The sequence below is a fragment of the Amphiprion ocellaris genome, chromosome 6 (assembly GCF_022539595.1).
Source record: "Amphiprion ocellaris isolate individual 3 ecotype Okinawa chromosome 6, ASM2253959v1, whole genome shotgun sequence".
Lineage (NCBI taxonomy): Eukaryota > Metazoa > Chordata > Actinopteri > Pomacentridae > Amphiprion > Amphiprion ocellaris.
The window spans coordinates 34915549-35047411 of NC_072771.1; the positions used below are offsets into that span (position 1 = coordinate 34915549).

At 39.3% G+C, this 131863-nt stretch overlaps 12 protein-coding genes across 25 annotated transcripts in view; 5 read left to right on the forward strand and 7 right to left on the reverse strand.

Annotated features, from left to right (window-relative positions):
- The window catches only part of scarb2a (scavenger receptor class B, member 2a), a 17985-nt gene extending 14357 nt beyond the window's left edge, over window positions 1-3628 (reverse strand). For both annotated transcript variants that reach the window (XM_023288124.3, XM_023288123.3), the window contains exon 1: window positions 3106-3628. In XM_023288124.3, coding sequence (XP_023143892.1) covers window positions 3106-3228 — 123 coding nt within the window. In that variant the 5' untranslated portion in view covers window positions 3229-3628. The remainder of the gene's footprint in view (window positions 1-3105) is intronic.
- A 17284-nt stretch (window positions 3629-20912) lies between these two features.
- Window positions 20913-26378, forward strand: zgc:158260 (uncharacterized protein LOC571389 homolog). Its single transcript, XM_035956272.2, has 5 exons — window positions 20913-21038; window positions 24606-24927; window positions 25059-25228; window positions 25329-25475; window positions 25596-26378. Exons 1-5 carry the CDS (start codon window positions 21004-21006, stop codon window positions 25687-25689), a joined length of 768 nt encoding a protein of 255 aa, XP_035812165.1. The 5' UTR covers window positions 20913-21003; the 3' UTR covers window positions 25690-26378.
- Window positions 26379-26417: 39 nt separating this feature from the next.
- Window positions 26418-37294, reverse strand: LOC111580414 (coiled-coil domain-containing protein 158). 4 transcript variants are annotated; one of them, XM_023288146.3, is made up of 23 exons: window positions 37035-37294; window positions 36897-36954; window positions 36518-36663; window positions 35973-36157; window positions 35299-35408; window positions 34907-35222; window positions 34745-34800; window positions 34285-34395; window positions 34011-34092; window positions 33635-33754; window positions 31773-31988; window positions 31366-31602; window positions 31089-31257; window positions 30211-30363; window positions 29682-29794; window positions 29267-29425; window positions 28615-28707; window positions 28371-28493; window positions 27859-28022; window positions 27487-27549; window positions 27234-27298; window positions 26699-26844; window positions 26418-26538 (listed from the first exon to the last, which is right to left on the reverse strand). In XM_023288146.3, exons 1-22 carry the CDS (start codon window positions 37150-37152, stop codon window positions 26729-26731), a joined length of 2973 nt encoding a protein of 990 aa, XP_023143914.1. In that variant the 5' UTR covers window positions 37153-37294; the 3' UTR covers window positions 26418-26538; window positions 26699-26728. The 4 variants fall into 4 exon arrangements, with proteins under 4 accessions (XP_023143914.1, XP_035812163.1, XP_035812162.1 ...); XM_035956270.2 differs by lacking the exons at window positions 26418-26538; window positions 26699-26844 and having other exon boundaries at window positions 27030-27298; window positions 34745-34797; XM_035956269.2 differs by lacking the exons at window positions 26418-26538; window positions 26699-26844 and having other exon boundaries at window positions 27030-27298.
- A 1075-nt stretch (window positions 37295-38369) lies between these two features.
- Window positions 38370-52698, reverse strand: smc5 (structural maintenance of chromosomes 5). Of its 2 annotated transcripts, XM_035956293.2 has the most exons (25): window positions 52462-52581; window positions 51288-51337; window positions 49271-49412; window positions 48980-49032; window positions 48695-48857; window positions 48439-48573; window positions 47991-48131; window positions 47713-47874; window positions 47064-47135; window positions 46565-46820; window positions 46259-46413; window positions 45464-45577; window positions 45278-45372; window positions 44993-45125; window positions 44424-44597; window positions 44075-44244; window positions 43797-43920; window positions 43280-43402; window positions 42948-43073; window positions 42710-42805; window positions 42258-42362; window positions 42026-42145; window positions 40564-40743; window positions 39586-39681; window positions 38370-38808 (listed from the first exon to the last, which is right to left on the reverse strand). In XM_035956293.2, exons 2-25 carry the CDS (start codon window positions 51299-51301, stop codon window positions 38674-38676), a joined length of 3084 nt encoding a protein of 1027 aa, XP_035812186.2. In that variant the 5' UTR covers window positions 51302-51337; window positions 52462-52581; the 3' UTR covers window positions 38370-38673. The 2 variants fall into 2 exon arrangements, with proteins under 2 accessions (XP_035812186.2, XP_023143904.2); XM_023288136.3 differs by lacking the exon at window positions 51288-51337 and having other exon boundaries at window positions 52462-52698.
- A 2796-nt stretch (window positions 52699-55494) lies between these two features.
- Window positions 55495-60042, forward strand: LOC111580387 (UDP-glucuronosyltransferase 2A2-like). Its single transcript, XM_023288112.3, has 6 exons — window positions 55495-56239; window positions 56427-56575; window positions 56740-56871; window positions 57477-57564; window positions 58089-58308; window positions 59446-60042. The coding sequence occupies exons 1-6, from the start codon at window positions 55522-55524 to the stop codon at window positions 59729-59731; spliced, it is 1593 nt and encodes a 530-aa protein (XP_023143880.2). The 5' UTR covers window positions 55495-55521; the 3' UTR covers window positions 59732-60042.
- A 692-nt stretch (window positions 60043-60734) lies between these two features.
- Window positions 60735-66192, forward strand: LOC111580407 (cyclin-G2-like). The gene is made up of 8 exons (XM_023288139.3): window positions 60735-60921; window positions 61443-61566; window positions 61680-61817; window positions 62296-62546; window positions 62675-62753; window positions 62846-62944; window positions 63416-63618; window positions 65353-66192. The coding sequence occupies exons 2-8, from the start codon at window positions 61444-61446 to the stop codon at window positions 65462-65464; spliced, it is 1005 nt and encodes a 334-aa protein (XP_023143907.1). The 5' UTR covers window positions 60735-60921; window position 61443; the 3' UTR covers window positions 65465-66192.
- Window positions 66193-67711: 1519 nt separating this feature from the next.
- On the forward strand, window positions 67712-78208 carry LOC111580389 (sia-alpha-2,3-Gal-beta-1,4-GlcNAc-R:alpha 2,8-sialyltransferase). The gene is made up of 4 exons (XM_023288114.3): window positions 67712-68317; window positions 69619-69741; window positions 72342-72899; window positions 73989-78208. Exons 1-4 carry the CDS (start codon window positions 68160-68162, stop codon window positions 74269-74271), a joined length of 1122 nt encoding a protein of 373 aa, XP_023143882.1. The 5' UTR covers window positions 67712-68159; the 3' UTR covers window positions 74272-78208.
- Window positions 77867-85433, reverse strand: LOC111580390 (ras-related protein Rab-27B-like). Of its 2 annotated transcripts, XM_023288116.3 has the most exons (6): window positions 85037-85433; window positions 84095-84267; window positions 83138-83223; window positions 81649-81752; window positions 81378-81501; window positions 77867-80013 (listed from the first exon to the last, which is right to left on the reverse strand). In XM_023288116.3, exons 2-6 carry the CDS (start codon window positions 84245-84247, stop codon window positions 79824-79826), a joined length of 657 nt encoding a protein of 218 aa, XP_023143884.1. In that variant the 5' UTR covers window positions 84248-84267; window positions 85037-85433; the 3' UTR covers window positions 77867-79823. The 2 variants fall into 2 exon arrangements, with proteins under 2 accessions (XP_023143884.1, XP_023143883.1); XM_023288115.3 differs by lacking the exon at window positions 85037-85433 and having other exon boundaries at window positions 84095-84592.
- poli (polymerase (DNA directed) iota) lies at window positions 84601-93147 on the reverse strand. 2 transcript variants are annotated; one of them, XM_055011140.1, is made up of 10 exons: window positions 92935-93147; window positions 92715-92822; window positions 92458-92622; window positions 91792-91938; window positions 91345-91581; window positions 90930-91108; window positions 89508-89599; window positions 89272-89409; window positions 88230-88446; window positions 84601-87041 (listed from the first exon to the last, which is right to left on the reverse strand). In XM_055011140.1, exons 1-10 carry the CDS (start codon window positions 93035-93037, stop codon window positions 86274-86276), a joined length of 2154 nt encoding a protein of 717 aa, XP_054867115.1. In that variant the 5' UTR covers window positions 93038-93147; the 3' UTR covers window positions 84601-86273. The 2 variants fall into 2 exon arrangements, with proteins under 2 accessions (XP_054867115.1, XP_054867116.1); XM_055011141.1 differs by having other exon boundaries at window positions 92715-92757; window positions 92935-93139.
- A 258-nt stretch (window positions 93148-93405) lies between these two features.
- Window positions 93406-105840, forward strand: LOC111580423 (RNA exonuclease 1 homolog). 5 transcript variants are annotated; one of them, XM_023288158.3, is made up of 17 exons: window positions 93406-93622; window positions 96804-98254; window positions 98342-98437; window positions 98536-98794; window positions 99025-99185; window positions 99315-99368; window positions 99447-99593; window positions 99678-99792; window positions 99909-99980; window positions 100060-100203; window positions 100334-100447; window positions 100718-100791; window positions 100882-100986; window positions 101225-101340; window positions 103513-103651; window positions 104260-104384; window positions 105491-105840. In XM_023288158.3, exons 1-17 carry the CDS (start codon window positions 93481-93483, stop codon window positions 105612-105614), a joined length of 3438 nt encoding a protein of 1145 aa, XP_023143926.2. In that variant the 5' UTR covers window positions 93406-93480; the 3' UTR covers window positions 105615-105840. The 5 variants fall into 5 exon arrangements, with proteins under 5 accessions (XP_023143926.2, XP_023143922.2, XP_023143925.2 ...); XM_023288154.3 differs by having other exon boundaries at window positions 99025-99368; XM_023288157.3 differs by having other exon boundaries at window positions 99025-99368; window positions 104260-104380.
- Window positions 105841-106054: 214 nt separating this feature from the next.
- On the reverse strand, window positions 106055-119529 carry LOC111580425 (UDP-glucuronosyltransferase 2A2-like). 3 transcript variants are annotated; one of them, XM_023288160.3, is made up of 7 exons: window positions 118789-119529; window positions 109579-110227; window positions 109244-109392; window positions 108948-109079; window positions 108296-108383; window positions 107530-107749; window positions 106055-106416 (listed from the first exon to the last, which is right to left on the reverse strand). In XM_023288160.3, exons 1-7 carry the CDS (start codon window positions 119497-119499, stop codon window positions 106131-106133), a joined length of 2235 nt encoding a protein of 744 aa, XP_023143928.3. In that variant the 5' UTR covers window positions 119500-119529; the 3' UTR covers window positions 106055-106130. The 3 variants fall into 3 exon arrangements, with proteins under 3 accessions (XP_023143928.3, XP_054867150.1, XP_035812184.1); XM_055011175.1 differs by lacking the exon at window positions 108948-109079; XM_035956291.2 differs by lacking the exons at window positions 106055-106416; window positions 107530-107749; window positions 108296-108383; ... (1 more) ...; window positions 109244-109392; window positions 109579-110227 and adding exons at window positions 114519-115609; window positions 116740-116959; window positions 117442-117529; window positions 118139-118270; window positions 118435-118583 and having other exon boundaries at window positions 118782-119527.
- A 6782-nt stretch (window positions 119530-126311) lies between these two features.
- Window positions 126312-131107, reverse strand: LOC129347254 (UDP-glucuronosyltransferase 2A2-like). Its single transcript, XM_055011173.1, has 6 exons — window positions 130364-131107; window positions 130041-130189; window positions 129745-129876; window positions 129043-129130; window positions 128293-128512; window positions 126312-127159 (listed from the first exon to the last, which is right to left on the reverse strand). Exons 1-6 carry the CDS (start codon window positions 131079-131081, stop codon window positions 126874-126876), a joined length of 1593 nt encoding a protein of 530 aa, XP_054867148.1. The 5' UTR covers window positions 131082-131107; the 3' UTR covers window positions 126312-126873.
- Window positions 131108-131863: the final 756 nt, after the last annotated feature.

Sequence of the window (131863 nt, forward strand, 5' to 3'; positions counted from 1 at the left end):
AAAGCTCCTTAAAAGGCCCCAGAGCCCAAAATGATGCACTCAAATCTCTTGTTTTGTGTCACGAGGCTTAAAAATATTCAAAAAAAAATCTGAAAATCCGCACATTTATTCAATGTTCGCTGATTTTTTTTGATGGACAAATCACTAGAGGAGTTTGGCCGTCGCTCCTTTATGCAGCTATGGATCCATTGCATTGATTTTCATTTCCAATAAAACAGAATTACTGATCATGCACTGGCCTCATCTCAGATTCAACCCACGAGACCGTAACTGTCCTGCAAAAGGACTGAATCATCGATTTCCAGTTTGGCGTCACAGCAGCGAAACTACTCGTGCAGAATCAGAGGAGACTTGCTCAAAAAAAAAAAAAAAAGAAAGAAAAGGAACTGGAGGTATTTAAAAAGCTGGATTCTCTCGAGTCGCTGTGCTTCTTAATCAAGAGCCAAAGTGAAACCAGGAGAAGGGTGTGACCGTCGAGTCAAAAACTATGCTAAAGCAGCAGAAATGACCCAATTTGTTGACTTTTGAAACAAAATGCAAACGGTCTCTTTCCAGGAAGGGATCCGTCTCGTCTGGCCTTCCACCCTGCAGCACTGGAACAGAAACTTGCATGATTTCCTGTGTTTGCCAACCTTGACTAAAGGTCTTTTAAAAGGCCTTCATCAAAGTTGTACGTGAACATCATTTATCTCTCAGAAAAACCTTGATCTGTCTCAAACAAATAAAACAACTGTGTGACAAAGTGGGAACGAGGTTTGTCAGTGATTTTCATTTGCAGGTGGAAAAGACAGAATTGAACTGGGCCTTAGCCAAACAACTTCAGGCACAGGTGTGGTGTGATGAAGTCTTGCTCATTTTGACGAGTGTTCAAAGCAAAAAAATACACAGAAATGCAATTAAAAACAAGGAAATCATTTTCCAGTTTTGCTAGGTGCCTGCTGTGCTGAAGACTTTGCATTCAAGCTGTGCTGCGTTTTGAACATGACCTTGTTCTTGAAGGCTTTTTTACGCTACAGTGAAAACTCTGCCAAACAGGGCTGAGAGGAGTGGCATGGGAGGGTGTTTTTTTTTTCTTTTTCAGTTTCGTCATCCGAGCCGTACGTCTGGGGATGGACTGAGGCTGGAACAACAGCGAGGAATTAGGAGACTGCTCCCAGGCAAAAGTCGTGCCCTCGGGGGCCGAGAAGTCTGTCAGATTCCTCACATGACTTTAACGCTGCTTCTCTCCTCGCCCAAGATGCAGAGTCTTTGTCCTGGAGGTAACTTTGGCTCAACCCAAACAACTTGGCCACATCATTATTACAGAAAGCCACATTCAAAGTCAGATTAGGTGGATGTTTTTTCTTTTTTTTTTGAGTTGGTTCAGCGTGTTCCCCCGGCCAGCCTAATTCAATGGGAAGACTGCGGCCAAAGAGGATTAGCTATGCTGTCATTTCATGTAATCGCCGGCCACATCAGAATTAGGTCCCCTGTTGATGAACTCTGACTAACTCTCTTAATTTGGGTCCCCTGGGATGCTGCCGGATACCGAATGAGAGAAAAATGAGACCTAAATTTAACTGCATGGAGGGGGGAAATCAGCTGTTTGCGAGTCCCCAACTTGGACATAATACCTTTTTCTGCTCGGCCTGTTTTCCATCTTCTAAACAGGACTTTGTGGAAAAAGCAGATGTTTTTCTTAACGGAGCATCAGTGATTCATGTCAGCAAGAGGAATGCAAAGTATTTAAGGGCAGAGAGCAGTGAGTGGGTGTCAGCTGCCAGCCAAACCCCTCCTCCAGACCCACCGGGCTGCCAATACATCTCCAGTGCACACCCCAAGCTACAATAACAAACCTACAATCACAACTCAGAATCAGCACACATCGAAGAGGCTGCAGCATACCAGCTTTTGCACATTTTGTGTTGTACTTTAAAGGAATTTCCATCCAGATTGGGTTAATGAATACATATTCTGCTCTCTATAAAGTGAAAATGTTTTTTAGAATCATTTGCAAAGTCACTGAGCTCCTTCAAATGAAGCTTGTATGTTGATTATGTTGACTCTCAGGAGAGAGAAATACCTGATCAGGACTCTAAATACCGCATGTTTTAAGATTAATAGGGTTAGGAGTGCACACTGAAGCGTTTTCAGTCACCTACACCAGTGAAAATCCATTCATCTGTGGTGAGACAATCGGTTAATGCAGATTTGTCTGATGTATTCAAGGTGGATGACTCTTCCACAACCTGCCATAGATCCTCCACTGAGAGTCAGGGACTCCCGCACTCACCCATTCTCCCTTCCCCCCATGCCTCCAGACCTGCTCACCCCCACCCCCCACCCCACATTTCTACTACTACTACTACCACCACCACCTCAAAATAGCAAACCATCAAGAAGTCAGCGTATGAAGCCCCGCATCCACAGAAATATGTCACGGGGTCATGCGCAAGGCTCTGGACAAGCTGTCATGATTTCACCGTATCAACCAGTTTGCAGCACAAATCACACCTTCCCTTCCCACTTTCCGAAGCCGGTTACGTTTAGTTAAAAGCCAAATGAATCCTGTGATGACTGCTGGCAACGTACAGACGCTGCAGGTCCGTGAATGAGCGTTAAGGTTTGTCACATGGGGAGAAAAAATGCATTAAAACGAAAGGTAAGGTCACGGCAGATTCACCTCTGAGCGCGGCACAGTCGTAATTCCCCCTCATCTGTGGGAGTTACGGGGGATTTCTACCTACAGCAGGGCGTTTTTTAGATCCTACAACAAACATGCTGATGAATAAATGGAAGAAAATAAGAGCCGAAGCTTGCTCGACCATGTAACGGGACTTAGACGCTGCACAAGCCTCGGATCATGCGGATTCATGAAGGGGACGACTTTCCCGCAGAGGTGCAGAATGCAGCACCAACACAAATTACTACTAAACAGCCACAATCTACACACCGGCTGATCTTACGACCCCGCGTGTTTTGTCACCACTGAGATGCTGAATGCGCATGATTGGACACTGCAGAGGAAAGACGATTTAAATCCCTCAAGTGTGACATACGGTTGAAGCACAGCGCTGAAATCGTGGCCACGTTTAATGCAGTGTGTCGGGATGTTCCCCAACTGACCTTCTTTAACCGGCTGTGGATCATTGTTTGGAAGACTTGAGCCACGACCAGGGCGATCCCCACAATCAGGAGGTGAGCGCACACGATCCCGGTGGCGTAAATGGCACAGGATCTCCGAGTCATGATGCCGGGCGTGTTGTGTTGTCCTCTCGGGGCGAAGCAGGAAACTTCACTGAAGTCGATGATAACTTCCAAAAAATAATAGATTTAACAGAGAGGAGAGAAAGCGAGGACCGTGAAAAACCTCGATTCCGCCGTCCTCCTGAGCAGCAGCTGGGCTTTAAACTTCTCTCTCCACCGTCCTGGATCGGGCTCTTCCTCTCCTCGGCGAGGCTGACAAATGTTGGCACTTCTTTTGCTTAAATAGTAAAAAAATAAATAAACTGGTAATACTTAACCCTGGCACCCAGAGAGAGGAGGGACTGGGCTGCTCGGAGGCGGTGATGAAATGAAACGGCAGCTCTCAGCACATTGGGACGTAAAGAAGACGAGCTGTCCACCTCCTCCCCTTCCTCTACGCATTAATGAACCCGGTCAGGCGAAAAGCGTCGTTTTGGGAGGCTGCATGGGCGGTGGGTGTGTGTAAAGAAAAAAAAGAAAAAGAACTGTGATGGTGCTTTTCTTACATAGCTGATGTCACTTTTTAAAACATAAATAAATCTACACTAGAATTGAACTAATTATGTTACATTTTTGCGCTTTTACGCACGGTTTGTTCAGGTTTTGGTGAACTCCACGGAGGTTTATGTTGAGTTGTGCTTCACTGAGTGGGGTGTTATAGGTTAGTGGCACACAGGAGTTTGCTGAACAACTCGCAGCACTGCCGGGATTATGAATGAATTAACAGCAGCAGCGTGTTCATCCGCACCGACACCTGTGGTTGTGGTTCACCTGGTGACTTTTTAATGCGCTTACCGGGAGGCTGTGGATGTTTTGGGAAACAGTTTAGAATTATTTATTTTATTAAAGCGGCCTCCGGGCTTCACTCATCCACACAGAAAATGCTCAGACAGCAGGGATCGGTCACCTTTTATACGGAATCCGTTATCTCGCCTCATCGTGACTCCTTAAATAAGCACCGCGTGGACATGAATAATGTGCCATTCAGGCGACCAACGATCGTTGACGCGAGCCCTTTGTCCGACCAGCACGCGCTCTGATTGGCCACGAGCCTCCCGGACCACCGTCTCGAGACCACCCCCTCTGCGCGCGGATTGGTCGGTGGCCGGTGAGTACGATGTTGAATTTCATCGACTGATTTCGGGGCGGAGCCGCCATAAAGGGGGAACCGGACGGTGGCGACGCGCCGCGATCCTCCGGCGGAGAGTTGGATTGTTTGAGCGGCTCGTTGCGGGGCTGAGACCACCGAAGACACGCAGGATGCTGCAGCAGCGGCGGACAGAAATGTGCAGGATTTATGGCCTGCATTACTGCCAGCATGAGCCCAAACGGCCATTAAATATTGACAAGCACACATCAGGGCGCGTTAAACCTTCTGAATGAACAGAAAAACTCCCTGCAGATGTGGAAGACACACTGATATGATGCTGCTGCTGGTGAAACTGAATTATAACTAGAAAAGAAGGTGTTTTACTGTCACAAAACACAGGTTATTTATATTTTCACTGCATTTAAAATGAGTTATTACAACTAAGAACAGTATTTAAAGCTGCATTCTACTGCTACAAATTCTACAACACCAAAAATTAATCCCATTAACTGTCATTTTTTGAAAACTGTACTATTACTATCCAGATTTTAAATGTTTTGTTGAATGACAGACCTCTCAATGAATAGAAAAACTCACTATAGATGTGGAAGACACAGTGCTGTTGATGAAACAAGAGCGTAACATTGAGAAAAGATGGTCCACTTACACAAAAACAAACCCTATTAAGTCTAATTTAATGAAGAATTTTCCCTGTTTTGTTGAATTGCAGCCCTCAATAGACAGTAGTCTTTCTACAGATGTGGAAGATGCAGTGCTGTTGAATAAAATGAACTGTAGCATGGTAACAGGACACTGCACTTACACAAATATACTAATTATTTACCTTTACATTGTGTTTATAATGAGTAAGGACAATTAACAACATTATCGAAACATGAATTCTACTTAGATATACAGGTTTCAGGATTCTGGTACACTGTAAAAAAAGAAGAAGAAAGTTTATTTTACAGTTTTTGCCTGCTTTGCTGAATTGCAGATAACAAATAAAATCATAGAAAAAATATTAATTTACATGTCAGCCATAAAAAACGGGCCAAAATTGTAAATCAAAAATCTGAAAATGGCAATTCATTCTTTTCCGGCACTTGACTATAAAATTGCACTTTTTTTGCCATTTTAAAGATATTATTATCTACGTTTAGGATTGAAAAAAAAAATTAAATTCTGAACTGTGGAAATGTTCCCTGTTTTGTTAAATTAGACATAATATCTAGTAAAATCACGTTGACTGTAAATAAACAAAACAGGCCACAGCTGTACGTACCGCCCATATCAAAAATCTGTTCTTTTACAGTGTGTGACTGTAAAATTATACTGTTTTACTGCATTTAAATCTACAAAAATATCATTGTGTGTCAGCTATTTACTGCTATTTTCAAAATTTTTTACGATTTTGAATGTTACAATAAATTCCACCTTTTTTTAACGAATTCTTCTGGCCCCCTTCCTGTCAGATTTTCACCATTTTTTAAAGTTTTTTTTTTTTTTTTTACAGTATATTTTAACCCTTTGATGCACAACATGGTTCAAAAGTGACCCAAATCCAGTGGAAAATGGGTATCTCCTGACCCACGCTGTGCATCAAAGGGCTAACACACTGGAACACCAAGGAAAAGTCATATTACTAATGTTAATCCAAGCTTAGACAACAAAAAAAAAAAAAAAAAAAAAAAAAAGCATGGATTTTCCAGTTAAGATGAGTTCCGGACCCACCGGGCTGCCAATACATCTCCAGTGCACACCCCAAACTACAATAACAAACCTACAATCACAACTCAGAATCAGCACACATCGAAGAGGCTGCAGCATACCAGCTTTTGCACATTTTGTGCTGTACTTTAAAGGAATTTCCATTCAGCTTGGGTTAATGAACAAATACTCTGTTCTCTATAAAGTAAAAATATCTTTTAGAATCATTTGCAAAGTCACCTAGCTGTTGATTATGTTGAATCTCAGGACAGAGAAATACCTGATCAGGACTCAAAATATTGCATGTTTTAAGATTAACAGGGTTGGTAGTGTACACTGAAACGTTTTCAGTCACCTACACCCCTGAAAATCCATTTATCTGTGAGACAATCAGTCAATGTAGATTTGTCTGGTGTATTCAAGGTGGATGACTCTTCCACAGCCATACCAACCATGGGTTTTCCAGCTAAGATGAGTTAAAAAACAAAAAATAGCCTCTTAAGTAGTGATGCGATGTGTTTAGGAATTTTCTCACTATATTTAGAACATGACTACACTGGCAGACTACAAGGTGTAGCTTTACTGTTTACTGTAATAGTCGGTTTACAGTGTGTGTTTTTGAGCAGAAATGCAGCGTGACTGTGACGATACGCTCATGCTTATATCACTGAACTCATGAAGCTCTTTCAACAGGATGTTGCGGCAGCATTTCATTAAAGGCCCTGAATGCCTGTTTTCTCAGTCAGCTGTTCTTCTGGCTAATGGTGTCTATATGAAGAATTTAGCTTGTTTTACGGAGAGGGATTTCCCATTTTTTGCTCCACCCGATCGCCTCACACAGGTTTAAGGTGTTCGAGTTTTGCAGCAGTTAACATTTAACAACATTTGAATGAATATCTGACGATTTTTCGAGCTTGCGGTCAATCAAATCTCGTCAAACTAAACCAATGTCTTCAAGAACCTAAAAGCAAGGCCCAGTTGCTTTCTACTGAAGCTTTTTGGAGTACAGTTGTTGATATTTATTGGCAAACTTTAGCTGTAATTGCTGCTTGTTTGCTGCTGCAGAGGCATATTTAGGATTTAATACCAGGTTTTCAGGGGCTTTAACCCCCAGAAAACACATCATATAACGGGTTTGCTTTAAGAGAACCTGCATCTTTGGTTTTATTTAAAGGTTTTACCTAAAAATTGTTTCAAAATGACCACGTAGGTCACATTATTGTCATTTTGTGTCTCCTAGGGTTACATCCACTTGAATACACTTTAATTTTAAAACAGTCTTTAAACAAAAATGATTGGCTGTGGCTCAGGTGGTAAAACAGGTTGTCCAATATTTGCAAAGTAGGTTTTTTGGCCCCTTAACATGCCAGATATACAAGGTATTCAACCCACAGCGGCTTGTAAGGCAGATCCAAGGCAATCAGCGTGTGAATGAGTGATTGGGAAACACAATGAGCTATGTATATTAGTGCAGACCGTTTACTAACTCTGTTCATGCTAACACACTTGCATATTACATGACCATGTACGCACGCTGGACATGTGGATGTTTTGGCGTGAATAAGAATCAGAAGGTTGGTTGCTTAGTTTCACAAAATGCTACAGAGGAAGAACAGCAATGACAAAAAGTAACACCAGAGATTTCTTTTTTGCTTGAACTGACAATGAAAGCCCAAATCACCAAGCAAGCATGGCTGTTGGCTGCCTGTCCAGACTAAAATGCAGCCCCAGTTTTTAAACTAAAACAGGGTCAACAGTGTTTCCAAAACTCTCACAGTTGAATGGATGCTACAGAGAAAAAGTTGTGTATTTTAAAACAAGAACATATTGTACATGTCTGTGTCCAGGGGTGGATCACCTCTTTATAAGCAGCTATCATGTAAAGTACAAACCTGAACACAATAGTTGTTAAATTAACGATGAAGCTTGTTCATGACTCTCTAGATGAGTCATTCTGCTTTGATGAAAACGCTCTCATCCTAGCAAACCTGTGCTTTACACTCAAATAATATGTTTGTTTCGGTACAGCAAACACAAATCAGTGCTATGCAGAGTTGTTCCAGAGCTTTAATTGAGTGAATGTTGATTTTGTTCAAAGCAGATTGTTAATTTTTTTGTGTGAATTAGTTCTAGAAGAAGCAGGACCATTAGTAGAGCAGTTCTGAGCTATGGTAATGGCAAATGTATGAAAAGTGGAAGGAAAAAAGGTGAAAATGTAGGTCTGGTGTCGCATAAATGTGCTTGTAACTGCCGAGGCCACTTTGAACAAGTGGCCAGAAGCCCAGTGGAAAATTAACTTGACTGCAACCTTTGTGGTCGAATGCACGCTGAAGTTAAAGAGGTTTCACACCAACTGCATGCCATCAAAGCAAAGTACACAAAAACACTGGTAGGATCTGGTCGAAATGTGATCAACTTTTAAAGCCAGGGAAGGTCAAAGGTGAGGTTTCGCTGGGATTCTTCGATGCCTTTTGGATTGTGCGGCACTTGAAGCATGTAACCAGTGCAAGGCTGAAACAGGACACTGGGAACTGGGAGCTGCCACCGTCCTTATTTACAGACAACACCAGCTGCCTATCTCAAGAGCAGACTTATACCCAGAATCCTATTGGACGAGATGCCAGTTCAGATACCAGGTTACCTAATGAGATGAGATGGCCGGCTAAATCGGCCTCTGCTCCTCTGCTCCACCACTCATTCACAGATTCATCCCTCTGGTTGCATCTATTTTCTGCAATCGGCCTCGTGAAAGCTCTCCAATCTCAGCGATCTGCTTCTTTATTTGGGGTTTGGTTGGCGGCCAACAGGTTGGGATTCATTCTGCTCCAAAGTGCTGCACGGGCAGTAATGGACGGACTGAAAGGTGAGCACGGTCATGCAGCCGCCGCTTTCATAATCCATTCATAAATAAAGTAGGACAAAAGACTACAAGTTTTCCTTGGGAAGTGATATACATCATTTCGTTTGATGTTGCTTACTGGAAGGAACCGACTGGGCTGGACTCTGGCCATTAATGTAATTGAGCGTTACCTCATTGTGCTAAGCCTTATAGCAATCCCAGAGGATGGGGGGCTGCAGGAGGGGGGCGGCATCTGTTCAAACAAGAGGAGTAAAAAATGCTAAAGAAAATCATCAGGGGGGAAGGATAACAGTCAAGTAATGCAGCAACATTGTTTCTGCCAAAAGAAAGGGTGGGAGGGCGAAGAGGGGTAAAACAGTTCAACCTTTGTAATGGTCTCTTTTTATGTTTGGTCAGCAGAGCGACACTGATGTCTCTTTCTTTTTTTTGTTAGACTTGTTGGAAGCTGAAGACACTCAACTTTGAAGGCCCACACAAAGCTATTTGATGACTGGAGATCAACGTTTCTTATCCCAATATCTCAGTATCATAAAAGGGGCTCGTAGTGAGAGCAAGGCAACCATTTACAGCAACAACGAAAGTTTCAGCCACAGGGTAAATGATTTTGGACAAGTTCTTCAAACTAGTTTTTTTCGTCCCCACAAATCACTCATTGTACTCTGACACATTTTGCCCCTCCTTAACCCCCCCCCAAAAAAAACTGCCCCAATTGCTACTTTTGAAGAAAAGTGCAAATGCGGCTCAACACCGAGCACATTTATATGAACACAAATGGCCATTCATGACTTTGGAGAAGCGAGTATTTTCTGAATGTTTCACACATTCTGCAACGTCAGCTTCTCGGAGTCAGCCATGAGAAGTGTGCAAAATGTGCAAACTCGTGGGCAATTTAGGGTCACAATCCTCACACGATCAGCAATTATAATAAATTCAATTCACAACCAGTATCTCAGTAGCTGTGGTTCAATCTCGTGATAAACAGAGAGCTGTCACTAAGCGTAGTTTCATTATAGACTCTGAGCAACAAGTCCTGTTTGATATTTGATGGGTGGATTCACCGTGAACTTTGCAAATGCCCAAAGTCAACATCATCTTCATGATAAATGAGATATCAGATAATACACACGGTATTCAAACAATGATTCAAGCCTTTTCAAGTTTTGTCACACTTAATTCATCTGCAGAACTGTACAAACAACATAGTCGACGCCCTGCTACACAAAGCTACCTGAGGTTATATCTTCATGTATCAACAAGGAAACAGGTGTGTCTGAAAAGAGACTGTTATTAATAAGAAAACCAACAGTGTGCTGACCTAAATGCCAATGTTGATCCACAGACTGTATAGGAAAGATGGATGTAGCCTGTAGGTCTGAAAGGAAGGCCAGTGTACCTAAATCTTGCATTCTATCTAACAGCCAGCAGGGGGCAAAGAAATGTGATGAAGTCTATAAGAAAATAACCCAACTTCTTCCCTAATTTGTTACCTCAGTAAACATTTTCCTAATGAGTTTATGGTCTCTAATGCCAGTTCTGAGTGTCTTTCAGTACAGCATGGTGTTCATTTAGTAAATTATGGTTTAATTTAGAGTAAAATAGATGATAAAGCATTGTATGTTTTAAGGCGGGGCTACCTTGTGATTGACAAGTCGCTACCCTATGGGCATCAGCAGTCAGATTCACCCTTCATTTGTTACTTTTGGTTTAAAAGGGCAACAAGAATGGCAACAGCCAAATGTCCAAACTGAGGCTTCAAAACTATAGTCCACAAACCAACGAGTGATGTCACTTTATCTACATCCATCTTTATATGCAGTCAGTGTGTTTACCAACTTAGTTTCGCAAGCTAACATTTGGTATTTAGCTGTAAACATTAAATACAGTTGAGGCTGATAAGAATGGCATTAGTGTAGCAGGTAATTGTTTACTAACTATTGGGGAGAAAACTGTAAATCTGATCTGATGATGGCATTAGATGGAGTTAGAGGAATTACTAAAGCTATTAAAATTGAAGAGGGTATACATCCAATAGCTGCCAAGATATTCTATCTATAAACTAAGGTGATTCTGTATTTGTGTGTGTGTGTGTTTGACTTTTCTTGACACCCGTTTATTCACTGTATTTGACACTTGGCAGCTGTGTTACTAAGTACCCAGTGAAATGTTGTGTCTGGAGTCATTTAGATGAGCAATCCTTTCTGTTACACTATCCCACTAGTAATGTTTTCAGTGGCGTCCTCTGGGAGCCTTTGTCATGGAGCGTTGACAGTGCAACAGTTTTCAGTCAGCGTGCAGCTCACTGACTGCTTCTCACGTAGCCAATCAGCAGAAACACAACAAACTCAAACTGCACACAAACTCATTATCTATAAGATATGCAGTTTTTTGGATGCTATTCTTTGTAACTATGAGCTGTCTAACTACCTGTTTTATCACTGCAGTGGCTTTTATCAAAGCAAGAGATTAATAAAAGTTGACTTTTCACCTGTCCAGGTTGTATCCTGTCTTTTGCCCTATGTTAGCCGGGATTGGCTCCAAACCTATCCTGACGAGACAAAGTGGGTACAGTGAATTAAAATTGTCGATTTACATTTTCATGGCTGCAGCAGCGCACAAGCAAGAACATTTTGAATAGGCACTGCAGTAGTTGAACTCGAAACCACAAATGTGAACTTCCTGTTGACACCAGAGGAAACATCAGGAGATCACCAAAGTTGTCAGGTTTCATCTTCTATGAGCATAAATGTCCATAAAGACATGCTCATATTTATTTGAATGACTACAGCCTTCAGGTATAATATACTACAATGACTTCATTTGTGGAAGTTCAAACTTAACCTTGGCAAACTGAAAGAAAACTATTTACTCAAAATCCACTCAGCCTGCTTTTAATCACATGTTGCTTTCTTCTCAGTAGGTAGAGTTTGGATGCTATTGAAAAGCTAGAAAGTGGAGTAAATAGTAAAATCTACAATGGTAAATATATACCAGATGGATTGTACAAACTGAAAACATGGCTTTTGAGCATTTTCAAGATGAAGTTGTTGCCCCATAAAAGTGACAAAATACTTCTTTTTTTTATGGTTCAGGAAACCAACGTTGTCACTTTGTCTAAACCAAGCAATCTAAAAACTGCTTGGCAGTCTACCAAAATGAGGACAGCTTTTCTAAAACAAAATTTTGGAGAAGCGGTATTTTCACTTGTCAGCTACAATCTATTTTCTGTGTCATAAGAAGAATGTGCAAACCAACCACAGCGACCGCCAGTCACATTCCCACATCTGTCCTAACTATCGGCAGCTCCCTCCTTCAAACTACACCACAGAAACAACTTTAACTCTTTCTGTAAATGCTGCCTGACATGGTAAGCTGTGTCCTCCGCCCCACAGGGCCACACCACAGTGGAGCCTGGTACCAAACATTAAGTCACGGTTCTTGCTGAGGCTGAGACAGTCTTTGTGAGGCCCGAGCCCTGATATACAGGCATAGTTGTGGGAGTGGAGACTTGTGAGGAGCTGCAGACCTTTTCACTGGAGGAGATTAATGCAAACTAAGCCATTAAGTACTATGGGAAGAGGACACCACGGTGAATTTATATATGGGGAAACCATTCCTCGTTCTCCTTGGAGAGGATCACAGTGACCGAAACTTGCTGTGGGGTAGCAGACAAAAGAAATGTTAGGTAATACAAGAAATCCAGTATGTGCCGTGGAAGTAAAGCACAGATGTCCAACACTTACACTACCGTTCAAAAGTTTGGGATCACTTAGAAATGTCCTTATTTATAAAAGAAATGCATTTTGTTCTATGAAGATAATATTAAATTAATCAGAAATACAGTCTAGACATTGTTAATGTGGCAAATGACTATTCTAACTGGAAACGGCTGATTTTTAATGGAATATCTCCATAGAGGTACAGAGGAACATTTCCAGCAACCATCACTCCTGTGTTCTAATAGTACATTGTGTTAGCTAATGGTGTTGAAAGGCTGATTGATGTTTTGAAAACCCTTTTGCAATTATGTTAGCACATGAATAAAAGTGTGAGTTTTCATGAAAACATGAAATTGCCTGGGTGACCCCAAACTTTTGAACGGTAGCGTATATAAAATACTGCAGCGGTAACGATTGTAAAGTACTTTCACACCATTTTCAGGTGTTTCGGTAATTTCTGCAACTTTATATTCCCACTCCACCACACTGCAGAGTGAAATACTGCATTTCTTGCTCCTACATCATTTAATCTCATAAAAATATTCCATTGTTGGGCATTAAACTTAAAAAACATTTCCCACCTAAACTTCTCCAAAAGTTTTAGTTACTCAATACTTCTGAGTTCAGAAATTCCAACATGTCACAAAAGCAGCCAAGGTTACAGGTTACAAAGTTCAATAGATCACACAACTTCCCCAATGACACTCCTCTTACACTCGCCATCTGATGACTGCGGACTTATTTGAAAACCGCTGAACTAAGCTTCACCTCTACAAATGATAGCAAAAAAATCCCACTTAGGGAACATATTAATGCATCAGTTTTGGCTAAAAATCAGATTTATTAAAGGATTTTTTATCACCAAAACTTCACCACATTAGGGATTTTAGGGTTCAGGATTTTTTGAAGTGGTACCTAAGTAAACAATCTAAGTACGTCTTCCGCTGCTGCTATACTGTAATTTAAACACCACACAGTCCACAGTATGGAACAATCAAAGAGTTTCTTTGTCACTGTATGCATTGTATAAGCGTTCTCATGGTTTGACTTTCTAGTTTATTTACTCAGCAGCGGTTGAGTGATGGACTGACCATAGCATTCCTTTGTCTGCTTAGGTGTGGCTCATTTCCCACCATTCAGCTGATGTGTTTTGTAACAGGAGACAGCGACTCATTGTTCATAACAGTGTTAATTTAAGAATTCAAGGAGGCACCGCTGTCGTATCACATTACAATGGCAGAAAAATAATCCTGTTGATCTCCGTAACATATTTTGAAAACATCCAAAGTGACCATCCTGGATTAAGTTTTTTTTTGCAATGACCCCACTTAACCCTCCTGTCCTCGGGCTTCAGAGGAGTTATGCATTGTGCATTAAGCAAAGTCTGACAAAGCTTCCCTCATTAGGGCTGCAAGATTGCAAGATGTGCTGTGGCTTTGTGAGGGGGGATCACAGTAAACAAGTGCAGTAAACATACACATAAAAGCATCTGATGGTAGTTGACGCAGCAAAAAGCTTAAATCTTTATAATTTCTAATAAAAGAAATTATTTCATTTCATGCAAAATTAACAAGCAACCAACTGAAAAACCTAAACCCTCTGAGCTGCAAGTTCTTTCTTGGTGTTTTTTGTTCCTGTCACATTTTCACTCACTGTCTGCTCATTTTTAACTGCAGTATAAACTCCTGTACCTCTGTGGAAACAGCATGGAGAGGAGAAGAGACAAGAAAAGAATGCCCTATGTTTATAATCTATATATTATAAAACAAACATAAACAAAAATTTTGAAAACCTGAAATCATCATGTAACTCAAGTAACTCAATCATCATGTAAATCAAGGGCCCACAGGTGCTATCCACCATTTTATCCATCGCTGAGATTGATAAAATGATGGATCTACATGCTATAGATGATTTACTATTTCCATTTTTAAATTTGTTTCCATATTTGTCTCCTATTTACTTTGTGAACACACACAGTTCAGCTAAAAAGTCCCTGAATTTTTGTTACACATCATTTGTCACGGCTGAGTCACTGTTGGCGTCTCAGTTGCAGCAAGAAGCACACGTTTTTGTTTTTATCAAAATCTAATCGGTACAAATGGTCTATTAAAAAAGAAAAAAAAAAAAACACATGACATTATCTGCCGCAGTTTATTACTAAACAGACATTTTCTGGTGTTTGCTCCTAAAATGTTTTTTTTGATTGCAGAACACCTGCAATTTGATGATATCATTTATTTTGTAAGTATTAAAAGGATATATTGAAGATCAAGTTTATTTTTTTCTAAACTTGAACATATACATGAATCTAGAACTACAACATTACGGATGTATGCCTTCGTCAACCACCCATGTCTTTCTAGACTCATAATATTTGCAGTAAAGACACCCAAGATGAGGGACACCAAATTACTATGCAGACAAATGTGAAATATGGTCACTATATCCTCTTCTGTCTATGAGTTATGGTGTTAAATATTGTCCAGATTTTACAGATCATGATAATGTCACAGTGAAACTGACTTTTGACCTTTTGGATATAAAAAGTCATCTCTTTATCATTTTATCTTATTATACATTCATGTAACATGACGTGTTTAAATTCTTTAATCATGGGGGAAAATGCATTTTGTGTGGTCTCTGTGATTTTTGACCACCAAATTCTAATCAATTTATTGCTGAATTCAAGTTGAAATTTAAAGAAATCCCCTTAAGGTATTCGTGATATATTGCATTCTGAAACAAAACATGCAACTTCCAGTCACGACTGTACAAAAAAAAAAATGAAAATGACTCTTTGTTGCACTTTAAATTATAAATGTACTCATTTTCTCTCAATTAAAATAGTCATGCCAATACACAGCCTTACCGAAAATGAGAGTTGGCTGACATAGTCAAAAGTGTGGGTTATAAAAACAACAATTAAAATGACTAAATTAGCCAAAGAAATATATTTCAAAAAGAGAAAAATAGGGGTTCAAATCTTGACTGCTAATGTATTAAAACTACATGTTTTGTTTTTATGTCTTGTTTCCATTCAAAATAAAAAATTATGACAACCCAGCATCACTTTTATGTTCAGTTTACGTGTGAAGGTGGTTGTGGTGAACTGTGTTTAAAGTTCAGCCAAACAAACTTCACCAAACACTGGCCGGACCTTGACTATAGGACACTGAGGAAGAGGGGGGACGCTGTGCTGCCACACCTGTATTGTTTTCAGTACAGATAGCGTGTTGGGAGTTTAGCACATCCTCTTTGGTGTATTGTTTTCTCCGGTTGCTCAACATCCTAAAGGCTGTGAAACGTTGTTAAAAATGGCAGTGAACTCCTTTTCACTGGAAAGCCAGCACGCTGCCGAACCCTCTGATTTTACCATAAACAAAGCATTTCCTGTGTATCGCATCAGTTTCCCCTTATTGTACTGATCCCGTCGATGGGAGCGTAGAAAGTCTCTGGAGGAAAATAAATGTTGTCCTGTTGCTTTGTTTTTTTTAAATTTTATTTTTATTGTGCATGTGTGCAATAAATAAATAAGAATTGTAAACAAAATCACACAAATAATCAAAAGTGGCTTCCCTTTAGTTTTGTCATTTCTGAAAGTGCAGATATAATTGAAAACAGAACATTGGGATTTTCTTTTAAGGATAAAAGTGTGATTTTTTTTCAATTTGCACCTGCACATTACTTCTTCATTGGTCACATTGAGCATATTAGCAACCACAACGCCTTGAAGTTTGCATGCGTACAGTAGATGAGGCCAGATGTTTTCTTTTTTTTCCAAGGGGGCTGAACTTTCTGCAGTCAGGCCATCTTTGCACAGCCATTTACAGAGCTGTTTGCAGACAATTACACAAGTGTCATATTTCAATGTTTATAAGTTCGACTGCAAGAGAAGGAAATCCTCCTGGAAAGGAAAGGAAGGTGTGGTATGGAAAACCTGGACGACGCAAAGTCTCAGGTGTTTCCACGGACAGATCAGAGATTAAGATCACATCCTGAAGATAAGAGAGATAAGATAAGATGTAAAATGATTGGAAAATGCATGATGTTAACATTCATATCATTGCTGCTAAGTTGAACAGTAACAGCATTTGCGCTTACATTTTCAATTTACATAACAGGTTAGACTTTCTACATTAAAAATACAGGCCTCATAGTAGGAAAGAACAAAAGTCCACACACCTTTAATTACTGAACAGCTCGACGGACTCAGGCATGTTTGTCAAATCAGAATCCACTAACTTATGGAGAGATGTTCTACCATTCAGAAATATCTCTAGCTCTTTGGTAGAGAGCTTGTGTTGCACTATGTTTCTCTTTAAAACACCACAAAGGTGTTCTGTTGAATCCACGTCAAGCTACGTACTTTTTTTTTTAGAAACTTGTATAATTTGGATGATTATTCCTCTTTTGCCAAGCCTCTGCAGACAGGGAGTCACGTTGTCTGCCAGTATTTTGGTATATTCACAGGCACTCATGGTGCCTCTATAACACTTTTGCACTCATGCAGCCTCATATCATCACACTCCCATCTCCGTGCTTCACTGTCAACACAATGCATTCACTGTGGTACTTCTGACCAGATTTACGCCAAACATGCTGAACCCCATCTCGCCCAACAAATGACAAATGTGTCTTGATCTCATTTGATGAAAGAACTACTTATCAAGCATCTTTTGATGTGCTATAATCCTGCGCTTTTGTTCCAAAGAACAAGTACTGGTATCTTGTTTTTGACAGAATGCAGAGTTCTTAGTGCCATCTGAGCTATCACAGAAACAGTATTCTCCATTGACAGTCCCTGTGTTTACGGTTAATTCCTTTGCTGTCCTATTTTACAGAGCAGATCATGAGACTAACACACTGCCTGTGGTGTCATTTTAAGAAAACAGCCACTGTAGCTCTGATTAGTGGTATTATCGCTCGGCCTCTACCTCCTGATTACTGCTGCAACTGTGCTTCGGGTGGTATTTTAGTTGTTCACTGATCTTTTCCATCTTTGTGGAGTCTCACAATTGGATTTTCACTTCTTCTAGCAATCTTTTTTTCTGTATGAAGCCATGACGCACATATAGACACATTCCATCTGTCCAAAACTGAGAAAGTCGGGGGGTTCACAGGTCGTTTTATAACCGCATTCATGCGTACTGGAAATCACAAATGTACTCAACTTTGTTTGAATCATGACATGGTTTTGTAATCACAAAGTAGGAACTTTGATTACATTGAGTTTGTACTTCGGGGCCTGTATTTTCAATATAGTCTTTCTAAAGTATTTGTTGTGATGGTTTATGAGAGTAAATGCTCCACTTGTAAACTTAAAAATACTGCAATTACAGAGAGATGATTAAATTTTGAGTTATATGACTTTTACATGATGTTGCACAGGGGTGTAGTGGCTTCAGTCCTATACAGTATCTTCCCCAGTGTCTTTTTGCTATAGCCTTCCTTTGTTAAAGACTAATTTAAAGTACTTAAGTGGCAACAGGAGGCCAAACCTGGCAGTTTCACAGCAAGGATACGCAAACACTTAAAGGTTCAAATGTCAGCAACTACAGTAAACATCAGTATGGGTGTTGGTTTTGACATGTGACCGAAACTGAAAATTCAGGTCATCAGCAGACCTGAAAGGAGAAGAAAGCCTGACCTAGCACTTGGCCTTTTACTGGTCACTGCATGCCGCCCAGTCCGACTGAGGTATGCGAGACATGGCTCTTAAAGCTTGTTGCTGGTAGAAGCAGAGTCACATGAGTGAAGCTTCAGCTGGAGATTGCATCGGATGTGAAGTGGCTATCCATTCACAGATCCATGTTGCTGCTGATGCATCATGTTGTCGCCTCAGAGCAGTAATGGGACAGTTCGAGGAAGCTGAAGGCGAGAGACGTCCCAGAATGACTGGAGTGAAATAAATTCACTGTCTTCTTCAGCGCCGACGCTGATTTTACTGGAGGCTGGCGTCTGAATAACAGCACAGTTTTTAAAAAAATGTCACATTTATTGGCTTTAAATGGCTGCTTTGTGCTGACCTTTCCATCAGCTGATTGTGTTATTTCAAAAAGCATAAAAAATTCTTCTCTAAGGAGTTCTTTCAACGCCATTCTTAATTGACTACTCAACAGGTGCAACTCATTCCTACTGACAACAGGATCTTGTAGGCTCATTGTGAACGTCTGAATACAGAACATACAGAGAGGTGAAGGAGACGGTTTCAAATGCGAATCCACAAGTCACTGTTTTGTGGCTGCATTGAGGGCCGGCTGCTTTGCTGGCAAACAAACCGAAACGGCGCATTAGGCAGTTCACTGACTGCATTGAAACCGTTCACTAAGTTAGTTTGTTGCTATAAATAGGGATCACCAGCGCTGAAAGAGGAGAAACAGTAGTCTCTCTATCTCGGCAGTGTTTTCTCTGGGGTTTGAACAGCAGGAGAGTCCGGGGACCTTAACTCAGGCTAATTAGCTAATTCATCGGCCCTGAAGGGAACGACATGTGATTAAATCCAGTCAACAACAAACACTTTGCTCTGGAACAGTAGTTGTTGTGAATTCCTCTTTTGGAATCAGTTTCTCATATTAGTCATAAATGCAGGAAAGTGTTCTTTAAGTCCAGTAATATACAGAAATGTAAACACAGAAGCAGATTAATTAATAGCACATTGTATATCTATACATAAAATACATTTACAATAGTTTTGTATAACTACAAATTTGTTTTACTTGCATTTTAGCTGAACATTTCCAATTTCAAGTGCTTGATACTAAGCAAATATTGTATTTTTACGTCACTGTTCTTTGACAGCTACTGTTTGTAGTAGGGATTTTGAATCCTTGTTGATATCCAATAGTTTTCACCTCATTTTGGCCGATATGTGCAGATATTTTTCCACCTAATTGCAAACAACATCAGGTTTCTCCGGTAGTCCTATTTACATATGATCATACCTTCTCTTCTCCTTTTAAATGTACATAATCACTAGGTAAAATAAGAAAGCTATGTAAAATGTGCAATATTTATTTTTCTGTAACATTTTCAAACTAAACTGTAAACTTTTAGCCAGACAAACAGGCGTACTCTGCTTGTAGGATTGCAACTGCTGAAGAATATTTTTATTGTCAATTAATCTGTTGGTCAATTTCTCAACTAACTGATTAGTTATTTGAGGTACAAAATGTTAGAAAATTGTGAAAAAAAATGTAGATCTGTGTTTCCTAAAGGACTAGATGACATACTCAAGTGTCGTTTTTGTCAACAACCCAAAAATATTCACTCTAATATCATAGCAGTAAAGAAATCAGCAATTTACTCAGTTTTAGACAACTGGAATCAAGGAATTTAGACTGCTTTTTCTTTAAAATATTATTCAAACCAAACAATTAATAATCAAAATAGCCGGCAATTAATCTGACAGTTGACAATGAATTGATTAATCATTTCAGCTCAATCTGCTTGTTAATATTCACACTGGGCTAACAGTGATATTTTATTTTTAGGTCTTTGTCGGCCAATACTGATGACAAATGCACATTTGTACGTTCAAATATATGAAAATACACAAAGGTAACTAAAGCAGCTCTAATTAGCTCCACTTCTATCATTTACAACATTAAGATTCTACTTGACGCAGTAAGAAATAGATGTATAACATCATATCACATAAATACTCCAGAAGATTGAAATACTTTTGGTTGATTAGGCACTGTTACATTAAAAAATGAATACATGGCTGTTTAAGTGCTATAGAGTACACTTACAGTGTGGTGTTCCTATTTTAACTCTAACAAAGACTTGAATACAGCTCCATTACTGACACTTAGGAGGCAAGTTTTAGTGTGCAAATGAAGGATTCCTGAGCTCCAAATTATCTAACACAGAGAGCCCTCTAGTGCTCAGACGCCTACACAGAAGGCTGCACACTGAGCACAACTTTAGAAATGTAATAAATACAATCCTGGCTTGTTCATTTACAATGCAAAATAAGAGAAATCCCTGCTACTTATATAGAAGTGACCCTGTATAAAGCAGGCTAAAGATGTAAGTGTTGATATGTGACCACCCAAAGCTCCATTTATAGTGTTTAACTACAGCTGTTGTGTTGTTTGAGAGACAGTTACTATGGTAACGCCATAACTATCCGGCACAGTGGAACAACATGAATGTAAAATAAAATATAGATTTTAGAGTTTTTTTAAGGAAACTGTAAAAATGGTTTTAAAGCAGTTATTTTATTATAAATTGATCATTTACTGCTCTGCTTTTTGTTCACTAGAGTATCAGTCCGCCATTATTGCTCCGCTGTTGCCATAGTTACCGACAACAAGCGCAGCCGCAAAAGCGCCGTTTATTTTCAGCTGGACTTTTACTGATTTAATAGATAACATTTAGTTTTAAAAAGAAGGCGAATGGAGACAATAAACAAACGGCCTATTTTCCCCTGGTAAGTGACATTTAACGTCGTTTAGGCTACATTATACAGTTGTTTATGTGTCGATTTTGACAACTGAAAATATTAGCTGTCGTTTCTTTGGTGTTTTTTTCTTTTGTTGTTCTAAAAGATGTGTTTCCTCAAAGCACAAATATTACAAATTAAGCTTGTATTATAGTAATATTGCATTCTGTTGACATTTGAGTAGATCCCAGACTCTACCACTCATTGTGCTGACTCTTTACTCTTATTGTCTTTTTATTACTATTTTCTTGACTTTTATTTAGATTTGCTCTTTAGTTATTGTATTTAATATTGATCTATATTATGCTGTTTTACTTGTGCACTTACTATGGTCCAACCCTCCAATGTGCTTTATTAATAAATCTGACTTTGAAGGGAGCCCATCTGCACTTTAATTACATTTAACTATTATTGTTCTGTTAATATTTTTGTACTTTTAAGTAAGTGAAATCTTGAAAGCTGCATTTTTATGTGCCACGGGGTATTTTACTTGCATAAATGATAACAGTAGACCTACATTTTCTAGTTGTGTAATTAACAATTTCTACATTTCAGCATCCCTGCAGCTACTCTGTGTAGTTTCATTTATGACATTGCACCATGAACTGATGTTTTACCTGCAAAATGTACTACAGCTGTCAGATTAATGCAAAATACAATCTGAAATGCAGTGGAGTATAAATGTAAAGTTGCAAAAAAGGTATAACATAAATATAGAGCCTCAGAATTCTGTTTTAATACAGTACTTGTGCTTAGAGTCAATCCACCAATGATATACACACTGATTAGTGTCTTTCACTAGTGTGTTTATCAATAACTTAAATGTGAAAATGTTCAGTCTATAAATACTGTTTGCTCTTTTGAACTGACCCACTTTGATAATGGAAAAAAGGAGGAGATGCGGGGTGGTGGAATACCTAGAATTCAGAGGAAAAGGGAGAGGCAGGAATAGATAAGACAAACATGTTAAAGTATATGACTGACCCTGAGAGTTCATGTCAACGGGTGATGCATTTCTCTGCTGAGAGAGACGGGATGCAGCTGGACCTCCCCTCTTTGGGTTAAAGACTTAGATGCCTCTGAGATGAATAATACAATAACACGTAAGAAGTAATAAATCAGTCTGTTGCTAAGCAGAGAGGTGAGAACAACAATAACACTGTGTTGGCATTCTGAACTCCTCGAATGCACCACAGAGTGAAAGAAAAAAAAAGAAAAGGTGAAAATATAAAACCTGAGACCAAATGAAACGACATTAAGCTATACAGGGTATCTATAAAAACTGACACGACTGAAACATAAAGGTTTTCATGTCATTTTACACGGTAATATTTACCTGCCATGATGTTAAAACATTTAAAAATCAAATAAGCATCCAATCTTGTTAATAGTCTTTGCACACTCCTTTTGGACAAACACAATTCAAAGCCCATAAAGAAGACTTTTGGAAGTGTTTCATTAATTTTTTAAAGGAAATTAGGGATTTTTTAAAAAAATCTTACCAGTATTTTCAATACAATAATGGGATTTGAATAGCAAAACTCTCTTCAAAAGAGGTTTGTGAAGACTGAACCAGTATAGTTTCAACACTCAAATAAACCTTTCAGATTCTCCAATTTAATATAATTTGAGGTGAATACAGCAGCAATGCAACTAATATTACTTTCGTGAAGCTCACGGAGTTCAACTACTAATTGTACATAATCTGTATTTTTGAAATATAAAAAATATTAATAAAATGAAAAATGAAAGAAGACAGTTAATGCACGTCTGCTGTAAAGTAACATGGAAAAACCTGTAATTGCAATTAACCATAATATTCACTTTTATAAAGAGAATAGTGTGACATAAAACGACTGCTAAAATTAATTTGCAAATTAATCATGAATTTAGAAACATTTTCTTTTGACTCAATAGATAAAATCATAAAATTCAAGTTTGATACTGTAAATATATGCCTAAAGTTAGATACAATCAGCGCCGATTAATATTTTTAAAAAAGCATCTGAAATTTTACATACACTACTGTTCAAAAGTTTGGGGTCATCCAGACAATTTCATGTTTTCCATGAAAACTCCCACTTTTATCCATGTGCTAACATAATTGCACAAGGGTTTTCTAATCATCAATGAGCCTTTCAACACCATTAGTGATGGTTGCTGGAAATGTTCCTCTGTACCCCTATGGAGATATTCCATTAAAAATCAGCTGTTTCCAGCTACAATAGTCATTTACCACATTAACTATGTCTAGACTGGATTTCTGGATAATTTAATGCTATCTTCATTGAAAAAAACTGCTTTTCTTTTTTAAAAAAAAAAAAAAAAAAAAAGGAAATTTCTAGGTGATCCCAAACTTTTTAACGGTAGTGTACATAAGTTTGTTTAATGAGACATTTTGTATAATTACAGATATTTTCAAAACACATTAATAGTTTATAAAATAGCTATATCCTTCATTAAACATTCAGAATCCTCCTTTTTTTTTTGGTTTGTTATTTTTTCAGTGTAGCAGTAAAACACAAATACTAACCTAATCTGGTGGATGCCAGTAAAAGGGAAGTGCAAAAACTATTTTAGTTTTTCTCAGAAAGAAACTAACACTTGACCTCACTTCAAACTGTGAACTCCACAGCAGACTTCTCTTGCAGAAAGTTTATAAAGATGGATAAGAGCGCTGAAGTGGGAAATCATTTTTTTATGGGACGTTTAAACTCCAAACACAACAGGAACATCATGCACAGCGTTATCCATCTATCAAATCCACAACAGAATAAACCAACACATAAACAAGACACTGACTTCTACTTAAAATGACACGAAGAGGCGACACATTGAAGCAGTCTGAGTTATTACCAGTCCTCAAATATAGTTTGTCTTATCAGCTCCTTTTTGTCGAAGACATTACTCACTGGTGGATTGTAACTAAGTACCGACTGAGTGTTGAAGCAGCAGAACATAAAGCAAGACAGAAAAAGACAACTAGAGAGCAGAGTCTGAGGTTCAAACAGAGGCACCTCCTGATTAAACATTCAAAAAGCAGAGTAAATATCTCCTCATATTAATAGTGAAAGTTCCTGTTTTCTACTTGAAAGCAGGCTGAGGAAAAAATACTTCTGTTTGACCTTTGTTCTTTAAATTGATCTACATTTGCCAGTTAACACACACAGTGTGAAAATGCTGCAGAAGTAACAAAAAGTGAGTTGCACCAAGCTTTAGTTGATCATTGTTTGACGTTACATTAATGTTTTCATGTCAAATTCTAATAACTGTTGATATCTAGTGCATATTGTGGAACAGTGTTCTTGTTAACAGTTTAATTCTTAGGAAGGATATCTGTGGTGTTCAGTAACATACACAGTGACCTGAACACACTGTCTGCTGTTAGAACCTGTGTCTCTTCAGGAGGCATCGTTTTCACGTCTCATTACTTATAATGCCCTGATTTATTCTTATTTTTTACTCTATTGTATCTAATTGTTTGACAAGGTTCCTCTCATATTTCAAATATCATTGTAAGAACAGTAAATTTCAATTGTTTTTGGAAATCTTCAGGTACAAGGAGAGGTTGCAGACAAAGTATCTTAAAGCCCCAAACAAGCAGCCCTCGGTCAGCACTCGCTGGCATTTTCTAAACACGAGCCTCGATGACTTCAGTGGCTCCCAGAGTGGCCCCTCACCGCTTATTTTCCAGGGAACTCCACACCACAGCTCCAGTCAAAAGCCTAGAAAGAGCCTCTCCAAGGAGCACGCCTGCTTCTCAAAGCAGATGATCCAAAAGCAGATCCGCAGAGAGTATGTGGCCTCTGTGGAGGAACAACTCAAACAGCATCCTCTCACTATGTACCCTCACTATAAGGATCACATGACGCCTGAGGTAAGCTGTGCTGGAGCGAAGAGGCCTGTGTTTTACCTTCAGAGTAGCTAGATAAATATATGACGGCTTGAATAAGACGGTTTATGCTCTTCATTAACACATATTTACATGGCCTCCTCTTTTCCCTGCAGTTATTTGATCAGGTGGTGTCCATATTGGACCCAGATATGTGCATAAACAGCGCGTCTGCACTTCCTGCGCCTACGGGAGACCATGCAGAGGTGGAAGATGAGGAAAACAGTAGAGAGTCAAGTGAGGAGGAAGTGTTTGGACACAAAAAAGAAACATCTGCCACAAAAATGCAAGTATACTTGCAAATTCATAGATGCTGTTGTTATAGTTTGAGTTACTGCCGTCAGTTAGAAATATGTGGCTTAATGTTAATTCTCTGGAATTTACAGCAGCACTGATGTACAAAATCCAAGCATCAGAAACCCTCATATACTACAAATGAATGTAAACAATATGAAGAAAGACCGGGCGGTCACACTGGATCCACTGAGCACCCATGAAGATGCAAAAACAGCTGCTAGATGCTTCAGAAAATGGTTTGCAATCTCTACTAAGAGCAAGTTTGAGTCAGTGAATAAAGTGTTGCTGTTTGTCATATGTTACACAACAATAATGTTGAAATGATGATAGGAGAGATTTATGTCTGACTCTTGCAGGATGAAAAGAGACTCTGACAACAATGGTCTCTCCGGTCGGGAATCTTGCCACAGCAACAAACAGGAAGGACAATTATGTGACAAAAGCCTCTGAATCAAAAAGGCCTAAAAGAGTGAAGGTCACGAAAAGCTGGAAACCACAAGCTGATTAGAAAAACCTGTCAGCGTCTACATATGAACCGCTTCAAGACCCAGGTGATAAATCTAAACATGAGATAAGAAGAGGACTTCTACCCACTGCAAAGTCTCAAGATAAACATCTTCCCTCTCGTGTGTGTTTAACACGGCAGGTTTGACAACAACACGAGGAGGTGAGACAGACAAACAGTCGACAACGAGCTGCCACAAACACACATGTTGGGTCACCTTTGTATACAGCAAATCTGCTGCAAAACTATACTATAACAAGAGGAGAAAAAGAAGTGTGTGTCTTGTTTCAGACAGTAGTTTCTAAATGATCTTATTTCAAAACAGGAACAAAAACTCCAGGAGAGACAGATGTGTAGGTGTGAGTGTGTCTGAGTGTATAAAGGAAACAAAAACAATTAATTACTGTTTGAAAGCAGAGACTTCACATTGTTTGAAAAGTGTCTAAACTTAGAGCGAACTACCAGTAAACTGTAGGCACCGCATTAACAATTTCTTCCTGTTTATTCTGTTTGTATCCTGCTTGTTGTTCTGTGTCACGATCAGCTTTACAATTCCAGTTTGCATTGAACACAGTTCCAAGTACCTCCAAGTGTGCAAATGTATGATAAATCTAAACATGAAGAGTATTATTTTTTAGACATTCCTTACCCGGCATTCAACAATCAAACAGCGAAAAATTTCTTAAACATTTTATTTAAACAATAAATTATGAAACTACATCTGATTGCAGACATTTATAAAATCTTCTTTCGTCATTGAAGTTATTCTAGTGACCCTTCAACAAACAAGCCTTCTGTAAGAAAAAAAAAGAAATAAATCACCAATTTGTCAGGTATAATGTTATCTTGACTGTGAATAATCAGTAGTATTTGCAAAAGTTTATGTAAAGTAAGATTTCTGTGTGCTGTTTGATAAAAAAAATATTGTACCTACGACTAATTTTAACAACTTACTGATAGGACTGTAGTCGGATCACATCCCCGTTAGCTGGTCAGGTCAGAGGTCAGCAGAGAGTAGACGGGGGATCTGCGGCCCAGTGAGAGTAGCTGCAGGGAGGAAGTATACCTCGCTGCTGCCGCTAGATTCAATCTGACATGACCTAGAAAAGTCAGAGCTTCTGTCACAGATCTGAATATTAATCAGAACCTATTGTATTTACATTCTATCTTATGTAAGACTGCATCTATCTGTAAGTTACTATCCTGACTAATTGTTACATAGATTGTCTGAAAATACGGACAATACTTGGTTTGCCCAACCAAGACAAACAGAGAAAAGCAGGGCCCTCACTTTTCAGAAGCTAAAACTAGAGATAATTGCTAGTTTTGATGTAAAAAGACTTCAAAATAATTATCAATAATGTATCATTAATAATAATTGTTGTAGCTCTAAATGAATGCTGCGTTATTTTAAAAAGAGAAATGAGAAATTGGAATTTACAGATGTACATCTTTTCACTGAAACCAAGTGTGTGACTATGAAACTCACTTTTGCTGAAGGAATTGTTGATTGTTTTCCCGTTCGGCTCAGTTGTCTTGGGGAAATGTGGCTCACTGTACACAGTTTATTCACAGACAAACATTACATCACTTTACACGGCCCACAGCACTTTGCGGCGCCTTGCATGTTGCATGAGGGGTAAGAGGTCACGTGAGTCAGTGGTTTGGCTATCTCATAGTCTCGAGGGGAGTCATGCTCAAAGCAATAAAAAACACAAATAATGACACTAGTTTCTACCTACCTGCCGCAGGTCTTTCTTCTTAATCTGGACTCAGCTTTTACATCTTCCATGCTGTCAGTATCGCTTTAGGAAATATTAAAATATAAAGTGAGGCCTTGCACAAGAACGTATCACATTGCATGAGAAATTAGCAGAACATTAAGGAGTTTTTTGACTAACAAAGCCACGATTTGTTGTTTTTACTGTGTATTACAGTGCAAGCTTTGAGACCCAGTGTGGTCAGTGAAACCGCTCGTGTATGAATCGCCCCTCCTCCTCCATTCCTGTGACTTCTTGCTCACTTAGTAGCATCACATGATTTTCAGATGTGACCTGAGCTAGACCAAGAACGTAGCTAATCCTTATAGTGTGTGGGAATGTAGCCAGACGTACAATGTGGTTCTGTGCACTTTCTCCGGTGCAGACCTCCTCCTGTGGAAGCTGCCGCCAGCAGTGCTGTTATCGGTGTGTGGTCTGTGGTTCTCTGAAATCACTCCTCTCAGGTCTTTGACGAGAGATCTGAGCTCGCAGGCGGGGCTCTCCTGCCGACTCTTTGGCTTCAGCAGCCAAAGGAAGAGACAGGAAAGACAATGTAAACTCAGTGCTGCAGTGATACTAAAATATTTGCTCTGATTTGCTCACATTTGAAAATGAAACCAGGAAATATTAGACAATGCTGCAAAATCTATTTCTGTGGGTATTAGCAACAACCTTTGTTTGTGTTGAAATTATTTACAGTCTGTTTTCACTTCTTGCCACAGGAATGCAGTTCAGTGTGTTTTTCTGATTTAAAAGCTGAGCAGATGTGCTGACTGCATGCGCAGTCAAATAAAAACGATTCACACATGCACTTGATGGGCGGAAACCAAAGGGGATCGGCAGATATACAGAGTTCCTGGACGTACCTTGATCTGGGTGTTGGAGGCATGCTGGGAGGAGGGTGCAGCAGTGTGTGCTGATGGGGTTGGTGAGTTCAGATCAAGTGGAGATACATTCAGAGCTGTGCGTAAATTTTGACCTTGGAGCTCCTACAAAAAACATAAAAGTGTAAGAAACTTAGACAAACACACTTAATTTAATTTAACATGAAGAAAACCATTTTCCCAGTTGCAAAAACCCTCTGTCCTACTTGTATGCAGATGACTCTACCTTCAAATCCAGGGCATGTTGGAGTTTGAGACGGAAAAATTCCTGTTCTTGCAGCTGGATGAAATCCTGACAGTTTGCAAAGCTCTCTGACATCTGTGGCAAGATACAAGAGAAAACAGACACAAACAGAGACAGAACAGGACTGATAAGATTCCTTTTTAACTGGAATATATAAACTTGGTTCCAGAGGGAGATCAGAACTGTCAAGAAAACTGGGAAAAAGTGATGCCACACTTATGAAAGCATATTAAAGCATATTAAAGCTTTTAAATACCTTTTCAAAGAGCATTCTTTTTGAAATACATTTTCTTTTCCAGGGTATTTTATGATTTTACTACAGAGTATGCAGTCGAGAATTGACAGTAGATAAGGGGAGAGAAGGGAATGACATGCAACACAGAAGGGCAAAGGTTGGCACCTTAATATCAAGACCACCCTGGATTCACAATCATATACTTTAGAAACAAAACATATTTTCTGAACAAAATCTTATTCTTCATTGTTGATTACTGTCCAGAAATATGCATAATAAAAATGATTCTGTGCTGCTAAAACTGTTACAGTCTGTCACCACCATATCCAGGCTTCTATTAATGTCAGATAGCATTTGGTGGTGGTGTAATGAATAAAATAAAGTGCAAATGAGCACCACCTTGTGAAGGATGGCCTCCAACTCGCCGATTCGGCCCCTCAGCTGTTGATCTTTGGAGCGAAGGGCCTCCAGCTCATTGCCAAGTTGTTTCTTCTCCTCCTTGACGAGGGTAAGCTCCTGGAGCTGACGCTGGGTCTCCCTGTTCTGGTAGCACTTCTCCTGGACAAGAAGAATGAAGACATGGAATAAATAGTGGTGCTGATAAAAATGTATATGCATAACGAAAACAGCAGAGCAAGGAAATATGAAAAAAGTGCATGTTCTAATGTCTACACTGCTTTGGAAGCATCTGAACTGAAGACTTGAGGCTGATGTGTATTTGGAGACATTATAATTCCTGTCTTGACAAAGGCTTTCTGTTGTAAGGCTAGTCATAAAAACATGGAAAATTCTGTAGTGACAAAGTACTTTCTACCTGCTGCAACTTCTCCATGTTCTCCTCCAGATGCTGGATTCTGCCCTGCATAGTGTCAACCTGCTCTCTTCGGACAGTGATTTCCTTCTGCATGTCCAAGGCTACCTGGAGACCTGAGACAAACCCAATCACAAAACAGAAAGATGGCAAGAAGTGCTCGAATGAGAAAGAACATCGTGCACATAATGTATCAAAAACATTAGTCACAGAGCTGTAACTTTGGATCGGCTTTGTACAAATCACGATATCAAAGCCATGTGTTAATGATTATTCTTGTCAGATCATATCAGAATGGAATGAAGCAGAGGAGGATGAAAAATAACAATTTCACAGAACTTGACTAATAAATCTTCGTTCTCAGGACTGCAAATTACTGTCTGCATTCCTGGATTTCATTAAGATGACAGTAATTCACTGTTATCTGTACACTTGATCACGTATTAGATGAAAACCAAATCATTCTCTGAGTTTTCTTTGTTCTTAAGGGCTTTTAATTAAGTCTCAGTTTAAATAATAATGTGGATCAAACCATGTCCATCGGCTCCTTCCAGGGTCCTCATGGTGCTCCTGACCTGGTCCAGCTCATCGTGAGCTTTCATTAGCTGGCTCTTTAGCTGCAGCACCACACCCTCGTGCTCCTCAGTCTTGCAGCTGTGGAGCCGTTGCAGCTCCTTGTGCTCCTCTGAAATCGTGCCCACACAAACACATGCGTTATATCCACAGAAAGACACACAAGCTAACACATAAGCAAGCACATGCAACAACAGAAGGGCTTGGTTGACAGTGAAAACATACCAAACATGGTTCTTTGATTTCTTAACCCAGCAGGACAAAAAGATCATTTGATTTGACAAAAAAAACACAAGGGCTGACCTCTTTCTAGAAACATGGCTATCATTCCTGGTGAATGGAAGGCCTGACTGCAAAAGTTTGCTGGTCTGATGTGTCAAAAGTCCGAGAGACGGTGGCTTAACTTATAATAAGGTGAAAACTTGAATAGTAAGAATACTGCATTAAGTGTCAGTTAATGCTTTTCTACAACACTTTTGAGGAGGCTGTCCCAAATCTGAACAGAAACCGTCAGGGAAGTGCAGTTGATATTGCCACTGGGAAACAACATCTATCCAATTAATACAGAAGTGACTCAAAACGAATCAAACATGGATGCTTCACATAAACCAGGCCATCACTCAAGGTTATTAAACACAAATTTAAAGGCTGTAGTGCTATTTTGTCAATGCACTCTGCTTTAAACAAACAGCTCTTCATCCTACAATCTTTTTGAGATGTTTAATAACATTAATATTTGCACTGTTTCCATATCTCTTCCATCTATCCAATAGGACATGAGCGTGACACAAGCCATGTATAATGGATGCGAGGCTACTCTGTGTACATTAGACTCACTAGTCAGGGTGAGTAACTGTATACGTTGCAGCTCCAGTTGATTGGTAAGCTGCTGTTTCTCCAGAGTCTCTTCTAGGACACGCTGACTCTGTTCGACCACGGAGGCCTGCAGCTGTTGCTTCTCGTGCTCCACAGCAGCCAAGTCGGACTTGTGCTGGTCTAACTCGGCCTGTGTCAAGAGTCAGATGAGGAGAGTGAAGTTAGCAGTAGTTTTGAAAAGTAAAAATCAATGGGAGGGAAAGAACAAGCATGTGTCATCGTAATTAATGCTCCTGACCCTGAGCTGCTGAATCTCCAGCTTGTGCTGGTTTAGCTGGTTGCTGAGGAGGCTGTTCTCCTGCTGGACACTGTCGATGGTGTGGCTGTGCTGCACCGTCATCTGTATGCTGCTCTCCATCTGCAGCCTCAGAACATCTATCATCTTCTCGCTGTCATTCAGCTTCAACCACAGGGCCTCTTGTTCAGCCTGCAGGGTCTGACACCGGCTCTGAGCCTCTTCTAAACTGGCAAGATGCTGAGAAAAATCAGTTTAGTCAGAATCCAATGTGCCATTAAATCATGCAGGTAGTTAACAGATTAGGTTTTATGCATCGTCTAAATGGTATGTTTCAAAAAAATGCATGACTTGTAAAGAATCTTCCCTAGAAAAGGAACATTACACATGCGATTTCCCAGCTTTATTACCTGCTGGGTCTCTTGCTGCCTGAACTGGAGTTCCTCGTCTTTCTCCCACAGGAGTTCCTGGGATTTCCTCCCCTCCTGTGCCCTCTGATCCAGCAGGGCATGTAGGCTGGTTTTCTCCTCCCTAGCTTTGTGAAGCTGCTCCCTGGACGCCTCCAGCTGTCCTCTCAGGAACTTCACCTCCCCCAGGACCTCACACTGCTGCTGCTCAAAGCACCTCTGGATAAAGCAGGAGACACAGTGGGCTGATTGTATTTAAATGGGTAAAAAATAATAATCCTTTGGCAGTGTGAAACAATAAAATCTCAGTGATGAGAGAGAAGTTGGCTTCAGATTTCATCTTGTGTTATTCTTTGATGGTTGATTGAACAAGCATGTCCTGCATTTAACCCTCTGAACCCCAAAATCCACCACTCCGTAGGAAAGACATGTTATCTTTTAAAATATATGCCACAAAAATTACCAATGGCATCATTTATCAGAGCTGGAAACTGTAGAAACAGGATGAATTGTTGGATCTTCATCTTTCCCTGAACTAATCATGTGGCATGAGCTTCACTCTGTGTGTCTCATTCAAAAATTTCCACAATAAAACCTTTGCACTAACCAGATCCTGTGAAAAAACAAAAAATTCTGTCTTCTGAGCCCAACTGAAAAGCCATGGCTGCCTCAGCTGCAATCAATGGCCACATGGCCAAAATTCAGGGACTATTCAGCTGAACTGCAGGTTGTGTTTACACAGAGCAGATAGAAGACAAGTATGGAAACAAGTTAGAGTGACGGAAAAGAAAACCAACTTAATTAAACATAAAAAATAAATGCATCGTGGCTCAAAAAGGGTACAGAGAGGAGCGAGTTGATAGCAAGTTGTTGGAAGATACATTCAACATGGTGAAACTTCGTTATAGAGTTGATGTGCATAGCAGTGTAAGACATGCCTAGTTTACAGAGGATGTAAAAGAGTAAGTGTTAAAATATCTATAGTATGTGGAATCACCTTTTTTTTTTCCAGTGATGGAAATACTTGTGGGCACTTAGAAAATGTTGTACATATTAATTCCAGCCTTGGCCAAAGTTTATAAAATGAATATTCAAAGAAATAACTTGCACCGTTTCCCCCTTTTTATGATTTATGACATATAATTGAGTCATAGTGCCGAAAAGACATTTTTAAATCTCTCCCCTTATAGCCACGGTTGCGTTGTTTCCACAGAGGTGCAGGACTTTATGTAGTATTGAAAAATGAGCCCACAGGGAGTGAAAATGAAACTGCAATGTTCCACCATAGGAAGCACCATTCTGGGTGTGCGCTCTGTTGCCTAATCACTGTACAGATTGCACTGGCTTGCACATACTACTTGACAGAAAGGAAGCACCCAACCTTATCTTAGGCACCTAAATAGTACCTGTCACTAAACACAAGCCTTCTACTATTAGTGTCACAGGAAAACATAAAGACCTATTAGGATGTGCTTTGCTGAAAGGCAAAACATAATTCATTAAGAGACTGTCATTCACTTTTCTTACACAAAACAAGACTTTAAATTTCTACCCAAAGATGCAGATGCCCCTGCTGAGAACAAATGAATGTTGGGTACTATAAGACTGGTGTTATCAGCACAGTCTGTTCAACAAACCCAACCCCTTACAAGAGCCTCCATCTGATTTTGACAATCCTCTTTAACTGCTCCCACCATCTCTTAAGCTGCTTCACTGGCAGATTATACAAGTTACTTCATGAAAAGTCAGCTGCCACAATCAGTGCCCCTTTATTATCCTGAAACCACAACTTATAAGCAGACTTTAGGCAACACATTACCAGACAGAAACAAGGCTGGTTACATGTTAGTGGTTTGCTGTTGTACCTGAAGTTGGTCAAGCTGATTCTGACGCTCCTTTTCCTGATGTTGTGATTGGTCTTTCTCTCTCTGGATGTTAAAGAGCTGACTCTGAGCCTCAGTGAGCTGCTGCTCCAGACAACAAACCTATAATAAAGCAAATTACATTTACAAACTGAATAAAAATTGACAAAAGACATCAGTTCTATGAAGTTCAACACCAGCACAGTTCTATTCAGGTAACATGGTGACTGTTAAGTTTGACCGATGTGCAAGAAACTTTGGTTTTACTGGCATATACATCTAGAGGAGTAAATCTGTATGGCTGTTTAATAGTAATGCTGAGCAGGCTGATTGTTTGCTGACACTATAGCTGATAACATTATTGTACATTCACCTTTACCTTCTGTTTATGGTCGGACAGAGTTGACTCAAGTTCACAGATCTGACACTGCTGCAGTGAGGTCTGTCTTTCTGCAAGTTTTCTGTGCAAATAAGTGGAAGTTTTAGGAGACGGTTACAACACTGTCGGACATATTTACAATAATTGCAATAATAATACAATAACAATAATGTTGCAAAGTTCTTGTATTGTAATTCAGAAATCAACAGGGAGAGACCACTGAACTAAAATAATTTACGCTGCAAACCCTCAGTGATTTGTGATATCAACTTACTTTAGCAGCTCGAACTTGACACTCAAGCTGACGCCACTGTCTTTTGATGCACTCAGTTTCTCAGTCAACGTTGCCATCTCCTGGCTGAGACTTGTAATCACGTCTTCCACTCTGGAACCACACAAAATGCAAAGTGCTCGAATAGTTTGATGAAGAAATGCATTTTTGTTTCTTAATGCATTGCAGAACTATTCAGTTGTCAATCATATACACTGGATTGATTTTAATAAGTGTAGTGTACATGAAGTGTGTATTTTCTAGAATAACAGCATCAGAACTAAATATTAAAACAACTAGGATCAGATTGGGAGAGCTGCACAGTGGTTAGCACTGTCGCCCCACAGCTAGAAGATCCCGGGACATCCGTAATGAAAATCATTGCTACTTGCAGCCTTACCAATATTGACAGTAAGTAACACTTTTTATGGGTGTGACGACCAAAAATAAAAACTTGCTATACCTTTCTTGCATATCTGCTTCAGTGTATTCTTCACTCCCCAGCTGTTCCTCTGACTGCTATGAAACAGATGAAAAAAAAAATTAAGGATCAAAGTTTTGAATTGCAGGAAGGAAGTGCCTAAATGACACTGAACATGGTCTATAACTGAGTGCCAGTACTCACCAACAAAAGTCTCTCCTGTAGCTTGTCTGTCTCATTGTTGAAATCCTGATTTACCTCAGCAGTTAGAGATCGCTGCTTTGGGCTACTAGTACTTTTAGAACTAATAATCAAGTTGTGTTCATATTGTTTCTCATGCAGTGTATGGTACACCTCTTTTATTGTCTGTTCAAGTGTTTCTATTTTCTTGTTAAGTGCCAACGCTTTGTGCTCCGTCTCCTGCAGCTTCTGGTCGCCTGACCCTTTGATGCTCTGAAGCTCCTCCAACACACACAGCATCTTTTCCATCTGATCAGCGTGTTTCCTCGAATCCTTCAGTCTACAAATAAAAAGATCTGTGGGTCACAGTGATTTAAAACGCTTTTTTTAGGGACAAACTGTCTCCGTGTGTTCACCTCAGGTCTGACAACATGTTCCTCTCCATCTGGACCTCACGCAGCTCAGTCTGCAGGTTCATGATAGATTCCTGAGGACTGAACGTGTCTTGTTCAGGTTGATTATGTGTCTGTGTTTGAGAGGGTGAAATGAGATGTTATATAGAGAAAGAATTACTTATAATTCATCACTACAGCTTCACAATATATTCTTTCAGCACAGATGTTGCAATCTGCACATGCGTCAGTCACACCACAGAAAGTCAATAAATTGTTGTGATGAATAGGTTCATTGTAATCTTAGGACAGATCAAAATAATAGTGATTATAAATTTGGCCATAATTGTGCAGCCGTGGTAAATCGTGGAAATATATTGGATACAGATAGGACGTGGTTGAGCAAAAACAAGTATCCTGTCGGCAGTGTCTTGCAGTTGTTGCCAGTACATGAGATAGCACAACTATTGTTTGAACATTTAAATCAGCAAAATCACCCTAGTCACTCTTGAGTGATTAATTCTTGCAAAATGGAATTATTCAGGTCATCTGGTTTTTCCTGTATTTCCCAATATTGCAGAAAAACAATATATTGCAATGATAGCTTTTTTCAGTATTGTGCAGCTCTATGCATCACTTGATCAGGCAATATCAAAACAATTCTAAAGAATATTTATAGCTAAAATAAATATATGCACCTTGTTGAGCTGCAAGTCAGACAGCTGCTGTACACAGTTGTCCACTGCATTTTCCAACACCTCTTTTCTAGGAGCGCTGATATCTCTTTGGGTCACCTCTGGGGTGAAACTATCCAAACCCTTCAGAGTTGTTGCCTGCTGGTGGGTCTGGAAAATACTGTAGTCTTCAGGTGTGTCATCTGTCACTGAAAGAAACAAAAGAACAAAGAAAGTTTAAAATATACACACACATTTTATCAAATGGCTGATTTATAAAAGACACTTTTGTGGAGCACAGAGAAGGCTGAGCTTTTGTGAACTCATCTAAACTATTTTAATGTGTTGTTTTTCCCGATGTCTCTTTGAGAAATCACTTCACATCCGTAGTAATTTTGATTCAACTATTTCTGCAACCTCAACACTGTAACTATGATGAAATTGTGAGTAGCTTTAGAACTTTTGGTTTACAGTCACACTACAGTACTCTGCAATAAACAGAACCCTACAAAACACATTATTTCTTCACCTGTGTGTCTGCTGCTGCACAAACAAGATGTTGTACTCACAGACATTAAATCTTTGACTACGGCAGTTTTGTCCAGATGAGCTGATGCCATGCATGCAGCCAAACCTCTCCAAAGCCACTCTGGTTGCATTTTCCACCTCTTCTTGGAGTCTCTGGGTTTCCTTTGTGCGTCTGTCAAGTTCTTCGCTGTAAAATTATAAAATACACAGTATTATACTTCAGATATCGTTTTGTTATCATTTTTACCATTTTGGGATCAAGAATCTTATATTAAAGTTCTCAGTAGATCCATACACGATTAACATATGCATGCGTATTTTTCATATAGCAGCTAACAATCATTCAAAGAAGCTAACATATTAACAAACTGGGAATATTTTATCACTTTATGAAGGGAAACTTTAGGTCAGTAACTTTACCTCAGCTCATCCAGTGTCAGACTGTTGAATGTCAGCCGAAAAGTGCTGCCTTTGGTTTCTGAAAAACAAGTAAAAACTTGTCTAGTTAAAAAATAACCGTTTAGGAAGCGAGCTAACGGGCTGTGCTAGTTAGCTTACCTGCTGCTACTGCTTCTATTTGTTGTGTGTCTTTCGGTGAAGAATCGGAAACGTGAGCTTCTGTCTCGAGGAAAGAGCCGTCAGTTTGTGGCTCAGAAAGCCGGTACTCCGACGACATTTCTCTTCACGTTAGTAATAAACTCATAGATGTGAGAATTTACAAAAAGTATCTCACAATAGCTAGCAAGGTGTCGCTCAAATTCGATCACCATGGAGACAACATCCGTCGCTAATGCTGCTAACTCCCGGCTAACGTTGAAACCGTCAACAGCTCACGACGCGGAAGTGAACGTCAGATCCGGCAGTTAAGGGGAATTTTTGGGGAAACCTAATTTAAATTTTTTAAACAATTTTAATTTAAGACACAGCGTCTTATTTGTGAAGCATTATTCTATTTGTGTAAATTAAAAACAAAAACAAACAAAAAAACCCCAAAAAAACAAAAAAACGGGGGACGTTTCACTGCTTACTTTGCATTTAGACTACATTTGACTAGGTCCAGATCAATACATTGCTCAGATCTGGATAAGAATATGGCAGAGAAGGTATTCTTTCTTTACAATTCATTGTCAAGTTAGTGAAACCGTTATTTTATTTGTGAAAATTGAAAAAAGTGACATATTGCACCGTTTTTTAAAAATATCTGAAGTACATTAAACTAGTTTTCATCCTTCCCCCTTTTAAGCAAAAACTTTAAAATTTGAGATGTATTTGTTCACTGTTGCCAAAGCAACTTGCTTGCGTGGCATGTGTCATTACTGGCTCAGTATGCAGATTAAAAATGAAATAATAAATCGTGATCAGAGTACATTGGGTAAGCGATACTGTATTGTATGTAATTGTTTACATTTGTATAATTCCACTTAGGAAAACCCAGACCTGAAATTTATCAGTCTGGGTCTGAGAATTAGCAATAAGTCGTGCCATAGACAGTATATTAGCATCAGTGAATGCGATTTATTTGGAAACTTGGATTTCCACTTTTCTTATTCTTGACTATGCAAAGAAATGACAAACCCTCAGGTGAAGTTTGGTTAAATTATTATGACTAAATTTATCACCAGAGCAGATGGGACCTGTGTCCTGAAACTCACATCAACAACACTTCTCAAGCAAATTCTGGTGGAAGCTAAATCCACTGAGTCTCAGAAATATGTGTCTGTAGTGAGGCTCGTCTTAAAGACAAACAAACCAACCCAGTATTCCTTAACATGAGTTTTTAAACAGGAGATACAGCAGAGAGCACAACTACAAATCAAACTCATCAAATGAATTCTTTCAGTGCTTTGAGTAGCACCCATGTTTTTCAAAGAGAATATGAACAAACCCCTATGGTACAGAAACAGCAGAATATTTTATTCAAATACATAAACATGTACCTATTGAGTGTTACTGAAACAGACAAAACTGGGAAAATGTGCAAACGAAACAACAAATACAGTTCTGTTTTCAATAAACTTATTGTACAAAATGCCCATCCTTAAAACTGTCAAAAGTTCAGAATGAATATATATGTATATATGGAGTAAAAAGCCTGAAGACAATCACTTCATCATAAATTCTAAATATCAGTTGAACGTTTCGAACTTCTGAGCTGGAACCCAAGCCAGCTGATGCACATCAGGTTGGCTCGGTGAACTCATGCCCTGGCTTTTCTTTGGAGACAGCGTCTGATGAAAGCCTTCTCGTCCCACTCGCTGGGGGAAAGCATCTGAGGGCCGTTGTGGACACAGAGAACCGTCATCTCCTCAGCGTACTGAAGGTTTTGCAACAGCTGAAGACAAAAACAGCAGGAGAGGAAGTTCAGGAAAACGCAGACTCGTGTACACAAACACAGCAGATACACAAGCTGTGTTCCTCATTGCATACTACAGCTCCCCTTACAAAGTACGTACTGTTTCCTGAAGTTTTCATATAGTTGGGCCACAAAACCTCATCATGATATTGTGCTTTAAACTTTGACTGTTGAGTGAGATGAGTTACGTCTGTCATGTAACTGTGGCGAGGATTATGGATCAAATTGGCCAGAAAAACCTGAAGAACTTGCACAGTGCAAAATCTGACCAGATATAATTGAACATTCTGCTATTTTCATGTACTAGGAAACATCAAATCTTTTTCTGGTATTCAACATACTATAGCAGAATGGGTATTGGAATGCATCCATAGCCTTACTTGAAAACATTTTAACCTTTACCAATTACTTTTTGGCCGCTTAAAGCCCAAATTGACAGGGTGTAAACACAGTACATAATGAACCCGATACAGTTACTCATTTACACATCCAAAGGTTACAGAGCAACATTACCATGCATTTGGGTCTCTTATTTGTAGCTTTCTGATGAATGGAAGCCAAGTCACTCTAGTTAGAGCTCTGTTTCTGGTCTACTAATCTGAGCATTTTGCCACTATGTTCACCAGGGAGTTGGTAACTGCATCTTTCGGCCATCTGGTGCTGATCGATTACTGTTCAGTGGCACTTTTTCTACTATAAACAGCTGCCTGCTGCTAAACATGGTGAGAGTTGACAGTCTCAGGTAAAAGCACTCACTTTTGGTGTGATGAAGAAGTACTGGGATGTTGTTTCTTTGCAGGCGGTGCGGACCACAATGTCAAAGACTCTTCTTTCATTAACAGGATCCATTCCCTGCACAACACGACAGACACATCCATGTAAGCAGAGGGATGACTGCTGTTGGATGAATGCTTACAGGTATCTGAATGGCTGAATATATAAACATTTAAAAGAGCAAATCACTCTTTACACGATGGTTAAAATCCTTGAAGACAGGAGCACAAATCCTGATCCTTTAAAATCTGTCTTTGGTGAGTGTTTTGATCGCTCAAGGACTTATGGGAAAACTGAAAAATGTGCTGCTTTGCTAACAAGTCTTGTCAGTGAAGAGACAATCAACGACAAAATACACAAATATGAAACACAATTGATGTATTTTCCCTGCATGTTTCATTGGGACTGTCATCAAATGATATGTTTTTACAATTAACACTAAATACTTTCATGAGCCACATGACCTCATTCCTGTCACAGTTGTTTATATAAGCTTGAAATGTGTTAAAATAGTATATTTACTAGCTGTGCAACAGGTAAACTTATAAAACATCTTAATACACAATGTATTGCTCTGATACTCCTCTCATAGCACATGATAGGGTGCAAGCTACCCTGATGACTATTTCCTGATTCACAATGAAAATAAATTGACTCACACTGGAATTTTTTTGTTTATATAGTAAATGTCTTGGGTATTACTCCATAAATATAAAAAAAAGATGAGTCACGAGCTTCTTATGTTACTTAATTTTATCTCATAAATATGCCAACTACCTGGCCTCCTGTCAAGTATCCCTGGTATGTTAAAATCATTGAAGTAGGTTTATATTGCTTGCCTGTAATTACAGAAACCCCATGCTTAGTTTTTCAACAAAATTGCAGCAACTTCACTATTGTTTTGTTGTTTTTAATGGTCATATGTCATGTTGTGACTGTGTGTGACAGATGGAGCGCTACCTGATTGATCTCGTCCACCACTCTGAAAGGACACCGGTTGAGTTCCTGTAAGGCCATGAGGTACAGCATTGTGGAGACGCTGCGCTCTCCTCCGCTCTGATGGTGAGCCGTCAACTCGTGGAGCTGAGTGCTGCTGTGGAACTTCACTCGGATGCGGATCCCATACTTATCATACTCCTCCTGCAGTGCAAAGACAGCAGGGTTAATAATTAAAATCTAATCAACTCACACCAATACCAATGCCCTTAAGAGAAAGGTCAGAGTTCTAGCCATCAATAATAGTGATTTAATGACTTGAAATGTAAATGTCAGATTCTATATTGGAATAAAAATGTCTTCATCATTCTCAGATCAACTGGTGAGGCTCACCATTCAAAGGCAGGTTGTACAGCAAAGCACTGTTTAGACTGTCAGATCTTATCCTCCTAAAACCTCATGCAGTTGCTGGGTGTTTTTTCCCTCACTGTGGGTTCATTATTCACTGCTATATAAAGTCCTGTACCTCTATGGAATCAGCACAACCGTAACTACAAGTACAGAGAACTCAAAAATGTCCTTTGTGAATTAACATGAACCAACACATAGAACATTGTTGTCCACAGGTGTAAGTAATACTGGAAAAAATGATAATAAAAAGTGGTAACACATACTACAGATTTTTAAGCACTTAGATTTAAATTTTTTTCCAAACTAGCTTTCTATCAGCTTTGTGGAAACACAGCCTGGTTGAGTGATTGCTTCAGCGAGACAAATGATTAGCTCTAGCTGGTTCTATGTATATGTACAGTCCACGGTCCCTTATGGACCATAAGAGGATGTCAGAGAAGAGAAAATTATTCTTAATGAGCAATCAAAGGCTGTGGGAAGTCACTGAATTTCAGACAGAAAGTCCCTGAATTTTTGTCATGTGACTGTCGGTTGCAACCAATGCAATCTGTTGACTTTTGGTTAAAAATGAGAATGGAGATGTGTAGAATGAAGTGATTTGGTGAAATATCACAATTTTAAGCTTCGATTTAGTCACGTTTTCAGACCAATGGCACATTATAGATGAAAAACTGACTGATTTGTTCTTTTTTTACAGTTTCTGGCTGTAAATGGTGTAATTTTGGTGATTTGATTAAGGATGATATGTCTTTCAAAGCCCCCAGAAGGTTCTAGGGTTCAGATACTTACATCACAGTTTTACTGAAAAAATGAGAAATGTGAAATAAAAAATGTATATATTATTTGACATGATTTTATTTAAAAATGGCATCTTGAATATGAATATTTCACTCACCGTCACACAGCTTTAAAGCGGGACGTCAGCAGTTAACGGTTAAATCTTAACAAATCTATTTAAAATTCAGTTTAGTGTAAACTTATGCTCAGTCAGTTTAGTGAATAAAAGGAAACAACTGCTGAAGTCCCCCTTTAACCTTCAGATATCAAGTTGTTGCTACCAGTGTGTCTACATTACCTCATTCTCTGAGTGCAGATCAACCTCTCCTGCACACTGCATGGAGCGAAAGAAATCGCTGAACTTGTCATTTATCTGTTCAACCAGCTGCTTCAGAGGATTCAGCCAGCGCTCCTTAGCCTGTGACACACATCATGAATAATGTCAAACTGGCACATATTACTGAACAAAAAATAAATAAAAAGAAAACAAAAAACCTGAGTGGAACCAAAGCAGTAACATAAACACACACCTCTGAAATATTCTGTCTGTAGGCGTTCAGGGCGTTGCTCTTCTCTTCCAGCTCTTTCTCCAGATGTTTGATCTCCTGCTCTCTCCTGTTGTACTCGTCAACAACCTTTAAGGATGACATTAATGCAACAAATTTTTACGTTCTGAAGAAAGCTAAATAAGTTGTTCAGCATATATTAGAAATAATAATCAAATGTCTGATCACACTGCCCTGTAGAGAGTGAAAAGCAGTTTCCTTATTATATTTTTATAACTAAAGCAGTGCCACTGTGCCATTTCACCTGATTTTTGAAGGCATTTCCAGTTCCAGTAATAAAAAAATTTATTTTTATTTATTTCCAGGCCAGTTATACATGATTCTGGAGAAAGCTGGCTAAAAATGCATCTGATTTCTAAGAATTACGTCATGACTTTACTTAAAACATTTAATCCTGCATTCTTATGCATACTCACATTTTCACTGAGGCCAGTGAAGCACTCGGCTCTGGACCGCTCCTCATTCAGCATAGCCTCAATCTCATCCAGTGTGTTGGGCAGCTTGCTGAAAGCCTGCAGAAACGGGAAACAAAAACCATAAACTAATATTAATATTTCTTACTACAAAAGGCTTCCACAGCTGCTGTTACACAATGACAATGTTCTTTAGGCTTGCTTCACTTATTCAGATAATAAGGTTGTGATAAAGACTAACATTGCACAGGTCTTCAGGTAATGACTGATCAGGCTGCATCCTACAGGTGGCCTGCGCTCTCTTCAACAGGCCTTTGCACTGTTCGGTCAGCTGGACTTTCCTCTGCTCCAGTCGGCTGCATTTTTGCTGCAAAAACATATGGAAAGTTAACACAAAGCAGCGATACAGAACGTGGGGAAGATGAAATATATGAAGGCACACCATGAACACTGCAGCAGGAGGATGACTGGTGACATGAGGGCATTGTTTCCTGGCCCTCAGTAATAGAACAAGCCATCAACTGTACACTAACTGATGGTGTGACTGTATGTGGATGTGTGTGAAATACTTACATCAGTGGTCTTCAGTTCAGAGGCACGTTCTCTGCAATCATTCTCCAGCTTTGTCTTCTCTGCTGTCAGTCCCACTGTCTCTAAAGCCAGATACACTTTCTCCATAGTCAGATTCGCTCTCAGCTGCAAATGATGAAGACAAAAGAAAACAAGATACAAAGATTCAAATGTTTAAAAAAAAAAAAAAAAAAAAAAAAAAGGCAGCAAAAACTCATGAAGAGAATTTAGCATTTAATAGCATGCTGGGAAAAGGTTACATCTTTAAAAATCTCCTGGCCAAATATCAGAAATGGCCCGGAAACCACTGGGGGAAGAGAGGGTTAAATGTGTGACAATATTTGCGAGAAAACAGATCTGAGGTGCAATAAATACAGGAACAGACTGAAATCACTGAAGGAACGTTGGTGCAGAGAAACACAAGAGAACACTGGACAACATCCAAAATGTTAATGTCAAACTTCTACAGATAAATACAATGCAGCCATACACAGGTTCTCAGTTATAAGCTGATTCATACCTTCATTTGGGCCATGAACGCCGTGACTATGGTCACCTTCTGGGAATTGACAGCTGCAATTTTCTCTTTAGTTTCCTCTTCGACCTTCTTCAGGTCAGTAACATTGTGCTCCATCTGCTTCAGACTGAAACGGGAAAGAGATCAGTTCTTAAAGTTTGCAACTAATGCCTCTTTACAGAATTGATCTGCTAGTGAAGACATTTGTAAAACATCTTGATGCAGAGGAAAAATAAAATGTGCATGTTAGTTGCTTATGAACCTTTCAAGGCAGGACTTACCTGTCCTGTTTGGTGCTGATTTTTTGTTCCAGTTGCCTCTTTTTACCCTTCAGCTCAGAAAGTTGCTTCTTCTCTGCCAACAGTTCATTGTCACGCCGATCGAGTGCAGCCGTTTCCTTCTGCAGGGCCTTCATCCGTTCATCAATTTCTCGTAACTTTGACTCACAGGCCTGGTCACAACAGAGGTTAACAATCAAACTCTCGCCTCAGTTAATGTCTAAACAATAAAAGGAAAGATACTGAAATGTCTCCGGGTACAGCACATTTAAAAGAAAACCAGATGAATCAGACACTAATGTTGCAGAAAAGGGTTCGAGTCGCACTTACAACTTATATGTCAGTTTCTCACCTTCATCTGCTGCTCCAGCTGCCATCTCTCTTCAGCATCCACAGTGATGGTGAGGTACTGGGAGGAGTGCACTGCTGAGTTACTGGTACTAATCTGGTTTGAGTAAAAGGATCTTTTTACGGTGTATCTCTCCTCTGTTGTAAATAACACCTTCAGATAGGGCTCCTCAATCACCTGAGAGAACAAAAGACAGAAAGATGAAGGTCACAGATATCTATTTCAATCAGATGTACGTCATTATTCAAAGCAATGTACATCTGAGAGTAGATACAACACAAAGAACTCCAAGACGGTTGTAATTATGATTTCACTTTGCTCCAGGGATTCAGTCAGAAACTTTGGGAGAAAAATATACAGCAGTGAGATTTGACTCATTCTATGTGTGGATAGTACTTTACAGTCAGGAGAAAATGTATTAATTTGACATAAAATCAAATAACGTAATTTACTGAAGTATCTGATTATGTAATATTATATAATTTTTACATCAATGGTAATGTCCATTTACAATCCTTACCACGACTATCTACCACCACAGAAGAGCTTACATTTTCAGAAGAGGAACGTACTGTTTTTATCATGGCTTTGGTTTGGTCATTGCCCACCGGGACATCGTGCACCTTGTACTGGTGACAGAGGTAACTCATCACCTCATCAGGGGCATCAAACATCTCACGGAGGTAAGTGAAGAACCCAAAACGCCTGCAAATAAAAGGTAAGACTAAGTATAGATAAAACATAGTAACGAAAAGGCAACTGTTGTAGATGAAGACAAGACTGCAAAAATAAATTGATACAGATATAATTGAATGTATTAGTGATTCCAGCTCAATTAATTTAACATTTTTTTTTACCTCAGGGACTCGATATTTCGGGAAGGTGTTCGCTTAGAACACGACTGCTCCGGAGCACAAATGGAGTTCACCTTCAAGCTCATCTTGTCACGAACCTGAGAGTCAGAAAAGATCAACCTACAGTTCGTCTTCGGGAGGGAAAACATATATTGAGGTTAAAAAAATCATAGCTTGCAGCAAACTTACTTCGGTCATGAACTTCTCCATGTCGTCTTTCCTCTGGAAGACAAATGCCCGAAGGTCGTGGAATGAGATGTGGTTCTCCACATATTTAGCAAAGTTAGGATCCCTCACATTGATCTGAGGAATAAAGACAGAATTAGTATTAGGACTCCCAGCCAACATTAAAAACACCTAAAATGCTTTCTGAATATTTTTTTCGGGCATTTTGTAAAGACTTGCTGCTAAGACAAAACAAAAGAAGAAAAGAAAGAAAACCAATTGGAATTCCTTTTCAGGCATCCACCTATTTGGAAATGTGCTCATTGTGGGCTTATTCTCCATAACTAATTACACTCTGGTAAAGTAGTGCTTTGTTTATTTTTTAAAAAAATTTCCAACATATAAATCACTCAGGTATAAATCACACCTTAAATGAAGTTACAGGATCTTAACTGTAATGTTTAGTCTCATTAGGTTACTTCCATAATGCCAATCATTATCCTTTTTACTGGAAGGCACTTTAGCAGCAGCTGTTGTTTTAGATATGCAATATAAAAATGTTGTCTTGACATAATTATTTCATTTTGTATATTCTGCATGTTTGCAGTCTTATTTATTTGTGGATTTTGTTTTCATTATTTAGCTAATTTGACATTTGTTTTATTGTCAAGCATGTCTTAAATACTTTCATATGTTGCTATACAAATAAAGGTATTACTATTCCTAATGTGCCATGTATTGAATATCCAGGCACAGCTTAGAAATGCTACTTTTATGGCATGAAGTAAAGTACGACCTTCATGGTTTACTGGAACTCACCACCAGCATCATCGGCTCATGGACATGTCCTTTAAATACTTGTTTGTTTTTCCTGAGCCACTGGAGGGCAGCATGTGTGTCCTTGTGGCGTCCTCGCAGCTTCTCCTCTTTGGCATTCATCATGTTGTTCATGTCTCTGAGCTTCCTCTCCAAACCTGGCAATAGATATAAACATAATCTATGTGAACCACAGACTGAGGCCTCTAAATTTATATATCAGGTGTTCAACAGTGAAAACAGTCAAATGTAAATGTGGTAAAATATTAGATCTTTGTTTGTGGAAAAGTGCAATGTGGGGAAACTCACTTTTGAACTCTGCAACGAGGTTGTCCTTCTCCCTGCGCAGGTCAGCCTTGTCTCCTTCGATCTTGGCTCTGTCTTCCTGGATGCGCCTCAGCTCCATGTTGACGGCATTGATGCGTGGGGTCACGTCCGGTTGGTCGCCAACTTTGGCAAGCTCAGCCTTCAAGTCTTCGATGATTCGCTTGGTGTTGCTGATTCGCTTCTGGTGTTCCTCCTCCTCCATCGACTTCAGTTTGAGCGTTTGTTTAATATCTTCAATCTGTGGAGAAGAGAGGGCAGAGCTCTCATTCATTGTGAACAAGATCAAGCTGCAAAATAAAGTTGTCGTTATGCTGTGATAAAGGTGAAATGGACAGGGAACAATAGCAGCTATATAAAATATAACTGCATCACAAATAAAACCAAAAATACAGATTCATACTGCATCATTCAAATGTACTTAATACAAAACAGGAATATGCGCATAGAAGACAGAGCTTTTTTCCCCCCACTCAGCTCTCACCTCCTTGTTTTTTCGATCCAACTGATCTTGTTTCTGTTTGCACTTCAGAGAGGCGTCTTTGATGTCAGCAGTCTGAAAAACAACAACCTCATTGTAATCATCCTGATAATATCATAGACTCCAGACATTCCAGTATTCATTCTGCTGTCAAAAAACATGCTCAAAACATGGAGCCTCTCTATTTTTAATGACATTCTAAAGGTCTGTAATTAAACAGTTCTGTATTCACCAATAAAGTTACTATGCACTTTCCCTTCTGTCAAAAAGTCATACTTCAAAAATGACAGTGATACAAGGATTCTTTAATAAGCCCATATTAGGTTCTTTCACAGGTTACAGCGAGGTAACATTGGTACGTATGGTAACCCCAGATCTATGAGTGGAAGCAAAGAGAAGAGCAGATCTGGTAGAATAGAATAGTCTGGACTTCATAAGAGGCATATCAGGCTGCTAAGGAGCAGTGTTTTCTGTGGGAGACAATGAGGCCTTTGCTGTGGACTTTGAGTTTTGTAAATTTGTAGACCGCTTACATGAACAAAAAAACGATAACACATCATAGGGGAGAACCCAAAAAGCGGACTACAGGTTCTTGAAGGCACAAATGTCACAGTGTAGATCTATCAGACAACAATAACTTTAGCTTTGTCACCTTTGCCTTTATTTGTGCCTCTGTGGGCTGTAGCTGGTTCTCAATCAGCTGGATTTTCCTCAGCATGGGTGCATGAGCCTGCTTCAGTGCAGAAAGCTGCCTTTTGGCCTCTTCACGCTCCTTCTTCACACCCTCAAGCTCCTTACGGGTGGTTTCATACTCCTAGTGCCACAGGGAAGAAGAAACAGCAAACTGTCAAAAAAAAAAATCACCTTTTCTATGACTGCATACTATGCTTGCTTTTCTCTTGCACACATGGTTTAATCCCAACGACTCACCACCCACGGTTTCTTCTTATCAAGCAACTCAATCACATCCAGATGTCTCTTCCTTTCATAGTAGCGATTAACATCATGCTTGTTCCTCTCATTCCTCTGCTTGGTCTTCTCCAGGAAGCTTGCCTTCTCCTTCACAACATTCTACACAGGAAAAGCAGCAACAATGCTGAAAACCTAAAAAGCCTCAGACGAATATGCCTTTACACCTTTTAACCCTTTGATGCATAACCTGGGTCAAAAGTGACCCAAATCCAATGGAAAATGGGTATCTCCTGATGTGGTCTACGCATCAAAGGGTTAATATGTGATGTGACAAAAATGTGTGCTCACATAACTTTTTCCACAAACTGTTTTTACTGTTTTAAATTGCCAATGATCAAAGGCAACATAAGAAACTGGTAAAAGCAGCAACTTGTGTAAACTGTTGTACACAGAAATTGAATGTTACCTCCAGTTCTCTTTCCTTGTTGCGGAAGTTTTTCAGCTCACAGTGGTACTCGTACATCTCTGGTGGACCCACTGATTTCTCGGTTGCCTCCAGCAACTCAACTTTGGACATCTTTGCAAACTCTCCCACTTTCTCCTGTAGGGAAAAACAGAACGCATCAACGGTGAGAAGGGGAAATGGTGAGAACTCCAAAGCATATCTGAACAGCGACTACTCTGTATCTGTGCAGAATTTTATTACGGCAACACAAACACACCTGAGGGAGGAACTGGCAGAGGTTGCTGACTTGGATACGCAGAGCTTTGACCTCCTCTTCTACTGTTTTTTGGTTGCAGTGTCTCCCATTCAGCATCCACAGTGACTGATTGTTTTCCTGATGGATCTCTCTGTTTATCACTACATTGCCACCACTCTTGTACCTTGAATCATAAACATAATTATCAGGAACTTTTAAAAATATGCAACACAAACAGACTTCACTTATCTAATAACCTTGTATTGGTAAAGTGACAGTGTGTGCAATGTATTTTACATAACTTACAGTTCAATCTCAATATAGCCTTTACTGCACCCACGTTTGACATAGAGTCCAACCTACAATGAAAACAACAAGCACGTTAATAATCATAATCTGAACCCTAATTAATGTATTTGTCAGCTCAATGAGACACACTATTACATGTAATACAAGAAGAGAGTGAACAATTGAAGTAACTGTAGGCATATCACCTATTTCATGCTGACCTATCTGCAAACCTTCATTTAAGATTACTCGCTGATCTTCTGGAAAGTAAAAGCCAGCATAAAAGTGCTGTGTTCTTCTGCTGATTACCTTGTCACCTCTGCCTAGAACAGCAGTTTTCCCAGCCAGACCCAGACAGATGGCACACACAATGCTAGACTTGCCAGTTCCATTGGCTCCGATAATCATGTTCAGATTAGGTCCAGGATGCACCTCAGAGTAATCATAGGTCCTGTAAGAACACAAGGTAGATATTTATACACACTCTCCAGTTGTTGATTAAAGCCCTAAAAACTCATCTGTGTATTTAAGTCAAAAATGTGCAAGTTTTTGGTAGGACAAAAAAAAAAAATCCCTTTCTGCCTTAAAACGGCCTCAGTATTAGCTCTACAGCGTTGCGTCCTCTTGAACACACAGAGATATAAAGTCCTTGCCCCTTTCTACGTTTTTCCACACTCTGTGGCAGCTCAAGCATGCCAGCTCACCTCCAGCTCTGATGAAACACTGTAAAACTCCTCTGCGCTACATAATGACAAGTTATAATAAAGAAGTCGTCCAGCCAAACATGCTTGAGTTGGAAAACAGTTCTGAACATGAAAAATGAAACAGAAATCTCCATCCTGCAAGTTGACAGGAACTGTTCCTTATGTTTGTTGCATATGGAACCCCAAGAGGGAATACACGTTTTTGAGACTGTCCTCGGTACGTACTATTTTGATAATTATTTTAAAAAAAGAAAGAAATAAAAAAATTTAACCTGAGAGGTTCTCTAAGGGGGCTGCACAGTGGCGTAGTGGTTAGCACTTTCGCCTTGCAGCAAGAAGGTCCCTGGTTCGCGTCCCGGCTTTCCCGGGATCTTTCTGCATGGAGTTTGCATGTTCTCCCTGTGCATGCGTGGGTTTTCTCCGGGTACTCCGGCTTCCTCCCACAGTCCAAAAATATGCTGAGGTTAATTGATCATTCTAAATTGCCCGTAGGTGTGAATGTGAGAGTGATTGTTTGTCTCTGTATGTAGCCCTGTGACAGACTGGTGACCTGTCTAGGGTGTCCCCTGCCTTCACCTGAGTCAGCTGGGATAGGCTCCAGCCCCCCCGCGACCCTAGTGAGGATTAAGCGGTGTATAGATAATGGATGGATGGATGGGTTTTCTAAGGGTTTTTCTGTGGTGTTTTAAGGCAGAGGTGGGCTACTTTGCCTGAAATAAAGAACCACATCCACTAACATTATAAAAATGACTATATATTATACATTATGATCTAGAAAGTGTTACCACCTGTGCTCAACAATTTTGTTTGGAAAATACTTCCAACTTTCAGGAATTCATTAAACTTTAAATCCCCTGTAGATTGTGTGGTTGAAGACCATGTGTACTTCTTATTATTCCATAATAATAATGGGCCTGTTCCTGCATGTCGCTCGCCCTCTTTCTATTCAGTTTTTTTCCCCTGTCTCTCTTTAACTGTCTCTATAATAAAGGGCTGTTGAGCGTGTTCGTTTTTTGAAATAGAAGACAAACTACTTCGCTCCAATTAGGCTGTTTATTTTCTAATATCAATGTCTCAAAAGAATCTTGTACAAGGACCTTTTCTGTTTGGAACAGCCTCCCAGAAAAGGATAAAATCTGATATAAACAGAACATTTTATACAGTGTGGTGGAATGTGATTGTTTATAGAACCAAACATATAATTCAAATATTGAAATGTGATTGGCTAGAGGTGGGGATAAACTGCGGTGTAGACTTAGTTCTCCCATTTGTTGGTGCACAGATATGCCCATATCTCTTGGCACACGATTTATCCAATCCCCAGGAGCTGCACCCTGTAAGAAAAACCTTCTGCAAACTTTTTCCCGCTTTCTACCAGTTTGTATTATTCCACTGTTAGTTGAGATGTGAAGTAGCCATTAGTGGTATCTCATAGGGAGGATGCAGGTGTTCCTCAGGGAAGATTATAAACAACCTTGCGCTAGCAGTTTCAGTAAAATTAACTGTAACATTATAAGAAAGCAGGAATGCGCTGTGTATCAAGCCCAAAGCTCTATCTTTGTTAGTGTGTGTACATGCAGAAGAAGAAGCATTTTTTCTAAGTTGTATCTTTCTAGTCTTACCTGTCTTTGTCCATCAGAGCTTCGAGTTAGAGCTTAGTTCCATCTCTTCCCTTTTAAAAGTCAAACACAGCTCATGGATTTGTTGCACATTAAATGGTTATTATTATCAATATTGTAACACTAATATGTAATATCAATTTTAGTGTTCAGCTAGCAGTACCTTAAAAAATAAATCCTAACAGGGCAAAAAACTCAAAAGACAATCTTTCAAAAGAATCCCATGTTAAGTGTGTTCTATTACAGTCCAAGCTTTCTTTGTAGCTCCTCTGAAGGCCCTGTTGGTCTTTAAAGAAAGCCACTGGGTCGAAGCACATAGGACCTGTTGACCTGATAGTACTACTAAAAGCTTTTTCACAGTCAGTAGCATCCACCATGCTGAAGGTTTAAAGGGAAAACAGTCTGCAGTCAACCCTAACCTCCCAAAGTTCATTTAGGAGGCTACACTTAATGAATACTATAATATTTGATATAATATGCATAGTATTAGATGCTTATTTGGTCCACATTTGTTGCTTAAACAGGTTGAACAGCATGTTGAAAACACCCCTCGGTGTAAAGCTGGCCAACAGTATCACAAACCTCAGCTTACAAAATTAAACTGAAACATTTCTGTATGACAATTTCAACAAAAGCTCAATGTTTTTAAATGGATGAGAGCAGAATGGCTGCATTAGTATACAAACAGACTGCAGTAGCTTTAATTGGGTGTACCTGACAATCTGGAAACTCAACGCAGAAACTCTGTGACGTAGAATATCATAGAAATAGATAGGACTAATAGATACGACGAATACTGATTTGGCATCTTCCCTGAAGACCTTGAGACATGACGGGGTTCCCACTTCAACCCCTGACTTGAATTAGTCCCTTAAAATGTGATGCGAGTTGATATTAAACTACCTGATTTGTATTCTGCGTGAATACATTAGGTTTACGTGTTGTCGCAGTTGTTTTAGAGCCACTGCAGCAGTCAGTTGGCTTCGAGCAGCTTATTTTAGGGCGTATATGCTTTCGTTATTTTTATAAGGTCAAATAATCATGATACGGTGCCATGTAGTGCTGATATGTTAGCTTGTGGGCTAGTTGAGCCGAGCAGCTGCGGCTAACAACAGACTGTTCGGTTGACAGACGTTGATCTGCGGCGGTGTCGAGCAGCTGAGGAGCGGCAACTTACAGGAAGTTTTTCATGGTGATGCGAAGTATGGCTCCCTCCACGAACCGCCCGTCTCCGTCGGTCTCAGCGGTCTGACTGGCCGCGGACATGGTCCTCCTGGAGGTCTGTGAGCTGCTGCTGCCATGACTGAGCCGCTGCTTCTTGCTGGACGATGCCATAGCGACCGGAACCGCGAGCCTGTCGGTCCCCGCGGGCACGCTCACTGGGTCCAGCTGGTTCGCGCGCTTTGCTAACTGGTAACTGAACCTGGTTGGACGAAATGGGTCACGTGGCGGACCCGAGCGTCAAAATACCGTTTGTTATCGCGAGACAACAAGAAAAACTAAATGTATATTGCATTTTTACTTTTTAGCACTTAAGAAAAATAAGAAAATGTAAAATATGCATAAGATCCCAAACATGTATTGTAAGTAAGACAACAGTCAAATCACCGTTTTTAATAGATAGATAATCCTTCCATCAATTATCTAAACATACTTGATCCTCGTTAGGGCTGCAGGGGGGCTGGAGTCTATCCCAGTTCAGGGTGAAGGCAGGTGACACCCAGGACAGGTCACCAGTCTATCACAAGGCTACATATAGAGGAAAACAATCACATTCACATTCACACCTGCGGACAATTTAGAATTACCCATTAACCTCAGCATATATTTGCACTGTGGGGGGAAGCCGGAGTACCTCGAGAAAACCCACGCATGCACAGAGAGAACATGCAAACTCCATGCAGAAAGGCCAGGATGGGAACCGGGGATCTAATAGCTGCAAGGTGACAGTGTTAACCACCAAACCACTGTGCAGCTTTCCCAATTCGATCTTAGTTGTTTAATATTTAGTCACCTGTACAAGATGTGACAGATACGAAAGTAGCTGTGCAAAACAAATCAATGCTGCTTTAAAGTGTGTAGTGGTCACTTTCAGTAAACAGAGGTCTGTTTCCAGGGCGTGTCCAATGAGAATGGTGTTGATAAAGCTCAACAAGGTCTCTTGGACCTCTGTGAGGGAGGTGTGGTTTACCCTTCACATGTGCCTCACTGATGCCTGAAATTCTAGATAAGTGTGACTGATTTAAAAACATACTGATTAACACAGTAGTAACATAATTTAGTTATTTTTATTTACCTGGTCCCTTTCACATAGTGGCAAGGATATTTCCCAGAATTTTGAATTTCTACTGCCATTTTACATCTTCATTAAGATACAGTACAAGTGCTCAGCTCATCAGGATCTTTGCCAGGTTTCTTATTTAAGTAGGTGCACAGTAAATGTGTTCTGCTAAAGAAAAGGTGAGGAAAACAAACAGCCAAAAACATGATTACATTACCTGGTATTATAGTCAATAACTTCATTATCAGGTCTCACAAAGGTCTGACAAAGGTGTCATAGATGACTTGAAGACTAGAGTTGACCACTGTCACTCTGGACAGCTCCAAACCATGGATGGTATAACACTATAAAGACAGAAGATGACACGATATATTGTCTTGACTGTGTGTTCAAAATATGAAATCTCCATCCACAGAGCCACTCATTAATGTTTGTTTTGATGTCAGGCACATGTGCAGTTCACACAGTATTAGTAGTAATCCAAATTACTTAATTAGTTTAGTGTGTATATACACACACACATTAAGATAAGCTGAAAAGTTACACAGTGACTAAAAAACAGCTGGTGTCTGAGGAACATCTGGAGAAAGCAGATACAAACCCATCCAGGCTGAGGGAGTCATGGACATGCAACTGGTCAAGACAAAACAAAATGCAAATTGGTACACCTGAAAGAAGTTCAGGAAATGGATTCAACTCTCAGTCTTTTCTACCTTGAACATCTGACATCCAGGGGTTCCCATGACTCCCTCACAGCAGCTGTAGCGGGTCTCCACTCCACCTGGCACTGAAACCATTTCAAACCATTCCCAGTGCATCAAAACTTTCATCATGCATCTTACATCTCAAGGCTGCTTTGAAAGTAAAGGGAGATCCAACTCTGGATTATTATGTGTTTCTAATTGAGTGTTTGGTGAGTGCAGGTTTCTAAGTGTACTAGAATAATAGCAGATAAACAGAAGATCAAAAGAAACCAGTTGGTGGCCCTGTGAGTGCAGCGTTGGCTGTAGATCTCCACTAGGAAGGGGAGAGGGGTGCCAATTATCTTGCTGGCTGTTTTTACAATCTTGCTCAGCTGATGTTTCTTTGCTGCCTTGAAGCTGCTGAACCACGAAGTGAGGCCAAAAGACATAACGGTTTCAAAGGCGCCTCTGCAGAAGGTGGTAAGATGGAGAACGGGGAGGCCTGCCTTCTTCAGACACCGTAGGGGATGGAGATGGAGATGCTGGTGGGCCATTAGAACAATGGCTATAGTGTTGGTCGTGAAGTGCAGGTTGTCCGCCAAGTGGACCCCCAGAAACTTGATGCTGCCGACTCTCTCTTCAGTGGTGCAGCTGATGGTCAGCAGCATGTGGTGGAGTCGGCTCTCCTGAAGTCCATCACCAATTCCTTTGTTTAGTCAACATTGAGGCAGAGATTATGTGAGCCACACCATGATGTTAACTGCTCGACCTCCTTCCTATATACAGTCTCCTCATTGTTGCTGATCAGATCCACTACCGTTGTGTCATCAACAAACTTTATAATGTGATTAGTACTGAATCTCTTGGTGCAGTCATGGACAAACAGATTGACCAGCGGGGGCTCAAGACACTACCTGGAGGAGATCCTGTGCTCACTGAGATTATTCTTCAAGTAAGACTGCCCACCCAGACTCTGCTGCTTCTGTGACAGGAAGCTGAGGATCAAACTGCAGGAAGAAAGGTCAGCATTTCACAGTCATGCACACATCCTGACACCACAGTTTGTTGGTAAAAAAAAATGTGTGCAGGTTAGATGTTGTTGCTTTCTAATGCTGTCACCTTTATAGCCATTACCTTTTAGCTGTTATCTCATATGTCACGCAGAACAAGGAGGAACAGAGGTCAACTTTATCTGGTTAATAATTACCATTAAAGGAGCACCTTTTAAAAAGGATCTGGCCACAGCTGCCATTCTCACTGAACAACAGCCACCATGGAGCTGCGTCTCTCTGCTTGTGTCCTGCTGGTACTTTGCATGACTTGGAGTGCAAATGGAGGAAAGATTTTAGTGTGGTATACTGAAGGCAGCCACTGGATTAACATGAAGCCGGTGCTGGACACGCTGATCGACAGAGGACACCAGGTGACAGTCCTGGTCCCAAGCTCATCGTTATTCATGAACATCAGTGAACCCTCACGTTTTCGCGATGAACCCTTCAATGTGTCTGTTTCAGTGGAGGACATGAAGAAATTGATGAACAACTTCCTTCAATTCTTCATACATGAGAGGGATCATATGAGCTACTTGCAGATATACCTCAGAGTTGGAGAGTTAATGAAGACTCAGATGCAGGCTGTTTTAAAGGTATTGGACGGTGTGCTGAAATCAGAAACCATCATGAAGAAGTTGAAGGAGGGAAATTATGACCTTCTCCTGTCTGATCCCATTTACCCTGGAAGTGACTTAGTAGCAGACATTTTGGGCATCCCCCTCGTCTTCTCCTTGCGCTTTTCCACAGCTAATACTGTTGAGAGGCTGTGTGGTCAGGTACCTGCTCCACCTTCCTTTGTTCCCAGTGCTATGAGCAAACTTACAGACAAGATGGATTTCTCACAGAGAATATGGAACGTTCTCTTCATCGCTCTGCAGGATGTTGTGATGGAGTACACCATGTGGAAAGAAATAGATAAATATTACTCCGAAGTAAAAGGTGAGCAGCTGAGCAAGAACACACTTTTTGTATGGATCACATTTAGTCTGATGATGACAGAATTGCTTTGGATGAACTGCAGTGATTGTATATTTAATCACATGGAATAAAATGCTATGAGAACATTTGCTGTATATTCTCAAGTACTGGTAAAAATGTAGAATCCATTTCTTTGTCAATGCAACAGGAACACCCACCAGTGCCTGTGAGATGGGGGGCAGAGCAGACATCTGGTTACTACGAACCTACTGGGATTTTGATTTCCCTCGTCCTTTCCTCCCCAACTTCAAATATGTTGGTGGGATCCACTGCAGACCTGCTAAACCTTTACCAAAGGTAGGCCTGTCTCCACTCTCACAAGCCTATTAATCTGTCATTACAACACACTTGTGCAGTATTCCTGACTTAAAAAATGAAGAGAGCCAGCAGTAGAAATGCTGAACAAGGAAAAGTAAACAGATGTTTGACTTGCTGATAGAGAATATTCTTCTTTCTGGCAGGAAATGGAACAATTTGTCAATAGTTCTGGAGACCCTGGCATCGTGGTCTTCACATTAGGATCCATGATCAAGAACATCACCACAGAGAAGGCAAACATGATAGCCTCAGGCCTCGCTCAGATCCCTCAAAAGGTCAGAGGACCATCAGTCTGTGCCAACTGGAACCACCTTCAGTAACCCTGAAACAGTTTTATAGATGGGAGCATCATCTGCTACAGAGTCAGTCTGAACTCAACCCAGTGGTTTCAAATGTCTCAATTAACTGTGGACCTCTATACATTACTGCTGACTTCAAGATTAAGAAATTTCAAGCTGGAAGTGCTTTGATCTTTTAAAAATCCTCCTTGCTTTGTAGACATCAGTTAGCTCCATTCTCAGATCCTCAGTCAGTTGGTCAGAGGAGCCCCATGGTTATTCTGTTACTGCCATGTTTGAAGAATTTATCAGCTCTGGTTTGTCACCATGACAATTCTAACGAGTCCAGATTAGTTACTACTTCTTTAAAAAATGGGTTAAAATTCAGAAAATACAGAAATATAAAATAAAAGTTCATTAACAATTGAAAGAAAAGCCTTTTTTCAAAAACAAGTGATTGAATCAAATAACATTGGGTACATTCTATATGTACATTAAAAATAAGTTATCATAAATGATGATTATTCACTCCAAAGCTATACAGCGAATGAAAAGTTATCGCTGTGCTATGTTATAACTTTGTTTTTTACGGTTGTCTACAGGTTCTGTGGAGATACAGTGGAGAAAAACCAAAAGCTCTGGGTCCCAACACCAGATTATATGACTGGATCCCTCAGAACGACCTACTGGGTGAGTAACTTTGGTATCTATCACGTTATTGAAGGATATGAAAAAAAAAAACTAAATAACTGTTTATTTTTTTACCATCAGGAAAAGATACAATGTTCACATAATCAAATGCCAGTCAAATCACAACTTTGACAGTGGTGCTGCCAATTTAACAAAAATGTTTTGTTGTTTGTTAAAAAGTGTATCTGGAGGTTGTCTCACTTCCATCCATGTCAAGTTAATCTTTTTGAAGCTGTGGGTATTTCCTTCATTTACTTTGTGCTTTAAATACAATGTAAAATACTCCTTGTTGTTTCTGCTTGAACAATGCAAGCACAATACAACTGGTTGTTCATACAGCAATAAATGTTATCTTGATTAAATACTGCATGTCATGTAAACCCTTGTCCTACTTCAGGTGATTTTGATCTGTTGTCTTATTGCATAGTTCAAGTATTTTTTTGAACCTGCAAATCTATTTCTGCATAACTCCTCTGGTCATCTCCAGTAATACTGCATTTTTCATCATTTCTGCCACAAATCAGGTCACCCTAAAACCAGAGCTTTCATCACTCATGGTGGCACAAATGGGATTTACGAGGCCATCTATCACGGTGTTCCAATGGTGGGAATCCCACTGTTTGGTGACCAGCCAGACAACTTGGTCCACATGAAGGCTAAAGGAGCTGCAGTTACTGTGGACCTGAACTTCATGAAGAGTGAGGACCTTACAGATGCCATCAACACTGTCATCAATGACAAATCGTAAGTCCTCCTACAGGTCTGCACTTTTAGGGCATTAGAGGTATTGAAACATTGTTTTCTGTGTGCTTCTTTGGAGAATTCACATTAATAATATGGGTGTCAGAATGATAACATGCTCTGAAGAAGCCATGGTCTAATGCAGTGACTGACATGACAGTCTGTCACTCTACAGTCTGTTCACATATGACTGTGTTGCCAAGTATCACAATAAGAGTATTGTGAGACTCACAGACAACACTGCAGTGATTCCACTGATTAACAACAATTAGGACGCCTACAGGAAGCAGAGAGACCAATCTATATGGTGTCAAGACAACAGACTGTTCAGCCACCAGTCTACATCATGAATAATTTTAGATTCTGAGACAGTCAGATCTCAGACTTGATCTCCTGGTCTTTAAGCACCAATGCTGTCATTCAGATTTTCTGTGATACCTTGATAAAACTGAAATGTTGTCAAATTCCATTAGGATATGTTAAGAGCATTTTTACTGGAGGTAAAAATCTGCTTTGGTCATTATTGGAAGACCACCGTCTCAGATACTGAGGCTTCATTGTAGAGCAAGACACTAAGTATTATTGAAGACAGTCATTCAGCACATGGTTTGTTCTCATTCCTGTCCTCAGAAAAATGACTAATAACTTCAGACCAACCACCTTAAAACAGGTTTTATCTCCAAGCAGTTAGATTATTGAACATTAGGTTACTTACATTTTCACAATGAGTTATCTAGAATTTGTGGGATTTCATGTTTACTGTTGTTTTTCATGTCCTGTTTATTATTGGTAATTTTTGTTCATATTTATTCATAACTTTACGAGCTGATGGAGAACCAGGGCGGATGCATTTTATTGTACAACTTTTAATGTACAACTGTACCTTTTAAGTGTATATAACAATAAACTTGATTTCAATTCAAACCACTGACTTTCAAAGGTCACATTAAGACAATAAAATCACTGTATAGTTTTTACCCTCTCATACACCTGCTTATCTGCAGGAAATTTAAGTTGTAAAATACACAATAAAACATGCATCCCTGTTTTTATCCCTAGTCTTTATAAGGTGAACAACCTTGAAGGATAAAAGTTAAAACTACAGTGTGATAATATGTATTCATCTATATCCATTCACAGGTACAAGGAAAATGCTATGCGACTGTCCAGTATCCACCATGACAGACCCATGAGTGCCCTGGATGAGTCAGTGTTCTGGATTGAGTTCACCATGAGAAACAAAGGGGCAAAGCACTTGAGGGTCCAGGCCCATGAGCTCACCTGGTACCAGTATCACAGCCTGGATGTCATAGCCTTCCTCCTCACCATAGTTCTGCTCCTAATATTCCTCTTTGTCAAGACCTGCAGCTTCTGCTTCCAGAGGTGCTGTGGCAGGAAAGGAAAGACAAAGAGAAAGGCTGAGTGATGGACTGAACACAAGTGTGACTGATAAAGAACTGATGTGTGAATAAACTGGTTGTGTATTGGTCTAAAAACATGTAACGTAACCTGGAGTTGAGAATTTGTCACAACTTTAAAAGTCATTTTTAAAAATTCATTTTTGGTTTGCTATTTAAATATTAATTGCTGAAAGATGTGCTAATTTGCATAACTGCACCTGATGTCAATTTCACATTAAATTCTGAATGTTTATTGGCTGGTGTGAATTTAAGAAAAAAAAAACACACACACATTCTGTATATAATGTATTCTATTAAAACATTTTGAAGAGCTTCAGAGATTCAGAATATTAACTATTTTTTTCAGTAAAGATAAACTATTTGTCACATTTCCTTCACAACATATCCAAAAATATCCTGGATAAGCCATCGGAATTTTAGAAGAAGGGAAAACATTGAAATCATGACACAAGCGCATAATAAAGACAATTTGTCTGGAGAAAATCTGTACAAGATGCAGACCGATTTCAGTCACTTTCGCATGTATTGTAAGAAGTACTGTAATGTTTTTAAACAGACTTTTCGTTTCACTATAGAGCACATCTTTAATACAAAATATCCCTGTTATTATCCCTCTTTTTGGGACAGTCTAGTCCAGATTTGACCAGCCAATCCAACATTATACAAAAATGTCACAAAAAACAAGGATTTACATGAACGAAATGTGGGGAAAAAACAGTTAGGCGCTGTCAGTTAAGTCACCCTTAATTTTTCCCTGAACTGCCGAGCAGGTAGCTGATGTCAGGGTCGTCAGTTATTCATGCAGTTGGACGGCAACGTTTAGATAATTTTATCAGACTCGTTAAAATAGTCAGCACATCAGATTAAGTTTCAATTCTTCGGTTTAATGATGATAAATTTGAGGTAAAATCACATGAGCGTACATCCACCAAATATTTACTCTCTACAATTTATCGTGACGTAACCGCGCAGGGTCAAACGCGCCCCGTGGTGCATGTTGGTCCTCGTAGTTTGCAAGCTGGTTAGGGGTAACTTGTTTATACAGGGCGGTCACCGCTTTTCAGCAGGGAGTGAGGATTTGAATTCTTTACATACGCCGTTCACAGTCGTAATCAAAATGGAAACATGAAGAATTGAAGCTGATTGTTGGGTCGCTGAGCTGTTGTTATCCTGCAGTCGGCGGCTTCTGGACGAGGTAAGACGGTTTGTTGGCTCACGCTAGCTAAGTTAGCTAACTGAGGTTGTTTGTGCGAGAGATGCCCACAGTGACGCCTTGAATTTTATTGACCTTGTTGTTTATCCGAACTTCATATTTCAAGAGCCTGATAAAGTTAACAGCGCAGGCCTGTTAATTAAACCTCCTCTGAAGTGTGTACTGAAGTCCCAGTTAGGATTAGCTGGTTGACCTAGTTTCTGTAGTTTAGTAGACAGTTAGCTCAAACTAATGTCAACATCAGCTTCAGTTTAGAGATTGCTTTGCTGTTTTTGTTTTGCATGTCTTCACACATGATTCCAATCAATTCACAACATTGCAACAGTGGTTTAATTATCAAACAGGTCACGTATTTGTAGGTTCTGGGCGGTGGAGGATACCTGACACCCAGTAGGTGTGGTTTAAGAGAGTTTATATACACTCCTCAGCCTATAGGGGATACTTGGTGTGTGGAATTTCTCTTGGATTTCAATGCACAACTATTGAAATATGTTGTTTTCCAGGATGAGAGATCTTCAAGGCATTGACAGCTTGGTCCTGAAGGAGTTGAAGTCATGCTGTGCCAAAGAGTACAACTTTCTTCCCAAGGAGACTGGCCTGAAGCTGATGGAGTCGGCCTCTGCGGAGGTAACCCACTGACCCACTTTCACATTTTTGACTGTCTGCGCAGGCATACGGTTTTGCTAAAATCTGTACTGCATCCAGTGATGTCTTTCTAATATATAATGATGCTTTTTCAGAAGCACGGCGGAGTCTCTGCAAAATGCAGAGATGCCCGAGTGGAAGAACTGTGGAGCCTGACCAGCTTTTTTGGCTACAGCACCCAGACTTTTGTTCAAGCCATCAGTCTGCTTGACAGATTTCTCACCGTTATGAAGGTAAGAATTTCAAGTGTAGCTGTTTTGTATTTTACTTCCTGTCTAAAACTTTGAATATTTAATAACACATTAGTCTTATAAAAATATCTAATTATGACTTTTCCGACAGATAGTGCGACTTGATTTGCAATATAATTTTTTGACGTTTCAGTTCAGTGTTCACAGATTTAAAACATGTGATAGAGAATTATCATGTGAGCTCTTATTAAAAGCATGACTATCACACAGAGGATGTCGTGAATTTATAAACCCAGTGACACATCAGTTTAATTCCTGTGTCACATGCGTTGCACGAGGTATCTTGACTCACAAATTTTACGATTTCCTAATTACATTGTTTCAAATTGCAATTTTGATTTGAAATTAATTGTTCAGCTGTAGTTTCTGTCAACAATAAGAAGAAAACACGGCAACAAGGATCTTGCTTGACCTCGAGTCACGAGATGTTGACTCATACTTTTCCGTGTTAATGTGACAGGTCCAGCCTAAACACTTGCCCTGCATTGGAGTCTGTTGTCTTCACATTGCTGCCAAAATGGTTGAGGAAGAGAGTAATGTCTCACCCACCCATGAACTCATTCGCATCAGCCAAAGCAAGTTCACTGTGTCAGACCTGTGTCGCATGGAGAAGATCATCTCAGAGAAGCTCAGCATGGAGCCCAAAGCAGTGACAGCCTTAACCTTTCTGCACCTCTACTACGCAGCCTTCACATCCCTGCCTGCTGCAAGGTGAGCATTTCACTTGGTGTCACTTGTTGCTCTTGCTGAAGCTCTGCACCACTTTGACTGGAGCTGGTCAAATAGATTCATGCGGTTTGTACTGGCGGATCACATCAGGATTCCCTCTATATTTTAAGGGAGGAGATCCCAAGCATTGGGAGACTGGAAGCCCAGCTAAAAGCCTGCTTATGCCGGCTTGTTTTCTCTAAGGCAAAAGTAAGAATTGTTCTCAGGTGACACATTCACAGCATAGCGGCATTTGCTTTGAGTCTGGGGACTAATTATTCTGCTGTTTTGCTCCTTCACAGCCGTCAGTGTTGGCCCTGTCCCTCATTGCTCAGGAGTTTGAAGCCCTTCAGGCGGTGATGTTGATGAAGATTGTCCAGCAATTCCAAAGACATCTAAAGGTATGAAGAGAGGAGGGTGCTGCTCCTGTAACAACTCATCAGTTTCTCAGTTAGGCAATATTGTTTGCTCTGTGAAATGTCTGCATATAGGGAACAACGCAAATCCCAGCTTCTGCTTTTATTTGCTTATTTTGTCTGAAGAAATCTTTCATTTTTGACAAACAAGTACTGATGATTATTTTGTCAGATTGGATCCAAAATATTTCAGCACTAAATTGTATTTTGAGACTAAAAAGACACAATGTGGTAAATATGCTAATGTTTTGTGTGTTTATGGCTCTAATGCTTGTATTTCTTAGGTTTCTTTCTTTCCATGATGAGATCTTGAAATGTATTGAAACGTGTTGAAATTGCACAATGTGACAGAGCGATGTCACATGCACCTCTAGTATGTGGAAAAACCCTCGATGTGTTGATGGCAGCATATTTTAGGACTATTTCTCAGATGTTTCCTGTTTGTTGTCTTCACAGATCAGTGGCAGCGAGCTGCTCCACTGGAAGGAACTTGTGGCCAAGTGCATGACCGAGTACCGCTCGAGTGAATGTAATAAGCCAGACAACAAAAAGCTTGTCTGGATCGTGTCCAGGAGAACAGCACAGAATCTTCAGGCCAGTCACTTCAGTGTACCTGGTCTGCCTACTATTCCTGAGAGGAGCTGGGATGAGAGTGAGAGGTTAATAGTCCTGTTTTTTTTTTTTTTTTTATCTCCTTCACGCTGAAACTTCATCTGATTTAACTTACTGTACTGTGGTGAGGCATTTCAAGTTCAGCTTTAGAGTTGAACTGGATTAATCGCTGGTTAAATGTTTGCTGAACAACAGTTTTATCAACCTGTCCTAAATACCTACTGCTGACAGTTCAGCCTTAATATCATCATTTTGCTGTTATTGTTGCTTTATTTGTTATCACTCTGGACTAGAGCTGCAACTAACAGTTATTTTGTTCATCAGTTACTCATCTGAACCCCAAAACTTGCTGGCAGCTTCGAAAAGCGTGTTGTCTAGACAAAAATCCGCATTTGTCGTATTTTCAGCTTTCTGATGTTTCATGAACTACTCAAGTGTGATGTTCAGTTTGGTCGGTAAGCTTCCCAAATTAAAACAATGAAGAATGAGTCCACAGTAAGTACAAATGTGACAGAAGCAGAAAAGGTTTGGAAACTGCTTGGGCTTCAGAGGGTTCATCTATCGGTTAATCTTCTGCTCCGTTTGAATCCAAGCTGCCGTCTTCAAGACAGTGTCGAGCAATTTGACTAAACAACAAGATGATAAACTTGATATAAAACTGAGAAGAGCATCAAACCCTCACAGTGGAAAGGCTGAATGGTATAGATACTGATATTAGTTGAGAAATGAATTAGACTTTTAAACAGTAAATCAAAATTGTCAAATTGCACAGCTCTGCTCTGCTCATCGTTTAATAAATCCAGTTGTAAAAGCTATTTTTTTATCAATATACTTCGCATTTCTGAGTCAGACATCGATACTTCTGGTGTGTACTGGTGGTGTTTGAGATCAGAAAAAAATCTGCACGTTTTCTGCTGAATATTGAGTGGTTAACATCGTAAAAGCAAAAGGCAAACGGTTCCTCTTTGGCTCATTATTCTCTATACCCAGAGAAGCTGCATAATTGCATTTCTAAGAGCAGTTTTTCTCAGAAACATGATCATGTTTACATTCAGTGTTACTCACTAAAGCACGTGAGGTCAAAGTGACACAATAAATGCATTTCCTTGCTCAGATAACGTTTTCAAAGCCAGTTCAAAGGTGAACACCTATCTTTAGTCCATAACTATCTTTTCCTTTGCTCTGCTGTTGTTGACCCAGTACTGCATTTCTTTACTGCCTCATGTAGGTCAGTGGAGCAGCAATATGTTTTTTCTTGTGTAACATCTATAAATAGAAACAAAGCAGGGACCTGCTGGTAAACACCTATTTTTTTTCCATAGTTCTGTTGTTGTAGTGTATTATTAGCACAGTTATTTATGATTCCTCACATAATCAACCAACTTTTCCATGTGCATTATCTCTTTCCTAGTAGACTCACAATCTGTATTATCATTGTTCAAGTGCAATATTTCTAGTGCAATACATCTATTTACTCGACTTCAGATCATTTTCTGTTAATCTTTCTTATTAGTATTAGTATACAGTTTGCATATTGTTCTTCTGTTATTTTACTTATTTTAATTCTTATTTTTTCTAGACACTTGACACACTGAGACACTTCACACAAACGCTTTTAGAAACTTGCATTTTGTACTTTGTATTCTTTGTTATTTCTATTTTACTACTAACCTCTGTGTAATTGTGTATATTCCACTAACTTATCTTATCTTATCTTGTGAAAGAATTTTTTTGTGTGTCACCACAGCACTGATGATGAACATTCCCCTCTTGTCTCTTAGCGAGGATTCCTGCGAGGACATGAGCTGTGGAGAAGACAGTCCATGCGGCTCTTTAGGAAGCGACGGCGAAGGAGCCTTCTTCCCCTCAACGTTTCTTACCAGCAGAAAGTAGAGTCTTTGTTGTGCAGCAACACCAGATGATGTGTATTTGTCCCCTGAATTGTACAGATTTCAGGGCAGACCTGAGTGTTTCACTTGTGTTTCGTAGTTATGCCAATTGACAGGTTTTTCTCATGAAGTGCCTGTGTTCGTTCAGTTTACCGTCTGTTTCTTTTAATGTCAAAACAAACATATCGTAACGATGCAAAAATGGAAAAACTGCAATATTTTGGCAGCTTGATGGCAATACATGTGAATGTCTTTCTTCCGAGATGTTCTCTTTGTGTTTGTTTGTGTCCGAGCTCGACACATTCCAGGAAAATGGTGAAGCACAAGGAAGAGGTCGGTCATGAGGTACACTCACCGTTGAATACCAGCTAACACACTAGCACATCCTCAATCTTTTTTTTTTACAACTGCAAAAGTATGTACGCCAACGTGTTATCCTAATGTGACATATGACGTTGTTGTGTGAAAATACCGGACTGTAAATGCATGAATACGTTGACTTCTGTGATGATGAATGGATGTTGTTTAACGTGTACCACGATAAGCTTACTGTAAAAAAAAAAAAAACAAAACTATAAAATGTTTAAAAAATGTACATAACCTGTATAAAAAGAAGAAAAAAAATTATGTTTTGTGAATGCTGCACAAAGTGTGATGTATTCAGATATAATGTGAAATATGTTGGCAGGTCAGAAATAGTCCTTCCAAATAAAAAAAAGTACTTTCTATCAACCATGTGTTTCTAAGTTGTTTTACTTGACTTGGTTTTGTTTTGAATTGTCCACTACTGCTTTTTTATATTTAAAAAAATGGAAAAGTGTAAAATTAGGAATAAAGAAGCCACCGATATGTACTTTAAGAGCCTGTAACTTGGAAAATATTCATGATGGGACATTTTTTCATGGCTTCATTCACTGGTTGATTTTTCATTTTTAATAACTTCATGAATCCCAGTGACATCAAGCCTGTCCCAGTCACGCCCCCTGTAGTCTGTTTTCTGTATTTGCCATTCAGTTTTGTATTTTAAAGTACAAAATATTTATGAAATCAACAAGAGTCCAACCAAAGTTCTGTTATGGTAGCAAGCCATAAAACACAATGACCAATAACAGACAAATCTGAACAAAAAAGACAATAAATTAATAAAAAAAATTCAAGTTAAAACACTACGAAGGATGAAGTCAGGCTTGTTTCTGTGCTTGGTTGTGTTTTGTTTTGGCTATTTGCTGCATTTTGCCCCCTAAACTATTGAAAATGCTTTCTTAATTTGCTTTTGTGTGTTTTCATGCATTTTCTGTACTGAACTCTTGGGGGAACTCAAAATACATACTGTACACTCTTAAAAACAATTTAAGTGACCTGCTAGCATCACTTAATTAAATGCATGGTTGCAAAAACAATTGACTGTAAGCCTTTGCATCGTCATCAGCATCCAATTTCTGTGGCGCCGAAGACGGCAGAGGAATGTAACTGAATGCATTTACCCTAGAAATTCCGTTTCATGCTGCATTTCAGAAGGAAATATATTACTCTCTACTACATTTATTTGACCACAGATTAATCACACGACATAGAATTCCCCCCCTAAAAATCTTATGTTTCATGGATTTTTTTTCTCCTGAAGAATCAAATCGGTTTCAAGTGAGAGTAATTTGTAGGCACCTGGAAGAAAATCATTTTTAAATTATGGATTTGCGTGAACCTTTTAAGCTGCTGATGAGTTGTGTTGAGCTGATACTGCTGGCATCTTAATATCGTGTGCAATTTAAACTGAATTGTTTGCATTAATTGATTTAAAACAAAATTCAAGTAGCAGTAAATGAATTAAATTGACTTGATTTTACCCCACCATGAGTTAAGGGTTTCAAGTCATTAAAAACTTGTGTTTATGCCACAGATTATTGATTAATTGGTCATTTAGAATAGAATTGATTGCAGGTGAAAGATTCCACTGTTGGCTGAACATAGTTTCATGAGAAGTTGTCACAAAAAAAGACTGATGCTTTCTGTTTTGTATGTTTATTTGAGTGTATGTAAAGACCCCAGATGTTTATAGTATATCTAATGTGAAATGGAGTCACAAGATTCACTTCAGTGGAAGATTTTTCCTCCTTGTGTTTTGGGAGCATTCAGTTTTCTGGTTTCACATTCCTGCCCATCCAGAATCCAGATCAAACATAAAGAGGGCACCAGTTCTGAGTGGGGGATTTGTCTGTCTGCTCCTCTGATCTTTCCAAAGCCTCCTTCCTCTCTCTATTTCTGTCCCATTCAATTTATTAGCGGACAATCCCTCCTTTGTGCGCAGCAGCCTGCATCAGAGCCAGTGAGGGGGTGGAGGCGGTACTGATGCTGCTGAAGCTGCTGCTGGTGAAACCGGAGGCTCGTCGGTTGTGGCTGCTCGGACGTGTCGACACGCACTTCTGCTCCATCTCAACGATTAAACCGGCAGCCTGGAGGGCAGAGCGCAGCAGCGGCAGGCGGAGGAATGAGAGCAGCATCTCCACCATGCGCCCCACCGCAACCAGCAGCACCACCACCAGCAGCAGCAGGAAGCGTCCATTTTACGCGATTATATGAGCCGATGAGCGCCCGTTTGTCTGAGCCTCGCAGACCGGCAGCAGCAGTGTGCAGTCCCGGCCATGACTACATACTTGTAGGCCCCGACGCAGCTACGTACAGGGAATGAAAACGCTCCCAAGATGGTCCGCATCGCCAAGGCCCTGGGTTTGGTTATTCTGTGCGTCGCCGTGCTCATCCTGTCGCTCATCAGCTACGTGTCTCTGAGGAAAGACAGCCTCTTCGGCCCCTCTAAATATTACATGGGAGGTCCGAGGATTATGTTCCACGCAGGCTTTCGGTGAGTAATAAATGTGGGCAGCTGATGGTGATGGTTTGGGCGCACATAAACACAGGAGTGTGGCCTTGTGTGCACGACTCCAGCTGCACACTTCCCCCTCAGTATCCAGGCTGGGAGCTGTCCGAGGTGCTGATGTTGCGGCCTGATGGACACACAGGAATCTATATATATTATTATGTATGTATGATGAAGCCGTGAGAACGAATGAAGACATCAAAGTATGACTGTGAGCCTGTGCACCATCAGCATCAGCGTCTGATTTCTGTGGCTCACAAGACACTAATTCCAATTTTATGTTGCATTTCAGGAGGAAATATCGCACTTCTCACTCTACTAGATTTATTTAACAACTTTATTTACCATACAGATTAATCATATGAAGTATAATTGCTATGAAATCTTATGTTTCATAGATTTTTTTCATGACAAACCTTCTTCCAGATGTCTACAGGTTTTACTCTGATCTGTGATTGATTTGACCAATAGATTTGGTTTTTCATTAAAATCTAGTATTATTTCAGAAAAATAATACTATATATATAAGATTATTATAATAGATAGATAGATAATATAATAAAAATTATCCTGAAATTGGACATTCTGCATAATAAGTACTTCTATTTGTGGTGTTTCAAGTGAATTGTGATGTTAATACTAAAGTTTTGAATGCATGACTTTATTTGTACACTGCGGTCTTGCTGTTTTTAAGTAACATTTTTAAGCACTTTTCCCAGAACTGCCAGATTATAATGTAACAAGTTGTTACACTGAGCTACTCAACTGTACATAAACTAGTTTAAAAATGTCTCCGACTCATCCAGCTGAAACTTTAACTCCCAATTTTTTAAAATTAGGATATATATATATATATGAATGTTGGAAATTATGTGATGATATGTGTCATCAAGAAATTGTTTTCCATTCATCTAATTTGCGGTAGAATAACAAAAGTTGTTGTCTTTAATGGCCTGTTTGATTTATGATGTGATAGTAAATCATTTATTAGCTGTTAAAGCCACTGGTTTATTAAATGTCTCTTACTGAAAAAATTGGCACAAATAGCTTAAATGTGTTTACATTTTTACTAACGAAACAGCTAAGACTGTTCCATTTGAAACAACTCAAATGATCCAGTTTAACCATTTTTACGCTGTGATTATGTAAAACATTAATCCCTTCTTTGAAATCATCTAGATGTTTTCAACCAATAATCTGCAACAGGAGAAAACACCAAAGTGACCAGTCATGTCTGTCACATAATGTTAACTCATTTTTCTGTTGCTGCTGTTGTTTTTTTTCAGGTCTCAGTTTGCCATGAATTTCCTGGACCCCTCCTTCATCCCCTTAACTAATGCCCTAAACGAGGAGCTGCAAGGAAAACCGTCCAAATGGAAGTTCAACAAGACTGCGTTTTATCAGCAGAGGTAGGATTTTAACTTTCAACAATCTCCTGCTCTACTTTGTATATCTTTTATAAAAGTTTATGTGCAGTGTATACAGTAGACAGCAGAGCAACGCCCCCATATCGTGAAAGGGAATATTCTGAAGATATTAGAGGAGACTGCTGCACTGTTACCAAGGGAAAGTTGGGTTTTTAAAATGCATTGAGAGCCTGAGGAAAACTGGGTGATCAACTTATTTTTCTCTTTCTGAAGTGTTTTTGCTTTTCTATGGGCTTATTTGGACTGTTACAATTGATTATGAAGCATTAAAACACCAGTAAATACCAGTAAACAAATCAGCAGTTCAGTACTGTTTAAATTTCCACAAATTACCGCCCTTAAATTACCAATGGCATGGTAACAAGTATGGATATTTAACCATCTAAAGCCACTATCTACATGCTCCTTTCAAGAAAACAGAGCATAACTGTCTATGACTTGAGGAAAGACGGTTTTTACAGTTTCAGGTTTTCAATCCATCAGAATTGATCAGCTAAATGTTGGGTCTAAAAACATCTTCAGTTTGCTTGTGTTGTCCAACCAACTGTTCAGAACCCAACAAAATTCAAATTACAACAATAAAACCCCAAAAAACAGCTGCATATCTTGATACATGAGAAGCTAGAACTATGACATTATTGCTTTTACAACAAAAATCGCCTTAAACGATAACTAATTTATCAAAATAGCTGATTCACTGCACAGTAAGTCACAGCTTTGCACCTGTGCACCATGCATGCCATTTGTAGCTTTTTTTCCCCCCAAATATATTTATTGGATTTTTGTTTTCGTTACAAAGAAAACCAAAACAAAACACAACACAACATTCCGGCACAGTTTTGACAGACAGGAAATCTAGACAAATAGAGTGAATATACAAATAGACATACAGTAGAGGTTTGAGAGGTTCACGAAAAAGGCTCTATAAAAAAGTGCTGAGATGTCCATACCAATGTATGACATAAAAGGGTCCCAGATTTTACGAAAATGATCATCTTTACCATACAGTTTGCAGGTTAGATAGTCCAAAGATACATATTCTAATATTGTCCGATGCCACTGATTTTTACATGGTACTTTATTCGAAATCCAGTTTACAAGGACACATTTCCTCGCACAAAATGTAAGCATTCAATAAAGTCGTCTTTCATATTTACCAGTGATGGTGACATCAGTTATTCCAAGTAGCATAGTCAATGGATTACACACTGTAACATCAGAAAGTGAGAATATTTTACCTAATTCGCATTGTACATCATACCAGAAATATTTTTTTTCACATGACCAATAACAATGTGTAAGGGTGCCCAGCTGAATTTTACACTTGGGACATAACGGAGAAAGGTCAGAATTAAATTTATGGCGTTGAGATGGAGAAATATGCACACGATGTAAAGTTTTAAGTTGTAGAGCTTTTACCCGGTTACAAACACTTAGGAAATTAGCATTACTCCATGCATTGTCCCAGTCCTCATTGCTGATTTCCATTCCCAATTCTGCTATGATGCTAACCCACGGACTTCAGGCGCCTCTTCACATTGTCGAAACTTTTCCGCTTACGGATCACAGCAGCGGAGAAATCTTGAAAAATCATCACTGTTGCGTCACCATGCTTCAGTGGCTGGTTCTTCTTGCTTTTCTCCCACGACGCAGTCATAATCCTTTGCTTATCTTGGTAATTATGAAGCCTCAGGAGGACGGGACGCGGTCTCTGGTCGCGGGTTGTGAGTGGACCTGTGCGGTGGGCTCTCTCCACTTTGATGCGGCCTGTCTTCGTCTCAATGTTCAAAAGTTTGGGGAGCCACCTCTCAAAAAAAGCGTGGGGTCCCCACCACCTTCCGCCCGCTCTGGGAGATTGAGAATGCGGATGTTCTTGCGTCTGCCTCGATTCTCCAGACCATCGATGTATTTCTCGGGCTGTGCCACCTTTTTCTCTAGCGACTGGAGCTTGGCGTGCGTGGGCGCTGAGGCGTCCTCTATGGCTGAGATCCGTGTCTCCGCTTCGTTGATGCGCGTCTCGTGGCTCTGCAGCTGTTCTTGTTGAGACTGTAGGAACTGGTTAATCGGCTCAAGTTTGTCTTCAAAAACTTTAGTGAGACTGGCTGTTACGGCACGAATCACCTCCTGAAGGGCTGGTGTCATTGCCTCAGTGTCGCTAGCAAGGATGCTAGTAGCCTCATTGCTAGCGTCACCGTTGGAAACCTCAGCCGCATCCGATGCAGGACTTTTATTGCGACCCTGCCGTCGGACTTCCTTATAAAGTAGTTATTAATGCTCACTGTGAGCTAAACGGTGAAAAAAATGTCAACGTTGCTGCAAATCAGTGGGTTTTAAGAGCAAAAATAATAAAATTCTGTGCTGTCATTCCCGGCTGACCTTACTTCACGCCGCCATCTTGGAAAACCCCATTTGTAGTTATTTTAAAGTGTTGTGAAATTGGATTTTTGCATTTTTGTTCATGTGTGATGGTTGGATGTTGGTTCTAAGAGGTGTTTAGATGGTCGGTTACCTTTAGAAGTAAAACAACACAGTGATGGTGTCTGTCGTCTTATACCAGCGTTAACGTGTCTTCGCTTTTCCAGGAAAGATATCTTCAGCTACATCGACATTCCCAACAACTTTTCCCTCACGAAGAACAGCGTCCGCGTCGGCCAGCTGATGCACTTCGACTACTCCAGCCACAAATACGTCTTCTCCATCAGTAACAACTTCAAGTCCCTGCTTCCAGAAACCTCTCCCATCCACAACAAACACTACAGCATGTGCGCCGTGGTGGGAAACAGCGGCATCCTGACAGGCAGCCACTGCGGCCCGGAAATCGACGAGGCCGACTTTGTCTTCCGCTGCAACTTCGCCCCCACGGAGGTCTACTCCAAGGACGTGGGCAAGAAGACCAACCTGACCACCTTCAACCCCAGCATCCTAGAGAGGTACTACAACAACCTGCTGACCATCCAAGACAGGAATAATTTCTTCCTCAACCTAAAGAAGCTAGAGGGAGCCATCCTATGGATCCCTGCCTTCTTCCTGCATACCTCAGCCACAGTAACCCGGACCCTGGTGGACTTCTTTGTGGAGCACAAGGGCCAGCTGAAGGTCGAGCTGGCATGGCCGGGCAACATCATGCATGATGTCAACAAGTAAGATTTAATTGATCATTTGTGCGCAGCGAAAGTGGCATAATTCAACTTAAAAAAAGATGTAGACTTGGCTGATTTTTATATATGAATACTCAATATGTAAAAATGAAAAACAGTGCATTGGGTATGACTTTGAACTAGTGTCTCATTTTGCAGAAAATATCAAAATTCTTAATGCATCAATGTTAAATAAATACTTTACCTGAAAAACATAAAACCTAAAGTTACAAAATGTCCTGATTTAAATAGGAAATCACCTAAGAGCAATTTATATATGCCAATTTATATTTTTTTGATAATCAGTGTTACAGATGCCTGAAAAAAGTCTTATGATATGATACTAAGCTCTGTACAAAACAGTGTCTTTGCAACAAATTTTGAATACTGGCAGTTTGGAGAACAATCATATTGTTTTTTCTTGGTAATTTATTTTTTTTTTACAGTTAATATATCTTAATATAATTATCTAATAATTTTGATCACTCGAGGCCACAGACAACATAATCATTATTGCCTTTTGAATTGATTCAGAGATACTTTAGTATTTACTTGGGTTTCTATTTTCCTGGTGACTGTAAGTGCAATATTCATGTTTCTTTTGGCTCTGTTTTTGGTCTCCACCATCTGCTGTGGAAAATGTTAATCTGTTTCACTCTGGGAACAATCCTCATGAGAGCCAAAAAGTGAACTTGTGGAAAGGAATGAAATGCTGTCTAACCCTACTGACTCTACAAACAATGGCTTACATGTAAACATTGTAATTTAAGTCATTGCTATTATTAAGTAGAACAAAGGGCTATAATGTGAAAAATCTCAATGCTTAAGTGTGTGGACATTGGAAGGACTTAGTGATCGTGAAAACCTGGCTGTGACCGTAAACTTAATATTGTGCCAAACAATAAAACCACAACCACGTACATTAAATGACAACTTAAATAGACATGATAGAGGATATAAAAATCCTAATGGAAGTGAGATTATGGTGAGCTTTTGTTAAAAGGCGATAAGGGATTAGTCACGGTAATCTGCTCTCAGGAAAATCAGATGTGTTGGATTTAATTTCTGAAGAGCTTGTCATTTCTCTCACAGATACTGGAAGACTAAAAACCTGTCTCCCAAACGTCTCAGCACTGGGATCCTCATGTACACGCTGGCCTCGGCCATGTGCGACGAGATCCACCTCTACGGCTTCTGGCCCTTCGGCTGGGACCCCAACACAGGCAAGGAGCTGCCTTACCACTACTATGACAAGAAAGGGACCAAATTCACCACCAAGTGGCAGGAGACCCACCAGCTGCCCAGCGAGTTCAAGCTGCTCTACAAGCTGCACAGGGAAGGCGTGATCAAACTCGGCCTGACGCACTGCTCTTAGACATTCGGCGAGTGCTGGACGGTTCAAGAGGGGGCTCCAGAGACTGCGACCCACATCCATCAGCTCAGTTCGAACTTCTGTTGTGACACACATGATAAGCATGATAAGTGTTAAGGCAATTTATTATCATTCTGCATATGCACACTCACGTCTCGCTGTAATTTCACATGAAGATGTCAGGGTCACTCGAGTTGTCAACCACAGCTTTGTTCTTCATTTGACACATTGTTGTGTTTGGTAACACAGTTAGGGTACATTGATGCTGCTCAGTTGCTTCCATTACTCTCCTTTGCATGGCTGCTGGCTGTGGCTAAACAGTTCGAACGGAACAATTTTACCTGGAGTCCGCAGGGGATTCAGCTGTGGGAACACAAACAGTCAAATCTTCCAGTTCTGCTTAATATAGATTGATTGATCACCTTTAGAACAGTATACTGATTCTGTACACTGAAATCACTGCCTAATCTCAGGGAAGGAGTTAGATCAGTGTTTTTTTGCAATCAGATTCAATGCCTCAAGAGAGGTGCATTTCCTGTTTTCAGGCCTTCCCCCCCCATGAGGTGTCAGACAATCTGCACTGCTCTGGAAGATGGTATTTGTTTACAAGACTGTACTCTATAGATATATATACACGTGTGTGTCTTTTATTCTCTGTAGACAGTGCAACTGTCCACTTCAAATTTTGTTGAGATTCTTCAAATTTTTGGAATAATAATCAACATTCCAACAATAAGCCATAAATTCATGGACAGACGATTGTCATTACAGTACAGAACTGCAGAAAGTGGTGTCAGCCTACATTAGGTTCTGAGAATATAAGACATTTCAAATTACAACAAGATTACAAGTCTGTAGCCACACTAGCAGCAACATTTAAGTCACAGAGCTTTGATTTTCCAAAAATAAGTACAAAAAAAGTAAAATTTTACAACAGTTATATTTAAATATCAGGAATTGTAAGTTTTTTCAAGTTTAGCTAATACTGTACAAACTGAGCAAGGGCATTTTTGAAAATGTTCATCACTTCTTTAGAAAATCAGATTACTTTAATGTAATCACAACACGTGATAGTCAAAAAGTGGGGCAAATGACAGCTATTTGTAATCAAATGCTATGTTTGTGTGCAAAGTCTTTTCTACAAGTAATAATTGACTAAAATAAGTAAACTGGGACATCAAGTCATTGGTGAAACCCATATATGCCAACTCCCAAAGTCCTTTGTAAAACCACAGTTTTTACACATAATTTTTTGTATATAAGTGACAAGCAAAATATCTTAAATGTTAATTAGTGAGCTTTAGAATTTCTGATAGTTGGAGTTTATTACCTTCTGAAAGTGACAGGCTAGCAGTTTCCCTCAGTTTCCAGTCTTTATGCTAAGCTAAAGGCTAAAAATGTTGATTCTCATAAAAAAAAATCAACAAAGCAAATAGGTGATTTTCTTCAAAATAAAAACTTGATATCGTTTTTCTTATTTTTTTTTTAAGTTGTTGTTTTTAGGATTAAATAGTTCGCTATTAGTAGCTAGTATCCAATTATGCTAACCCACTCACCATCAGTTGGTGTAATGCTGGCATAGAATTTGTAATTTGACTTACATTGTTTTATTTTTGTAAAATATTATGTAAAGTTACACATCATCGACACATCATCTGTTCAGACGTGTCAGATTCCATATTATCTCTTTTTACTCCTGCATCAAAATGAATGATATTAGCAAGCTAACATTAGCTTAATCAGTTGTTTAGTTAGCAAGTAGCTAAGCATTACATTGGACAGCTTTGTAGGTGAAAATGTTTACAACAACTAATATTTATGTAACATCTAGCTTTGTGGTGGCTAAAGGAAACACAACTTGGACAAAAATTTAGCCTTTCAACCAGATAGTAACACAGAAAGAAAGACTTTTTATGTAGAATTTGATGTGAAATATCAGTTTTTGTGGCTTCTGGCAAAGTAATGTGTTGAAATGTTTTTGTGATTCCATGAATGTCTTCGTTCAGATTGATTTATTTGAAATAATCACTGACTTTGACATGAATAATGGACATTTTTCCTCTAAATGTTTCTCTTCATGATAAGAAATCTGTTAGCTAGTAGCTGACAGCTATACCGGGCTTGTTTTGATTAGTGATGTGTAAATCTTCACTTAGTAAACACAAGCTTCCCAACTGTTTAAAGTGGCTACAGAAAACAAAACACACAAAGACCACCTTGTGACCTAAATCATGCAGCTAGCGTGGCTAACAACATCAGGAAATACGGCATTAAGGACAGAATTTCTTCAATTAAAAACTGATTTTGAGGTTTACCGCTGTTTCAATTTCAAAAACACTAAACAACAGGATACACTATTTATTACAGAGATTTTGTTGACTGGAGAAAAGTTATTTATTCATCGTATATCAATTTCAACATTTGTGGCGTAAAACAGAGAAATGAATGAATGTTATATTACGTACTGCATCTTGTATAAAGAGCATGGTCCATTTAAACGACATTGCATGTGAGGCACTAACAAATCTTTTAGGCTAGTTTTATACAACCTTTTTGAAGATTGTTTTGAGGGTAAAATTTAGTTATTTGCTATTGTTTGTATTCCTGGTGGTGTATTCCTTAAGAATACCGCCAGAGTCTTTGTATGAGATGTTTGAAGGCTAGAAAAGAACCCTACTGCTATATTCCACATGGGACCAAACCTCTACAGATCAACTTAAAAATGAACAAGCTTTATTTTTTATAACTGTAGATAATCTTGGGTTCATAAACAGTCAACTCGGTCTTGCCAGACTGAAGCAGGCTGGCTGAGGACGACTCGACCCAAACACTGAAAAGCTGGCCACATGACCGTCTCATGACTCTGCAACATGTGCTCCCCGTTGCAGAATCTGGCTTAGGCTGAGGTTGAATACACAGAGCAATGCAGTCATTCACACTTGACCAGATGCAGTGTGCGTTTTTGTTCTCATTCAGATTTAGTGCGGGTGGCATTTACTTGCCATCGTGTCTCACAAAAAGTGTTTTTCTGTCCGATTCAAAGTAGTTAACTTGTGCGTCTCATCTTCACACCACAGTGCAGTCACAACCATGAAAACACACATCTGGTGCAGAAGTTAAAACGCAGAATTTTAGGTCATGACATCATAGATGTGCAAGTTTCATTACTGTAGTCCCTTCATTAGGAATGTTTTGTAGGTACACCAAAGACAATGTGTTCAAACTAGAAATGATAGACTGATTTGGGATTTTGGAAGATGTATCACAACTAACAGTAAGTATTGCTGTCAAGGAAATACCTTTTTTGATGTTGGATTTGATGTTGAATATCAGTTTCTGTGGCTCCTGCCAAAGTAACGTGGTGGAATTTATTATTGACTCCGTGAATGTCATCCTTCAGATTGATTTGTTTGAAATGAACATGAATGCTGGACAGTTTCCTCCTCCAAAATGTTTCTCTTAATGATCAAAATCAATGTTCAGAATGTGTGTAAAAGATAATGATGCTAACAAAGTCTGTGAGAATTGTAATTTCTGATCAGAATAATGGTACAGCTTTTTGTGCATTACAGTACCTTTAAATGACCAGAAAGTGAAATGCATAAACATAAAATGTCTGTATTCCAAATTCAGCACTATACAGGATTCGTTCCAACAACCCTTTAACATTCTTGTACCTGTGTTTGGATCTGCATGGTGACTTTGTTCCATAATGCATAAAAAAGCTTGGCTGCTTATGTACATGTCATATAAAAGTCATAAATCATGTAAGGGACTGTGCTATCTTGGTTGTTCTCACAAAAGCGATCATCCGTGTAAGAAACCATGTCTTAAATGTTTTTTGATTATATTCCATGATAAATATACATTATGTGCCTGCATATTCCTTCCATCAATGCCTCAATGTGTCAAATAAAAACAGTATTTTGCTCTGATGTGACCTATTTGATGATGATAATTGACTTTTTTATGAATTATAACCCACTTTTTCCAAGTTGCATCCCATGGACGCTGTTGAGTTCTTTGACATATCTGGACAAGCAAACATTTGATCTTCTTTGAAACACAGGTAAAGGTGATATACCTGGCCAACACCACAAGAAATTGAGTTTTTCCATCATTTTTTGAGCAAAAACATCAATAGATTTAATATTTTTGCAGCTTCAGAAACAAGTGTTGACCCCTTTAGCAGAAATAACCGCTTGTGGGTGTTTTGCATAATTGTTCACAAGTCTCTGACATCAGCTTGCTAAAATTACAGAACAGTATTTGAGGAAAAACTCCTTCAGAGGCAAGATGTTTGAGGGTTTTCTTGTTTGTTTCAACTCCCCTCCAACATTTCATTGGGATTCAAATCTTGGCTGTAACTAGGTCAAGCTATTACCCTCAATTTCTTCTATTTGGGCCATTCCTTGGGGGATTTGATAGTTTGCTTAGGATCATTATCCTGGTGAAAAGGAAAGGACAACCACAGGTTTAAGTGCAACTTTCAGACAGACGGCTTTACATTATTTTCAATCACTCTTTGATATGATATATAAGTCAGAGTTGAATCGATGATGCCCAATACCCAAGGCAGCGAAGCAATCCCTAAACAGCTCTGTATTTGATTCATCTTTCCAGGGCAGATCATTCCAAAAGTCCTGGGATTTGCCTGTATGATCACTGGCAAAATGTAGTCTGGTTCTAATATTCTCTTTAAACGGCAAAGGTCAAATTTGTGCAATCATTTTCTGATTGTAGATGCAGCACGTTGACACCAATGGTTGTAACATTTATCTGCAGATCCTGTGATGAAATTTCAGGGGTCTTGGAAGCATCTTTTTGCATCAGTCTGGTCTTAGGTTGAATTTGCTTGAACAATTCTGTTGTCTTTTTAAAGCCACGACACTTGTGATTATTCTTACAACAGAATGATTTGTTTCAAACTATTTGGGGATCACAGACATCCACAACCTTTCTTCTGCAGGCTTTAGAGAGCTTTATAGAACTTTGCATGATGACACCACCACATTTAACAGCAAAGAGAACATCTAAGACATCTAATCTAGAAACCTTCATAGTAATTTAATGGATCTGAAAGTGTATTAAATGTTTTCATGAGGCTGATCTGTTTTTTTTCCTTCATTTAAATTGTACAGAACTACAAAATGTTCATTCTTTTTGTCATTTGTTACCTTTAATAGACACTTTTTCAAAGATAATCAAAGGTTTGCTTGTTCAGATATGTCAAATGAGCCAACAATTTTCATTTCCACACAGCTGCACATTCAGTTACTAAACACGTTCAACAAAGACTTGTACCCCTGCTCCTGTTTCTCACATAACAATGCACAGACTGTGAATATCTAACATTACAAGGAGCATCCATGCTGTATCTAGTACTGTAGAAGTGGCCAGATTTCCAAAGCTCTTTACATCTCACGAATGGATCATGTTTTAGTGGACTTTGTCTCACCTAGCAGGCACCCTCGTCAACCTCCAGGAAACAGAAGCATCTGAAACTGCAATGTTACGTGGGGCAAAAGTTAAAAGAGTGGCTGCTGGTGGTTCCATCAGCAGATGCACCTCCTCGTGGCAGCGGCCTTCTCCACTTCGTGGCTGGAGAGGGGGCTGCCGTTGGGCTCGGAGCCGTGGCCCCCGTATGTACTCTGCTCCATCCTCCTCATCACCAGTTCCAGCAGGGTGGTCACCGCCTGGTGCACTTCCACACCTGTCACCGCACTCGTCTCAAAGTAGGGGATGCTGAGGAGAAACAGGAAGGCATGTGGAAGAAACATTTGCAGCAGCATTTTGTGATGGTGTGGGGCTGCATGTCAGCGTTTGGATGAAAAATGAATGTTTGTATCTATCAGTGAGCACTTTGACCAAAAATGTTTCTTATATAGTTTAATTTAAATGTGTTTCAGGGACCTAAAGAGATAAAACTACATGATATTTCACAACTCAGTGTCAGAAATCTCTTTTCAAATAAAAAGAAAAAAGATCAGGGTATCAAGGATTAAACTAGTTGATTAACTCCATCTTGTGGTTAACTGTAGGGCTGTGCAACCATGCATGTTAAAAAAAAGGCTCCTAAGTACATTCTTTAATGCTCTGTGATAAATATACATTATGTGCCTGCAGATTCCTTCTATCAATGCCTCAACGTGCCAAATAAAAAAACGGATTTTGCTCTGATATGACAGTGTAGTTGTCTTTCAGTGACCATTTCAACCAAAAACCTTTCTTATATTGTTTCATTTAAACGTGTTTCAGTGACCCACAGCAGTAAAACTACTAAATACTTCACAAGTCCATGTCAGAAATCTGCGTTTTAGGGTTGACTAGCACCATCTTGTGGCAAACAGAGTTCAGTCACCCTCAGTCGGTTGAGAAAAGGATTTTACCATTTGATCAAAAGACACATCTAAGTCTTCCTAAATCTGTCTAAAGACAAACTAATACCTCAGAATGACCCTGTGAAAAACACCAGCTATATAAGCATAAGAAGAGACAGTTACACATTGAAACTAGCTGGCATTTACTCTTTAAATAACTTCTATTTAACCAGGTTAGCAGACCTGGCAAAGACAACAACATTACACAGAATCAGGCACACAGAGAAAGTGCATGATGGTTCAGAGAAAATAAGATAGAAATGAATTTGTGAAACAGCCATCTAATCAACCAATCAATAATTTACTCTAAAGTTTACAACAGCCTTGAATTCAGTTTGGCAGATGATTACTCTAAATGTAACCAAACAAGCAGCACCATCAACAAAATCAAAGACTGGAAAAAGCAATAATTTATTAATATTGGATGCAGTCTATTTTAGTTTATTATCAAAGCAGTATTTGCAAACACTAGCCATGAAGACATACATTCTGGCCAGTTTAGAGACAAAACAAGATATAGATGGCGAACGAAAATAAATTGTTCATATGTAACTCAAACTCTTTATTCATATGTGTGAATGTTTCTTTAAAAAAAATACAGAAGCTATAAATCCTTGTTCATGAACTGCATAGTATAACATCATTGTGTAATATTATTGTGACTCTAAACTTATTCTTGTTCTGGTCAGGCTAAAACAATGTTTGTATGTAATGTCTGTGAAGTCTCACCCGTATCTGTCGGCCAGATCTCTGGCCTGCCGGGCGTGAACATCCCTCATGTCTTTGAGGTCGGCCTTTGTGCCCACCAGCACCACATCCGGACTGTCACAGTACGCATTGGCCTGCAGCTGACCTGAACCAACACAGAAGAAGTCATTTACACCTCTGGCATGCATGAGCGAACACGAAACTCAGAATTAGTCGAGGTTGACACAACTGGAAAAGGCAACATGAGAAATGACATTGATCTGAGGTGTGAAACTGAGGAGATGACACTTACTCATCCAGTTCCTGACGTTGAGGAAGCTTTGCTGATTGGTCAAGTCGAACATCAACAGGAAGCCCATGGCGTCTCGGAAGAAAGCTGTAGTCAGGCTGCGGAACCTGAAAACATGCAGATTATTAGCAATGCTTGTAATCAAACAAGATACAGTTTGATCCAGTCTGAAACATCCCAGCAGCTACCGGAGGGATGGAAATAATTCTCATTCACGGTCCCCAGAGGGTGAGTCCTACTATCTTTGGTGATCCACTGACTTTATCCTTGTGTGACCTCATGAGGCTGATGAGCAGTCAAATGTCTCAACAAGTGCTGGATTTAAATCTGGTTGACATTTTCACCTCAGGATGAAATATAAATACTAAGATGTTAGTATTTACCTCAAACCATCACTGTTTTGAAGTCCAGCCTCACAGAGCTGCAACGATCACATTTATACAGGGCATAAATAAACAATAAAGGTTAAAAAAATCTAGTTTTTTACCTTGTTAAAGTGATGATTTTATGTTTTTTATTTACTAGAAGACATTTCAGGAATGAAATAAGCAGTCAATGCTGCGGCTGAACATCTTCTTCTTGAAACAGTCTGAAAAATACTTTTTTTTCTAGGTTTTCATGTAACAAACATAAGAAATCAATCCTGTTTTCTCTTAAATTTTAGAGGAAACAACAGAGTAAAGTCACATCTAAGCCATTTTGAGACAAGAAGAGACTATTTTAATGGGGAAAAAAAGCTGTAGTATGTAGCTTTAATACACAGAAATGAGCTTTTAGAGTTTAAATACATGACCAGAGAGGGACTTTATAAAGTCTGGGACTATAGGACAAGTTATTTCTTGAATATTAGGTTGAATAAGTTGAAAAATTAGACATCTCTGTTTTTGTTTTGTTGTTTTTAAAAAAGGGATTGTGTCTTCAAATAGTGACAAAAACCCAGCCTTACTGTATGAGGTGTGGCTATTAAAAACAAGACTGGGTTTATCTAAGTTAAACCACAGAAAGCATGCGTGAACCACGTGGTATACACTGACCAAGGGGAAAGCATAGGAGTAATAACAATAATAATAAGAATATTAATAATAACTGGTGATTCACAAGGACAGCAAAATAAAAGACACAAGTCATAAGATGGTCAAGAAGACAGATAAAAACACAGACACAAACATGATCCACATAAACAACCCCGGAAAGTTGTAAAACTGAATTACATAAAACTGATACAAACAAGAATGAATTACAGCATGAGTCTCATTATTTAGTAGCCACGCCTTCTCCTACTAGCATTCCTACAGTTATTTTTCTGATGGTATTAGTTGGAAGCACATGCGAGTATAAATTTATGCATTGCTTTATTTCAGCACATTTGTTTTCAGGTTTTAAGTTGCTGGTGGTAAGAAATGGCAAGAAATGTTCAACTTGTACGCATCAAGGCTTTGAATAAATATCTCAAATGAAGTGAAATATGTTGCAAATACAAGGTCAGACTGACCTCTCTTGTCCTGCTGTGTCCCAGAGCTGAAGGTGGACTCTGAAGTTCTTCTCAGTCGCCCCATCAGCACCCGTCCCCGAGTACACCTGAACCGAATCACAGACAATAATGAAGCATCCGAAAAGCTCTTAATGCTCCACCACTCAACTGAAGAGCATAGCGTTGCTTTGTTTTTTGCTTCATTTATTGGAGATTTGATGTAACTGTTGGAACAAATCTACTTTCTCTATCACACCCTGTAGGGATGTATAAAATGTTGTCCGGTAATCATTTGTATTCTACTTAAACAGAACATATATTTTAAGTATTTACTCATTTTGGCTACACTGCTGTCAGAATCACTAGTTTCACACTTTACTGGTTGAAGTTTTTTGTGTTTTTGCTTGTTTTTGTATTAGAGAAGGAAGAGAAAGAGAGACTAATGATAATTTCTATTTTTGTAAATGCAATTATCTTGAAATTTACTGTTATTAATTCCATTTTTTGTTGTGACAGTAGGAATATCATAAACAAATACTGAAACAGAAATGGAATCTATTTAGAGCCATTAAAACAGATTTTAAAAAAGCACTCAGGAGAGTCAACTACATTAGTTTTTCTTTTTTCTTTGAGTTCATCTGCACAAATGGGACTAAGAAAGGAAAGTCCTATTACCCAGCTGTGTTAGGAAGTTACTGCTGTGGCCTATTTTCTTGTGAGCAGTGATGACAGACATTAAAATGGTTTCTTTCAGCCTCAAAGATTAAATAATCAAATTAAAAACAGGGTTGATATAGTTTTCCCTCAAAAGACTTCAGTTTAGCAGAACTTGATACTGCCCAGTTTTTCCCTTTATCTTACTGATCTGCAAAAAGACTGGCAGCAATGTGAATATAAACATTTCATTGCGTGCAGAAAATAAATGTCAAAACAGAAAACACATCAGTTCAGGTTTTTAAATGTTTGTCCATCGCTCACCACTCTCTTTTCCCTGAAGTCGATGCCCACTGTGGTGGTGAACTTGCGGTTGAACTTGTTGTCGGTGTACCTGTAGAGGAAGGTGGTCTTCCCAACCCCCGAGTCCCCCAGAGCCAGCAGCTTGATCAGATAGTCATAGTCCCAGTCAGCCATAGTGCAGCTGAGCGCTGAACCTGCCACAGAGGTGAACTCACAGTACGATGCTTTGATGCTTTGCTGCTTTTCCTCAACCATGCACCAAACCATTAGACACACGTGGGTTAAGCTCAGTAAATACCCATAGCTCAAGTTAACCGGAAAAGAAATTCTTCCACTTAAGCTGCAGTTTTCAGTCTGAGGCTGCAGGACCATCACACGGGCTTAGTGGGCCGTCATAACTCCCCACTCATTAGGCGCTGATCAGAGTAGGACTAGCACATGACCGGAGCTGGCTTCCACATGAGCAGTCAAATGCCTCTCCAGAGTTCTGACTTTTCTAAGCAAAAAAAAAAAAAAAAAACAGCCTGTTTGGAAGACAGAACTCCTTTTATTGGCTTAAAGGTCTTTGGGCAGACACTGCATGACACCACTCAGGTCACCGCAGTGCTTCGGTTACACTTGCAGGGACCAGGCGAACCCACAAAGGCAGCATGGAGAATCAGATTTGGTTATGCAAGTTGGTTGAAAGAGAACATCCATTTATTATATTCTAAAAAGTTTACTTGTTGGCAGAATTTTAGGGTCCGAGTCATAGGATGGTGCCATGAAATCTGGAATAGTTTCCCTTTGTGCATGATCAGTGGTTTTCTTCGGAATCAGTAGAGTGAGAAGAAGCAGAGAAATAAAGCCTCCAACCTGCAGAAATCTGTATTTAACGTATTTCAAGATTAACACACAAACAGTGTTCTGGGGTTTTCCTAAAAATACCCTCAGCAACCATAAGAGAAACCTTTAGCACCTTACCAGTCTATCGGCAGGAAGCACCAACGTCCATTAAAAAGTCGCTCCACTCGTCCTGAATCAATAAAATAAGCACTTTCCTGATACGATGGCACATTGTATAACCTGAACCTTTCCCTCGTCTCACGTGATCTAGGGAGGAGTTTCAGGCCTGCAAGTGGGGCTGAGCTTACAGACCTTGTGTTTTCTGCTGAGAAAGAAACAAAAAAAGTCCCCATTCAACAAATAATGTGTACATTTGTGGATTTCAGTGGAAATTGTTCAACCAAGGAACAGGCCCCAGTTCTAAAAGGCTGAGCAAAGCAACCCTGCTTCTCTAAACAATGAGAAAACAAAACAAAAATAAACAATAAAGTTAAGCTGAATGACTTTTGATCCAATGTGAAATCACCTTACTAAAGGAAATTTATGAATACAATTTTTACTCAAAATTAGGGAACTTTAGGCAAACTCCAGCGTTTAACACATAATGTTGAAAACACGTCAAAATAATTTTGTAGATGGTTTGAATTCAATATCAAATTTTATAAGTATATTGTCATTTTCTTTGCTTAAAGCTGCTGAAAACACTTCTAAATACTTTTAGCTTACTATGATTGTTACTTTAGTTTCTCGCTCAAAATTATTTGCCATTTTTCAGGCAGGTGTTGTATCTCATTATTGATGCTGTTGATCCAATATTATCGTTCTTAATTACATTTTTTCAGATTTCCTGTTTGTGTATTAATGTTTTAGAACAGTGTCTGGCCGCTTAGCTGCGTCATAAAAATACCAAACTCTATTAACTGATGTCTATTTGGACAATAAAAGAATTTACACTTACACTTCAATAATTTTGCAATAAATACACAACATTGCAAAGTATTTCAGAACTGGATTTTTTTTTATAGGGCAACAGTAATGATTTTGAAAAGAATTTACCCCCCAAATAATGATTTAATTAATATTTTCATCACACTTTATTGCTGAAATCATTAGTAATTCCGAATAATTTAATGAATAGTTAATCTTTTTATGACATCAGAGATCCTACATATTGTGAAGCTGCCTTTTTTAATTCTAATTTCTGGTACTGACACTAAAATTAGGTAACAAGCTTTTCTAGAAATAAGTATTTGTTTCATTTTGTTCTATTAACATCAGTGCAACGCAACAGTAAGAAAGGATATTTTCTTTACAGGACAAACCTAACGGTCATGAATCCTCCTCAGCAGAGCCGACTTCTGAACAATCTGAATCTTTAACTGGGTTTGAAATACTTGAACAAACTGTTTGCTTGGCTGCCTTTTCCTGCAGTTTTTCTGTCTTTGCTCATCGAACTTCTCGATGGTTTCCTGGCCGAAGGAACCTTCAGGATCGGCTTCTGTTGCTTCCACTCGGACATCAGCTCCCTTTGAACGTCTGGCGGAAGCTCAGAAAACACCTCAGGGTCCACATTTCCCGGGAACTCGCAGTCAGAAGACCCAGGGAATGATAGCCTCTCTGTGATGCTTTCTTCTGGAACAGCGCTTGTGCCTGGAGGCCACTGGTGACTCATGGTGGTCGCTGTGTCAGATGAATCCATTTTGTTTGCAGCCTTTTTTACTTCTGTTACATTTTGTGAGTCTGTAAAAGGCTGTGAAGATTTGTTTTTTGATATATGGGGGACATCAGTGGCTGATGAGCTCTTCGAAGTGCTGGAAAGGGAGTCTGAATAAGCAGGTGATAACAGTTCATTCTGGATTTCCTCTGGAAGAAGCTTAAACACCTCTGGGTCAACATTCGGAGGCAGTCGATGTGTTGTCGCATTATTAGTTTCTGCAGTGTTCAATCCCGCTGTGCTGCAGGAGGCTTTTGGATTCTCTTCTACAGCAACAACAGAGCTTTGTTTCCATTTGAACCCATGTAATGTTGCCTTAGAGCTAGAAGAGCTGTTCATGGTGAGTTGGCTTTTGTGTTGAGTAATCATGCTGTGTGTGCTGACGTGACGATCCATGAGGCGACTATCGCCACTCTGAGAAGAATCACTCTATTGGAGGATAAAAGAGGAGGAGCATAAATGATTACACAGTACTAACATACTCCTTAGAAGAGGGGAAAATTCTGCATCACGTAGCAGCACAGTGTGAAAGAAGAAGACAGTGCAAAGATCTCTGCAGTGTAGCATCAGGATTTCTGCTCATTAACTTAAATCGAACATCCTTTAATAACATTTTATACAACATAAAATGAAATTGAATACTTGGGTTGGGATCACACGACCCAATGTAGAGCCAGTGTGATCTGAAATAATTATTTTAACATATTTTTTGGATTTATTCTAGATTCACAGTGATTCTAGGTCAGTGGCAAAAAATAGATGGATGAAACAAAAATAGTTCATTCATTTAAGTTTTTTTTTTTTTTTTTTTTAAGTTTTTTTTGGCCCTTTTGGCTTTATTCGATAGGCACAGTGAGAGACAGACAGGAAACGAGGGGGAAGACATGCAGCAAAGGGTTGCGAATGGGAATCGAACCCGGGCCGCTGCGTCTAGGACCAGCCCTGTACATGGGTCGCCTGATTAACCCGTTGAGCTATACGGGTACTCCCATTCATTTAAGTTTTGACTAAAATCCAAACATGCCCATAATGAGACAAAGAGGATCTTAGCTCCTGTAGTTAGCAGTAGTGATAATGTTTGCTGCAATTTAAACAGCCTCCTAAAGCAAAATGCACTGTTGCAGCATTCTATGATCAGTTCAACTGAAAAATAACCAGCCATTTTTCAAGCAAAAATGTTTTAAAGATGTAGATTCTCAAATGTGTAGTTTTGCTGCTTATCTTTGCTCTAAATAAAAGTAAACTGAATGTGTGTGGGTTTAGATGGGTTGTTTAGACAAAGTAAGACATCTAAAAAGTTGTAGTTACATTTATTTTTCAAAGCTTTTTGACATTTTTTCATTTATTTATCAGCATATGATCTGTTGCTGAAGATAAGTGTTGCAGCCTTACCACAATTCTACTTTCAGACAGCCCAAAATCAAATGCAAAAACCTTTTATAATTACTGCTGGTGCCTTACAACATCTGTAAGGTAAGTTAAAAAAAAGGTTTTTAAATACATTTTAGGCTTTCTTTGAGGAAACTATTTAGTTCCTTTGTCAAACTTTTCAAGACCTGAAAATAGGATGATGAAACTAGGATAACATTTTCTGAACACTATATAGTATTACGTTACCTGGCATTGTGATGAGCAGGTTTGTGTTTTTCTGGGGGATGCACTCTGTGAGAAGAACGACGTTATGGAGCCCTTCCCGCTGACAGCAGGTCCTCTGGACTGCAGATTACTGAAGCAGACGTTAATAAGGGTGAGATGAAATGCAGTGCTGCCGTCTACCATTTTGTGGAAGAGCTTCATGGCCACAGGGACCAGCTGGACCACAGCATCCTCACTGCTACCTGTAGAGACAATACAGAAAATTATCATTTACAGACAGTTTTGGGAAACAGGATATGATGACAAGGTTCCTAAGTGAGAATAGATGGGTTCACAGAGACTGTAAAAAACAATGAAGGAGAGTTTACTCATTCATTGTGGAAACAAATTTGAAAACTTTCTCTTCTCTTGTTTTGCCAAATTTAAGGCCTTGACATTTTCATAGTTTGAAAAGTAATGGTTGACATGAGGCTCATCTAGATGTTCTAGAAGAGGCTTCTTTTTGTATTTTTGTACTGAATTAAAGCAAGAAATCTTGGCGAACTCTTTGATTTTAATTCAGTTACTAAACAAACTGAAATCTAATTGCGTTTGACAGGAATCTATTTACGCTTCCAATTAGGTCTGTTTTTGCTTTTCAGAGAATTCTGAAAGAAATATCTGACTCTTTAGCAGCTTAACACTCCTCAGTGTTCATTAGTGATTCAACAAGCATCTCTGTCTTTGGCTGTTAACAGGAAACAGTGAGTCTGTGGGAGCTTTTTCTCTGAAATTGGAAACAATGAGCTGAAAGATGTGGAAAAACCCCATAAAGCCTTTACAAATAACCATTTAGATCAGCTTTAAAAGTCTTCCTTTGTGAGTTAAAGCTCGACATGAACAGACATTATAAAGACTTTATAATGACACTGATAGCCCAACAAATCATGGTAATCAATGATGTTAAAGGCGACATAAATTAATACACTTCATTTTACTGGGAATGGAAGCCCTAATAAATCCTCCTCATGTGTGATCCTGAGCTCTTACACAAGCAACAGAGTGTGTTTCCTGGTGGACGGACCTACCAGAGATGATCTTCTGTCTGATGTGGTTTGGGATTGGACACTGCCGACTCTCACGACTGAACCACTTGTTGGTCGCTGAGTATCTGCGGATTGTAAGTCTGAAGGTTTGAGGCTGTCTGCCATCCTTGTGCATTCTATTTTTTAAACAAAGAGATAAAAGTTACATTCAGGAAGTTGTGTCTTAAAGATGACAATAAGAGAATCAGTGATGAGGTGTAAAACTGGCTCCGACCTTTCCACCAGACTGCTCAGGAGCTGCTGAATCTTTTCCAAAGCTTCTTGAGTTGAAGTCATTTTTTTGAAGGAGTCTTCATCACTAAGAGACTGAAAGATAAAGAAGATACTATTATAATAGAATAATATCACAGGTTTAGGCCTGAGACAGATTAAAAACAGAGGGATCAGTACTTTATATGGATTTCCAATAATACTAGTAACAATCTTTTGTAAGATGCTCCCTCCTTTTTCATTATTCACTTCTTTCAAACCTTACACTTCCAGTTATTAAGGCTGACTTTCCAATCAATCCCAAACCAAAATGACCTTGTCTGAGTTCTATATCCTTACTTTGGGAAGTTTTAACAGCCAAAGAAGACACGGGAAGAGTAAAACTGGACTGAATTTAACCCCTTAAAACTCACCGGCCTTAACAGAGGTGAAGACAAAATTTGAATGACATTGGCGGAATGTTTAATCAAACTGTACGTGGTTCGAAAGCACAAAGACTCACAATCTAAAAGGTGTAAACCATTTTAAAAATAGTAATACCATAGCAACAGTATTTGTTTGCATTTTAATATAAAATTTTACACTCAAAGACCCTTTTTTTCCTATTCTGCAATCTGTAGGAGCACAAACTTGCTGAGTCACAATGTGCTTTGAACTGTTTCCGCTGTGAGACAAACAAAATGCTTCCAAGCTTTTAGTGTTTTTAATAAAAAGGGAGGTAAATGTTAACGGATTAATGCTTCAAATTAACATTAAGATGAATATGTGGTTCACTTTGAAAAATTCATGATGACAACATTACCAGCCATCTTCATGAACTGTACCAGTGAATCAATAGTCACTTTGAGATTTCCAGCTTTCAAAATTCTTGTTTTGGCAGATTCTCTGATTTATAAGGAAAAGGTCTTACTCTTATGGAGATTTTCCAAAATCACACCTCGAAATTTACTTTTATTTTTATCATGAAACAGCGTTAAAATACACATTTTAACTGTAAAGCCTTCAGAGTCACCTTCATAAGGCCAGAAATATGTGACAAAACAGACATATAACTACATATAGAACTTCTTGGCTGATTGCCAAAACACAACATCAAAACACTCATTCAGTTTAAGCAGATAGATAGATAGATAGATAGATAGATAGATAGATAGATAGATAGATAGATAGATAGATAGATAGATAGATAGATAGACAGACAGATAGATAGATAGATAGACTTTATTGTCTGTCCCAAATGGTGACAGAAATTCTTCTTTGACAGGCTCCAACAATAAAATACAACACATAAAAACACATTGAAAACACAAGCTCACAAGGTAGATGTCTAAAAGAAACGTTAAAAAGAAACCGCAGCCGATAAAAATAAATAAATATGTAGTGCTCAATGTCTTATACTAAAAATTTCACAGATGTCCCAGCCTACCTGAGGGGCCCCAGTACAGGTGACCGGTGAGTCATCAACACCGACTGCCAGATTCTTTAAGCGCTGAGCAGTGGGACCTCCAAACTCTTTCACCAAGTCATTCAGTGGGAAGAGCTGTAGGTCTTTAATGCTGACAACTCCCAGGGCTTGAAGTCTTTTAGCAGTTTGGTGACCCACCCCTAAGGAAACATAAAGAGACCACAAACAAAAACACATCAAATAACTTTGGTAGAAAAAATAATTATGCAATACTGCACAAAAGAGTATGTAAAACAGCAAACAAATAAAATAGGTTATCTACTGTTAGTTGGCTGTATCATTTCATTTTTGTTCAAATCTGATAAAAAATGAAACAATATGTACTTCTTTGCATGAAAAAAATCTCTTAATTATCTATTATTTAGAGCACCTGTACCTGGTACTTTGCGGAGACTGCTAAGGCAGCCCATGATGTCACTGACGTTCTCCGGCAGCAGGGAGGTTTGCTGGTTGGGTTTGAAAGTGCCTGAAACCAGTTTGGCCAGCAGCTTGTTCGAGGCAATGCCAGCGCAGCCAGTCAGGCCCAGTTTGCTGTGGATAGCTTCTCTCAGCTCTGCTGCAATTTGAGAACCTAAAGCCAACCTTGGATGGTCACCAGCTTGAACATCTGCACCTGGACAGGAAAAAAAACAGAAATCTGGTAAGTGTGGGTGTGAAAATGTCCTCAAGAGGATCTATAGGTGAACTTTTCATGTAGTGAGAAACTGAGAGTTCTATGCAAACATCTCAGAAGTTTTAGGTTCTTGGCTTGTTTCACAACTCAGTTCCCAGTTTCCAAGAGCCAGAGGCATAGCTGCACACCAGAGGCATAAATGTGACTTACTAACATGATTGTAGACATGTCCTTGAAATGAAAACTTGTAAGACTCCACTGTCTGTGCGAGCCTTCTTTCTACCATCTCTGTGACGTCCACGAAGTTTTCATCAAATCCAAGTCTTTCTACCAGTGGACAGTAGGATGTCAGCAGCTCTGGGTGGTGGACAAGAGAAGATAAAGCAAGGTGAGCACAGGAATGGAAAGGTAGCTGAAGAAAACAGTTTAATTAAGCTTTGTAGCATGATGTGGTCTGTGGGTTATAATGTGTGTACAATCAAGGAAAGCGAATGTAGTAGTAAGAGTAAGAGTAAGGTTTTTACAGATAAGCTTAGTCAAAATGGATACTTTTTGTCTTGAATTAAAGCTTTTGGCATTATTGTAAGTAGACATACAATTACTTTCTGTGAGACTGACATGAAAATCAGAAATTTTGAAATTCTAAATTCATTTTTTATGGTAGCCCAAATTATTCTCTGCTACTTCATTTGCATGCTCTGGGCTGAAAATCACGCGTGAAACTCACATGTCACCCCCCACATAACAGAAAATGGACCCAATAAATTGATTTATTTACTGTGTTATTTATAGGGCGAACGTTTCTGCAAACACTAAACGCTTTTCCAACTACAGCTGTATTCGCAGAGCCCAGTGTAAGGTGCTGTTCCAGCTCACCTGTCACCTTATAGGACATTTCTCTGTAGTGTGTCAGGTCTTCTCCTTTAACCAGCGCCAGTTCAGGACATTTCTCCTTAGCATCAGCCACGGACATCAGCTTGGTGACACCCTGCTCTCTTGCCACATAGTTACAAGTGACGATGATGTATTTCTGCTGAATACCTGGTGACATGAGAAGCATTTCTGGGCTTTATGGATACATGTCAACGTTACTTCTTCTGCCTCAGAGGGTGTTGTGCAGCTAGCCAGTTTACCTAAAGGGACTTCTCTCAGTGCTGGGTTCCTGATCATTTCCACCTGAGCATAGAAGCAGTCCAGGTCAAAATGCAGAATTATTTTGTGTGTCTTAGTGACGCTTGGGCCTGAAACGCACATTTTACATACAATTAGTGCATTATTTGCATGTGAAAAAGTCAAATGAAAGCCGGAAGCAGCTGTCAGTTAGCCAAACCAGTGAAAAGTTTCACATCTTACCAGAAGCAGCGGCAGCAGCAGCGGGGGTGGGTGCGGCTGGATCCACGAAACTGTTCTGCCACTCGGTTTCATCCTCTTCCATCTCGTCCGCACTGTTATCCATTTCTAATAAAAATGTGCGCGTTTTGTAGACGCTAAAATTCAGGATAGCAGTGTCGCTGCTGTTATGTTTATTGTTTCACTCTTGCGGTCGCTTTTGGTCTCAGTTCAGTTTTGTGCAGCCATCTGCCGACGTGGAGGGGTAACTGCAACACAGCGACCAACCTCACAAAAATATGTTTTATTTTTTAAGCATAGACTCCGTGTGTCTCTAAGTTTGTTAAATGACCCGATAATTTAACTGAACTATGCTAAGTTAAATTTATGTAGTAAAAATACATTATCCAGAGATATTTTAAGGAAATAGCTTTGTAACGGTCGTCGCGCGACCTGCCATGGCCCTATATAAAAGAGGCTGACGTCACCCGGCGTTCAGTTGGAGCACCTGCCAACGGCCGAGCGTTAATTAGAGCTACTTGGGCACCGAGAGGACCGTCGTCTTCGACAATGTTTCCCTCTTTCGGACTTTTTTCCGACATAAACTGTCCCTTGGCACAGCGTGGACAGTGCAAGCGGCCTCACTGTTTGTACAAGCACGCCGCAGAAGCGCGGTATGCGTTTGGTGCGTCGTCGACGTTGGTTTTCGCAGGTCAGTCCGAGGGCTATGTTAGCCGGAGTTGCTAGCTACATAAGGTGTGCATTAGTTTAGGACATTGGAGTTAGCTTGTCATTCAGCAGTCAACGGAAGAGGTAACTTTTTAATGACACACCAACGTGTTAGAAATTTTAGCTGAACCAGCGTTAAAATTTATGAAACGGTTGTTCTGTTTGTAAAATGCGGAAAAATACAGAGCTTTAGCTGCTTCTACAGTTATATCTAGACTGGTCATATCTGAACTACATTGTGACAGGCTAGAGATTATTTAATGTAAGTTTCTGATTTGTGAAACCGTTATTATGTTTGTGAAAGTGAAAAAAAGGGAACTTTTGCAGTTGCCTTGGCATGTGTCTCAGAGAGGCTGAAGAATCTCGAAACACAGGTTCTAATTTGTGAAACTGTTATCCGTTTTGTGAATAGGCTATATATGTTCAAAATAAGGACAGTTTTACTGCTTTTTTTTAGCATGTAGACCAGCTTAAATTGGGTCTAGAGCTGAAACCACAATACTTTAATGCAGTGTTTCTCAAATAGTGGGGCGCCCCCCAGGAGGGGAGGGGGGAGGGGGCAGGGGTGGGCGCGAGCGACTGGGAGGAAAAGGTCCGTCTAGGCGGAACTAATTAGCTGAACTATTGTTTTAACATCGGCCTGTTTTTCGCGGCGCACAAACTGTGCTGGCCGTTGTGCAAAATTTGGCAAGTCTTCCGATAACCGGAGAGCGCATTGGTAATGTGCAGTTGAAACACCGGTATGCTTGATTACACCTCGGCTCATCTACTCCGATTATTTTTTTTTACCAGGGGTGTCAAACATGCGGCCCACGGGCCGTAACCCGCCCGCCAGATGGTCGATTTCGGCCCGCGGGACTACTTTGCAAAGGATTAAAATTACAGAGAAGGCATTAACTGTAAATTGTAAATTTGTAAAACTGTAAATTTTAAAGAATTTCTAGACACTGACAAGTATTTTTTTAAATCATAAAGTAAAATACTAGATTGTTCAGTTACAAATACCTGTGACTGAATGTTTTGTGCCTTTGTAGATAAACTGTGATCTGGAAGTTGTAATGCACGTGTAAATGATCAACTGAGGCATAGTACTGTTGAAATTGAACTTGTTTTTCTCTAGAAATTTCAGGATGTTCATAATGTTTTGTGAAAAGATAATTCATGAAATGTGATAATTTTCAGAGTGTACTTTTTGAACTAAAAGAAAAGGAAAATTTGGAGTGATATAGGTTATGATGCTATGATTTTACTGGTGGCGCCCACTTGAGATCAAATTGGGCTTTATGTGGTCCCTGGACTAAAAAATGAGTTTAACATCCCTGATCTTTACCGTGAAAAACAGCAAAATGGAATCAGATAAAATAACACAGTCCTGCACATTCACGTTTTAATACAAAAACATATTCTATAAACTTTGTTTATATACAAAGTTATTGGCGGGGGGCACAGACGTTTTTTTTTTTGTCCTCCAAGGGGGGCCTGACAGAAAAAAATTTGAGAACCACTGCTTTAATGGATCAAATCTGGACTCGATGTCTCAGGCCTTGTCCACACGTAGCCGGGTTTTTGTAAAACCGAATATCCTGCCCCCTCCGTCTAGAAAAACACTTACGAACACACCACCTCGTTTTTGGAAAAAAACTTCATCCACACCTAACCGCATAAGTGCGTTTTTCAGCACATTCATAAGCATGCCGGACCTTTAGGTGGCAGTGGTTCCCCAAATCCTAGCAAGGTGGTGGAGAATAACTGTCCTTAATGTCGTCCTTCGCCTGTGTTGTTGAATGTGGAGCAGTATCTGGGCTTGTAAAAACAAGCAAGTAAAAAGCGCCTGTACAAGAAACGGCGCCCAAAACCTTGTGAGAGCATCCATACTGTTACCGAATGTAAACACAGGTCGCATATGTGACCTAAGAACATATTTTGTCGCAGGCGGTGACGCTTCGAAACGCAAAACCACGGTTACTGATGTCCACATGCAGACGCATAAAACGGAGAATTCGCAAATCTTCACTTTGGTCGGAGTTTTTAAAAAGAATCGTTTTTGGTGACGTAAATCTGCGTTTTCGTGTGGATGATAGGCCGAATCGTAGAAAAATATCTTCGTTTTGTGAGATACCCGGCTACGTGTGGACAAGGGCTCAGAGAGGCTAAAGAATCTTTAAACACATGTTCTGATTTGTGAAACCTTGTAAACTGTAAACAGTTAAGGGGAGTCGCTACAGCTGAATAGGGTAAAAATTTTAACCAATAGATATCGACATAAAACTCTCCCAGTTATTTAGAATAAGACGATATTTCTTTGTAATATGAGTTTTCTGAAATTGCATGTTTAAATACACAAATAAGGCAAAACTTTCAATAATCTCAATAACAGAAATTTAAGCATTGGGTAAAGGCAGCTTCAAAACCTTTATTTTACTTTGATTTTCTTTGAATAACGGGGTCAAAGGCTTTCACGGAGGGATTTTGGATAGCTCTTCATAGCTTTCTGTCAAACTACTGTCAGACATTTTCCACGATTTTAGGAATTACACAGTCATTTATTGCCTTTTCAGGCAAAGAATCTGTGACCAATCCTCTGTAATGAACTTCAGAATACAGATAGGAATGAAACTGTAATGTTTGGGGGAGGAAATGAGGAAAAATTCTTTAGCAAGAAAACCTAGTTGTGTATGTGTGACTGACAGTATAAAAAACATACTGTGACTTTTGAATGAAGTGGATTAGATGCCCTTTTCAGAATTTTTAAAGCCTTTAAATTGACATAATTGATTAACAGCCTGAATGGTATTACACTGTCACTAAAACTACCCACTCTTCTGACCCCCTGAATTTAATAAGTTATGTAGTTATATAATATTAAGCACATTTGTGCATCCACTATTGTCAAAGAAGGTAGGGAAAATGGTTTTCTGATTTTTTTTTTTTTATTCATGATGTGTAATTATTGAAGATTCTCAGTTCAGTGTTTAAAGGGGCAATTTGTGGTACTCTGGTGTTCAGAAATAAATGTACATGAAAAACAATAATTCTTTCAAATGCTTTGAAACCCGACTATTAATTAAGGAAAAAGTATTTATATATAATCTAATCCCACCCAGTGTTATTTTCCTCAATGTCAGTATCACTAGTAAGACCTATTTCATTTTCATGTTAAACAGGGGTCCGGAATGGCTGTTTATTTACTGCCTGTGGAGCCCCAGTGAATGATGAGACTGGAGACTGCCTCCATGAGCTGGAGCAGATCAACAAAGAAATTGAGACTGTAAGACATGAGGTAGAGCAGGAGCAAAGGCGACTGTCACACTACCAGACTGTACAGGCAGATGGCAGAAACAGTGCATCCATTTACAAGTATGAGACTGCAGGTAAAAATGTAGACAGAGGTCTTAATGGACTGCTTTCATGCTCAGGCTTTACTAAAACGCATGCCAAAGCAAGGAAGTATGTGGTTGATAACTCAAAACCTAGAACAGATTTGGAGTATGACCCCCTGTCCAACTTCTCTGCTGACTTGGGGACTTGCAGCTCTTCCGGCAAGGATCAGAAAAGCCAGCAAGGTTTGAAAAAAGCAAGAATTTCTGTATCTTGTGACCGAAAGGAGCCAGCCAAATTTCAGGTTCTGCTCTCTAGATCACAATCAACAGAGCTACATGATGACTCTAATGAAGACAGTGTCCTGATTATTGATGTTCCCCCATCACCTGACGAAAAGAGAGGTCAGACTCAGAAACCTATTGTTTCTGTAGCTGGCAGATTCTCCCAGGATGCAGTAGGGGAAGTGATGGAGGCTGAAACAGTACCTATTTTATCTGATACTTCTCTAAAGGTCACATCTCCATCTACTTCAAGAGTTGATACAAATAAAGTTCAGAATTATTGTGATGTTAAGAACAGTCAAGATCTACCAACTTGTATTGATAACGAAGGACTTGAAAAAACACCAATTGATGGAAATGTAGTTGACTTATCTGGATGTTTAAAAGCCCTTAATAATGAATGTCAAAAGATTATTGGGTTTCAGTCTACTGAAACTCTAGTGGAGAAAATCCACGACCCTGTAAGTCTTCTTGCCACCTCAGACAAGCAAAATCACAGTTGGAACAATCCTTGGTGTGAGCTGCCCAATAATGTTGAGAAAATTAATCAACTGCAGCCACCAAAGAACTCCTTGTTTTATAAAGCTCCAGCTGATAACTCATCACAAACCCAACACTCCAAGCAAGCCCAGACAACAAAGCAGCAAGCTCTGACCAGGGTTCATAACCAATGGCCTCCTGAGCAATCATCGGTGGTCATGTCAGGAAAGATGCAGGGGAAAGCTGCTACTGCCAGTGTGGTATCTGTTGGATATGAGGAGCAAGCAGAATCACCTTCAGGCAGCAATACACATGTGACTAACAGAGCTGGGTCTTCATATGAAACTACTGAGCAGCTTTTGGTGAAGGCGGATTGTGAGGAGATTATAATAATCAGCTCTGATGATGAGGCAGATGAGCTCAACTATTCAGAAATGGAGCTTTCAGACAGTGACCCAATGGAGGAATGCTACAGGATCTTCATGGAGGCAAACAATGAGGAAAAAGGAAACGAAGCTCAGCCTGACATACCTGTAAGTAGGCTGTGGACACTTAAGAGTCATAGTAAAGACATTTTTTTCAGTATTAAAGATGTTTTTTGGTCACCTTGTCATTTTAAGATTGGAGCTATGGATGTGGTGAAGCCGGAGGTAAACACCCCACCTCAAACATTAAGAGGAAAAAAGAGAGTAGCTCATGAAGCCAAACCTACAGAGGTACATGCACACCGCGCCCTTAATTATCTTCTCCTGTTGCATAGCCAGGACCAATACTGTATAATTTAGTCATTTTTTTATGGGCCTTCTCTGTTCAGCAGCCGGTGGCTAAGAGTAGACCTCAGCCACAGGTTTTGGTTCCTCTCCGTGGGCCAGCAGCTTCAGGATTTGGCTCCCGGCCCTCTATCACTTCCAAGCTCCAGCAGGTACAGCAGAGAGCCTCCATGCTGTCTGCTTCAGTCAAAGGCGGTCAGGCTTTTGTTTCCTCCACATGTCAAAATAAGCCAGAAACCCAGAGTGCACCTTCTGCTTTGACTCAAACCCCTGGGAACCTGCAGCCTGCCCTTATCCAAAATGGTAAGCATGTGTTGGCAGTAGTGGATTAGATTTGTTTGGATTATTTCTGTTTTTTGAAAGTACTATTAATAAATTGTCAACATCAAATTAGTGTCCAAATGCAAAAGCACAACAAAATGTGGAAAAAAAAATCAATGCACTTCACTGTCTAAAAATAAAGTAAAATATTTTGTCATCATGTTTGCATAAATGAATTATATCTGCATGTACATTTTTGTCTTATTCCACAGCTTATTTGAACTACATACCTGTGGGAACTGCTGTTGAAGTGGGCGACAACTTGCACCTGATCCTCCCAGAGGGTGCCTTCCCTCTGCCTGTTGCTTCCAGTTCCAGCCCAGTTACTACAGTGCTTACTCCAATCAGCCAAATGCATCAGAGCGCTTTCACAGTTAAACAAACGTACCATCCACCTATAGTTACCCCTGTGCAGAGATACTGCTCAACAGCACCTGTGCTCATTCCTCCTCCGGTACGTAAATCTTCACTGACCTCTGCTTTTGCATCAACATCTTTACAGTCAAGTCCAGCTTCCTGTACAGTTCCTCAAGCTTCCGTCCAGGCTGTGATTAAGGTAAGAAGCAAAACTTAACTAAGCTTTGGCAAGACATGCATAGTCACAGAAATATTAATCGTGAGTTTACTCTTTCAGCCAATATCCACTAAACGTAAACTGAAGCAGCAGCAGTGTGAGGCCGCCAAAGAAAAAGTGCCCCATGACGTCCGCCAGCGTTACGTCAGCCTGTTCACAGAGGAGTTCCTCAAAACAACAGGCAATGCTAATGATGCCTTTGAAAAGGTGAGTATATGCAACTAAATGTCATTGTCATTGATGAACTTAAGTCTGCACACTTATTCTTTACCTTGATGATTTTGTTGATAGGCCCTATCTGAAGAGAGGACTGTGTACAATCGTAGCATGAACAAACTCAAATATCTGAGCATTGCAGTGAATGCACTCAAGAAGATGAAGAACCAAAGCGCTGTTGCTGCTAAAGGTGACAACCTCTGGAAGATCTGCAAGGAGACCATACTTTCATTTATGAAACGTGTGAACAAAGCTAATGCAATACAAATAGTTGAATTTAATACATTCATACTTTGTTTGGTTCAGGTGAAAATGAAGTCAACAGCCAAAGACTGAAAGGCAACATACCACTTAACCTAAAGAAGTTTAAAGCAAACGGTGAGAATAAGGTTCTTGGAAATGCATGTATCATTTCATTGAAATATTTAACACCTTCTCAGTATTTCTGTTTTTCCAGCAGATGACATGGCATTGTATGAGAGTTTGAAGGATTATATTTTGACTTATGAAAAGCTGACTGAGGGCAACTATCCTGTCCAGCATCCAGAGAGACATGGCTGTGCTATTGTTTTTATTGAGAATAAGAGAGTGCATGCAGATCGTAAGTGATCAAATCTCAATGCTATTTTCCTTTTATTTCACTAGAGGGCACACTTAACTTCTGTATTTGGAGTAAGGATTTTGTGCCTCACTTCTCTGATGATGAGCTATTTCTATTTTACTGGTAAAAGCCCTCAAGAGGATCTGCTGTCGATGTGGGGCGACATACTCTGTGAGCCAAACAGGCAAACACATTCGCAAGGAGGAGTGCAATTACCATTATGGGAAAGCAGTTAAGAATAGAGGTGAGCAATCAGTGATTATTTTCATTCTAAGTTAATTTGCCAGTTACTTTAATGATCAACTGATTGTGCGGTAGCTAGAATAATACATTACGGTAGTCTCTTTTGATCATCTGTTTGCCATCTGTGGTTACACTAGTATACTGCACTCACCAAGCACTTAATTAGAAATGCATAATAAAGGGAGTTGGGCCTCCCTTTCAAAGCAGCCTTGAGATGTAAGATGCATGGTAAAAATTTTGATACAGTGGGAATGGTTTGAAATGGTTTCAGTGCCAGGTGGAGTGGAGACCCGCTACAGCTGCTGTGAGGGAGTCATGGGAACCCCTGGATGTCAGATGTTCAAGGTAGAAAAGACTGAGAGTTGAATCCATTTCTTCAACTTCTTTCAAGTGTCCCAATTGATGTTTTGACTATTTTTGTTTTGTCTTGACCAGTTGCATGTCCATGATTCCCTCAGCCTGGATGGGTTTGTGTCTACTTTGTCCAGATGTCCCTCAGACACCGGCTGTCCTGGTATTTACTCCTTGGACTGTGAAAAGGTGATGTTGGCTGAGTTTCTTCACTTGGATCACCAAAGCTCAACAGAGACTGACTTGTGGTAGTTTTTTTTTTTTTTTAGAACGTGTGGTTTATAAAGTATATTTCCACAAACATCATACACAAAAGTAAAACTCAGATGGTTTTCATAGAAGACACATGTAGCGTAGAAATAAAACGGCAGTCATATTTTAAACACACAGTCAAGACAATATATCATGTTACTGTCTGTCTTTATAGTGTTACACCATCCATGGTTTGGAGCTGTCCAGAGTGACAGTGGTGAACTCTAGTCTTCAAGTGGTCTATGACACCTTTGTCAGACCTGATAATGAAGTGATTGACTACAACACCAGGTAATGTAATTCTGTTTTTTGGTGTTTGTTTTCTTTTCCTCATCTTTTCTTAAGCAGAGCACATTCACCGTGCACCTACTTAAACTCTACCTTCCCCCTATTGGCAATAAGATCCTGATAAGAAAACTGGCAAGAAGCTAAAGGCTGAGCACTTGTACTGTATCTTATTGAGGATATAGAGTGGTAGTAAAAATACAAAGTTCAGGGAAATAGGTTTGCCACTATGTGAAAGGTACCAGGTAATTAAAAAAATAACTAAATCAGTGTTTCCTCTAGGATTTTTTTCAGCAGGCTCTCTGGCGAGCCGTGATGCGTAAACAAATGACACTTGACTGCAGATTTTACTTGTACAACCTGTTTATTGAATGGCCAGTTGAAAATGGCTTTTTAAAGGCTGAATGTAAAAATAAATAAAAAATATTTGAACAAGCTCATCTGAAAATGCAGTCAGCAGTTACATCATGGAGTGTAGATATTAGCTTAATGCTGTCAATAGTTTACTCATGTTAGCGACACTGAGTTGGCACTGGGCCCAATTAACCCATTTAATCCCAAATTTTCCCCTGCAAAATAAGTGCATGTATTTTACTCCTTAGACCTTCCTAACCCATAATATGTGTGATTTTTTTTTTTTTCATTTCATGTTTGTTTTGTTTGTGAAAATGTAGGTTTTATACTTGGCAACAATTGTTGCCGGTGGGAAACCACATAGTCTAAATTTACACAAATTCTTCAGTTTGACCTATTTTCACATTTTAAAAAAAGCAAGAATAATGCTAATAAGTGTAATATATTTTAACTAGGCATGGTTATAAATGTGTTCACAACTTTATAAGATACATAAAGATACCATGCTAATGCATACGGAAGAGAACTAAAATTGACAATATTGCAATTATTGCATTTCACAGTCTCATAAAACAGTTGAATAACCTGAGTGTTTGATCATACAAAATAAGAACTGATCATAGTTTATAAAAATAAAATAAATTCACATTGTGGCAGTAGCTTAGATTGACTATTTACTGACCACTAACATCACGGCCAGAGGATGAGTGTACATAATGCTTTCATGCAGTTGATAGCTGTTTTGTGTATGGCATCATCTTGTGAGCACCCTTAGATTTAGAGGATACATCAGCAGGAACAAATCAACAGCGTCTGCTTTAGTTTGTTTCATGCAGTCTGCTGCAGTTCCTCCATAGGTCACAAAATCTGGTTTATTGGATGGGCTATGTATTGACTATGTATTATGCTAGCGGCAACAAATGTTGCCATGCATACGTTTACTCTTCTTATGATCAAAAGATGCATGCAGGCATAAAATTCTCATTATATATCAGTAGAAGACCCTTTTAAAAATGAATGTATAAAGTATTTCAGTTTTATCTGTTAATTAAGGTATTTAAATAAATCATTCTTGTACAAGTTTGGGGCAGACATCTGTCGGCGCAGGCAGGAAGTAAAGAGGCCTAGTCATGTGACCATTCACACTAGTTACATGACATTGATGCAATTTAGAGGAGACAACCTATTCTTTGATTTTAAAACTTGCATGAGCTGTCCAAAGCCAAAACAACACTTTGGTAGAATAAAAATTAAAAGAAAAATGAGCGGCAACAATTGTTGCCAGTGGGATTAAACGGGTTAACTGAAGCTACCGATATGTTACATAACATTAGCTGGACATCAATATTTTGTGAATGTCTATTTAACTTGTAAAATATATTATGCGTTACCGTAAGCTTATAAGTTTTCTCCAGTAAGTCACTGCCCTATTTTCCAAGACGACACTCCTCTGTCTGACCTGGTGCCTCGTTGCTTGACTTGACGTCACTTTCATGGCCGCGCTCTTGCGACATCAACGTTGAATTAACCCGACGTATCAAAGAGTAGAGACTGAGCAAGATAGTTATCTGTAGTTTACCTTAGTACTCGCGAGTACCCGACACAGTGCAGGACTCTGCTGTGAAGGTGGAGACATGCGGTGGTCGTGTATTTGCGACAATAACAAAAAAAGAGAGAAATTTGAAGGAGCGGCGGCTAGGATTTAGGAATGGCGGCCTGCCGCTGCTGAATGAATGTAGAAGAAACTGCTAAATTATGCAACTACTGTGTTTATCAGAATGTTTTAAATCAGTCAACAGGTCTATTGACACTTGACTCATCTAGGTTTTCAGGCATCAGTGAAGAAGATGTAAAGGGTAACCACACCTCCCTCAGAGAGGTCCAAGAGACCTTGTTGAGCTTCATCAATGCCGACACCATTCTCATTGGACATGGCCTGGAAACAGACCTCTGTTTACTTAAGGTGACCACCACAAACTTTGCCAACATTGACTTGTTTTGCACAGCTGCTTTCACATCTGTTGCATCTTACATGTGGTTTTGAATAAGTGCAGTCACATAAAACAGGAGGTTTGTAACACCATTTCTCTACTAAAATCTTTTGTGTTACCTCACAAGTAATTCTTCCCACAATTCATGTTGTCATTTGTTCATGTGAATGCCATGTTTTGTTTTTGTGATAATTTTTTTAATGAAAGAAATTCATGGCTGAAGCATTCAAAATGTGTCAAGTTCGAAACTGATTTAAACTTGCAGCGCTCACAATTTTTGCAGCTTCATTACCCAATTAATTACTTTAATAACTTCTCAGCGGTTTGATAGGTCATGGCAAAATGTACCAAGTGCATAATGCAATGACCAAGACCAGCAGTGGAGGTGGAAATCATGAAATCAAATAATGTTACTGTGGTGCTCCGCCCAGATTAATAGTGAACCCAGCATTACACCTTTAATTCACACAAAGCTGAAAGCTAAAGTTCTTTATGGCCTATGAAGCATTTCCACAGTTTTTAAAGGGTTTTATCAGTAATAAATGCTTTAGATATCTTCCTCCTACCTCCTTTACTGTAGTTGCTCCATGGGACGGTGGTGGATACATCAGTGATCTTCCCCCACCGTCTGGGTCCCCCTCACAAGCTGACCCTCAACAGCCTCACAGCTGAGTACCTCAGGAGGATCATCCAAGAGAGTGGTGGGTAGGGATGAGTATCGTTGAGATTTTAGTGCTACCGCTACTCTCAGTGACAATGTCAATCTGGTACTTTAATGGTAGTTTTATCAGTTCTGTTTGGTAAGTGAAAAAGCAAAACACGTTAAGAACAGAATGAACATTGCCTTATTTTCTTTGTTTTCTAATTTTTAAAATGACTTTCTGGTCTTTCACTCAGTTAGCAAATTGAATGCAGGGGTTTTTCTTTGACAGCATTTTTGTTTTGCGGCAGTATTAGTTCTTCTACCACTGCCAATACCAACATTCAGTTAGAAAAAGGGGGAAAATAAAGCAAGGAAATTTGTCTGCTGCCCCCAAATCAGTAAGTCACCCTACTCTGAGCACTATGAAACTGAATTTCAGAACAACAGTTTAGATTGTGAAATTATACACACACCCATAGATACACGATAAGCTTATAGTTACTTTTAATCATTAACAAGTATTCATATAATTTGGTCAACTGAGTGTAAGAGGTGAACTGCCAGCCAGGCATTTGGAAAGTGTATCCTTCGGACTGTTTTGATAAACCTTTGCTGGCTGTTGCAGTAGGTTGATTGTGTTTCTGCCCTTGTATGTAGAAGACTTGTTGCACTTGGGATACTGAATATTGTTAGGCATTCTATTGAAATGTAATCATGCTTTTCTCTGTCACCAAGAGCATGATCTCTGTGCTGCACGTTGCTGCAGCTTGTGACAGAAAGAGCTAGCTGTTGCCTATCACACACAAACCTAGATATCCCCTGAAAATGATTCCGAGAATTAGAAACCAAGTTCGTAAGATAAAACGTGCAAGATAACATTTATGTAGCAAGAGTGAATATGAAATCTGTTCTCCATTTTTCTCAAGTACTGACAGAACCGATAACCTCAAAGCTTATGATTCCTTCAGTCTTTAATAATCTGATCACTGTCTGTTTTCATTTCTTTCCGTCTCCGTTTGACATTTGCAGATTACTGTTTGCCCATCTTGAAATCTGGATTAGATCCAAATAAACATGTATTTGAGGCAGAATATAGGTTTTATTGCTGAGGATGTGGACTGCCACATTGTTTGCATATATTAAATCATTGCATTACTGTTTTTCCCAGTTTGTGGCCACGACACTGCAGAAGACGCTGCTGCTTGCATGGAGCTCATGCTGTGGAAGGTCAAAGAAGATGGAAAAATGAAAAAATGCCAGCAATAAAACCAGTCTCCGCTGTTCATACATGAAAAGACAGACATGGTTATGCATATGTGAATGTCTGTTTTTATGAAGCTCTGTCGGTTCTGAGACATGGAATGCTCTTAAGTTTTTGGTTTAATTACATCATTTGATTTGTGTAAAAATTTTATTTGCAGCTCATTTGTCCATGTCTGTAGAAATATTTGTGATGGCACTATAGTGTGCTGAGAAAACCTGACGACAGTATTATTCAAGTAAAGGCACAGAATTAAATCTCTTTGTGTGTGTCTGTTTTTTTTCTTAAATTCACACCAGCCAATGAACATTCAGAATTTGATGTGACATTGACATCAGGTGCAGTTATGCAAATTAGCACACCTGTCAGCACTTGTAGTAATTACAGGTAATATTTAAAAGAGCAAACCAAAAAAACATTTTTTTAAAACGACTTTCGAAGTGGCGACAAATTGTCAACTCCAGGTTACGGTTCATGTTTTTACACCAGTACACAACCAGTTTATTCACACATCAGTTCTTTATCAGTCACACTTGTGTTCAGTCCATCACTCAGCCTTTCTCTTTGTCTTTCCTTTCCTGCCACAGCACCTCTGGAAGCAGAAGCTGCAGGTCTTGACAAAGAGGAATATTAGGAGCAGAACTATGGTGAGGAGGAAGGCTATGACATCCAGGCTGTGATACTGGTACCAGGTGAGCTCATGGGCCTGGACCCTCAAGTGCTTTGCCCCTTTGTTTCTCATGGTGAACTCAATCCAGAACACTGACTCATCCAGGGCACTCATGGGTCTGTCATGGTGGATACTGGACAGTCGCATAGCATTTTCCTTGTACCTGTGAATGGATATAGATGAATACATATTATCACACTGTAGTTTTAACTTTTATCCTTCAAGGTTGTTCACCTTATAAAGACAAGGGATAAAAACTGGGATATACGTTTTAGTTTGTATTTTCTTTCAGATATGCAGGTGTATGAGGGGATAAAAGCCATTCAATGGTTTTATTAATGTGACCTTTGAAAGTCAGTGGTTTGAATTGAAGTCAAGTTCATGTACATTTAAAAGGTACAGTTGTACATTAAAAGTTGTACAATGAAATGCATACGCCCTGGCTCTCTCTCAGCTCTTAAAAGTAGCAATAAATATGAATGAAAATGATCAATAATAAACAGGACATGAAAAACAACAGTAAACATGAAATCCCACAAATTCTAGATAACTCACTGTGAAAATGTAAATGGCCTAATGTTCAGTAATCTAACTGACTCGTGATCAAACCTGTTTTAAGGTTATTGGTCTGAGCTCATTAGTCATTTTTCTGAGGACAGGAATGAGAACAAACCATGTGCTGAATGACTGTCCTCAATGATACTTAGTGTCTTGCTCTACAATGAAGCCTCAGTATCTGAGACGGTGGTCTTCCAATAATGACCAAAGCAGATTTTTACCTCCAGTAAAAATGCTCTCTATATATCCCGTTAGAATTTGACAACATTTCAGTTTTATCAAGGTATCACAGAAAATCTGAATGACAGCATTGGTGCTTAAAGACCAGGAGATCAAGCCTGAGATCTGACTGTATCAGAATCTAAAATTGTTGATGATGTAGACTGGTGGCTGAACAGTTTGTTGTCTTGACACCATATAGATTGGTCTCTCTGCTTCCTGTAGGCGTCCTAATTGTTGTTAATCAGTGGAATCACTGCGGTGTTGTCTGTGAGTCTCACAATACTCTTATTGTGATACTTGACAACACAGTCATATGTGAACAGACTGTAGAGTGATGGACTGTCATGTCAGTCACTGCATTAGACCATGGCTTCTTCAGAGCATGTTATCATTTTGACACCCATATTATTAATGTGAATTCTCCAAAGAAGCACAAAGAAAACAATGTTTCAATACCTCTAATGCCCTAAAAGTGCAGACCTGTAGGAGGACTTACGATTTGTCATTGATGACAGTGTTGATGGCATCTGTAAGGTCCTCACTCTTCATGAAGTTCAGGTCCACAGTAACTGCAGCTCCTTTAGCCTTCATGTGAACCAAGTTGTCTGGCTGGTCAGCAAACAGTGGGATTCCCACCAATGGAACACCGTGATAGATGGCCTCGTAAATCCCATTTGTGCCACCATGAGTGATGAAAGCTCTGGTTTTAGGGTGACCTGATTTGTGGCAGAAATCATGAAACATGCAGTATTACTGGAGATGACCAGAGGAGTTATGCAGAAATAGATTTGTATGTTCAAAAAAATACTTGAACTGTGCAATAAGATAACAGATCAAAATCAACTAAACAAGGACAAGGGTTTACATGACATGCAATATTTAATCAACATAACATTTATTGCTGTTAGAACAACCAGCTGTATTGTGCTTGCATTGTTCAAGCAGAAACAACAAATAGTGTTTTACATGACATTCAAAGCACAAAGTAAATGAATGAAATGCCCACAGCTAAAATAAATAAATAAATAAATAAATAAATAAAAAATTAACATTGATTTAAGTGAGATACGCTCCAGATACACTTTTTACCAAACAACAAAACATTTTTGTTAAATTGGCAACGCCATTGTCAAAGTTGTGATTTGACTGGCATTTGATTATATGAACATTGTATCTTTTCCTGATGGTAAAAACCAAGCAAACAGTTAATTAGTTTTTTTTTTATATCCTTCAATAATGTGATGGATACCAAAGTTACTCACCCAGCAGGTCGTTCTGAGGGATCCAGTCATATAATTTGGTGTTGGGACCCAGAGTTTTTGGTTTTTCTCCACTGTATCTCCACAGAACCTATAAACAGCAGTTGAAAAGTTATTTTTAGAATAACACAATGATAATTTTGTCACAATATACTGTATCTCATTGGATTAAAAGATCTGTGGCGCCATACTTTAATTTGGAAAAATAGTCATTTATGATAACTTATGTTTAATTGACATTTCGAATGTAGTTGTATGTGTATATTCTGCATTTAGAACAGTTTTTTAAAGCAATAAACTCATTCAGACTCGTTAGAATTGTCATGGTGACAAACCAGAGCTGATAAATTCTTCAAACATGGCAGTAACAGAATAACCATGGGGCTCCTCTGACCAACTGACTGAGGATCTGAGAATGGAGCTAACTGATGTCTACAGAGCAAGGAGGATTTTTAAAAGATCAAAGCACTTCCAGCTTGAAATTTCTTAATCTTGAAGTCAGCAGTAATGTATAGAGGTCCACAGTTAATTGAGACATTTGAAACCACTGGGTTGAGTTCAGACTGACTCTGTAGCAGATGATGCTCCCATCTATAAAACTGTTTCAGGGTTACTGAAGGTGGTTCCAGTTGGCACAGACTGATGGTCCTCTGACCTTTTGAGGGATCTGAGCGAGGCCTGAGGCTATCATGTTTGCCTTCTCTGTGGTGATGTTCTTAATCATGGATCCTAATGTGAAGACCACGATGCCAGGGTCTCCAGAACTATTGACAAATTGTTCCATTTCCTGCCAGAAAGAAGAATATTCTCTATCAGCAAGTCAAACATCTGTTTACTTTTCCTTGCTCAGCGTTTTGACTGCTGGCTCTCTTCATTGTTTAAGTCAGGAATACTGCACAAGTGTGTTGTAATGACAGATTAATAGGCTTGTGAGAGTGGAGACAGGCCTACCTTTGGTAAAGGTTTAGCAGGTCTGCAGTGGATCCCACCAACATATTTGAAGTTGGGGAGGAAAGGACGAGGGAAATCAAAATCCCAGTAGGTTCGTAGTAACCAGATGTCTGCTCTGCCCATCATCTCACAGGCACTGGTGGGTGTTCCTGTTGCATTGCAAAAGAAATGGATTATGGAATTTCACCAATAATTGAGAATATACAGCAAATGTTCTCATCGTGTTTTATACACTGTGATTAAATATAAAATCACTGCAGTTCATCCAAAGCAATTCCTTAATGTGATCCATACAAAAAGTGTGTTCCTTCAATGGTTCTTGCTCAGCTGCTCACCTTTGACTTCAGAGTAATATTTATCCATTTCTTTCCACATGGTGTACTCCATCACAACATCCTGCAGAGTGTTGAAGAGAACGTTCCATATTCTCTGTGAGAAATCCATCTTGTCTGTAAGTTTGCTCAAAGCTCCAGGAACAAAGGAAGGCGGAGCAGGTACCTGACCACACAGCCTCTCCCAGTTATTAGCTATGGAAATTTGTAAGGAGAAGACGAGGGGGATGTCCAAAATGTCTGCTACTAAGTCACTTCCAGGGCAAATGGGGTCAGACAGGAGAAGGTCATAATTTCCCTCCTTCAACTTCTTCATGATGGTTTCTGATTTCAGCACACCGTCCAATACCTTTAGAAGAGCCTGCATCTGATTCTTCATCACCTCTATGACTCTGAGATAAATCTGCAAGTAGCTCATATGATCCATCTCATACATGGAGAATTCAAAGAACTGATTCATCAATCCCTCCATGTCCTCCACTGAAACAGAGACATTGAAGGGTTCGTAGCGAAAACGTGAGGGTTCACTGCTGTTCATGAATAACGATGAGCTTGGGACCAGGACTGTCACCTGGTGTCCTCTGTCGATCAGCGTGTCCAGCACCGGTTTGATGTTAATCCAGTGGCTGCCTTCAGTATACCACACTAAAATCTTTCCTCCATTTGCACTCCAAGTCATGCAAAGTACCAGCAGGATACAAGCAGAGAGACGCAGCTCCATGGTGGCTGTTGTTCAGTGGCAATGGCAGCTGTGGCCAGATCGTTTTTCAAAGGTGCTCCTTTAATGGTAATTATTAACCAGATAAAGTTGACCTGTGTTCCGCCTTGTGTTGCATGAAATATGAGGTAAAAGGTAATGACTATAAAGGTGACAGCATTACAAATCAAAAACAACATGTAACCTGCACATCAGTTTGCTTTGTTGTTTGTTTTTTTTTTTTTTTTACCAACAGACTGTTGCTTCAGGATGCTAAGGTGGTCTCTACGCACTCCTCACTGGCCTTGAAGTACATGACTGTGAAATGCCAACATTCCTTCCTGCTGCGTGAGCTGATGGTGGTCATCATTGTAGGCTCCTGCCTCACAGTTGTGTATGAATGTTATTTTGTTACAGTGCTTGTGCTTTAGAAAATCTCTGTTTATTATATTTTTTAATTACTCTTTTAACCAAGTGTTGATTGTCATATTGTATGTAGTGCTTTTGTGGATTGGAGGGGGAACATAATTTCACTTTTGTGTGTATACCGATGCACAGAGAAATGACTACTACAGAAATCATGAATCCTGAAGACATCCACAAATGGAATGTAAAGACTGTCCTCAGGCTTCCAGATTGTAGCTGCTGGCAGAGGAGAGACGTAGTGAAGTAACACAGAAGAATGACTGCAGCTCAATGAGTTTGGACATTCTTGTATAATCTGAGGAAGTAGTGGGGGCCAGTGGAAGAAATCCTTGCATATCTCCGAAATGTGACTGTGAATGAGACCAAGCAAGTGCTCTTTTTGTTAGGTTAAGATTTGTTTTCTGCCATTTTACCATCATTGGGCTTTTAGGATTCAAAGTGTTGTAAGTTTTGATATTTTTATCCACAGAAGAGTTTTGACTCCAGGAATGGCCGTGTTGGTGGGTAATATTCCTATTGGATGAGTGGCTGTGTTTTTTGGAAATGTTCTGCAGAGGATGAAGCTGACTGACTTTTGCTCAAATGACTTTTACTTTATTGTAAAATTGGGAGGTTTACTTTTCTGTTTTTTAGTGAATGTCAGTTTGTTGGATAGATAAAATATTTGGATATTTGGTTAATATAATACATGTGAATCAGGACTATTTAGTTGTTCCAGTTTCTTATTTGCCAAATAAATAACAATATCATTTTTGGATTGAAACTATTTTTGACAGATTTCTATGATATTTATTTTCTGGTTTTTATGACAGGTGGTCTAATAAACGTGTTAAGCACTGTATATATACTAAAGTTATTAGGTTTTTCAGACTGCTACTAATACTGTGTGAGCATCCCAGGTGCACATGTACCTGATGTCAAAACAACTATTAATCAGTGGCTTTGTAGACAAACAGTCAAGATAATTTATGTCTTGTTATTGTCTGTCTTTACAGTGTTATACCATCCTTGGTTTGGAGGTATCCAGAGTGACGGTGGTCAACTCTAGTCTTCGCATCGTCCATGAGACCATTGTCAGACCTGATAATGAAGTTATCGACTATAACACCAGGTAATGTAGTTATATTTCTGGCTGTTTGTTTTCCTCATCTTTTCTTAAGCACAACACATTCACTGTGCACCTAGTTACACTCTACCTTCCCCCTGTTGGCAATAAGATCCTGATAAGAAAACGGGCAAGAAGCTAAAGGCTGAGCACTTGTATTATATCTTAATGAGGATGCTGAATGGCAGTAAAAATACAAAGTTCAGGGAAATAGGTTTGCCACTATGTGAAAGGTGCCGGGTGATTAAAAATAACTAAATTATTCTACTACTGGTTATGTTTTTAATCAGTTAACAGGGGTCCGTTTCACGAAGCAGGTTCAACAAACTCTGAGTGTAACCCTGAACTCTTGATTTGATCTACTCTGAGATAGGAAACTCTGAGTTTCTAGTTCCAGAACGGCTGATTTGAGTTGGTTTTATCAACTCGGAGTAGTTTCACCTGGAGTTAAGCGTGTGCACCACAACTATAAAAGTCCAGTATCAATGGAGCCACGATTCGATGAGTCACCATGGCAACGGGGAAGCGGAGGACTACACCATTTGAACTGGAAATCTTAATGCGCTTATATGGCGAGTTTGAACACGTTTTTAGAAAGAAGTGCAACACCGCTGCAGCTGCAAAAGAGGGAGACGGCGTGGGAGAATATTGCTGCCCGGGTCAATGCGAAGTTTAAATGTAGTCCTTTGCAATCACAATAATATTACAGGGGAAAACTGCTTGAATAGTAGCCTATGAAGTTATTTAGGTGCAATCCCACGGGGAAGAAGCGCATGTGGCAGCAGCTTAAGATGAAATATAAAAACACTCCCTGGGAAATCCTAAAAGAAATTAAAATGACAAATCCCAGTCTGAGGTTGCAGCACAATGTCATTAACAGTATGATTAACAGTAATTTAACAGATCTCTGCATCATTCACCTGCAATCCTGTGGAACTCCTCCTTGATGGCTCTGACAGGTTTATGTCCAGGGAAAACCACAAAGATGGTAAAAGTCGTTTCAGTGCCAGACACACTTTTCTGACTGTCCTGCATACAGTTGTCTTACTGAAGTGCTCTGCATCTCCAACATTATATAAAAAACTTATGTTTGCAAAGAACCGCAGCGCAACACACAATATCTGCTGGGATGTGAGAGCATGACTGCAGTTGGTAATGTTGTAAATGTAAGGAGATTATGGACTGTGGCGTGAAACGGTACCGCTCAAAAAGATAATTGTCCAGAAATGCGAGAACATCTATGCGCGGTCTGATAACAATCTCCTGACGAATATTTAATTCTCTGCGCAGTAATGCTGCTCCTTCATCCACTGCATCGTTAATGAAAGGACATGACATTTTGACAGACGGCAGAACGAGGCTTCGCCAAAACTCACCTGCTGACTGCATGAATGAGGAACTCTAATAGCATGTGGCCGAAAGAGGGCGGAGACAGAGAGAAACTCGAGGTTTACTGAGATAATCCTGGTCCCAACAAGGTTAGGTTCATAGACTCTGTTACTACAGTAACTGACCTCTCTCTGTGAAACAGGCTAGAGTTACCCCTCTTTCTCTGGTTTGAGTTACCTCCCTTTCTGAAACGGAAAACTCAGTTTCCTTCATTTCAGGATTAACAGACTCAGGGTTTTCACTAAACCTGCTTTGTGAAACGGACCCCTGGTCTATTGACACTTGACTCATGTAGGTTTTCAGGCATCAGTGAGGAAGATGCGAAGGGTAACCACACCTCCCTCACAGAGGTCCAGGAAACCTTGTTGAGCTTCATCAGCACCATTCTCATTGGCCACGGCCTGAAACAGACCTCTGTTTTCTGAAGGTGACCACTACAAACTTTATAACAGAGCACTGACTTTTTTTGTACAGCTGCTTCGCCACCTCTATCACATCTTACACAGGTGATTATAGAAGCCTTGGATTTTTTGAGACCAGAATGAGTGTGTTCACATAAAACAGGAGGTTTGTTACAGAAAGCCAGTCAAGTTTTAGCGTATCTCTCTGCAATGTTTTTAACATCATTTCCCCTGCATGATCCTTCTTTAAATGTTATTTCATATGCAATTCTTTGACATAGTTGTTTTCATCTATTCATTGGAATGCTGTACTTTATATATATATATATATATATATATATTTATTTATTTTCAGTAATACATTTGACTCTGATATCCCAATGAACAGCTTGGTGGCTACGCCATTGAAACACCTGATGAAAAGGCACAATCTCTGTAACTTCATCAGCTAGATTTAAGTTTGCAATCCTCATAGGTTTAAAGCTACTTTAGAAACTATTGACTTTAATTACTTCTGAACAGATTGATAATTTACGATAAAATATGCAACGGACATGATGCAATGACAAAGACCAACAGTGTCACATTTTGCAACTATTTCTTGTTAGTATGGAGGTTTTGTATGAAATTCAGTAATGTTACTGTGGTGCTCCACCTGGATTAATAGTGAACCCAACATTAGACCATAGATGGTTGTTAAGAGGGTTTTATCAGTAATAAGCCATCCATCCATGTTCTTGCGCATATCTGGGTTTGGGTCGTGGAGGCAGCAGACTAGGCAGGTCATTCTAGACGTCCCTCCCCTCAGCGATACTTTCCAGTTCTTCTTGGGGGATCCTGAGGCGTTGCCAGGCCACACGAGATATAAAATCCCTCCAGCAAGTTCTGGGTCTACTGTACTATAAGCACACCCATAGATACACAATAAGCTTGTGGATACTTTTAATCATTAACAAGTGTTCATAGATTCTGGTCAACTTCACACAATAACAGGTGAACTACCAGTCAGGCATTTGGAAACTGTTTTCTTCTGCTTATTTTGATAAACTTTTGCTGACTGTTTCAGTAGATTGATTGTGTTGTGACTTGTTGCACTTGTGACAATGAGTATTGTTATGCATTCTAATGAAATGTTGTCAAATAAATTAAAATAAAATCCAAATAACACACATTTGTTGCAAAATAGAGATATTTTAGAGAAAATCAAAGATGGGAAAACTGAAAAAAATGAAGGAAATAAAAAAAAAACAATCTTCACTGTTCATACATGAAAAAACAAACACAGTTATGCATGAATATCATGTCTGTTTTTTTGAAGCTCTGTCAGTTCTGAGACATAAAAAGCTATTTATTTTTTGGTTTAATTACATCACTTGATTTTTTTGTAAAAGTTTTATTTGCAGCTCATTTGTCCATGTCTGTAGAAATATTTGTGATGACACTATAGTGTGCTGAGAAAACCTGACATCAGTATTATTCAAGTAAAGGAACAGAATGAAATCTTTTTTTTCTTAAATTCACACCAGCCAATGAACATTCAGAGTTGAATGTGCAATTGACATCAGATGCAGTTATGCAAATTAGTACACATTTCAGCAGTTACTATTTAAAAGAGCATCCAAAAGAGTGACAAATTCTCAAATCCAGGTTACTTTACATGTTTTTACACCAATACACAACCAGTTTATTCATACATCAGTTCTTTATCAGTCACACTTGTGTTCAGTCCATCACTCAGCCTTTCTCTTTGTCTTTCCTTTCCTGCCACAGCACCTCTGGAAGCAGAAGCTGCAGGTCTTGACAAAGAGGAATATTAGGAGCAGAACTATGGTGAGGAGGAAGGCTATGACATCCAGGCTGTGATACTGGTACCAGGTGAGCTCATGGGCCTGGACCCTCAAGTGCTTTGCCCCTTTGTTTCTCATGGTGAACTCAATCCAGAACACTGACTCATCCAGGGCACTCATGGGTCTGTCATGGTGGATACTGGACAGTCGCATAGCATTTTCCTTGTACCTGTGAATGGATATAGATGAATACATATTATCACACTGTTGTTTTAATTTTTATCCTTCAAGGTTGTTCACCTTATAAAGACTAGGGATAAAAACAGGGATGCATGTTTTATTGTGTATTTTACAACTTGAATATCTTTCAGATAAGCAGGTGTATGAGGGGATAGAAGCCACCCAACGGTTTTATTGTCTTAATGTGACCTTTGAAAGTCAGTGGCTTGAATTGAAGTCAAGTTCATTATTATATACATTTAAAAGGTACAGTTGTGGATTGGAAGTTGCACAATGAAATACATACGCCCTGGCTGTCTCTCAGCTCTTAAAATTATATACACATATGAACGAAAATTAAGAATAATAAACAGGACATTTAATACAGCAATAAACATGAAATCCCACGAATTCTAGATAAATCACTGTGAAAATATAAATGACCTAATGTTCAGTAATCTAACTGCTTGATGATCAAACCTGTTTTAAGGTGATTAGTCTGAGCTCTTTTGTTGCTTTTCTGAGGGCAGGACTGAGAGCAAACCATGTGCTGAATGACTGTCCTCAATGATACTTAGTGTCTTGCTCTACAATGAAGCCTCAGTATCTGAGACGGTGGTCTTCCAATAATGACCAAAGCAGATTTTACCTCCAGTAAAAATGCTCTCTATATATCCCGTTAGAATTTGACAACATTTCAGTTTTATCAAGGTATCACAGAAAATGACAGCATTGGTGCTTAAAGACCAGGAGATCAAGCCTGAGATCTGACTGTCTCAGAATCTAAAATTATTGATGATGGAGACTGGTGGCTGAACAGTCTGTTGTCTTGACACCATATAGATTGGTCTCTCTGCTTCCTGTAGGCGTCCTAATTGTTGTTAATCAGTGGAATCACTGCGGTGTTGTCTGTGAGTCTCACAATACTCTTATTGTGATACTAGACAACACAGTCATATGTGAACAGACTGTAGAGTGATGGACTGTCATGTCAGTCACTGCATTAGACCATGGCTTCTACAGAGCATGTTATCATTCTGACACCCATATTATTAATGTGAATTCTCCAAAGAAGCACACAGAAAACAATGTTTCAATACCTCTAATGCCCTAAAAGTGCAGACCTGTAGGAGGACTTACGATTTGTCATTGATGACAGTGTTGATGGCATCTGTAAGGTCCTCACTCTTCATGAAGTTCAGGTCCACAGTAACTGCAGCTCCTTTAGCCTTCATGTGAACCAAGTTGTCTGGCTGGTCACCAAACAGTGGGATTCCCACCATTGGAACACCGTGATAGATGGCCTCGTAAATCCCATTTGTGCCACCATGAGTGATGAAAGCTCTGGTTTTAGGGTGACCTGATTGGTGGCAGAAATCATGAAACATGCATTATTACTGGAGATGATCAGAGGAGTTATGAAGAAATAGATTTGTATGTTCAAAAAAATACTTGAACTACGCAATAAGACAACAGATCAAAATCACCTGAAGTAGGACGAGGGTTTACATGACATGCAGTATTTAATCAAGATAACATTTATTGCTTTATGAACAACCAGTTGTATTGTGCTCACGTTTCAAGCTGAAACAAGTCGTATTTTACATTGCATTTAATCCGCAAAGTTAATGAATGAAATGCCCACAGCTTCAAAAAAATTTACCTAACATGGATGGAAGTGAGACAAGCTCCAGATACACTTTATAGGCAACACCACTGTCAAAGTTGTCATCTGACTGGCATTTGACTGTGTGAACATTGTATCTTTTTCTGATGGTGAAAAAACAGTTATTTTTTTCGTATCTCTCCATCAATAATGTGATGGATACCAAAGTTACTCACCCAGTAGGTCGTTCTGAGGGATCCAGTCATATAATTTGGTGTTGGGACCCAGAGTTTTTGGTTTTTCTCCAGTGTATCTCCACAGAACCTGTAGACAACAGTAAAAAACAACGTTGTAATAACACAGTGATACCTTTGTCATCATTCACTGTATAGCTTTGGATTAAATAATCATGATTTGTGATAACTTATTTTTAATGTACATATAGAATGTAGCCAGTGGGATTTGATGCAATCACTTGTTTTTCAGAAATGAGGCTTTTTTCAAACGTTCAATTTCCTTTTCTATTTCTCCATTTTCTGAATTTTAAACTTTTATATTTTTTCATGAATAAACTCATTAGGACTTGCTAGAATTGTCATGGTGACAAACCAGAGCTGATAAATTCTTCAAACATGGCAGTAACAGAATAACCATGGGGCTCCTCTGACCAACCGACTGAGGATCTGAGAATGGAGCTAACTGATGTCTACAAAGCAAGGAGGATTTTTAAAAGATCAAAGCACTTCCAGCTTGAAATTTCTTAATCTTGAAGTCAGCAGTAATGTATAGAGGTCCACAGTTAATTGACTGAGACATTTGAAACCACTGGGTTGAGTTCAGACTGACTCTGTAGCAGATGATGCTCCCATCTATAAAACTGTTTCAGGGTTACTGAAGGTGGTTCCAGTTGGCACAGACTGATGGTCCTCTGACCTTTTGAGGGATCTGAGCGAGGCCTGAGGCTATCATGTTTGCCTTCTCTGTGGTGATGTTCTTAATCATGGATCCTAATGTGAAGACCACGATGCCAGCGTCTCCAGAACTATTGACAAATTGTTCCATTTCCTGCCAGAAAGAAGAATATTCTCTATCAGCAAGTCAAACATCTGTTTACTTTTCCTTGTTCAGCATTTCTACTGCTGGCTCTCTTCATTGTTTAAGTCAGGAATACTGCACAAGTGTGTTGTAATGACAGATTAATAGGCTTGTGAGAGTGGAGACAGGCCTACCTTTGGTAAAGGTTTAGCAGGTCTGCAGTGGATCCCACCAACATATTTGAAGTTGGGGAGGAAAGGACGAGGGAAATCAAAATCCCAGTAGGTTCGTAGTAACCAGATGTCTGCTCTGCCCATCATCTCACAGGCACTGGTGGGTGTTCCTGTTGCATTGCAAAAGAAATGGACTATGGAATTTCACCAGTACTTGAGAATATACAGCAAATGTTCTCATAGTATTTTATACACTGTGATTAAATATAAAATCACTGCAGTTCATCCAAAGCAATTCCATTATCATCAGACTTAATGTGATCCATACAAAAATGTGTTCTTTCAGTGGTTCTTGCTCAGCTGCTCACCTTTTACTTCGGAGTAATATTTATCTATTTCTTTCCACATGGTGTACTCCATCACAACATCCTGCAGAGCGATGAAGAGTACGTTCCATATTCTCTGTGAGAAATCCATCTTGTCTGTAAGTTTGCTCATAGCACTGGGAACAAAGGAAGGTGGAGCAGGTACCTGACCACACAGCCTCTCCCAGTTATTAGCTAAAGAGAAGCGCAAGGAGAAGATGAGGGGGATGCCCAAAATGTCTGCTACTAAGTCACTTCCAGGATGCATGGGGTCAGACAGAAGAAGGTCATAATTTCCCTCCTTCAGCTTCTTCATGATGGTTTCTGATTTCAGCACACCGTCCAATACCTTTAAAACAATCTGCAACTGAGTCTTCATTAACTCTGCAACTCTGACATAAATCTGCAAGTAGCTCATATGATCCATCTCATACATGGAGAATTGAAGGAAATTGTTCCTCGATTCCTCCACGTCCTCCACTGAAACAGAGACATTGAAGGGTTCGTAGCGAAAACGTGACGGTTCACTGCTGTTCATGAACAATGAGGCACTTGGGACCAGGACTGTCACCTGGTGTCCTCTGTCGATCAGCGTGTCCAGCACTGGCTTCATGTTAATCCAGTGGCTGCCTTCAGTATACCACACTAAAATCTTTCCTCCATTTGCACTCCAAGTCATGCAAAGTACCAGCAAGATACAAGCAGAGAGACGCAGCTCCATGGTGGCTGTTGTTCAGTAGGAATGGCAGCTGTGGCCAGATGTTTTTTTAAGGCGTTCCTTCAAGGGTAATTATTAACCAGATAAAGTTGACCTCTGTTCTTCTTTGAGCTGCATGACATATGAGATAACAGGTAAAAGGTAATGGATAAAAAGGTAACAGCATTACAAAGCAATAACTACCTCTACACTGCACGTGTTTTGTTTTTTGTTTCGCCAACAGCCTGTGGTGTCAGATGGTCAGGTGGTTTCTACACAAAGCTCACCACTCTCGGAATACAGGACTGTGAAATGCCAACCTTTCTACCTGCTGCATGAGCTGATGGCGGTCGTCATTGTAGTATTTTATGTCCCACCGAGCACCAATGTGGTGGAGACTGTGGGTGAACTATACCACAACATCAGCCTGCTGCAGACGGCTAGTCCTGAAGCTTTCTTCGTTGCAGCTGGAGACTTCAAACAGGCAAGTATCATGTCTGTCTTACCAAATTTTTATCAATATGTGAAATATGCAACCAGGGGCAACAACACATTAGATTAGATTTGTATAAACACGATTTATACACATTATAGATCACGTGTATTCAAAATAAAAAATCCCTCAGAGCAGCCCCCCCTCGCATACAGATGCACAGAGAAATGACAAATCATGAATCTTGAAGACACCCACCAATGGAATGTAAAGACTGTCCTCAGGCTTCCAGATTGTAGCTGCTGGCAGAGGAGAGACGTAGTGAAGTAACACAGAAGAATGACTGCAGCTCAATGAGTTTGGACATTCTTGTATAATCTGAGGAAGTAGTGGGGGCCAGTGGAAGAAATCCTTGCATATCTCCGAAATGTGACTGTGAATGAGACCAAGCAAGTGCTCTTTTTGTTAGGTTAAGATTTGTTTTCTGCCATTTTACCATCATTGGGCTTTTAGGATTCAAAGTGTTGTTAGTTTTGATATTTTTATCCACAGAAGAGTTTTGACTCCAGGAATGGCCGTGTTGGTGGGTAATATTCCTATTGGACGAGTGGCTGTGTTTTTTGGACGTGTTCTGCAGAAGATGAAGCTGATTGACTTTTGCTCCCCTGACTTTTGCATTCTTGCCTGAGGCTGACTTTTTCTGTTTTTTGTGAATGTTGCACCAACTGTTTGATAGCTGCAAATCAGAAATGGTAGAGTTTGGGATTGAAATCTGTGAGCTGTTGTGAGTAGACAGAGGGGTTTGTGTAAATCCTCACGTTGTAGAGGAAACATCGTGTAGCATTACATCCAAGCCAATTTACAGCAGGAAGGGATCATTTCCATTAGCAAAGAAGTGTACACATTTTTTAATCTGAACAATATTTAGTCAAGAATCTCTGCAAAATCTGCAAGGAGACCATACTTTTATTTATGAAATGTTGGATCAACGCTGATGCAAAATGAAGTCAACAGCCAACGGTAGCATACCACTTCACCTAAAGAAATTTAAAACAATCGGTGAGAATTAATTTCTTCCAAATGGATTTATCATTTAATTGAAATATTTAGCATCTTCTCAGTATTTTTGTCTTTCCGGCAGATCATTTGGCATTGTATGATAGTTTGAATTGTTATATTTTAACTTATGAAAGTCTAACTGAGGGCAGCTATCCTGTCCAGCATCCAGAGAGACGTGGCTGTGCTGTTATTTTTACTGAGAATAAGACAGTGCATGCTGACCACAACTGATCAGATCTCAATGCTGTTTTCCTTTTATTTCACTAGAGGGCACACTTTGCTATTGTATTCTGTCATGAGTTCTTTCTGTTTTATTGGAGGATCTGCTGTCAGTGTGACAAACTCATTTGCATAGAGGAATGCAAATATCATTGTGGGAAAGCAGATGAGAATAGAAATCAGCAACCGGTGATTATTTTAATTATCAATTAATCAATTACTTTAATGATTAACTGAGTGTATGGTATATAAAATAATAAATTAGTCTTTTTTGATGATCTGTTTGCCATCTGCTATTATTCTACTAAACTTTGTTGAATCAATTTCCTGAACTTCTTTCAAGTGTGCTAGTTGATGTTTTGATTGTTTGTGTTTTGTCTTGACCAGTTGCATGTCCATGATTCCCTCAGCCTGGATGGGTTTGTGTCTACTTTCTCCAGATGTACCTCAGACACCAGCTGTCCTGGTCTTTACTCCTTGGACTGTGAAACAGTGATGTTGGCTGAGTTTTTTTTTTTTTTTTTTTTTTTTTAAATTTTATTAGATTTTCAACATACACAACATAGCTCAGACAGAACACAGAGACAGAACGATAAGGGCAGGTGAGTACAGTAAAATGTCACTCGAAATAAAAAGACAATTTATGAATTAGTGAGAGGGAAATCCTTTGAGTACATGAGAGGCTAGTAACAGGCCAGTAAATTTCAGATAGGGGTCCCAGGTAGAGTAGAAAGTGTCTAAAGAAGAGTTAAACATGCATATGATGTATTTACTGGGAATGCATTCCACTGTAAGATTGTGCCAAGATTTTTTTGTGGGAGCACAGTCTTTGATCCAAAAATACAGTATATTCTTTCTGGCACTGAAAGTCAACAGGTTAAATAGTCGCTTGTGTTTTGAGTCAATACGTGGGTCCACGAGGCCAAGGAGGAGATATTGGGGTTGGCTGAGTTTTTAACATCTTCACTTCGATCACCAAAGCTCAACAGAGACTGACTTGTGGTAGTTTTTTTAGAACCTGTGGTTTATTGAGTATATTTCCACAAACACACTATAACACAAAAGTAAAACTCTGATGGTTTTCATCAAAGACACATGTAGCTTAGAAATCTTACAAAATTTAGTGACATGTCCTCCTGTTTTTTTTCTTGCAAAAATAGTTACTGTACAGCTTTTCAGCTTATCTTAGTGTATGCAGTGCTTATCAAATACATTAGACCACCAGCCAGTGTAAGGTGTTTGCCACCACTGCCCTAAATTTACAGTATTACTGATTACCAACATGTTTTTGTCTGTTTCTGTAATGATTTAATCCACCAGTATGTGCAAATTCCTTAATCAAAATTATATCTTTAATGCTAAAATATAATTATTGTTATCCATGAGTTTTCAAATTTTCTGAAAAAAAAACTGAAAAAATGGTAAAAAAAATCAGAAAAAAATAGTAAAACACATTATTATTGTTTGAGATTCCAAATTACTTATTGTCTTGCATTCTTCAACAGAAAAATTAGTTTCAGTTGTTGTATCTAATTCCTGATTCATTTCTGACTTCTGAGAGAATTCCGGTATCCTCGCTCAAATTAGGCTAAAAAAAAAAACACGTGAATTCAGTTTGAAATTCCTCATTCCTTTTCAACATGGTGAAGTGTAGGGAACTCACTGAGAAACACAGAGTCTAAATTAAAGCACTTCATGATGCTGGATGGTCTTTGAGACAAATAGGGCAAGACATAAAGTGTTCTCACAGTGTGGTCAAATACAGTGGTGGAAAAAAGTTTTTGGACACCCATACATTTGTGCAATCTTGCATTAAGAATCACTCTTAGGTGCACTCTTCAAGTGCATTTTTTTAGTACAATCATAGCACTAATACTAAACAAATCCTAAAAAAGCCATTAAAAACTTCAAATTCATTGGTTCCATAGAAATAAGAAATTTTGAGTCTTGAGTCATTTTGTTCGAATTTAGTTTTGTTAGTTTTTCTTGTAAACAATAAACAAAAAATAAAATTTGCATTTGTTTGCGTCTGTCAAATGCAGCCACACCTTTTGAAACACCAAAAAGATTTTTACACAAATATTTCATTATAATATTTGAGATTGTGTAAAATTTTAAGTGTGTGTCTTAGACTTGATTGCAGAGACTGGTACTTACACAATGCTCCAAGGAAGAGGCTGAAAACGAAAGCTAACCGAAGCAAATGTCAGGCACTTCAAGATTTTAAGTACTAGAGACAGAAGGAAGACCACTTCTGATCTTCAGGCAGAGATTAATGCTTCTAGAACTGAGAAAGTCTCTAGAATGACCATAAATAGATGACTGAAGGAACGAAGCTTAAAGGGAAGAATTGGTGCTAAGAAGCCAATATTGAGGCCTGCGAACATCCAAAAATGGCTAAAATTTGACAGGGAGCACAAAGATTGGACTGTAGATGACTGGAAGAAGGTACTCTGGATGGACAAGTCCAAGTTTGAACTCTTCGGTCAGCATCGATGTGTTTTTGTTCATAGAAATGCTGAAGAATGTTTTGATGCTAGATGCGTTGCACCCACAGTGAAAAACAGTGGAGATTCCGTTATGGCATGGGATTCCATTTGTGGAAAAGGCACAGGAAAATTACTTAAATTGGATGGTATCATGAACAAGAAGGTCTACCACAACATCTTGGTACATCATGGATCCCCTTCTGGATTGTAATAATATTAATAATAACTTTATTTATATAGCACCCTTAAGAACAGCTTTCAGAAGGTGATTTGACAGTCAAAACATGCAAACACAAACCATCAAGCAAGACATAAGGAGACAAGGCAGAGTAGTCATTTAAAATAAATAGTAAAAATGATAAGTTAAATGAATAATTAACTAGGTAGCACACATATCAAACAAAGGAACTCGGTGGTTTAAAAATTAATAAGATTGAAGGTTAAAAGTTCAAAACTAAAAATCAAAAAAATTGAGAATGAAAAAGAAAATTTGAAATATCACACCAAAGAACTAGGCAGCTAAAATTAAAATAAAATGAGAGAACATATAAAATAAACAGGACATAATATAGAATAAAAGACTACAACTAATTAAACTTAAAAGTAAACTTCACAGGAATTCTATAAAAGTGGGTTTTAAGAAGTGATTTGAAAGAAGTTACTGACTCTGCAAGCTTTATCGCCTTAGACACGTCATTCCAAAGTCAAGGGATCCTGATGGAGAAGGCTCGGTCACCCTTAGATTTAAGCCTTTGAAGGACCAGAAGGGATCCACCTGAGGATCTAAGGCTGCCAGCAGGCTCATAAGGGGTCAACAGATCGCAGATGTAGCTTGGGGCAAGACCCTGTTGAGCTTTAAAAGTGATCAGCAAAATCTTAAAATCAATTCTGCAATGAACAGGGAGCCAGTGGAGGGAAGCCAGGATGTGTGTGATGTGATGTCGTCTTTTAAAACTGATAAGAAGCCTAGCTGCTGCATTTTAGACAAGTTGGAGGCGACAGAGGAGCTTTACAGGAATGCCAGAAAGGAGGGAGTTAAAATAATTGAAATGGGAAAAGATGAGTGTATGTACAAGTTTTTCCAGATCTGGGTGTGAGAGCATGGGCTTAATCTTGGAAATTGTTCAGATTTGGAGGAAGCAAGACTGGATAACCTTTTTGATATCGGGAGCTAAACTGAGGTCTGGGTCAAATAAAAATCTAGGTTTCTGGCAACGAGCTTGGTGGATAATGGATCAATGTTGTTGGCAGTGAGACTGCTGTGTAGGTTTGGAGGGTTAAAGAGTAATACTTCAGATTTTGATTTGTTTAGTTGAAGAAGGTTTTGAGCTATCCCACTGATTGAACCTGATTGGTCGTGGGTTCATATACCAAGAAGACAATGACCCCAAGCATGCTTCAAAACTGTGCAGAGACTGCTTGACCAAGAAAAAAGCATCTGGAGTACTGGAACTGATGGACTTGCCAAGTCAAAGTCCCGACTTGAATCCTATTGAACAGATCTGGAATTTATTGAATTCAAAAATAGATCATACAGAAGTTTCATTCAAAGCAAGTCTCTGGGAATAGCTACAAACTATTTCACAAACGTGACAGTCGACAAGTACACAAAACTTATCCCAGCAAGAATGCAAGCTGTTTTCAAGGGCAAAGAAGGTCATACACATAATAAGGTTTATGGTTAATATATGTGAATAAGGACAGAGGATGAAGCTGACTGACTTTAGCTCTCCTGACTTTTACTTCATTGCAACGTAAGGAGGTACAAAAGGTTTACTTTTCTGTTTTTTAATGAATGTCGCACTGAGTGTTGGATAGATAAAATATTAATATAATATGACAATATATGTGAATAAGGACTATTAACTGTTCCAATTTATTATCTGCCTAATAAATAACAATACCATTTTAAGGCTGAAACATTTTTTTTTAACAGATTTCTAAAATATTTGTTTTCTGTTTTTTTTGACAGGTGGTCTAATAAACTCGTTAACCATTGTTTATATGCTAAAGTAATTAGGAAATTTGGATTACTACTAATATGGTGTGAGCATCCCAGGTGCGCATGGACCTGACGTCAAAACAAACACTAATCAGTGGTTTTGTGGATGAACAGTCAAGATAATATTTGTTGTGTTACTGTCTTTCTTTATAGTGTTACACCATCCATGGTTTGGAGCTTTCCATGGTGACAGTGGTCAACTCTAGTCTTCAAGTTGTCTAGGAATCATTTGTCAGTTTTTGTATTTTTGGCTGTTTGTTTTCCTCATCTTTACTTAAGCAGAACATATTCACTGTGCACCTACTTAAACTCTACCTTCCCCCTGTTGGCAATAAGATCCTGGTAAGAAAACTGGCAAGAAGCTCAAGGCTGAGCACTTGTACTGTATCTTAATGAGGATGTAAAGTGGCAGTAAAGATACAAAGTTCAGGGAAATAGGCTTGCCACAATGTAGCAAAAGTGAGTATGAAATCTGTTTTCTTATTTTCTCTAGTCCTGACAGAACCGCTTTTATGATTCCTTCAGTCCTCAGTAATCCTATCATAATGTTTTCACTTCTTTCATTGTCCTTCTAACAGTTGCAGATTCCCATCCACCGAACTTGAAATCCAAATAAAATCCAAATAAACACGTATTGGAATAAGAATAGAGATTTTATTTTTGAGAAAGTCAGAGAAGATGGGAAAACTGAAAAATTCTGGAAAGACAATAAACAGTCTTCACAGTTTATACATGAAAAGACAAACACAGTTATGCAAATGTGAATATCATGTCTGTTTTATGAAGTTCTGTCGGTTCTGAGACATGAAAAGCTATTTAATTTTTGGTTTAATTTCATCACTTGATTTGTGTAAAAATTTTATTTGCAGCTCATTTGTCCATGTCTGTAGAAATATTTGTGATGGCACTATAGTGTGCTGAGAAAACCTGACATCAGTATTATTCAAGTAAAGGAACAGAATGAAATCTTTTTTTTCTTAAATTCACACCAGCCAATGAACATTCAGAGTTGAATGTGAAATTGACATCAGATGCAGTTATGCAAATTAGTACACATTTCAGCAGTTAATATTTAAAAGAGCATCCAAAAGAGTGACAAATTCTCAAATCCAGGTTACGTTACATGTTTTTACACCAATACACAACCAGTTTATTCATACATCAGTTCTTTATCAGTCACACTTGTGTTCAGTCCATCACTCAGCCTTTCTCTTTGTCTTTCCTTTCCTGCCACAGCACCTCTGGAAGCAGAAGCTGCAGGTCTTGACAAAGAGGAATATTAGGAGCAGAACTATGGTGAGGAGGAAGGCTATGACATCCAGGCTGTGATACTGGTACCAGGTGAGCTCATGGGCCTGGACCCTCAAGTGCTTTGCCCCTTTGTTTCTCATGGTGAACTCAATCCAGAACACTGACTCATCCAGGGCACTCATGGGTCTGTCATGGTGGATACTGGACAGTCGCATAGCATTTTCCTTGTACCTGTGAATGGATATAGATGAATACATATTATCACACTGTAGTTTTAACTTTTATCCTTCAAGGTTGTTTCCCTTATAAAGACTAGGGATAAAAACAGGGATGCATGTTTTATTGTGTATTTTACAACTTGAATATCTTTCAGATAAGCAGGTGTATGAGGGGATAGAAGCCACCCAATGGTTTTATTGTCTTAATGTGACCTTTGAAAGTCAGTGATTTGAATTGAAGTCAAGTCCATTGTCAGGTACATTTAAAAGGTACAGTTTTACATTGAAAGTTGTACAATGAAATGCATACGCCCTGGTTCTCCATCAGCTCTTAAAAGTAGGAATAAATATGAATGAAAATGATTAATAATAAACAGGACATTAAAAACAACAGTAAACATGAAATCCCACGAATTGTAGATAACTCACTGTGAAAATGTAAATGGCCTAATGTTCAGTAATCTAACTGCTTGGAGATAAAACCTGCTTTAAGGTGGTTGGTTAGTTATTAGTTGTTTTTCTGAGGACAGGACTGAGAACAAACCATGTGCTGAATGACTGTCCTCAATGATACTTTGTGTCTTGCATTGCAATGGGACATCAGTGTCTGGGACGCTGGTCTTCCAATAATGACCAAAGCAGATTTTACCTCCAGTAAAAATGCTCTCTATATATCCCGTTAGAATTTGACAACATTTCAGTTTTATCAAGGTATCACAGAAAATCTGAATGACAGCATTGGTGCTTAAAGACCAGGAGATCAAGCCTGAGATCTGACTGTCTCAGAATCTAAAATTATTGATGATGGAGACTGGTGGCTGAACAGTCTGTTGTCTTGACACCATATAGATTGGTCTCTCTGCTTCCTGTAGGCGTCCTAATTGTTGTTAATCAGTGGAATCACTGCGGTGTTGTCTGTGAGTCTCACAATACTCTTATTGTGATACTTGACAACACAGTCATATGTGAACAGACTGTAGAGTGATGGACTGTCATGTCAGTCACTGCATTAGACCATGGCTTCTTCAGAGCATGTTATCATTCTGACACCCATATTATTAATGTGAATTCTCCAAAAAAGCACAAAGAAAACAATGTTTCAATACCTCTAATGCCCTAAAAGTGCAGACCTGTAGGAGGACTTACGATTTGTCATTGATGACAGTGTTGATGGCATCTGTAAGGTCCTCACTCTTCATGAAGTTCAGGTCCACAGTAACTGCAGCTCCTTTAGCCTTCATGTGGACCAAGTTGTCTGGCTGGTCAGCCCACAGTGGGATTCCCACCATTGGAACACCGTGATAGATGGCCTCGTAAATCCCATTTGTGCCACCATGAGTGATGAAAGCTCTGGTTTTAGGGTGACCTGATTGGTGGCAGAAATCATGAAACATGCAGTATTACTGGAGATGATCAGAGGAGTTATGAAGAAATACATTTGCAGGTTCAAAAAAATACTTGAACTATGCAATAAGACAACAGATCAAAATCACCTGAAGTAGGACAAGGGTTTACATGACATGCAGTATTTAATCAAGATAACATTTATTGCTGTATGAACAACCAGTTGTATTGTGCTTGCATTGTTCAAGCTGAAACAACAAATAGTGTTTTACATGACATTCAAAGCACAAAGTCAATTAAAGAAATTCCAGCAGCTTAAAAAAAATTAACTTAACATGGATGGAAGTGAGACAACCTCCAGATACACTTTTTAGCGAACAGCAAAACATTTTTGTTAAATTGGCAGCACCACTGTCAAAGTTGTGATTTGACTGGCATTTGATTATATGAACATTGTATCTTTTCCTGATGGTAAAAATATATATATATTCTTTAAGATTTTTTTCATATCCCTCCTTCAAACAAAATATGATGGATACCAAAGTTACTCACCCAGTAGGTCGTTCTGAGGGATCCAGTCATATAATTTGGTGTTGGGACCCAGAGTTTTTGGTTTTTCTCCACTGTATCTCCACAGAACCTGTAGACAACAGGAAAAAAACAAAGCCATAACATAACACAGCAATACTTTTGTCATCATTTAATGTAAAGCTTTGGATTGAATAATCATCATTTAAGATAACTTACTTTAATTGACATATAAAATGTAGCCAACGTGATTTGATGGAGTCACTTGTTTTTGAAAAATAAGGCTTTTTTTCCATACGTTTATGTCCTTTTATTTTGTACTTCCCTATTACCGTATCTGAATTTACAACAGTTTTTAAGAACAACAAACTCATTTGGACTCGTTAGAATTGTCATGGTGACAAACCAGAGCTGATAAATTCTTCAAACATGGCAGTAACAGAATAACCATGGGGCTCCTCTGACCAACCGACTGAGGATCTGAGAATGGAGCTAACTGATGTCTACAAAGCAAAGAGGATTTTTAAAAGATCAAAGCACTTCCAGCTTGAAATTTCTTAATCTTGAAGTCAGCAGTAATGTATAGAGGTCCACAGTTAATTGAGACATTTGAAACCACTGGGTTGAGTTCAGACTGACTCTGTAGCAGATGATGCTCCCATCTATAAAACTGTTTCAGGGTTACTGAAGGTGGTTCCAGTTGGCACAGACTGATGGTCCTCTGACCTTTTGAGGGATCTGAGCGAGGCCTGAGGCTATCATGTTTGCCTTCTCTGTGGTGATGTTCTTGATCATGGATCCTAATGTGAAGACCACGATGCCAGGGTCTCCAGAACTATTGACAAATTGTTCCATTTCCTGCCAGAAAGAAGAATATTCTCTATCAGCAAGTCAAACAGCTGTTTGCTTTTCCTTGTTCAGCATTTTTACTGCTGGCTCTCTTCATTGTTTAAGTCAGGAATACTGCACAAGTGTGTTGTAATGACAGATTAATAGGCTTGTGAGAGTGGAGACAGGCCTACCTTTGGTAAAGGTTTAGCAGGTCTGCAGTGGATCCCACCAACATATTTGAAGTTGGGGAGGAAAGGACGAGGGAAATCAAAATCCCAGTAGATTCGTAGTAACCAGATGTCTGCTCTGCCCATCATCTCACAGGCACTGGTGGGTGTTCCTGTTGCATTGCAAAAGAAATGGACTATGGAATTTCACCAGTACTTGAGAATATACAGCAAATGTTCTCATAGCATTTTATACCATGTGATTAAATATAAAATCACTGCAGTACATCCTTAATGTGATCCATACAAAAATGTGTTCTTGCAGTGGTTCTTTCTCAGCCGCTTACCTTTGACTTCAGAGTAATATTTATCTATTTCTTTCCATACGATGTACTCCATCAAAACGTCCTGCAGAGTGTTGTAGACAACGCTCAATATTCTCTGTGAGAAATCCATCTTGTCTGTAAGTTTGCTCAAAGCTCCAGGAACAAAGGAAGGTGGAGCAGGTACCTGACCACACAGCCTCTCCCAGTTATTAGCTAAGGAAGCGCGCAAGGAGAAGACGAGGGGGATGTCCAAAATGTCTGCTACTAAGTCACTGCCAGGGTAAATGGGGTCAGACAGGAGAAGGTCATAATTTCCCTCCTTCAACTTCTTCATGATGGTTTCTGATTTCAGCACACCGTCCAATACCTTTAGAAGAGCCTGCAACTGAGTCTTCATCACCTCTATGACTCTGAGATAAATCTGCAAGTAGCTCATATGATCCATCTCATACATGGAGAATTCAAGGAAGTTGTTTATCAATCCCTCCATGTCCTCCACTGAAACAGAGACATTGAAGGGTTCGTAACGAAAACGTGAGGGTTCACTGCTGTTCATGAATAACGATGAGCTTGGGACCAGGACTGTCACCTGGTGTCCTCTGTCGATCAGCGTGTCCAGCACCGGTTTGATGTTAATCCAGTGGCTGCCTTCAGTATACCACACTAAAATCTTTCCTCCATTTGCACTCCAAGTCATGCAAAGTACCAGCAGGATACAAGCAGAGAGACGCAGCTCCATGGTGGCTGTTGTTCAGTAGGAATGGCAGCTGTGGCCAGATCCTTTTTAAAAGGTGCTCCTTTAATGGTAATTATTAACCAGATAAAGTTGACCTGTGTTACGCCTTGTGCTGAATGACATATGAGATAACAGGTAAAAGGTAATGGATATAAAGGTAACAGCATTACAAAGCATAAACAATATCTAACCTGCACACATTCTTTGTTTTTTGTCTTTTTTTGCCAACAGATTGTGGTATCAGGACGCTAAGGTGGTTTCTACACACAGCTCACCGCTCTTGGAGTACGTGACTGTGAAATCTTTCTACCTGCTGCATGAGCTGATGGTGGTCATCATTGTTGCAGTTTATGTTCTGCTGAGCGCCAATGTGGTGGAGACTATGGGTGAACTATACCACAACATCAGCCTTCTGCAGATGGCTAGTCCTGAAGCTTTCTTCATTGCAGCTGGAGACTTCAAACGGGCAAATTTTATCAGATGTGCAACCACGGCAACAATACATCAGATTATGTGAATACAAACATCAAAAAATCCAACAGAGCAACCTCACCCCTCGTCGGCAACTCTGACCACCTAGCTCTCAGGCTTAAAGGGGTGTACAGACCTATGATGAAACGAAACAAATCAGCACACCAAGAAGTCAGACTGTGGTCGAGGGAGGCAGTCCCATCAGTGCAAGACTCTTCTGTGGACACACGGTGAGAGGGTACCTGATGTCAAAACAAACATTAATCAGTGGCTTTGTGGACGAACAGTCAAGACAATATATGCTGTGTTGTTGT

Excerpts from the sequence above, each read along its gene's own strand:
- LOC111580407 (XM_023288139.3), top strand. The coding sequence starts at position 61,444 with ATGAGAGATCTTCAAGGCATTGACAGCTTGGTCCTGAAGGAGTTGAAG. Across the intron at positions 61,567-61,679 it reads TGGAGTCGGCCTCTGCGGAG|AAGCACGGCGGAGTCTCTGC; the intron begins GTAACCCACTGA and ends ATGCTTTTTCAG. Across the intron at positions 63,619-65,352 it reads AGCTGGGATGAGAGTGAGAG|CGAGGATTCCTGCGAGGACA; the intron begins GTTAATAGTCCT and ends CTTGTCTCTTAG.
- LOC111580425 (XM_023288160.3), bottom strand. The coding sequence starts at position 119,499 with ATGGAGCTGCGTCTCTCTGCTTGTATCTTGCTGGTACTTTGCATGACT. Across the intron at positions 110,228-118,788 it reads TAGATAAATATTACTCCGAA|ATTTTAGTGTGGTATACTGA; the intron begins GTAAAAGGTGAG and ends AATGGAGGAAAG. Across the intron at positions 109,393-109,578 it reads ATATTACTCTGAAGTCAAAG|GAACACCCACCAGTGCCTGT; the intron begins GTGAGCAGCTGA and ends GCAATGCAACAG.
- poli (XM_055011140.1), bottom strand. The coding sequence starts at position 93,037 with ATGGATAACAGTGCGGACGAGATGGAAGAGGATGAAACCGAGTGGCAG. Across the intron at positions 89,600-90,929 it reads CCTGTACTGGGGCCCCTCAG|TCTCTTAGTGATGAAGACTC; the intron begins GTAGGCTGGGAC and ends TTTATCTTTCAG. Across the intron at positions 87,042-88,229 it reads CCTGCTCATCACAATGCCAG|AGTGATTCTTCTCAGAGTGG; the intron begins GTAACGTAATAC and ends ATCCTCCAATAG.
- LOC111580414 (XM_035956269.2), bottom strand. The coding sequence starts at position 37,152 with ATGTCGTCGGAGTACCGGCTTTCTGAGCCACAAACTGACGGCTCTTTC. Across the intron at positions 31,603-31,772 it reads GGCAGCAAGAGACCCAGCAG|CATCTTGCCAGTTTAGAAGA; the intron begins GTAATAAAGCTG and ends GATTTTTCTCAG. Across the intron at positions 30,364-31,088 it reads ACAGTTACTCACCCTGACTA|AGGAGCACAAGGAGCTGCAA; the intron begins GTGAGTCTAATG and ends GCACGATTTCAG.
- smc5 (XM_023288136.3), bottom strand. The coding sequence starts at position 52,619 with ATGGCATCGTCCAGCAAGAAGCAGCGGCTCAGTCATGGCAGCAGCAGC. Across the intron at positions 44,245-44,423 it reads AGCTGGAGCAGCAGATGAAG|GCCTGTGAGTCAAAGTTACG; the intron begins GTGAGAAACTGA and ends TGTTGTGACCAG. Across the intron at positions 42,146-42,257 it reads ACAGACAGAATATTTCAGAG|GCTAAGGAGCGCTGGCTGAA; the intron begins GTGTGTGTTTAT and ends TGTGTGTCACAG.
- zgc:158260 (XM_035956272.2), top strand. The coding sequence starts at position 21,004 with ATGGAGACAATAAACAAACGGCCTATTTTCCCCTG. Across the intron at positions 25,229-25,328 it reads GAAACATCTGCCACAAAAAT|CAGCACTGATGTACAAAATC; the intron begins GCAAGTATACTT and ends TGGAATTTACAG. Across the intron at positions 25,476-25,595 it reads GCTAGATGCTTCAGAAAATG|GATGAAAAGAGACTCTGACA; the intron begins GTTTGCAATCTC and ends TGACTCTTGCAG.
- LOC111580423 (XM_023288154.3), top strand. The coding sequence starts at position 93,481 with ATGTTTCCCTCTTTCGGACTTTTTTCCGACATAAACTGTCCCTTGGCA. Across the intron at positions 99,793-99,908 it reads AAGCGCTGTTGCTGCTAAAG|GTGAAAATGAAGTCAACAGC; the intron begins GTGACAACCTCT and ends TGTTTGGTTCAG. Across the intron at positions 103,652-104,259 it reads CAGACCTCTGTTTACTTAAG|TTGCTCCATGGGACGGTGGT; the intron begins GTGACCACCACA and ends CCTTTACTGTAG.
- LOC111580389 (XM_023288114.3), top strand. The coding sequence starts at position 68,160 with ATGGTCCGCATCGCCAAGGCCCTGGGTTTGGTTATTCTGTGCGTCGCC. Across the intron at positions 68,318-69,618 it reads ATGTTCCACGCAGGCTTTCG|GTCTCAGTTTGCCATGAATT; the intron begins GTGAGTAATAAA and ends GTTTTTTTTCAG. Across the intron at positions 72,900-73,988 it reads ATCATGCATGATGTCAACAA|ATACTGGAAGACTAAAAACC; the intron begins GTAAGATTTAAT and ends TTTCTCTCACAG.
- LOC111580390 (XM_023288115.3), bottom strand. The coding sequence starts at position 84,445 with ATGGTCCTGCAGCCTCAGACTGAAAACTGCAGCTTAAGTGGAAGAATT. Across the intron at positions 81,502-81,648 it reads CAACGTCAGGAACTGGATGA|GTCAGCTGCAGGCCAATGCG; the intron begins GTAAGTGTCATC and ends GTGTTGGTTCAG. Across the intron at positions 80,014-81,377 it reads GATCTGGCCGACAGATACGG|CATCCCCTACTTTGAGACGA; the intron begins GTGAGACTTCAC and ends GTTTCTCCTCAG.
- LOC129347254 (XM_055011173.1), bottom strand. The coding sequence starts at position 131,081 with ATGGAGCTGCGTCTCTCTGCTTGTATCCTGCTGGTACTTTGCATGACT. Across the intron at positions 129,877-130,040 it reads CTGCTAAACCTTTACCAAAG|GAAATGGAACAATTTGTCAA; the intron begins GTAGGCCTGTCT and ends TCTTTCTGGCAG. Across the intron at positions 127,160-128,292 it reads ACTGTCATCAATGACAAATC|GTACAAGGAAAATGCTATGC; the intron begins GTAAGTCCTCCT and ends ATCCATTCACAG.
- LOC111580387 (XM_023288112.3), top strand. The coding sequence starts at position 55,522 with ATGGAGCTGCGTCTCTCTGCTTGTGTCCTGCTGGTACTTTGCATGACT. Across the intron at positions 56,240-56,426 it reads ATATTACTCCGAAGTAAAAG|GAACACCCACCAGTGCCTGT; the intron begins GTGAGCAGCTGA and ends TCAATGCAACAG. Across the intron at positions 58,309-59,445 it reads ACTGTCATCAATGACAAATC|GTACAAGGAAAATGCTATGC; the intron begins GTAAGTCCTCCT and ends ATCCATTCACAG.